Genomic DNA, 121896 nt, shown 5'->3' with positions numbered 1-121896 from the left:
ACAGGGTCGGTGGGAGGGGAAAGAGAGAGCCCGCGGTTGCGGGCAAAAACCCCAGAGAGCACCCCAGTACACCAACGATGTAGGGACAACGTACAGTAAAGTACCAAGACAATTAAGCACAGTAATAGGTAAAAATAAGCAAAATAACAAGAATTACAATAAAATATCACAAGTAAAATGCAATGAGTGAGAGAGCATAAACAGGATACTTAGCTGTCTGAGGAAGCAGCAACGAAAGAGGGGGATTGTGGGAGACACAGGCATTATATAGCCACTTCCTCTGTTATGTTATTGGTTGCCTGTGTACCTATACAGTTTTTTCTTTCAATTTGATAATATTTATATTCCTCTATCTTTGCTGCTGAGGAAATAAAGAAAGAGTTATGCATAATATGAGCCGCCGTGTCTTTAATAAAATCAAGACTGTTCCAAGTTCCCTGAGTGAGGTTAATAAAATATATAAAAGGGGAAACACACAGAATATGAAGTCATAGCTTACCGAGTGCACCATAATTACAAGACCTGGCCAAGCCTGTATTACCAATGCTCTGCCTGAATACTAAGCAGGTAAGGGCCATTGCCAGGAGAGAGACACAAGCTGAAATAAAAAGAAAGCCTGTAATAATTATAATAATAGAATGAGCAATAGGCTTCCTGTAATAAACACTTATACTGCCTGCATCTATCTTTAAGTGTTGAGTATTGCAACTGAACAGAAAAAATAAAATAAAGTGCAGCTAAACTGGTGAGAATGTAAAACATAAAGCAAACCACTGACATCATTTTCTACCATGCCCTCATCAAACATGGCGGCGGGGCCATCTCCGGGTCAGAGGGTGGAATTAGATAACCGGAAGTGGATGGTTTGATTGTATTCCCGGGTCCCGGTTGTTGAATGTCGCCTGTCGCTGGGCGGGAAGTGTGGGAATAGAGCAGGTTGGCTGTGACCATGGACAGGTAAGGGGGTGGTGGGGGTGGTCGCTGCCACTGTGAGCCATGTGACATGTGTGGGCCTGGTGCTCTAACATGCATGTAGTGTGCTCCATGCATTCTTCACGTGCTATGCAGGCAGAACCCTTCTCTGTATAACCCATTGGGAACCACACAATTCCATCAATGCCCAGCTATTAAAACATTGTAATTAGGGATTATCCTCCCCAATATCACTATGATCCCCATCTGACTGTGCCTATGTCCCACTATTAAAACAATGTAATTAAGGAGTATCCTCCCCAATATCAATATGAACCCCATCTGACTGTGCCCATGTCCCACTATTAAAACATTGTAATTAAGGAGTATCCTCCCCAATATCACTATGAACCCCATCTGACTGTGCCCATGCCCCACTATTAAAACATTGTAATTAAGGAGTATCCTCCCCAATATCACTATGAACCCCATCTGACTGTGCCTATGTCCCACTATTAAAACATTGTAATTAAGGAGTATCCTCCCCAATATAACTCTGATCCCCATCTGACTGTGCCTATGTCCCACTATAAAACATTGTAATTAGGGATTATCCTCCCCAATATCAATATGATTCCCATCTGACTGTGCCCATGTCTCACTATTAAAACATTGTAATTAAGGAGTATCCTCCCCAATATCACTATGATCCCCCATCTGACTGTGCCCATGCCCCACTATTAAAACATTGTAATTAAGGAGTATCCTCCCCAATATCACTATAATCCCATTCTGACTGTGCCCATGCCCCACTATTAAAACATTGTAATTAAGGAGTATCCTCCCCAATATCACTATGATCCCCATCTGACTGTGCCCATGCCACTTAGTTTCTGTGCCCCATTTAGCCCAAGATGCCGGACATGTTACCCTCTGTGTTTAATCTCATTGAAGCTATGTATCCCTGTTATGTGCAGGAGTATTATATTACGTGTGTTTAGACAGACTTACAAATAAAGGGGACTACAAAGCGAGTTATTCATTTTAGACCACAGTGGCTGGACAGGAAACCTTCTCCAAGACAGTTATGTTTTGTTTTTGACTATTCCAAATTCCAAACCAAAATGTCAGATTCACTTTACATTCCAAACATTGACTGTGTTTTACTGAAAATCAAAAGTCTCTCTCTTAACTAGCTCTGATATTTTTACAGCCCAGTGTTTTCCTGTGGAAACAGTAGTTAACCTAATTTGTGTTCCTTTGATGGACCAGACATGGTTACTCTTATTTTATTTAAAATAAAAAAATGTTGCACTTAAAAGGCCTGAATTGTTCTTCCATGACTTGTCAGTAGATTGTGATTATGTGAACATAAGCTACTGGCACATGTAAAATGTATCAGTTTTGTTTACATCCATCATCACTGGTCCTTATGTCATGTAGTGTGATGCAATTGGGTATAAATCCCTTTCTGAGGTGTCTAAGGTCTTGATTAAAGATACACTAGTCACCTGAACAACTACAACTTATTGTATTTGTTCTGGTGACTATAATCCTTACCTTCAGGCTTTTGCGGTAAACACTGTCTTTTCAGAGAGAGTGCATTACAGTAATGTTTACATTACAGCCTATGGATACCTCCACTGGCAAATCCTGGGGTAGTGCTGCACAGTGTCTCCTGCCCTCTGCCTGGAGACACTGGATGTTCCTTATAGAAATGCATTGATTCAATGCATCTCTATGAGGAGATACTGATTGGCCAGGGCTGTGTTTGGCTTGTGCTGGCTCTGCCCCTAATCTGCCTTCTTGACAGTCTCAGCCAATCCTATGGGAAAGCATTGTGATTGGCTCAGAACATCACTTCTGATAATGTCAGCAATGCAGGCAGATCAGGCACAGAGCCAGCAGCAGCAGTAAATGTAAGTTGTTTTTTTTTGTTTTGTTTTGTTTTTTACTATATTTAGAGGGCTGGGGGGGGGCTACATGGTGGTTTTAATACTAGAGTCAGGTATACATGTTTGTGTTCCTTTAAGTGAAATTGATGCGTGGCTAGTAAATATTAGTCTTAAACACATTACCTTTTAGGGTTTGGGTTTTTGTTTCTTATAACCTGCTGGGCATGGTATTCTATAGTGGTTTTAAGAGGAAATCTAAGCAATTCAAAATTGTAACAATCCTTACATTGTTTAATCCAGCAAAACCTGACAAAGTGGTAACAAGCCCAATAAAATGCAGACCTGATTTGTTATAAGTATATAACAGTGCAAATATGTAAATGTATTTGATCCATACTTTACTGTAACCATGGAAAACCCTTTACAGTACTCTCCTTTCCAGGAGGTCACATGTGGATTTTTCTTCTCCGGTGCTTCGGGATGCTGAGATTTCCAGAACTGCCCGTCGACATAGGTCTACCGGGATTACTTGTATCCTTTACATTGTTCTGATATTACTGCTTTCATACATTTGTACAGATTTTTGCCATAACTACAAGAATTATATTCTGACATATATTTTTCACTTTCAATTAAAGGAAGCACCATAGCCACTACAGCTCACTGTAGTATTTATGGTCGCAGTGGCTGCTTCTCCCCCTCTCCCCCCCCCAATTGGAAACAGAGCCAGGTTGTCCAGTGTTCCTTTAGACCCATTGCCAGTCTGAAAGGTATGCAGCCACTAGAAGCACTTCTTCATAGTCTTTCAAATATTAAAGTTTTCATGTTGTACATCAGTTTACGGTGTGAAGGCTTCTGGGTTCAGTGCTCTCCTATTAGCAGCATAGTCTTTGCAGAGTGTGGTGATTGCCACATTAAATTGGCCCAGGGTCATCCTTTAAGATGATTTCAGAAGAGGAGTAGCTGCTGGATCGATACCAGGATGACACTGGAGAAAAGGTGAGTTTCCTCCTGATGAAAATCTATGTAACAACTTAGCAAGTTGATAGAAGATGAAATAATGTGCCATTCATTAGACAGTGTTTTTACCTGTCTAATATTCGTGCATTTAAAGTTTTCTCATGCAATTTAAAAAAAAAAAATAAGACATTTGTGAAGGTAAACTTGCCTTTGCAAAATTGCTAGTTTTTTTTACCATCAAATTTTAAACATTGCAACTAGCTTATTGCTTTCTTTAACATCTGATCCCAGCGGATGACAACTGGACTGGTGCTAGTACATCAAGAACTCAAACAGTGACTTGGACACCTGGGTCTCTTCTACGGCAAAACTGTAAGTATCTTGCCCACCCCAAAAGAAGCAACTTATATGGCTGCAACACTATTAACAAGCCAAATAACTGGTCATTATGAATAGGATAGCTTCAGGTTGAATATGTAGATTTTCCTATGCAACCGTACTTCATGGTAAGTGGAAGTTTAGGTTATAGCTTGAAAACTGCAAACTGTTAATCCTGTTAAAAATTTTGTAATGCAGAAATGTTATCAAAACACTAAATTTCATTAGTAGAACAGTGCATATAATATGCAATCAATACAGGCCATAGTACAAGAAAAAGTTAAGTGTTCAGAAGTGTCCTCAGTCTCTGTGATGTAGAATCATTAGATGAGTTGGGGGCTGTAAGGTAGAATTAAAATGAAAGAATGTCTGGCCCACTAATATGGGCCCGTTTCTTTGAACTGATAAAAAGTATTACGTAATTACTAATAATTTTATAAGAATTGTATGGAGTCCATGTAGACCAGTGCTGCTAGGGAGAGAAAGTGTTGGCAGAATTCCTTTTTTTAGCCCTGACAGTTCTCACCCGATGACCTCACTGACTAGTCCAGGGGTAGGGAACCTTCGGCACTGCAGATGTTTTGGACTTCACCTCCCATGATGCTTTGCCAGCATTATGGCTGTAAGAGCATTGTGGGTGATGTAGTCCACAACATCTGGGGTGAGGAAGGTTAGATACCCCTGGACTAGGACATTATAGCATTAGGAATACATATATGTATTCCTAACACTATAGTGTTTGTTTAAATGAGCACACCAGTTACCCGCACCTGTTGGTTGCATTGTGTTTGTAGGGTAATAGTTGGTTGTTGTGGGTGGAATACGTTTTATAGTATTTTTTGTCTAGTTTTGGGAGGGGGGAGGGAGTGTGTGTTTTGCTCCATAAGCCCACCCATACTGTCTCTCCATTTCAGCCTTGAGTAGTTTTCATTTTTTACCCCAACAAAACATTGCTGTAATGTAATGTATTAGAACTATGGTACTTGTAGTACTGTGCGTGGGTTGGTGGGTGTTAATTTTGGACACTGGTGATCTGCAGTAATTGTAATAATTTAAAGTATTACCCCCATATATTTTTTCACTGCATGGCTGATCACCTCTAGATTGTAAGCATGTTTGAGCAGGGTCCTCAGTAACCTTTTATTTCATGTTAGCATTTGTAATAGTTTGTTTTTTCTTATTTCCCCTTATTAAAATAGGAGAGCGCAGTGGAATATGTTGGCATTGTATAAATGCCAGTAATATTTAATGTATTTAAATAAATAATAGGTTAGCTCCCACCTAGAGGGTCCCTTTCAGACATGGGCACAATGTGAATAGACTGACCACAACTTTAAAATACCAACACTCTATGCTTGGATATATCATTTACAGATATGATATAGCAAAGTATTTGTTAAACTCCGATATACACAATAGGCGAACAGTGAGTACAATAGATTAGGCCTTTAATCCTGCTTGTTAATTGGTATGCTCAAGAAGCAAAAATCGAATGCAATTAAATCTTGTATGGTATAGCGTAAAAGGCGATTGGAATATAAGTGCAAGTTATATTATAATTGATCTTTGTAAGGTGATGATATTACAAGTGATGCTTTTAAAAGATGTTCATAAATAAAGTATAATTAAGTGCAGTTAACCAGCATAAAATCAAAACATCAAGCTAGAGATCTAAAAAGACTTCTCAAAAAAGGAAGCATGATGCAATCAATAGTCTTTATTTTTTCTGGTTTATTAAAAATAATATAATATTGAATTATTTAATCAAAGTTCAAATGTTTTACTCGCTAGTAGCAATTGGTGAGTTAAAAATGTATCCCTGCGAGTAGAAATTCACCCCCCATGAATGTGCCATGGACCTTCAAAGCTTGAAGTAGTGAGTAACTTTTTAGGTCTGGCTTGTAGCATAGGACTTGAAATGTTAAATTCAATGCACATCTTTTTGTTACTGTTTTGAAAGGCAACTAGTGGTCACTATTTGCCATATTCATATGTCCATTAGTGTCACAGTACAAGGGTAATTCTCCCTAGTAGTCCGTACTGGGGCAATATGTTTTATCAAGTATATTCACATGTTTTGTAGGTTAATTTTGTACTTCAAGGTTTATGGCCTTTCAGGGAAGTTGGGAATTAGGATTTCTGCTTATTGTTTTGTTTTTATAAGTAGTTGGTATGTTTTTAATTTATTTAAACTCAAGATTTGCACAAGCTCTTCTTATCTTCAGTGATAAAATATTCTTAATGTTTCTCCCTTGTCTTGTCAGTGACACCTCAGTCATTTAGTGCTTCAAGGCTACAAGATGTATCAGCCATTCTTGGTACTGGAGGTATCTCTTCCCATCTTGTCCAGACTCCTGGGCGCTTGGGAAATGTATCTATGGTATGTTCCGCTCTCAGAAACAAGCTAACAACATTTGGTCCTAGTGCTGACTTCCTTGCCCTGCTTCAATTGACTGGAATTTTTTTTGTATTTTTTTTTTAGATGTCTAGCCTGGATGAAAGCGCATGGACAGGCACATATTCCCCTCAGAGAACATTAATGTTAAACTCCATTAATTCTCCCGGTTACGGTGAAGATGTTACAATCGGTGCAGTCATGGTACAGGAAGACGACCCAGGAGAAGCAGGTATTGTATCGATTTTATTATATCAAAGTAGTGCCATCCTAAAGAAATTGGATTTTCCACTAAATAACACCACACTAGAAAAACCATTTGTTGCTTTAAGAATATAATATATCCAATGATTAATAAAAATTGTTTGCCTAGAGAATTTTATAATTAAAAACAATTTCTGTCCATTTATTTGTGTCCCGAGGGTTTTGTGTGGCACTTCCTACTCGTGCATCCTTCAAACTACAAAGGAAGGGTACTCGGAAGTATTGTGCCTCACACCAGCACTAGGGATAAAGGACTTTGTGCAAATTGAACCTGCTGGTGGGTCGATAAATCCTCGGGATCCTCTGTAATGTCTGCTTTAGGTTGGAAATGTAGCCATGCACACTAGCAGTATACAACACACGGAGTGCCCAAAGTATGCTGTCTGTATGTGCTCAGAAACACTAGCATGGTAATTATTCTATTCCTGAGTATTTTATAGGCCTGCACCTACTTCCTCAGGGCAAGGAGTTACTGCTGGCGTGCATGGCTGCTTTTCCAATTTCCAACCAGATTGAGACATTACCAAGGGTTCGTGGGCTTTATTGAATTATCGGCAGATTCAATTTCAAGGAGAGCTTTGTATTGTGAAAGCACAATACATATGTGTACCCTTCCATTGGGGGTGGGTGTATTAAAAATTATAAATACTACACTATAAGGGCTACTTGATTGCTCTAAATTCCTGATTTTTTGTTTTTTCATTGTAATTCTATAAACCCTATTTTTAAGTGAAATGCAGAAGTAAATACCGTTCTTGGAACAATTCTAAGTAACTAGATATAACAAGAATGCATAACCAATGCCAGGGATGGACAGAAAGCAGATCCCTAACTGTTGAACTACATTAACCATGATGCTAGTCCAACCGTACAGCTGATCAAATATAAGGAGTTGTAATTCTGCAGCATTGTCTGTAGTACAAGGATAGTTAAAAGGTAGATTTCTGGGTGAGCAAGCATCATGGGATTTTTTTGTTCTGTAAGAACTGTTAATCTACTGTTTGGCCATCCCTGCTATGCTAGATTGTGGCTAATGAACATGTAAAGGATGCACTGATTGATTTTTTTTTAAGCTTCAATAGTAAGTAAATATTGACATGGAGCTTGCAGTTGAATTCTATATTAGCGCTTTCAACTTGCAGTTTACAGTGTTCCATTTCACATTGATGATTTCCTCTTATTAAAGGAAAGTGTATTCGGAAATGGAAATTTTATCCATTAACTATGTTGCACCCAAATTCTGAGTTAGTAGCTATAAATAAGTTTATAAAACATGGTAATCTTAGGTAATGGCCAAGTAGTAAAAAAAAATCATCCTGTTTATTAAAGTAGATCAACTGAAGGCTGAGCTACTAGATGAAATTAACTGTGGTTTTCACTAAAGTGTGAGTTACCTGGAATGCAAACAGCTTTCTCTATTAAAGAATTTCTTATTTTAGGCCACAGTAAAGTAATGAATTCTGCATGCTATGTCTCCCCGTTAAAGGTACATGCTAAACAGACCACTTTAGCTCATTGATGTTGTCTTAATGCAGTGCCCCTGTCCTCCTTAGTCCTGCAGTGTAAAACATCGCAGTTTTAGAGAAACTGCAATGTTTACATTGAAGTACCAAGACTGCCTTTAGTGGCTGTCTACCAGAAAGCCAATTGTGGCGCTTCCTGTTGCTGGATGTCCTCTTGATCTGCATTAAGGACACTCAGAGTCAGGGAAAACACCATAGGAAAGCATTGAGGCAATGTTGCACATACCCATTGGATTCCCCCACCAATGGAGGAGGCGTGCCGCGACCCAGCGCAGATAAACCAGCACTGGATTCGGGTAAGTGAATAAAGGGTTATTTAACCTTTTACTTCGCTGGCGAGGGTCGTGCGGTCTGAGGAAAGCGTTCGGAATAGATCTTTGTATTCCTAACACTAAAGTGTTCCTTTAAGGCAGCAGTTTTGGCACATAATCTCTTAGATCCTCAGTGTATTGGATTAAACCAGAGACATGATCTAATCAAAGTAAAAGCAGCTACTCTTGGAAGAAAATAATGGATTTGTAACTGTACATATTTCACCCCCCCCCCCACACACACACACACACACACTTTTCAATCCCATTGCATAGATAAAATTGTTTAATAATAATTTTTCCATTAATTAGTACACATTCAAATAAATTGAACTGTTAATTATTTTTTTTAATGTTTTCTGATTTTATTTCTTGCCTCTATTCCTGTATATTTTCAGCAACAATGAGTATGTTTCGTGAATTTCTGCACGCCTTCTTGAACCATCCTTCCAGTGAAGTGTTTGACCTTGTTAAAAAGTATGAAGATACATGCAGTGAACAGGTAGACTATCCTAGTCGCTCAGAGAATGTTATATAGATGAGTATAGCTTTTGGGTGCCTGGCCGCACATAATGGCAATTACTATAACCATCTAGTCAAAACAAACTGGAATACAACACTGAATCACATAGTCCATGAGTCAGTGCAGCGCTGTTGCACGCAGCCAGAAGTTGAAGTGTCACACTGAAAAGCAGAAGCTTTGATTAATGCTTCCGCTCTTTCTTTTAGTCATGTGTAGAGCTATGGTCTGTAGAGAAAACACACAATAGGGCACCCTTTGATGGAGGAGGATGTGGGAGATACTTATGAGGGCACTGTGTAGGTGCAGCAGGTGGGTGGAAAATAGAGAAAAAAATAAATACCACAGTGTTCAGCCTGACTGCTGTCAGATACCGAACTCTGTGTACACTGGTACAGATGACAATTTGTGGAATAATGTGACGCAGACTGCTGCAAAAATACAGCATATTATTCTGGCCAAAAGTTACCTATATCATATATCAAGTTGTGTTACTGCCCCGAGTGTCTCTTTTAAGGGATTGAATTCAGGTATACTGAGAGATGTTTAGAAGTTTTCATGTAAAACGTAACTTTTACATCAAATGCCTCCATTTCAATTAAATATGTATTTTAATAAAGATTTTCCATTAAGTAAATTATTTTTTTAAAAGGGACTAATTTTAATTCTTACCTTGGATAGGTACCTTGTGTTGCCTGTTTTAAGAGAGCGCTTTTTCTTTCCAGATGGGCTTGCTTAAAAGGATTGTCAAGCATGTCACTCCAGGACAGCAGAAGTTTTCCAAAACGGCCAGTATGCTGTGGCTTCTACGGCAAGAAATGGTTACGTGGAGGCTTATTGCATCTCTTTATAGGTTAGTGCCCTTAAAAGAACATGTTATCTGAATCTATACTTTTCAGGTAAGTTCTCAAAGCAAAAGGAACACCATCAGTTCAGGGTGCGTGTGCATTGGTATTACATTTTTATTTCTATTCTTGATTGAAATTAAATTAATAAAACTTGCAGGTGAATCAAATCCCCTACTAGCTTTCTTTTTAGTTGTGGAAATATTGAGTAATTTTGAAGAAGGCAAATGCCAGTTGTCCCGGGCCTGGTAGTACCCTTCTAACCTCCCCTCTCCCTTACTGTCAGTGTTTTAGTAGAATTACACTAGGGAGACCCAGACAATTTATTTTAAAACCACCGCAAAGTAAAAAATGTCTCTTCCAGTGTATGTCAAATTTAAGACCTTCAAAAACATTGTTAGTGGAAGACTTAGTCTCTGATTCTCCCCTGCAGATCTTTTCGGTTCTTTACAGAGTTTTGTGCTGAAGCTTCCGTGTCTGTAAATGATGTCTTCCTCTCTGTCAGCATCATTTGCTGCCAAGAAACTGATAAGGTCACCCTGCTGTTGCCTGCAGCAACTGGGAAATTAATCCCAAAATATATAGTATTTTATTTTTAGGTAGATGCCTAGAAGTTTTTAAGATAATTAAAGAATACAAATGTGCAGATTGATGCACAGAAAGCATAGCATGTTTTAACCCTAATAGAATTTTTTTTTAAATTCCTGATAATTCTACTATTATTGCTTACAAATTGAGCCACCTTACAAATTGATCTTTAAAAGATTGCTTTTGATGTTTTGAGCAGCAGTTTCTTGGCCCCTTAACCATTTAGTATAAGTGTAAAGGCTATGGTGCAGAGAGTACCCCCTTCCATAGTGCATTGGAGTCAATTCCTGCCTATTGTATCCTTGTATATAATACACATATTTTAAAATGGCAGTTCATAAGTCAGAAAGTTGGTTTTCTATACACTTTTGATTATTTAACCTAGTCAAATATATTAAAAGTGTTTACTGGGATTCATGTAAAAAAAAAAAAAAAAAAATACAAATGTCAGTGTCATCTTTGGTTCTTTAACCGTGGAGAAGATCTTAAAATCACACTTATGCTTTGGTGTCTCTTTGCAATACTGAGTGGATTTTCTTGAGCATCATAATAGCAAGCTCAAACTTTCGAAAATTTTAATTTTTAGACATTTTGTCAAAATGTCAACTTTTTACCCTCAAGAATCAAATATTGATGCATCTGTGTCAATTGTCGAATATTGCCACTACTTAAAATATCCACTATGGCGTAAGTGGTTATGGTTTCTACTCAGGTTTCATTGACACTACATAGAATCAACATTACTAAGCAAGCAAAAATATTTAGGTATATTTATGAAGGAAGTGACATTTTACATGTAAATTCTTGATAGACTATAATTTATTAAAGAAAAACTGTAGACACTTTAGCAACTTCATCTTACTTTGATGGACTTGCTTGCAGGCAGTGCTTGTGTGGAAAGAGCACCTGCATGTCTAAATAGCGTAATGGATAGTGCTGTGCGCAAGAGGCATTGGATGGCGCATTGCTGTGATTGTTGCACATCATGTGCCTTAAGTCCACAATGTTTCTCTGTGAGAAGCATTGGATTGCACCAGAGTCATCACACATGATGACTTTAAAAGAGGTAGGTGGGACAGCTGCCAGTGCTGGAGTGAAGGGAAGGGGAGCCTTGACAACAAAAAAACCACAAGGACACAGCAGAGTTAGGACAAAAAAAAAAGGTTATTAAAGTACCATGTTCCTTTAACTAAAATTTATGGCATTTGATGTTACATTGACATCATTACAACTGTAATCCAGTTGTAGCACTAGGTTACATAACACATGCACACATTTGATTGTAAACAGGGTGGTGTGGGGGTACAGGAAAAGATTAATTGCTGGAAAACCATGTCCAATGAATGCCATTGTGTTGGGGTTAAAAAAAGGAATGTGATTTGTTTTGGGTTGTTTTCATTTGTTTGATGGAGGAGGTTGTGTAATTTATTTACATTTTAATGAAATATTTTTGCAGATGGAATATCAACACTAAGGTTTGGGGGTTTTTTTTGTTCAGGTTTTGTTTTTAATGCATGAGACTATAATGGTAATTTTTCCCATTTAACGCTCTCTTTGTATTTGTTACCTAACCTTTTCAGAGATCGAATACAGTCTTCGCTAGAAGAGGAAAGCATGTTTGATATTGTTGTAAGTTGTAACTTAGGGGAAAAAGTTTATATGTTTGACAGTTTGGGCAATAGAATAAATCAGGGTAAAATGTTATGCTTGTCATTGAATGGGATTTTGCATTTCACTGTATGTCCCTGTTTTAACTGGTTCTTCAACTTGTCTAAACTCTACAGTGATGAAGTGGTCATGGTGGCAGGAGTACGTACGTGCATTGTTTCTGTTTGAAACACTGCACTGAGAGATTTCTTCCCATTGCGTGCTCCCTCTGTTACACATTTTTAAAAACAAACAAAATCTCCCTTCCCTTGCTGGGCCAATGCACAGGGCGCTCTGAGACGGCAAAATGGACACCTTCTCCATAGCGCCCTACTGGGCATACTACACAGAGAAAGTCCTGTCCGCCCCTTCAAAAGGGCTGGAGTAACCATTTAAGTGTGATGTGTAAACAAGTACGCTATTTGTATATTGGATCTGTGTAATTATGGCATGTAATTCTTATTTCCCACAGACACTTATATCACAAACGCAGTCTTATTTTTCCATGAAAGATACACTTGTAATAAGTACAGGAAAAACTATTTTCATGTTTTATGTGCTTATTTAGCTGAAATTCTTTTTTATTTAGGCACCAAATGCAAGTGAAAAGATGGTTGTAGAAAAACTTTTTCAGAGAGATACCCTTGTCCGTCAGACTCAGGTGAGTTCTAAAGAATCTTTTGTAATTTGTCAGGGAAAACAAAACATTGCTGTTAGTTTATATATTACCTTAATTCTGATTGTCTCTGAATAAAAATCAATGTACCCACTGTTTACCAGAAAGAAAAAATGTGAAACTTTCAAAAGCATTAAAATAAAAAGCTCAAAATATGGTTAACTATTCCTTACTCTCCCTAATAAACTTCGATGATGCCAGCGTGTTCTTGGATAGATATAATGAATACATTGTTAAAAACTATGAAGAGAGCAGGCAGCTCCGGTCTCTTGTTCCTAAAAACTGCTGAATATTGCTTACTGATCTCTGCTGGCCCGGATTATTATTATTATTATTATTATTATTATTATTGCCATTTATATAGCGCCAACAGATTCCGTAGCGCTTTACAATATTTTGAGAGGGGGGATGTAACAATAAATAAGACAATTACAAGAAAACTTACAGGAACAATAGGTTGAAGAGGACCCTGCTCAAATGAGCTTACAGTCTATAGGATTACTACATGTTTCTGAATATGGCAATACCCCAGCTAGCGATTGATGCCGGTGGGTAGCAGAAAGCTGCCTGTGTGTGGCACTACCAAAGACTATGGCCTACTGCATTACAGCACTGGCTTAATAGGGCTTGAAGGCCTGCTGCACGATTTGGGTGAGATGCCAAGACAACAAGTTCAGAGCAACAAATGTGATTTATACTTACCAGATGAGTTATGGGGGTAGATCCGTGGCCCTTCTTCTCCCCGGGGCCGTTGGGGGTTATCTCGGCCGCATGTTCTGGGGTTTTATTTCCAGTGGTGCACATGTTATGATGGCAGCCCCCTGCATGGGACTTACTTTTTATGTTTCCCTGATTCTTCACCACCATGTCGGATGATTAGCACAGAGAACATTAACATGTTCAGAAGCCAAATTTTACCTCATACCTATGCCTTGGGAGGCTGCTGGCCCACTGTGGCACATCCTGAGCGGTCTCCTGCTGTCATTAATGGAGTCTATGCATCTTAGCTATACAAGGGCCCAGAGAGAATTGTGCACTCCACTGAGAGCCCTTTTGGGCTTAGATGTGAAGGCCTCAGCCCAAAAGGGCCGTTCGTCCTCTGCTGTGAAGTATCCGGTGATGGGAGAGACATGCGGCGGCTTCCATATTGCCCAGACAGAGCTCTGAAGATGCAGAGGACTGCCGGTTTGTGGACACTATGAGGTGGGGGGTCCTACTGACTGGCACGGCTTTCGAGGGCGCACAGTGCTATGGGACACTTGATGATTATGACACTGGCCAGCTTGGGTGGGGAAAGAGTGGATCTTATGCCCTTAGGTTCATACATCTGAAATCTTACAGATCTTCCTGTATAGCTTATGTTACCCATTGCTCTGGTGGTGTTTATAGGCTTATTTTCTTCTCTTAAGGTCAAAACTGTGCTTTCTGTGTATAAGATCTGGTCACTGGTCCTTTGGATCTCAACCCATGCTTTGGTTTAAAAAAAAAAAAAAAAAAAAAAAGCCATGTTTAAAATTATTCTTTAAAAATGAGATGTATTTTTTTTAATTTATTTTTTTACATGTAGCTTGTGGTCGATTGGTTAGAAAGTATAGCCAAAGATGATGTTGGAGATTTCTCTGAGAAAATTGAGTTTTATGCCAAATCTGTCTACTGGTGAGTGTGATTGCAAAAACCTTGTCTTATCAATAATAAATTGTTTCAGGATACTTAATATTCAATGGCAGGCTATCTGGATTGTTTTGTGCCTGAACAATATGAAATAAAGACAGATTTCTATTGTGTTTGTGTGTCTGCTTATGGACACCCTTAAAGGGCCACTATAGTCACCAGAACCACTACAGCTTAAGCTTGTAGTGGTTCTGGTGTCTAAAGCCTGTCCTTGCAGGCTTTTCAATGCAAATGCTGTCTTTTCAAGGAAAGACGGTGTTTACATTGCTGCCTATTAACACCTCTAGATGCTGTTACTCAGACGGCCACTAGGGGGGGTTTCTATATCAGTGCTGCACTGTGCAATTCAATGCATCTCTATGATAAGATGCTGATTGGCGAAGCGAGGCATTTTGCCACAAATGCACAATAGTCTCCCAATGCTTTCTTATGGGATTGGCTGAGATCATCAAGACTGATGATCTCAGCCATAGTGGCGCGCCAGCCGTGGCGATGGATCAAAATTAAGCAAGCTTCCTTTTTTCCCCCATACTGACGGAGGGCCGGACACCTAAACAGCCAATCCAGCACTATAGTGTTAGGAATGCATGTTGTTTTTCTAGCACTGTAGTGTTCCTTTAGCCTGGCAAGATCACCAGGGCTACATTTTCATGGTAGTGCTGTGTGGAAATTTTGGGCCCTGATAGATTTTTATAGATCTATATATGTTGTTTTCGCAATAACTTACAACACATTTTTAACATTTACAGAAATTTTCTTAGAGTGAGAATTTTCATAAATCCAAAATTCATCTCAAATTTAAAGGAACACTCCATGCACACACAAAGCACTTATCTTTGTGACACATTATAAAAGTGTCTCTTGCCATATAAATCCGCATTGATGACTGAAAGTCTGGGCTAATAAGTGAGGGGCTGCAGGTCTGCAGCTTTTGCAATCTGTTGTTTATTTATTTTTTTCCCCATACACCCCCAAAGAAAACATGCAGAAAAAAACTGCATGCATTTTTTCCCTCTGGGGTTGTATCTAAAGCTAAATTTTTAAAAGGCCAATATTGGGAAACTGGACAATTTCACCAAGTCAACCAAACGTCCAGTTTTGACTTTAAATGTAAAATTGTCTTGGAATTCCTTAGAATTCTCACTTTCATAAGTAACCAGGTTTGTCTGAAATAAGTGTAGCTCCTGAGTTGTTGATTTGATATATTTATTACTTCAGAGAGATCTGGATTTTTTCGTTATGTCACAGGCCTTAAGTGTAATTAATTGCACATGGGTTAGGTTGGTTGATTGCAAGAGGCTGTTAATATTCATTGTTCTACTGTTGAAGAATTTCTGTCCTACTGCTAATTAGTAAAATTGTTTCAATGGTCTTCACACAAGATTACTCATTTACTTACCTGTTTATTAAAAGGGAAAATACGCTGAGCACATTAAAACAGAGGAGTTCTTCATCGATTGGAATTGGTCGTCCGCTGGTTTATGAGTTGGTATGTTGGATCAGAAATCTGTTATTTGATATTAAGATCTAATTAATCTGAATGCAAGGGTTGGTAAGCCTATATCTTCTACTGTGAAATTGATATGTATTATTTTGTTTGTAAAAACAAAACCAAGGAAACTACAATCAATCCCCTTTTGTATAAAGATATTTTTACCACCACTGCAATGACAATGGGCGTTCTTATGAATCCTTACTAACTAACCCCTACGTTTATCCCAAAACGTCTTTAATATCTGACGGAATGAGAGTCTGGTAGAGCCATAAGCCTAGAACACACAGATACTGGTTGCCATGTTTTTACATGCTTTTTAGTTTGCTTATTGTGACTGTAATTGAGGACGAGTGGAAATCCCTGGGGAGAAAGTGAAGGATACAATTCTTTTGTAAATCTAGTAGACTTCTTATGGAAAGTCCTCCCAAAAGTGTTCACAAACCTGCATTTCAGTTATGATAGCCATACTTGTCTTTCTTTCTTGTAGGATCCTGATGCCCCTATTAGGCAGAAACTGCCTTTAGATGATCTTGATCGAGAAGATGATGTCCGGCTTTTAAAGTATCTGTTTACTCTTATCAGAGCCGGAATGACTGAAGAGGTAAATTGGCTTGCTGTGTAAAAAGTGAATGTACAGCATTGTACATTTAGACACGTGTTTGGCTATTGTGTCCAGAACACTTCAACTGGTCCATAATCACCCTAAGCTGCCAGTCTCTGCCATAGGAATAGCTGTTGGATGAGTTTCTGCTCCCAAATAATGCCATCTATATACATTTACCAGGCACAGAGACTTTGTAAACGATGTGGTCAAGCCTGGAGAGCAGCAACACTGGAAGGATGGAAATTGTACAGTGATCCCAATATAAATAATGGAGGTAATTTTATACAAATCTGGTTTGAGCAACTTGATGAAGTGCTTTATGGTTGAAGAGTGTTTGTTTGTTTTTTCGTTTTTTTCAATATATACAAAAAGTGCAGGTTTCAGTAGAATTCGGCACTTTTAAAAATGATCCTAGTTTCAACACTCAGTTGTCAGCCAAGCAACCACTTCCTGGTTGTGGAGCTAAACTCAATAGGCAGCCGTTGCAAAGAATTCTTATTGAGCTGCATTGAGAATTCGGTGATTGGACAGCCGCAGCATGTCTCAGCAGGGGAAGAAGGTGATGGCTTTCAAAGGCAGCAGACAAGAGATCCGCAGCTTTTGCAAGCTATTTTTTAGATCTACCCTCAATGAGCAATGCATGCGTGTTTTCAATGTGGGTATATCTGTTAAACAGTTGAAAGTGTTTGAGAAATGAAGTGTCCTTTTAAATTAACACTTGACTGCCCAAATGGGCATATAAATAGAAATCCCTCTTTAGTAGAATATAACCTCAAATTTTCATGTGTGTATTCATTGGGGATATATCTTTAAAAAAAAAAAAACTTGCCAAAACTGCAGTTTTCTTGAACTTCAGCCTCTGCAAGCCCTTCCTTTTTTCCCTGCAAGAAACTATCAGGCTTCACATTGAGAAGGGAGGTATGTGGTGGGAAGACTGGCACTCTCAAGGTAGCTAATGGAAGCTGATTTATAAAATAGTGCCTTTGGCAAGGGATACCCCTCACCCATAAATCATTTGCGCAAGATAAAGTGGTTTATGAGTGCCAAGTGGTTCTTAAAGCAGCACATTTTAATAAATAGTTATACTTTAACCCACACAGTTTAGGCTGTTCAGGTCCAACATGAAGGACATCTTTCTAATGGCCACAATGATAAACATTCTAGGACTAAAGATGAGTGGCATTCCAAGCTATCTTTCCTATCCTCTCAGACCAAGCAAGCAGATCACATACACTGGCTATGCCTTCACATCTAGAGAGACCTGATGTTTCAGCCATTCCTGCTGGTCTCATTAGTTTCAGTGTGAATGGTGTAAGTATCCCATAATTCCTGTATGTTTTTGTTTTGGGATATGTATAGCAAGCCACACATATGACGTTACCAGTCATAGCTCTTCTCATTCACTGAAACAAAGGTATTTGACACATTCATGAAGAATTTGTTGTCTTCCATTCATATTCACGAGTGCTTTTCCCGTAAGGCCTGGCTTAGTAGAATATGACTTGAGATTTTATGTAAGAACACTGTGACTATATTGAGGCATTAAATGTGCGTATCTTTGCAGAGTCGCAGCTGCAGCCGGTAGAAGGAAACCCATACAGATGTGTCTGGAAAGCATGCTGCTGGCGAATGGCAGAAGATGTAAGTCACACTTTACACAATTACTTTGCCTGTCTTTTTAAGCGCTTGTTTGGTTTGTCCTGCTTACAGTTGCTTGTGTTGCTTTCTATATTGACATGTGCCTTTCCCCTCCAGGACCAGTTTAATAGATATGAACGAGCAATATATGCCACTCTCAGTGGAAATCTTAAACAGGTAAGGTTTTTAATGCTTGTCTCTTGTTTTTGTTTAAGCTTAATAAAACATTGATTAATGTAAAACCTGATCATATTTAGTCCAGAATGGATTTCATGTGCTATGAATTCCCGTAACTGTAAAGAACAGAGGAGTCTCATAAAGTAGATCTGTCAATGTGTGGCTTATCATTTAGATTTGTATACCTTTTCAAAAGGAAATTTGTCAAACTTTTTTTATGTTTTTGTGAAGCCAGAAAAGTAAAAAAAAAAGTGGAGATTCACACCACTGCACCTACCATCTCGACTCCCTACCAGTATTGTTGTAAGCTCTACAAATATCTACAGAAATTGGTGATTAGCGCCAGTTCAAAATGCTTAAAGGGAAACTATCACCACTCACCGGGCCCTTTGCTCCTCCTTACAGAGGTTGGTGTTACACGTCTGTAACAACCGCCTGGATCCATTGATTTGCACAAACAATGCAAAATAAAATTGAACAAAAACAGTACCTATTGTTGCATTGCTAAAATAGCGGCTGGGACCAGCAGTAGGGGGGGAAAGACACCACTACAGTATCGCTAACACTTTGATGAAGTGCTTTTGAGTCACAAAACATGTTATCGTGGGTGTGTCTTTCCTCTTACTGCTGTTCCTAGACGCTATTATTAATGGTTTTTGGCTAAATTACATTTCTTATCTACCGGCTCAGAGCCCCTTTATAGCTCTTGTGCAATCAATCCCATCTGTGAAATACTTTTCTATTTTTTCATTGATGATTATGCCTGCCTGGGGACACTCCCCATAGAAGTGCAAACCTCCTCCATGATGCCGACATGCTGGTTCTAGCGACTCCTGCTCCTTATAGTCTTTGGCTAAGTTCTTGGGGGCTTTCTCAAGTTCTTTAAATCAGAGGATTCTAATTCAAGGCAATATTGATGTAGACTATTCTCACAGTATTGTTATATAGTGGTACATAATCGGGGAGACACAAAATATTCTGTTCACCACCTGAAAAAGACAATTCTCATAATACTGATAATTCTCCCCATGAAGTTATTTTCCCCATTGTTATCAGATCACTTTGGCCAGGATTTTTATTTTGTCCTATATTTTCAGCTTCTTCCAGTTTGTGATACGTGGGAGGATACAATCTGGGCATATTTCAGGGCAATGGTGGACAGTTTAGTGGACCAGGAGATTCGAGCATCAGGCATGGCACCCTCGGAGACCGATGAACTTCCTCGAGAGTACAGGGAAGCAAGGTAAGAATACACTGATATCTAATATGCAAAAACACCACATCCGTTGTTTCATTTTTCTCTAATGTGCTTTGTCTTTGGTTTTTGTTCCCGACAGCTGGACTCTAGAAGGTGTATTTGAGGAGCTCCAGGCCACAGATAAAAAGGTGAATGAATTAATTTTTATTTTTTTTGTAATCTTTGTAGCATAGCTTGCAGCTGTTGAATGTTTTTAAAATGTGCTATTCATTTTTTAGAGAGTTTTGGAGGAGAATAAGGAACACTACCATAAAATTCAGAAGTACATTATCCTAGCAGATTTAGATGGTGAGTAGCCATTTGCATTTACTGTACTATGCCTCCTTTTCTTTCACACGATTACACTTTTTTTTTTTATTTTGAAGGCTTTAATGTATGGAAAATAATTTTAATAAAAATGTTACAAATCCCCCAGATGTATAAACGGAGATATTCCGCACTCTTATTAGGATCCTGGTGCTACCAGACCTGGGGTTGGCTCCCCCTACCATAATAGTTGCACAAAATTGTGGTCCTGGCACTCAAGGATCAATTAACCCCTTAAGGACACATGACATGTGTGACATGTCATTATTCCCTTTTATTTCAGAAGTTTGGTCCTTAAGGGGTTAACTTGTGGAATTAAGGGGTTAACTTGTGGAATAAAGGGGACTCATGACATGTCACACATGTCATGTGGAATTAAGGGGTTAAACAGCACATTTATTTGGAAAAAGTTTGAGAAAGATCTCTTTGAGATCAAAACGTTTCACTTTTTCCAAATAAAAAGTGTTTAATTGATCCTTGAGTGCCAGGACCACAATTTTGTTCAACAAATCCCACAGAATCACCAGTTTTATGTGGCAAAAAACACTTTTATACTATAATATAGAGGAGGAGTTGGGGAAGTCACAAAATGATACAATCGAACATGAGCCATTTATTAGAAAAAAAACTCTTTGTAGAGTTCATAGGAACTAGGGAGTAATATCTGCAGTGTTATAGGGAGAATGCACCTTATTAGTACACTTGTTTTGGTGATTCCATTGGTCAGTCTAGCAGAATTTCAGTTTTTTTCGTCCCACAAGCATCAAGATCTATGTTCTTCTGACTTACTTATATATTTAGACATACTGTTTAAAAATGCATAGGCATTATTAAACAGGTGATCGTTAATAAAAAAGAAAAACTATCTTTGCCCCAGACCTCTAATATACCTGTTTAAATGTATGTGAGCATAGTATAATGTGTGTTTGTTTTTCGGCAGGGGCGAGGGGGGCTGATCACCTCTTCAGGGCCTTTAGGTTTAGTCATACTTTTAATTATATAATTGAACCATTTGCAAAATATACATTTTTGTTTTAGTTTATCTTGCACCATAGTCATTAATTGGGGTGAGGTACTTATTGGTGGAAAATTGTTTTAGCAAATGACTCTGAGACCGTTGGGGAAAATGTTTTCCTAAAATACCTTTCCCTTTCAACTGACTGTAACTTTCATTACCCATTGTACAGCGCTGCAGAATCTGTTGGTGATTTATAAATAATTATCATATAAAAAAAAAAACACAATACAGAATGCAGGACATTAAACCATTTCAAGCACACAACAGAGTGTTGCCTGCAATGCACCTGTATAGCCCAGAATATATGAAATGCATATTACACACAGTTAATACACGTGCTACATTTTTCAGACTGATATCCCTAGCGAACCCTAGAGATTTGTTTCTGTTATGCCTATTACTAAATTTTTTTTTCATGGGCAGTGTTCCTGCGTATATGTTCATTGTGTTTTAGGTTGGTAACATTACATGTCTCCTGACATAGGCATAACAAATTACGTAAAGTAGTTGTGTTGTGTTGTTCTTATTGGGTAATGTGATCATTAAATCTAATTGCAGGTCTAATGGATGAGTTCAGTGAATGGCTTTCAAAAGAAAAGGCTTTGCTGGTGGGTCATCTTTTGCGATTCATGACGCATCTCATCTTATTTTTCCGCACTCTGGGACTGCAAACCAAGGTAACTTCTGCTCATATTTCCAACTATATCTTGATACTATTATCTAAAATATTCCGAATAGAATAAATAAAAGACATTGTAAGTCCCATTGACGCTAGTCTTGTCAAAGTATCTGTTTTACGTGTTTCTTTACAAATACCAGTTCACTAGCAAAGAGATGTCCAGCAGACAATATATACTGATAGTAGCTGTCATTGTTGGCTCACACGAGAGAAATGCAGAAATAAAGTACAGAAAGGTGGTTTTTGTTCTTCCTTAAAATGCTGTTTCATTGAAAATGGTAGCTTTTATCAAAAACGAAAAATATGTTTAAAAAAAAAATTCTTTTTTTTTTTTTTTGTATCTCTTTTCCAAAGAGAATAGTACCCACCTTTTTGCACTAAAATGCTGTACAATTCCTTTAAAGTATATTTTGTTTTTAGTGATCTGAACTGAATTTAAACTCGTCAAATTTAAAATTCTTAGTAAATGCTTGTAAGTGCACAGATTTAGATGGTCAAAACAAACATGACAAATGCTAAATTTTTATTTAAATATATTCTTGCAAAGGTTTTTGCAGGGGGAAAAAAGTGGTTTTATGTCTATTAGGAAATGTACAGACATAATTCATTGTGCTGCTTTTTGTGCTATATATGTAAATGTAACACTATTTAAGCATCTATTGTGTAGATTCTTTGGATGGCAGCTATCTTACAGGATCTTCTATAGAGGCCTATTATATTTTCTAATTCACAGGCAAAACTGTTCACCAGGTTAGTCACTATTGTGCATTTTGCACATTCTACAAACATACACAACTGTGACAAGTCCACTTAAGCCATCATAGCTCTCTTAGGAATCTCTAGGACAACCAAGATTGGCTGAAGTTTATCTGCCACTTCCTGGTTGGAGAAGATGTACGTACAGAAGCATCAAAGACTAGAGAAGTCCTTTTTGTACAAGTAATCATTTCCTGAGCCAGGTCTCACATCTCGCTACGTGTTATTACTGAAATGCCATGCCTGGTCTAATGTAATTCATATTGTGACTTTCTGGAACCACTTATAATGCGCTGTATAGTTTTTGTTTTTGTGATTTTGCATTGAATGGATATTTGTTGTATCATTTCCTTTATTTAGGAGGACGTTTGTGAGGAGGTTTTGGTTACCTACATACAGGTGAGATTATTTTACATTCTGCCTACAGCCTACATAGATTAGCATTAAGTACACTGGGAACTTAGTCTAGAAAACATTGTTCTGTACATTTATCGCGTTGGAGCTTTTATTTCTTTAAGTCTTACAAAGCCAAAACTCTATTAAAATCCTTTTACCTGAAATCAAATTGATAGGTAACATGTGATGCTGCTTTTTCGATCCAAAGTAGCATATTTACCTTGTAGTGGAGGTAATTTAAATACAATGTAATATCTTTGCGTTGAGTAGATTGCCGTTTAATCCCAATCCAATGGGATGGCGCTTGCTTTTACTGTGTTCATTTTGGGTAACCATTATTAAACTTTGGAATGCTGTTTTTGGTGATGATTATTATTACCATTTATATAGTGACATGTTCCACAACACACTACAGTTTTAAAGTGTAGTGTGTTGTGGAACATGTCACTATAAACTGTAGTGTGTTGTGGAACATGTCACTATATAAATGGTAATAATAATCATCACCAAAAACAGCATTCCAAAGTTTAATAATGGTTACCCAAAATGAACACAGTAAAAGCAAGCGCCATCCCATTGGATTGGGATTAAACGGCAATCTACTCAACGCAAAGATATTACATTGTATTTAAATTACCTCCACTACAAGGTAAATATGCTACTTTGGATCGAAAAAGCAGCATCACATGTTACCTATCAATTTGATTTCAGGTAAAAGGATTTTAATAGAGTTTTGGCTCTAAAGGATTACAACAGTTTTGGGGGACAAAATGTTAATGAGGGATCAATTCGACCGAGTTTGTAATCTACAGAATTGTGAGTTTAAGAAGTATGTCAATTAATTGTATTGTGCTCTAACTTTAGAGACTGGTAAACGAAAAGCATATTGAGCTAATAGCCTTTTACGTCAGCCACCTTCGCCATGACCTAGCTATATCACAGTATGCTGCATTCCTGGAGAATGTCACTGAACCGGATCAGCGACACCAGTGCCTTGAACTTGCCAAGGAAGCAGGTAATTAAAAAGCTGCCCCTATGTTAAAGGTGTGTTTTTAAGGACCATAACAACTACATGTGGATGGAGTGGTTATGGTGATACTAGGCTGCTGACTCCTCATTCTGTCCCTGTTACCAAATATAAATGAAATTGATATTTTCAATGCATGACTGTATCTTTTCCATTAGCAATAGTTGAGTAGGTACTCCTGTTTTGGAGGAGGTTTTTGTTGAAATTACTTGGTTTGACCCAAATTCACATCTCCCTTTTCTGTGAGAGGGTTGCTCCACCATGGCCACTTCTACTTTGATCACCATTGATTCCTATTCCCTTGTCCACCCCTGATACTCTGTGTAACCCTCCCTCTTTTCCTTCCTCTGCAATTGGGAGGTGGGCAAAATAAGCAGTCACTTGGCTAATCTCGCTGGCCATGCGTGGTATAGCGTGCAATGGTCCAGCAAAGCTTATCCATGAGAAGCATTGAATTGGACAACAGACCAGGAGAGGATAATATGGTGGAGAAGGTGGTGAAATAACTAATTTAAAAAAAAAAAAGTCTAAAAAAAAAAAAAAAAAAGCATTGGGGTGGGTGGAATAAGTGCCAAATGCCTAATAGGGCATTTGGAGGTTAAAAAAATTTGAAACCTGTTAACTTGATTGCTGCATGAGTTTGACCATCAGTCAGGATTCATGTAATGAGTATCAAATTAATATTCAGATAGGGACATTAAGAATGTAGCCTGGTATTCTAAAAAGTACATTTATTTACAGCTAACATTTTAAAACTGGATGAATTTTGACCACTATAGGCATCCAGACCACTTCAGCTTAATTAAGTGGTCTGGGTGCCAGGTCTACCTAGGATTAACCCTTTATGCTGTAAACATATCAGTTTCAGAGAAACTGCTATGTTTACATTAGGGTTAATCCAGCCTCTAGTGGCTGTGGTCCTTTAAATGTAAAGAATGTTGTTAAGCTAAAACCAAAAGCATAACAGGCCTGCTTTAATGAGAATCGGAAAGTGTGAACAAATTGGCTGGGACATCTTACACAAAGTCTCCTGCTAAACCAACCTTGGAGGCTTGGAGTTTGACTTTTGGCATTAAATTATGACTTACTGCTTTACTCTGTCGTACTTTATGAAGAATATACTTGGCATCTATTCTGCAGTTATGGCTAAAATATAACGCAACGTTTTTGTTTATGTAAAGGTTTAGACGTGGCTTCAATTACAAAGACTGTTGTTGAAAATGTCCGGAAGCGGGATACTGGTGAATTTTCTCACCATGATCGTGTAGCTGCTCTTGCTCCCAACACGACAGAGGTAAGGCATACTGAAAAGGGAAATGAAAACATGTGATTTATTTACTAAACGTGTTCACAAAGCAGTTAATTTTGTCAAACTGAACATTTTGCAAAGTCTATGCTAAAGTCATTTTGTTGGCTAATTTAACTGAATGTTTTTAGGTTTTCTTTTTCTGTTCACCACAAATCATTTAGTGGGGACATTATGATAATATGCACATGTATTTTGATTAAGTCAATAAAATGTATTAACACCCAATGTGAACAGTTTTTAATGAATATTGTATAAACCACCGCTCAGGGACTCTCGTGCAACATAAATAGAGTACAAAACAGAGGATTTTGGAAAGCCCTTTGGCAGGGCTAGATCCTCCTACGACCTTCATATTGCTCTTCCCATAAAACAGTTCCTAGTGATGTCTGCTGGGAACTGACAGAACTTGGCAGAGGAAATGCCCGCTCTTGTCAAACTCTGCGTTAATCATATACTTTGATACCTATTGAATGTATTTGAATTCTATGAGTATTTATAAAAGACTTGAGACGCTGAAACAGCTGGTTGGATCTATGTTTACCAACATGGTCACCGGGGCAAGGCTAGATTTGATACTCAGAACACAGCACTTCTTCATTTAAATGAATGCCAACCAGCCATTAATTCTGATCATTACCGTTTAGTTATGTATTTCATTAATCTGCTTCACAGGAGGATCTCAAGAAAATTGATGTGATCGACTGGTTGGTGTTTGATCCTGCACAGAGATCAGAGGCATTAAAACAGAGCAATGCCATAATGCGACTTTTCCTAGGTAGCAAGCAACCAAACATGTTTTAATGTTAATGACAGATTTTTATATATGTGTGTAATATACAGTAATTTATATAATTTCTCTTTTTTTGAATTCTTTAACTCTTTTCCTAGTTTCAGAATGGGCGTTTAAGTTGCACATATAACATCTTATTATTTTCTTACTGACTTCATGTGTGGAAGAGTGATAAACATTATTTTTATTGTATTTATTTTTTTGCAATAAATGTTTAACATCTTATTGCACACATTGTGTTAACATATTAAATGCAACACCATGCAATTCTATATAAAACAAAGGTGATCTGCAATGTATTTCACTGTATATATTTTAGTCCATTTCAGTGAATGAGCCAAGCCATTAATTTACATTCCCTTTGCCTGATCCTTTGAACGCCAAAGCATTGTGTGCATTGAGCACACATCTGGTGTTGAAATGGGGAAAGCTTGTAATGTGCAATGATTTTTCTGACTTAACCTGCCTAAAAGTCACTTAGGCTTCATTGTAGGATTATTTTTTTGCCTTTGTCCATCTGACTGTATGTTAATATCAGAGTTCTTTAAAGCTTCATTAGATACTGGACCACACTGAAGCTGATGATCTTGCTAGGACTGGATTTTCTATAATTCTATGATGGGCAATGGGCAATAGTAACTTCTTGTTTTTCTGTAGCATCACAAAAACGTGACGCCGCCAAAGATGTGTTCGCGAAGATTCCTCCAGATTCTATTGCTGAAATCTATAATCAGTGGGAGGAGCAAGCCATGGACAGCGCCCTTCCTGCTGAGGATGAAAATGCAATCCGGGAGCATCTGTGTATTAGGGCGTATTTGGTGAGTATGTACATACTACAAGTAAAGCTCCCCCCTGTAGATGGCTGTATTAGAATTAACAGCAGGTTTAGAAACACCATTTCGATGCATTCTGGGTCACTCCCAGCAGCGTAACCAGTACACCTAAAGCAGTGATTATGCTCTGCTGAGAAGCTGCATCTACAAACTGACCTTTTCATTCCTTGCCGTTTTATTGATTACTGTCCTCTGTCTCATAGTTTATTTTCTTTCTGTCCAGTGATCATCAGTCAGTGTTGTTTAATATAAGAACAGTGACTGAGTCACACCACACAAAAACAAAAGTTTTAGACTTTAGAAAAACAGACTTTTCTAAAATAAGAATGTGTAAAAGATTTATTATCAGACTGGAGCAATTTAAATGGAGTCCAAGAGAAATGGGATTATTTAAAAGTTGCACTGCTGAAGACAACAGAAAATTGCATTAGGCTTGTCAGTAAAAGCAAAAAAAAATAAGAAACCACTGAGGTACTCCGCAGATGTGGCCAAAATAGTAAAAAAACATTAGCATTTAGTAATTAAAAACCAGAGTGAGGAAGATACAGATCTTTAAGATTAGTCAGAAAGAGGCTAAGCAAGTTATAAGAGCTTCCAAATCACACACAGAAGAGAAAATAGCACAGTCAGTAAAAAAGAGGGGACAAAGCATTTTTAGATACATAAATGAGAAAAGGAAAGTAAAACAAGGATTAGTTAGATTAAAAACAAAAGAAGGAGGGTATATAGAAAAGGATAAAAGTCTAGCTGACTGCATCGATTCATATTTTTGTTCAGTATTTACAGATGAAAATGAAGGAAATTGACCTCAGTTAGGAAAAAGGACAAATGAGTCTTTTGTTACATGTGAGTTTACAGAGGAAGAGGTTCTATTTCAACTGTCAAAAGTAAAGACAAATACCGTATATACTCGAGTATAAGCCGAGTTTTTCAGCACATTTTTTGTGCTGAAAAACCGGAACTCGGCTTATACTCGAGTCAATAGTCTGTATTATGGCAATTTACATTGCCATAATACAGACTGAGGGAGAGGGGGCTGGCAGAGATCTTACTTACCCGTCCTGCAGCTCCTGTCAGCTCCCTCCTCCTCCGCCGGTCCGTTCAGCACCTCGGTCAGCTCCCAGTGTAAGTCTCGCGAGAGCCGCGGCTCTCGCGAGACTTACACTGTGAGCTGACAGAAGAGCTGAACGGACCGGCGGAGGAGGAGAGAGCTGACAGGAGCTGCAGGACGGGTAAGTAAGATCTCTGCCAGCCCCCTCTCCCCCCCCCCCCCCACTGAACTGCCAATGCTGGACCACTAGGGAAGGAGCCCCCCTCCCTGCCATGTATCAAGCAGGGAGGGGGGACGAAAAAAAATAATAATTTAAATAAAAAATAATAAGGAAAAAAATATATTAAAATAATACAAAATAATAATAAATAAAATAATAAAATTGCCCACCCCCCACCACTGCAACACACACACACACACTGCACACATACATACACACACTGCACACATACACACACACTGCACACATACACACACACTGCACTCATACACACACACTGCATTCATACACACACACACTGCATTCATACACACACACACTGCACTCATACACACACTGCACACATACACACACTGCACACATACACACACACTGCACACATACACACACACTGCACACATACACACACTGCACTCATACACTGCACACATACACTGCACTCATACACACACTGCATTCATACACACACACACTGCATTCATACACACACACTGCATTCATACACACACACTGCACTCATACACACACACTGCACACACACACTGCACACATACACTGCACACATACACTGCACTCATACACACACTGCATTCATACACACACACACTGCACACATACACACACACACACTGCACTTATACACACACTGCACACATACACACACACTCATACACACGCTGCACTCATACACACACGCTGCACTCATACACACACGCTGCACTCATACACACACGCTGCATTCATACACACACACTGCATTCATACATACACACTGCATTCATTATACACACACTGCATTCATTATACACACACTGCATTCATTATACACACACTGTAAATAAATATTCAATTCATATATTTTTTTTAGGATCTAATTTTATTTAGAAATTTACCAGTAGCTGCTGCATTTCCCACCCTAGTCTTATACTCGAGTCAATAAGTTTTCCCAGTTTTTTGGGGTAAAATTAGGGGCCTCGGCTTATATTCGGGTCGGCTTATACTCGAGTATATACGGTAAGTCAATGTGGCCTGATGGAATACACCCAAAGTTATTAAAATAACTTAGTGGTGTACTAGCAAAACCATTAACAGATTTATTTAACCAATCATTGTTAACAGGAGTATTCCCAGAAAATTGGAAGTTAGCGAATGTTGTGCCCATTCACAAGAAAGGTAATAGGGAGGAGTCGGGCAACTATAGGCCAGTAAGCCTTACTTCAGTAGTGGGGAAAGTAATGGAAACCATGTTAAAGGATAGGATTGTTGAACATCTAAAAACACATGGATTTCAAGATCAGAGACCGCATGGGTTTACTTCAGGGAGATCATGCCAAACTAATCTTATTGATTTTTTTTGATTTTTTTTTGATTGGGTAACAAAAATTATAGATCAGGGTGGTGCAGTAGACATTGCTTACCTAGATTTCAGTAAGGTGTTTGACACTGTTGCACATAGAAGGCTCATCAATAAACTGCAATCTTTAAGTTTGGATTCCAATATTGTTGAATGGGTAAGGCAGTGGCTGAGTGACGGGCAACACAGGGTTGTAGTCAATGGAGTATATTCGAAGCTTGGGCTTGTCACCAGTGGGGTACCTCAGGGATCTGTACTTGGACCCATTCTCTTTAATATTTTTTATTAGTGGCACCTTTTTCATTGTGTTCAATATACGCTTGTATTTGCTGTTGTGGCAATGCAGGTTGCACTGTATTTTCATGCACGACCAAAAATAAAGATTTACAAAAAGGTCTTGATGGTGATGTCTTTTTGCTGATGATACTAAGATATGTAACAGGGTTGATGTTCCAGGAGGGATAAGCCAAATGGCTAATGATTTAGGTAAACTAGAAACATGGTCAGAGTTATGGCAACTGACATTTAATGTGGATAAGTGCAAGATAATGCATCTTGGACGTAAAAACGCAAGGGCAGAGTACAGAATATTTGATAGAGTCCTAACCTCAACATCTGAGGAAAGGGAATTAGTGGTGATTATTTCTGATGACTTAAAGGTAGGCAGACAATGTAATAGAGCAGCAGGATATGCTAGCAGAATGGTTTGTTGTATAGGGAGAGGTATTAGCAGTAGAAAGAGGGAAGTGCTCATGCCATTGTACAGAACACTGGTGAGACCTCTCTTGGAGTATTGTACGCAGTACTGGAGACCATATTTTCAGAAGGATATTGATACCTTAGAGAGAGTTCAGAGAAGGGCTACTAAACTCATGGATTGTAGGATAAAACTTACCAGGAAAGATTAAAGGATCTTAACATGTATAGCTTGGAGGAAAGACGAGACAGGGGGATATGATAGAAACATTTAAATACATAAAAGGAATCAACACAGTAAAGGAGGAGACTATATTTAAAAGAAGAAAAACTACCACAACAAGAGGACATCGTCTTAAATTAGAGGGACAAAGGCTTAAAAATAATATCAGGAAGTATTACTTTACTGAGAGGGTAGTGGATGCATGGAATAGCCTTCCAGCTGAAGTGGTAGAGGTTTACACAGTAAAGGAGTTGAAGCATGTGTGGGATAGGCATAAGGCTATCCTAGCTATAAGATAAGGCCAGGGACTAATGAAAGTATTTAGAAAATGGGGCAGACTAGACGGGCCAAATGGTTCTTATCTGTCTTCACATTCCATGTTTCTATCACTTGGAAATAATGCTTCTCCATTCAGCCACTCAAATATTTGTATGGCTTGAGCCGTGCCATACAAGTACTTCAACAACTGATTGGGGAAGCTGGGAACTGGAGATTTTTCTAAAAGGATTTGAAAAGAATTGCTGCAATAAATGTAGCACTTATAAGGGTTTTCTACAAAGAGTGTTCAGTTTTGAAAAGTGGTCTAAAGTAGTGGAGCAGTCACCATGGAAACCAGTGGCACCAGGAGGCACATTCCATTCGTGACTCTGCCCCTTTTCCATGTTTGCACCGCCTTTCAGAACAGACGCTTTTTATACATAACCGATATTGTGTATGAGGCCTAGACAGGTTAGACAGATCATGGCCAGTTTTATCTATTTCTAAATTCTCTAGTGCTGCCCCATCCTGCAGGTTTCTAAGAAAGAGGTGGTAATATAAAAGCAGTCATCTGTTAATCCTCTCCAGATACCTGGACACATTATCCAGGCTGTGACCGAACCGCTGCTTGTGTATTTTTGATGAGTTTCTAAACTGTGTTTCATCTGTTTGTTTTTTAGGAAGCCTATGATGCTTTCAATCTGTGGTTCAACCATGTGAATGTACCACCTCAGAAACCAGCGCTGGCTGGTCAAGTATCGTTCACTGAGAAAGTAGCTCACGAGCATAAAGAAAAGAAATATGAGGTAAGTAATTACACTGGGAGTCGGGCCAGAATTAAAGGAACACAGCCAGTACATTTTCACTTGACGAGAAGAAAATTGATGACCAACGCACTTTAGGTCAATGGGATTTTTTTAATGGCCGTTTAAATCTTTATGCATATTTGCACATTTTCTGTTACCAGATGGACCATGGTATTTGGAAGAGTCATTTAGACACTCTAACAACAGATGTAAAAGAGAAGATCTACAATGTCTTGCTGTTTGTGGACGGGGGTTGGATGGTTGATGTTAGGGAGGTGAGTAATACGTGTTTTGAGATATGAAAGAGCTGTAATCAAAAGGACTGTCTTGTCAATTGTGAGATGTTTGAAGCCTTAACTGTCCACTTCATTGCTCATTTTCTTTCCAAATTGAGTATTGTTCTTTTACCTCTGATTTATTTGCTGCATAGGAAAACGTGTTATAGTCCACCCTGCCATGAGAGAAGGACACTGTGACACTGTAACCTGGTACCCTAACTTTGGCGATGATGTTAACCATTTATTGTGGGAGCTTGGCAGCTCATGAATAAGATGTGTCTCTTAAGCAGTTTTTGTGTCCTGCCCTGAAAGTCTGACACAGAGAATTCAGAAAGCAGAGCCACCTTGCTCCCAGAAAGATGCTATGACTATCCCATAGTGTGTAGTTCTTATCCAGGGCATTTAGGGGGAATGGTATGTGCAAGTTTGGAGGGGTGGGTCATCATGGAAGAAGCAGCTTTCAGGCTAAATATGCCTTTTAATCCAAAGATGTACAGGTTAAATGTACGCATTTCTAAGGACTAGGCCACTTTACCTGGCTTCTTAATAGTTGGTTTTAAAGGAACAGTTTGAGAATGATTTGATAACTTCCCTGGGTCTGCCAGGCGCTCACCATCACCCCACAAAGCTCCTACACTGAGTTAGGTTTGATAGTGAAGGGAGGCACTCATTGTCTGAGAGCGCTCAGCTGACCACAAGCTTGACCCTGCATGGCATGGCTTAGGTCAGTGGAGCTAGTGGATGCAGGTGGGCATCCAGCAGAACCCAGGAAAATTGTCCAACAGTTCTTTAACTATTTGGTTGCTTACCCTGGCATGGATCCATTGCACTCCTGGTACCATAAACACTAAATAGCAGGCTGTAGTGTCACGGTGCTTGGAGTGTTCCTCTAATTAGTCCTTTATTGGTATAGTAATTGAACAGTGCAATGGCACATGCATTGATCCTACACTTATTTCTTTGGAAGTAGGTGTTGCACTTTCAAAGCCAAACTGTATACCTGCTTCAGTAGCTGTGTTAATTTTGGTTTCAAATTAAAGTTTAGGGGGGAGGGGCCTGACCGCGGACAGGAGCAGACGCACGTTGCAGCAGCTCCTGCATATTCACGCTAAATGCACTAAAATTACAAGGCGCAGAACCAGCAAACCGGCACAATCGACCTAATCGACCTAATCAACAAAGGGGACTCTCTGCACTCCAAGCAGATACCACACATGTGGACTTCCGAGCCGGCTCCAAGCAAACAAATCTTGCGGCCTAGCAGCATGGTCTGCCTGGCGGAGACGGCCGCTCCCCCGCCACCACAACTCATGGCTGATCCCGGATTGCTTTAAGCACCATCAAGTGGGCCTAAACTTGCTATATCTCAACTTGACTAATGAGCCTACTCTTGACTAATTGCAAAATAGCTACACAGTCTCTATTTGCATGCTACCATACACACAGCTTACTCAAGTGTGATTTTTTGTATAGCATGTTTAATTTATCACGCCTATCTCAGAAAATCTAATCTGAACTACGACTTTAGTGGGGTAGCCCACACATAGTCGATTCACCTACTTACTCAGTCTGACTACATGACTACTGGTACAAGCTGGTTTAACACTTAGCATGTAACATTGCCCATATTGGTACTATGATAAGCAGAGTTCAAGTAATCTTTCTCTTCCAAAGCTACAATTTAATCTAGCTCTTTAGATTGTTTACTTATTTTAGACATGTAGCAGTTTTTCCTGGAAGCACACTATAACTCATGTTGATACCCTTGTCCTGTTTTTTATATATATATATATATATATATATATATATATATATATATATATATATATATATATATAAAATGTGCAATGTTTTTCGCTGCCATACAAATGTTATTGTACATATGCATATTGTTTGCACCAGCTGTTGTGGCAGTGCAAATTAGATTGTTCACTCTATGCACAAATAAAATAAAGAATTAAAACGAAAAAAAATGTAGGTTTAGTCAGTCTTTTTACTAAAAAGCAGTTTTAGTTGTATTTTAGTCCTCTAAATTGTTTGCTTTAGTCGACTAAATCTTCAGCCTCTTTTCCCCCTTCCACAGCCTCTCTGTGCAGTGTTAGGTTTGGCACCAAATTTCAATTTGGTTTTAGTCATAGTGTTTTGACTAAAATGCCATTCTAGTTTGTCGTATTTTAGTCATCTTAATTGTTTTAGTCGACAAAATGAACGCTGTTCAGCAGTTACCTATTTCACACGATAGTCATATTATATTTGCAGTTTCTTTGATAGTATATTAACTTACCACCTTTTTATTTATTAATAGGATGCAGAAAATGACCCAGAGCGGGCACATCAGATGGCATCACTCAGACGTCTGTGCCTTCCAGGGCTGTGCTTTATTCTCCACACAGTGATGCATAAAGCAGAGCAGTACAAGGAGTGCCTCCAACTGGCCGATTTGGTGGCTTCTCACCGTCACAAACTTTATGAGGTTTGGATGATTTTTCATTCCTTTGCTACAATCTAAATACTTTGTGTCGTCATAATGATGCTGTCTTTAAAAAAATAATATCAACCGATTCAGTGTGGACAACATTTCAGACTTCTTCTCCTGTCACTTCCATTATGCCAAATGAGTCTGGCACCACTACAGTTTTCGATGACTTAGAAAGTCTCTGATAGACCTCTTGGTTTCTCCTTTTTATTATGCATGGTCATGAAGCCTGCATTTACTGGGAATCCTCAGCTAAAACGTCCCTTCCATTCCATGTGCTCCTATAGCTTTCTTACGGACGGCAGTTTTATACTAGAATATTGCAGTCCAGCTGTCAGACATCTTTCTGATAGCAGTCAGCTGGTCTTAACTATGAAAAGCCAGGCACCAATAATTTCAGTGTTGATAATCTCGCTGGGCTTGAAGTTGGTTTTATGCTACTATACATACCAAACAAATTGATTTAATTTGTTTAATAATGTTGCTTATCCTATACAAATATAAGGCATTAAAATGTATATGCAAAAAATAATTTAAAGGATCACTATAGTGTCAGGAAAACACTCGTTTTCCTGACACTATATCATCCTTGGAGTTAAAACCCCTTCAGCCACTTACTTTTATCCAGCGCCGGCCTTCCTCGGCGCTAGTGAACTCTCCTCCCCCGCCGACGTCAGCTCCCGAGTGGAGCAGAATGCGCATGCGCGGCAATAGACATTCAAACAGTCTATAGGATGCTTTCCTATGGACGTTCTGCACACTGGATGCGATTTTTGCTTCCAGCGTCGCAGAAGCGCCTCTAGCGGCTGTCTGGAAGACAGCCACTAGAGGTTGGATTAACCCTGCAATGTAAACAAAGCAGTTTCTCTGAAACTGCTATGTTTACATCGGAAGGGTTAAAACATGGGGGACATGGCATCCAGACAACTTCATTGAGCTTTCCAAGCCTTCTCTGAACTCCTGGTGGATGCTCTGAGTTCACCATACACACATTATTTTATTCCAATTGTATGTAAAAATTGTAAAAAAATAGGTTAAATCTGCTGGACTTATTTAAGAGTCTCTGGCACTCAAACGTCTGGTATTACAGGTTAATTTTACATGTCAGAATTATCCATTAAATGTGAATTTCAAAAAAAAATTGCAGTCTATTCCATTATATTGTTGAATTCTGAATGCAGTGCTTTACCATCCTATTTTATTATTTTGCCTTTTTTATATATGCTGTTGGGTGAGCATTTACAATGTATTTCCTATGCATCATTTTTATAGGTGTTTACAAAGACAGAAGTGAGGAGTTTTCTGCAGAAACTGAGAGAGTCGTCTCTTAAACTACTGGATCTACAATTGGATCCTTTTGGATATGAAGTCCAGTCATGACCGAGTGCCTCGAGATAACAGCTGATTCAGATGTATCATGTCCAGATATGGAGAAGAGGGGGGGGGGGGGGGGACACAAGAAAATGCAGGAAAACAAATTTCTACTAAACTCGAAATATAACATTTACAGGATTTTGCCCTATTTTTTGTGGAGGGGGGTTATTCATAAAAAAATAATGATGATGTTTGATAATAAAATGTTCTGTAAAATATGGAAGGTTATTTTTTGAACATTGTGTATTGAGGCAAATTTCTGTTTCTATTACAGTGTGTGTACAGACACAACTATCCTGGAATTATTTTTCAGCAATTGTTCATAACATTTTCATTTCATATAATATTTGCAAATAAATATTAAAGAAGAAATACACAGGAATTCTCCCAAGTTGGAATGTCTATCTCTGTGTATCACTACCCAGATCTAAAAGTGGCAGATCGGTGCATACTATGCAAATTTGGTTAAACCCCCACAGTGCTTTTAGGGGCCCCCAAATGAGCAACCCCAGAGCATTGTGGGCAGGGAGGTATGATTTATGCTGGCCTCCATTGCACTCCTCACTCCACTCAAATCTATAAGTGTTTAATGGTATAAAGGGGCTAGTCGATCACTCGGGTGGAAATTCAGTCTATGAAACGGCAGACATTATTAGAGCTGGATAAAATAAACAAAGTTGTGATAAAATTAAAACCTTTTTAGAGGGCAATTCTTGCCTTACATAGGTCAGTATGCCATTGTGTATTACTGCACAAGTGAAAATAATTGGGAACAGTGTGTGTTATGTTCTCTTAATGACTGGTTGTCTACTTGTGACTGTTTTTATTTAATTTTTTTTGGCGCTACATATATCTTTAGGAAGAAAAAAGCTTGCTCCCCCGTTTACCCAAAAATATGTCTATTGGGGATTCTATTTAATTTTTTTAGAATATTTTGTCTTTAAGGCATGTTTCAAACATCATATTTTTGAACTTTTGATTCCTTACCTGGGTCTGCCAGGTGCAGCACCCCACCTCCTACTACCAACAACAGAGAGCTGGAAGCTCCTAAGCAAGAACTTCAACGTCAACTAACCTGAGCTATGCCAGGGCTAGCTTGTTGGCGGACTGTGTCATTTAATCACTCTCAGCCAATGCACTGCAGGGCTGAGATCAGGAGGTCTAAAATACATTCCAGCCCTCCAGCATTGGTAGTGGAGGCAGGTAGAGCACCTGGTGGACCACAGGTAAGAAGGCAAAGCTGTCAAAAGTGAACTGTAGTTGTTATGGTGCTTGTAGTGTTCTTATTTAGTCATAATTAACATTTTAGATTGGATTAAATTTTATTATCGTTGTCCAGTGTGCATACAAATACATTGAAGTAGACATTACACAATAGTTCCACTAATATTATACAATACAACTATATAGTCTTCAATCCATACCAAACTATCTACCCTAAATAAACCCACCATACATCATATGACAATAAAGTGCATCAAACACGCAGATACAGTTCGCACAATCTAGTGCAAATAAAGTACATCATTCTCAACAATAATCATGTGAGAGTAAAACGTAAACTATGATTCAACAAAACACATCCACCATAAGCACAGAACACAATCTGCAAACATATTTACCATTAACCTAAAGTTCTAATTGTGAGCACTAAGGTAATTTGCATAAATTGCTAATTTGTATATTGGTCATGAGCATAATGTGCAAACAGGGCTGTCTTACCGCATGGGCACAAGCATGGGGCTCCCAGCGCAATGCCCATGTGATATGGCTAACAGGGAAGATCATTTGATATCCCCTGCCTGCCCTGCTCAAATGCTTTGGGCCCTCCCGAGATAGTGGGGAGATCAAAGAGCCCTTCGTTAGAGGGAGGAAACAGGGAGGCAGTTTTTCCAGCCAGTATGCTGTGTTGTCGTGGCAACGCTCCGACACAGCATTCTGCTCGCGGGAATAGTGAAGCTGGCCTGCAGCTACTCTGGCTGCAGGCTGTATTCACTCCTCCTGCAAGCAGAATGCTGTCAGAGCGTTGCCATGGCAACACAGCATGCTAGCGGGAAAAACTGCCTCCCTAGTTCCTCCCTCTAAGGGCCTACTCATATCACTACTTACCATCGGACCACTAGGACTGGCGGTGTCCCCTCCTTCACCACTTAAGGTGAGGGGGTGGGGGTGGTATGAGGCTTTAAAAAAAAAAAAATAAATAATAATAATAATTTTCAATAAAAAAAAATACTAAACATCCCTTATCCCAATGCGCACCCCTCACACATATTGCGCTCGCGCACACACACACACACACACACACACACACACACACTGAAGCCCTCAATACACTCAACCCCTCACATACACACAGTACCCTTCACACACACAAACAGCACCCCTCATTGTTGTCTGTCTGCATTCTGCAGTCTGTGTTTGTTCAATAGTATGTGCGTGTATTCAGCAGTCTGCATGTGTGTGTGTTAAGCAGTCTGTATAAATTTAGCAGTCTATACATATATGTGTGTGTGTGTGTGTGTGTGTAGGCAGGGCCCAAGTGCACTCCTCTGCCCAGGGTCCTATAATGTTAAGATGGCACTGTGTGCAAATATCAACATATTGACATAAATTTAAAAATGATAAGCATTATATTTAGCATGGAATTCAAAAACATCACCGCAAAGGAAACAATACGATTCCCAAACCTATAGGTCTGGCAATACAAATTCTTATATTTCCCTGAAGGAAGTATATTAATCGATAATTAGGATGAAATGTAACCTTGATGATCCCTCTTACACTCAGAGCACAGCATTTTAGTTGTAAATTTCCTGGACTTATGGAAGCGGAACACCAAAAATGTGTGAATAGGTGGATTTTGGATGCTTGATATTGTATTCAAGGTTGTGTTGGAGGCCCCGCCGGAATTGATGGGGGTGGGGGAAGAAGTGTTTTAGAATTGACACAATTGTATGAAACAAGAGACCATTTTCAGATCATGTAAAATCAGCTTTTACTTTGCTTGGAAAATTCTGTGCTAGTTTTTCCTAGGCAAAAGATATTCCCTGTGTTCTAACCAGCCTATGTCTAGCAGGGCTTATATGCATATGGTGAGTCTCTCCTTTGACATTTTAAATATATATATATATATATTTTTTTTTTTAATGCTAAAAAAAAAATAAAAAATAGAAATGTTTGATTTACATCCCCCTCTTTCTCGCTACTCTACAAATGAAGTTACTTATCTGTATTCCCAGTGAGATAGCCCTTCTCCACCACCAGAACTCCCAGCCAATCCGATGGGTTGAGACTAAAGAGTCACGTGCTCTTTGTGCCTGGGTATAGAGACGTCTAGGAGAGCTCCCTCCCAGTTGTTTTGTGGTTTGAGGTGTTTCATGAAAACAGTGAAACAGAACACTGAGGTTTAATCGCTACAGTGAGAGTTGTCATGAATTCAAAGTAATTACAGACCAAATTACCCAAATTTAAAATGTGGATGATTGCAAATTAATTTGCTATTTTAACCTGAATTTTGAAATTCTCTTTGAATTCTTGTCAATTTATACCTCAGGGTTTAAAAGTTAAATTTGTACATTAGAAACCAGGTCTTCAAAGTCACCTGAATGGAAAAGAGTATTTTGTGCTAGGGGAGAGGATGGCTAGAAGGTTGGAGGATGCTTTATACTAGGGTGAGAGTCAAAGAAGGGTAAATGGTATAAACAAAAAGAGGAAATTCAGCTGAAGTCAAGGATGGTGGAGATGGGAGTAGTAAGATTAGAAGACAGAGCAGAAAGTCTAAATGATATAGTAACATTTACATAGAAGTAATAAAAATATATAAAGGTGGGTGGTCCTATGCGTTTCATCCTTCTATATATTTATTACTTCTATGTAAGTCTTACTTTACAATATTTATTTGGGAACAAACACCTCCAGAATCCAGCACTTTTTGATTGCGTTGAACACTACCCAAAGTTAAGGATACATGGAATAGCGCCCCAGAAATCTAAGGGGAGGCACCCTAAGGCAATACATTCATCTTCTATCCTGTGAGTGTATTTCTGGCACCACTATTTTATATGTACTGTATTACATTGTCAGTGCTTTTCTTGTAGACCCACAGCTGTATTCTCTATATTTTGAATTTTGGTTTGCTGTTGGGGGGATAACACCCACTTTTTTTTGCATATCACATTGTGAGGATTGGCCAACCTCAGGCCTGGGATCCAGGACAGTGCGGTATTCATATTGGTAAATATATTAGATTGATCTGCGGCAGACCCAACATCAAGGTTATCTTCAGAAACACTTCTGTTTAAGTTCCATTTCCCCGGATCGAGAGTGACTCAAATAACCTAAGCAATTCTCCTTCCCTGGTAAGTATACTGCTTTCAAACCATTGTAGATGACTGTGCACAGCCTATTATTGGTTGCAGTGCAAACAGTAGTCTCCTGCTCCTTTTTTCACTCAGATGGTTGAGGTATGCTGCCCCCAACTGGTTATTTGTCCAACCCACTTGTTTTGCAAATGTTCTGTAAACAATATCAGTGCCTTGTAGACCGCTTATAATGCCAGAATATTTGAGTGAAGGAACAGATTCAGTTTATTCCATACTCCTTGAGCAATCAAATTCGTAAAGTGGGCTCCCAAACCTTTTGGTACTGCCGTCTGTTATAATTTAAACTTTGGTTCTTCCAGAGGATAACCCCTGCTTAAATGCTTCATTTGAACCAATTAATTCAGCCAAATTTTTAGTTCCTGCACGATCACAATCTGTTGATTCCAGTCTTGAACTCTTTTTGAATTGCCTCAAGAAGTTTCCTTGAGCAGGTCTTACTAAACCAATCGATGACGTAAGGGATCCCAAAAAGCTCATTCTTTTGCACTCATGCTGTTGCTGACCATAACTTCCTGGATTTTCTATTAAATTCAAATTTAGTAGTCCACAGAAAAATATATTGTAGATTGCAGCGTGTTTATGGAAGCCCCCTAAGAAAACCAGGTTCTTTGAAGGTAGAAGGCTGCTCTTTTCCAGATTCACTAGCCCTCCGAATTTTGTCAGCAGAAGCCAGTAACGACACCTTTCTATTTCTTAAATTAGCTGGGCATGTTTTGGTCATTCACCTTGTTATAAATCACGCTTTAGTAGAAAACTTTCAAAAAGCATGTACGGAAAGGAGACAAAGTACCACAGAACTATAAAAAGCACTTTATTTGCTTCGATATAGGGTGTCCCTATTAAAGAAAACACACATTGCTGGCTTCAAACAAATATTAACAAAAACCAAATACATACAATATTTACAGGTTTGTAGTAAAACAATTCATAAAGGTGTCATGGCAGCTGGTTTACCACAAAGCATTCATCATATATCTTTAGTCTGATCATCATCTTCTAGTTTTTTTATTTCATTTTTCAAACTGTTTATGGTTTCTCGACTTGATTTTAGCCTTTCCTTCAGCTCAGAGATTTCAAAACTAGTCTTCTTCTTGGCATTTTCCACTTTCTCTTTCGTTTTGGATTCTAGCTCTGAAACTAGAAGGAATTGAAAAGTCAATCAGCAATAGAACAAGTAGAATGTAGTCACTAAACCAGGAACAGCGGAGAAAACAATAAATAATTATAAAGTGTTTAGAGGAAAAAACCAAAACAAACAAAATAAAGAAATTACAATTTGGCCACAATTACATTTTTTTAGCCCATTCAAAAACCTGTTTTGTCCTAAAATTTACAAGATCCCTCTTAATTCTGCACAGTTCCTACTTTACTGAATAACTCTAAACAATGTTCAACTTCTCTTTGATAAATTCTTTCTAACCTTAGACTGAAACTGATAATGAAATGAAGCCCACACAGCCATTTTACATGGATAGTATCCCGGACGAGGAGAATACTCTAGTTAAATGAGCTTTCGATCCCAGAGGAACAGGATCAGGATTAGCCTGGGTAGCACAAACCAGGCTATCCACCACATACTTAAGAAGTAGCAGCAAACTGATCATTAAGAAAACCTCCCGGAATAGTAAAAGGATAGATTTATTGCTATAGGAGTAATGCTGCCATGTATAGCTGGTTACTCAGTCACTTTACAGGTTTCATTGCATGGCAGGTTGAGATAAAAATGGAATTAAAGCCATGTGTACCTTGCTAAAGGATAATCAGGCTATAATACTGGAAGTTGAGATGCAGTTATAAAAGCTTTAATACAATTAAAATGCATCAATCTAAAACAATAATCTGATCTTCAAATTTGTAATATCCAGTATAGAAAATGCTTTGAGGTGCACTCACACTGCGCTGTGATACTTACATTCTGTTTCATGTTTATATGCTCCAAGTGTTAACTGGCGAGATGTTGTTAAAAGCTGCTGCATCATAGCTGTAGGGTCCTGGAATATCTATTTAAAATAAATAAAAATGATAATATGTGTGTATATGATAGAAGTTGTAAACATTTTATTTTTTATTTAGAAGAATCTTTTACAATCAGTGTGATGTGTACATGTGTGAAACATGCCACTTCTCTCTTCACATGGAATGTGACATGTTGCTCCATAAATCTGCCCCTGCCTCCAATCTCTACTCCCTCTTTTATTACTAGGATGCAACCCCCTACCAGAAAGTAGAGGAAGGCTCATTGTTGCTGCCTAGTGTGTGAACAGCTACACCAGTCTGTGTTTCATCCACTATAGAAAAGCAGCCATACCGTAGCCCTCTGTAGGGAGGTTTCACATAACATTAGTGACAGAATGTCTGGCCCTGTAACCTCCAGAGTCCCTGCAAGCTTCTACCTATTTTTTTTTTAAAACTTATTTTAGTGAAATTAGCAAAGGTGAGTATTTGTTTGTTAGTTGTCAAAACAACTGGGATCTTAAGAGTAAAGCTTAGCCAGATCCCAAAATATTTAATAGATAGAGATAGTTTCTCTCTTTGATCTGTTTTTTTTCTAGTAAAATGTTAAACATATTGTATATTGTATCCTACTGTAACAATGCAGTGTTTTGTGGACGCAGGACATACTTGAAAACGAGAGGAATCTCAATGTATCCATCCTGGTAAAATATTTTATAAATAAATAAGATGTAAAAAAATAAAAAAAATACAAAGCCAGCCAACTATGAGAGGGACTATGTACATTATTCCTGGCCATGACAGACGTACCCAGCAGCAGTGTAACGAAAACAAGTTCTTACCATTTCATCATAAAACTCTGAAACCACAGTCTTCTTTCCCAACATGGCATTTGTGTCTGATTGAAATAGCTTCAACAGATGGTACAGAGTGACCTAAGGGAGGATAAAACATAAATCTGTGTTATTAAAAATGGGAAACATTTTTTGAATCTACGATCACGGACGTAGATGCCAATATGTCAAAAACATCTGGCAGCATTCCATAGTGAAATTCCCTGTCTGTCGCAAAAGAAAATTACAGTTAGAATTTCAGTTTAGCAGAGAGATAAATCAGGAGTTACAAAATGATCAAATACATATTTGCAAAATCATAATCATGTGCACAGATCACAATGAAAATTGTGTCACTGCATACTTTGCAATATCATTCTTCATGAATATAAAAAAACACTTCAATGAAGAAAAGGGGACATTGACATTTTGCAGCACAACGTCACAAGGAAGTGGAACCAACAAATACAAGCCATATAAAAGGTTGAAAGAAAATGTAGGATCAGATACTTACCGGTCTTTCATTCGGATCTATAAAAAATATTTTTATGATTATTTCAAATTCACCCCATCCAGTTTCTGTAATTTCGTATGGTGGCTTGGTAACAACTAAGACATAAAAGAAAGGAAAATAAAAAATAAAAATCATGTTTGAACTCAAAGCCAGTTGGGAAATGGACAAAATCCCAATTTCACTACAAAACAACTAGAAAATCCATGACATGCATAACATAGTAACCAAAAAAGTAAACCATTACCTCTTAAAGGATTTCCATAGCTCTCATGCAACTTAAACTGGATTTTTTTCACATAAGCAGACATATCCTAAATTGTGATTGAAAACAGAAACCATTATTCTCCAGTAAACAAGCTTTAACCAAGTAAACCACAAAGACTGTGTACATTACATATATTTGCTAGATAATTACTTTTATTTCCCCCCCCCCCCCCCCCAAGACGTAAAGCAGTAAGATGATATATCTAAAGGTATACCATAACCCTATACGAATTCTAAAGCACCAACATATTCTGCATATTAAATTAATCCAACTATATGTGCCTTCTATGAGGAACAGGTTTAAACAAAGCAATGATCATAAATCATAATCTCAGTAAGGAGCAATTCAAATCTCCATGAAGTATTATATGGAAGCTAAAACATATACATTACTTTGTTATTAAAAAGTAACCAAGAATAACAACGTGGGTGTCCGCTATGGCTGGTAAACAAGTACCTCATTGCGATACGGTTTGACATAAACAGTCCACTGATGAGTATGTCCATCTTCTTCCCTTTTCTTCCCAAAATAACGTGCCACATTTCCATAAACTATGGGTTTCACAATCGTAACACCCTAAAAAAAAAAAAAAAAATCGATCAGGGAGTAACTTATCTTCCAAATGTTATTTAAAATGGGGAAAAAGGAAGTTGTGCGTATAGAATGATTTATTTTCCTGGGAGTATAATTAAATGACATGAGATGGTAATAGTCCGAAGCACTAATATATGATCTATATAGAAGGCCCCAGTGCATAACTGTAAATGTCACATACAACCCAACTATTTAAACTACAATTTATAGCACAATTGTCCATTTTTTACATGTAGTGACCCAGTGTTATTAGTTTGCTTTGTACAGAATTTATTTTATTTTTAGTTGCCTAATTATTTATTTACCTTACCAAACTACTATACTTATTAAAATAGTTAGTTTGCCTCTATTTATAACATGTAACTCTATTCTCCATTTCATTCTCAATTTTAAGGCATTGACACTTTAGTGGGAAGGGCATATTCAATTGGCCAACTAAATTTTATTTGGATTTACAAAAATATGCAACGGTATGCTGTCTCAGCATAGAATCCAGTGCAGATTGCAAATGCCTTATGCTTTCTTGAACTCGGATTACATGCACACAAACCCATGGAAAAATTATTTTTGGCACCGCATACCAAACTCCACTAAATATTTCAATCATGAAACTTTAACCCCTTAAACAGTGATACAATAGGCCATAAACTAGCCGTTAAAGATCCTACACCAAAATAGAATGTCACACTACTTTAACAAAAGCAGAAGGATTTAGAGGGGCAGATTTATAAAAAAAAATACATTACTTTCTACAGGGTTTGGGAACAGCTGTCTAGAGAGACATCCTATTGCTCATACAGGAGAATATTAAATACAGTGGACGCATGCCATTTCTACAAGCTGATGACAGGCAGTACATGAAATACGTACATTCCATATGATGCAGAAAGTGGTTCAATAGAATTGATAAAGAATAAATATCCCCAAATCTGCCATCTTTAAACACTCTCTACTGCATCACATGAATTTAAAATACTTTTCGACTGCACTCCTACGCGTTGCCCACCAACACAAACATATTATGTGTGCGAAGAAAAAAACTGAATTAAAAAAAAAAAAAAAAATAGGCAAAAATAGCCAAATTATAAATAATTTTGTTTTTCGGTTTGTCTTGTATTTTGGCTTTAAATCTGAAATTCCAGGCAAATGTTCCCTTTAGCGAATATCCTTTCTGGTTACCTGGTAACGTTAATCTATCAGCGTGGCGAACATTAAGAAAACACATCCGGGATTATTTACTAAAAAGAGAGAATTCAAAGTGAATTTTAAAAAAGTAGCCAAAATGGAAGCAGAGCGAATTCTTCCCAATGCGACTATTTTGATCATTTCTGTGAATTCTCACTTTAGTGAATAACCCTGAATACACCATTTTAATAAAATCCTGATACAACAAACCCCCCACATATCAACACACATGCATTATATATAATATATATATATATATATATATATTGCAAACTTCGGTCCAAAAAAATTCAAATTGGGGGAATTTCTAACTTTTTTTTTTTTTTTTTTTTAATCATTCGGTTTTCGAACGCTGCCTTTAGACATGGAATTCGCTCGGATCCCCCAATTCCCAGAATCATTCGATTTTCGAACTTTGCCTTTAGACATGGAATTCGCTCGGAACCCCCCAAATCCCAGAATCATTCGATTTTCGAACTTTGCCTTTAGACATGGAATTCGCTCGGAACCCCCCAAATCCCAGAATCATTCGATTTTCGAACTTTGCCTTTAGACATGGAATTCGCTCGGATCCCCCAATTCCGGGTGTAGTGAATGGGTTTCCTGTAATGGCCCCTGTATGGGCGGCTATAAAGTAAATAAATGGCGATTAATCGGTGTTAAAGTGACAGGACGGCCCCCCCACACACAGCCCAGAGAGCAGGGAGACCGAGCCCGGCCGGACACACCGCCCCCCCCGGCCCGCAGACCGGCTCCCAGCACCCCCTCTCCGTCACCTTCACTCTCCCTCCCGAATCCGGGCCGAATTCAGCCATCCTCTTGAACATATTGCAGCGGGAGGCGGCGGGGGAGGGGCAGGGGCAGCTCAAAGCCGGCCCGGCACCGCTCACTGCGGGGACCCCGGGAGCACCGAGGGCGGGAGCACGGCCACACGGAGGGCAGCCCGGTGATTTCTCCGCCACCAGCCGCGGCCAGGGATCCTCTGTAACCGTCCCGTCACACCGCGACGCCTCCTACGCGACGGGCAGAATGGTACGGTCCGAGCTCACACACACTCCCCCTTTGTGTGGCTGAACGCGCGTGCAGCAAGGCAAGCAGAGGGCGGGGCTCGCCCGATGACGTAAGTTCAACTGCTTACACTAGAATCAACACTAGAATGGCTTCACAGCAAGGACGCCATTTTGGCGTAGTTTTTTTTACAATATAGAACACTCATTGACTTTGGTCTCCGGGAAAATGGATACCTTAGTAGCTTTCAGGGCTCCATGTGGGAGCTCATAGACAATCATTGACTTAGTCTCCTGGAAACATTGATACATTAGTACTGTGGTTCCTAAACCAGTTTTCATGATCCACCAGCTGTTAAGGCTGTGTCAGTAGCTCCATTGTAATACAAAAATGGAAATACATAAATCCCGGACTGATGGTGGACCATGAGGACTGGTTTGGGAATCAACACCTTCATTGTACAACACTTTGTAAACTATTTTAAGGTGGTTGTTTATTTGTTTTTGTTTTTTAAATTTCAGAATTTAAAATATTGCAAGGATGAGCTTATTGCTATCACATGCAGTTATATTTTATGTAACCGACCTGTTCAAACAAGAAAGAATTATTATCAATAGGTCTGGATGACACGTTCTTCGTTTATTTTACCCACCATTTAATAACAGAGAGATGGTTTTCTTGGCTTCCATCTCCAGCTTGATTTAACACATTTTTGTTTTATTATCTATATAGCACCATCAGATTCCGTAGCGCTGTACAATGGGACAGTAAGATTTCTCCCACTGACCCCTTTACCAGTCTTATTTATTTTTCCTAGAGGCAGATTAATGTATTCAACTAATCTCACTCAGCTTTCTTACCACAAGCCATTTAATTATCCACCTTTATTTCTACCTTCCTGTCTTTTCACATACTGTCCACACCAATTTACATTTGTCCCTTCACTATTCAATTTCACCTTTTTTTTTTTTAACTCAGTTCTATCCTCTTTACTCAATCTATTTCATTCATAAACCAACCTACAGTGTGGGCCAAAATTCTGTGTAGAATTTGGCAGGTAATTAACTTATTTGTTAGCTGTTCAATTTTTTTGTTGCAGGTGTTATGGTACTTTTTAGCAGTAAACCAAAATGTTTAAATGTCTATCTGTTCCTGTCCAAATTAAGAAAATTGAATTGCGTATATACGCTGAAGTAATTAAGTCTGACACACGGTGTGGTGGAATCTCGGTAAAAATAAATTTAGTAGGCCGAGATTACCACGTGGCATGTGTACGTGCATATGCTGACGTATCGATCAGTTGGTTGCACGAGGCAAGATACGATCAGTAGTGTACGGAGCATGTGCGAGAATACAGGATGTAGTATTCCCCCTCCTCCATTGTGCTGGACAAGCCATGCGGTCAAACAGGAAGTTAATTCTTATTTGTGTTGATTGGTCAAGGGAATGTGCGGGTGGAGCTTAATATGGGAGGAGTTATATGCCTATATAAGGAGCCTGCACTATTGTCCGGGGCTCAGAATTTGCTGTATTTTGGTGACGCTAGTCCCTCTGAGTCCCGATCGGTGATCCAATAAAGAATCTCTTCCTTCCTGAAGAAACCTGTGTCCATCTCTCTGTGCTTGGCTTCCGTCAGTTTCTCCGGTATCATTTGGTGCATTGGCCGGGAAGCTCATCGTTCAACGGTAGCTGAGAGGCAGAGGCGTGAGACGGTCTATCTTTGCCCACGTTCTCTACGGCTGCACCCCTGAACTTCTGCGTGGACCTCCCTTCGTCTCGGCGCCACTGGTCTGTTGTCCAGGAGATCATCGGCCTCTACGTGAGAAGTGCTGGGGTGTCCCCGTCGATGAGTGTGAACTCAGGTTCAGGAACGAGGAGGTAAGACAACTGCTGTTTTAGACGGCAGGACCCGCTAGGGGTATACCGATTGTGTGGTAGGCCCAAAGGGGTTTTTGAATCTGTATCTGCCCCCTCTGTCGGAGGGAAGGAGCGAAGGCGCACCGCTCGATCGAACGCTCTTTAGTCAGACCGTTTGATTTGGTTAGTCAGGCGGGGTCCTGGTGTAAATAGCCCTAGCCGGACACCGGTGTCTTGTCTAGACTAGCGTTCTAGGGTGTATATTACGTTCGCTAGGTCGGAGGGACCGGGAGACTAAGCGGCGCCTGTGTAAATTCGGTTCGCTAGTTCTCATCCTATCTGGGCTAAGTGGGAAGGCGTGTAAATTTGGAACCCACTAGACTTTTGATAGTACGACTAAGAGGCGCCTGTGTAAATTCGGTTCTCTAGCTCGTTGTATAGTGCGACTAAGAGGCGCCTGTGTAAATTCGGTTCTCTAGCTCGCTATATATGTGGTGATTGGGCAGTGTGGCTAACCAAAACGGGTGTATATAGTTTTAGGTAGTCCATTCAAGGTACTGGCCAATAGTTTAGTTGGGAATTGTAAATGTGTTAACGATTGTTTTAGTAAAGTGTATATCTTGTTAGATAGCGCGAGCTCAGCCGTCTAGCGAGAGTGTTAATAGTGTGTTGCTGTATTATAGTGCACGGTACCATAACCCTGTATATTTACTGACATTGTATAATAAGTACTAATCATTGTCGTCAATTGCATGTTTTAACACCATAACCACTAATAATTGTATTGTGACCTTAACTTGTGCTTTGACCTATGCTAACCGTACTGTAACCGCTATTTGTAAAAGACGATGTTACTGGGGTGTGTTATAGACGGGTAATTCGTATATAGAGAATTATAGCGTGGGTGACTGTATAGTTACGCCAAAGGGCATAATATTGATTATATAGTGACTGGTGTAGCAGCTGTGTGTGTACGGGAATTCCCTGAGTGTTTATTGTTATTGTGTACGTTTCACTTGGTAACCGTACCACGTGGTGCTGTTGCCAGAGGAAACGGGTGTGACTGTTGAATAGTACGCGTGTATAGTAATCGTTGTCGACGACGTTCCATTGTTAAATATGGGTGCGTCGCAGTCAACGATTCCGGATCCCTTAGGATGTATGGTTAAGAATTTTAAAAAGGGATTCAAAACCTGTGATTTTGGGGTTAAGATGTCTTCTGTGCGTTTAGTTACTTTGTGCACTAGGGAGTGGCCTACTTTGGTTGCGGCATGGCCGCCACGTGGCAGTTTGGATCTAACTCTGGTACAGCGCTTACACGTGGCTGTATCAGGTAGGCCTGAACTTTACGGCCAGTTTCCTTATATTGACTGTTGGAGACAGGCCGTAAATGACTCGCCAAAATGGCTCCAGACATGCCACGAGGAGCAGTGTCGCCTCATGGTAGCTAGGACTTGTTCGTCCACTAGGACTGGTGTTAGGCCCATTTTGGACACGCCCCCTGAGTCCGAGATCCCTTTGCCGCCCCCTTACTTTCCGTTAAGAGGAAGTGACGTAAACGCAGGAAGTCCTGCACCCCTCCCCTCATTACCCCCATCCACTTCCGCTTCCTCCTCCAGTACAGGATCCACCCCCCCTCGTACTAAATCTCCCCTTCCGGAACCAGAACCCACCCCCATTAAAAACGAATATCCTGATTTGGCGCCACTTCAGACTTCCGGTCAAGCTTCATCTAGCTCGGCCCGAAGTGTTCTATTCACCACCTTTTCCCAAAACCAACCTCCCACATCCCCATACCCTATCTCTCCCCGACCGGAACCCATGACTGACGCCTCCCTACGTAGCCCCATCCAAACCCGACAGTTGACTGGTGCCCAACAATTAAAGCACTATCAGATGCCTCTTCGCCTAAATCCCGGGTCAGCTTATATCGATGCCGCAGGTCAAATGGCACACGCTGACCCAGTCTTCGTATATGTCCCATTTACCACTACCGACCTTTTAAACTGGAAGACCCATAATTCCTCGTATACTGAGAAACCACAAGCCATGACTGATCTGTTCACCTCAATAGTACAGACGCATAATCCGACATGGGCTGATTGCCAGCAGTTACTAATGACTTTATTTAACAATGAGGAAAGGACAAGAATAAATCAAGCAGCCATTAAAGCACTAGAGGATAGAGCCCGTGCTTTGAACCAAGCTAATCCAGCAGCATGGGCCGCAACACACTATCCCAATACCGATCCCGATTGGAACGTAAATGGTGCTGATATGGTTCAACTCAGAGCCTATAGAGACGCTATAATTGCTGGCATGAAAGCAGGAGGAAAGAAAGCCATTAACATGTCGAAGACAGTTGAGGTGATTCAGAAAAGCGATGAAGCGCCCAGTGTCTTTTATGACCGATTATTGGAGGCGTACCGCTTGTACACCCCCTTTAATCCGGAAGACGCAGACAATTCCCGAATGGTTAACTCCGCCTTTGTCAGCCAAGCTTACGGAGATATTAAGCGCAAGCTACAAAAGTTAGAAGGGTTTGCAGGTATGTCCATCACCCAACTAATGGAGGTAGCAAATAAGGTTTATATGAACAGGGATACAGAAAATAAGAAAGAGGAAGAGCGCAAGATGCGTAAAAAGGCTGATATGCTAGCGGTAGCAATCGCAGGCGTAGATAAACGGGGCCCAGATAGAGGCAATAATAGATGGAGTAGGGAGCCTTTGAGTAGGGATCAGTGCGCGTATTGCAAGGAAGAAGGGCATTGGAGGAACGAATGTCCGCAAAGAGAGCAGTACGAGAGAGACCAACCCAGGGCAGGCTACGGAAACTTTAGAGGCAGAGCGAGAGGTAGAGGAGGCCCCGGAGGGAGTAATGGTTATAGAGGGAGTAATGGGAACAGAGGAAGTGTTAGGGAAGACAGGTATATTCCAGCAGCGCAAAGGTCCCGCGATAGAGAAGGTAGGGACTTCGTAGGATTGGCTGACACGGTCATGGAGGACTATTGATACCGACCGGGCTCCATCCCCCTTGGTCGAGCGGAGCCTATGGTCGATGTATCAATAGGGGGGAAAAGGAGTGCGTTCATGATCGACACTGGTGCTGAACATTCAGTGGTGACTAATCTAGTTGCTCCTCCATCTGGAAGGACTATTACTGTGATAGGAGCAACTGGAAGAAGTGCTGAAAGACCGGTTCTTAAAAGTCGACTCTGTACATTGGGAGGCCACGTAGTAAAACACCAATTCCTTTATATGCCTGAATGTCCAGTCCAATTGCTGGGACGTGATATGCTATCAAAATTACAAGCGCAGATTACGTTCCTACCAAATGGAACAACATCTTTGAAGTTTAATGGACCTTCAGGTATTATGACTTTATCCGTACCAAAGGAAGAAGAGTGGCGACTTTATACAGTGTTGACTAGCCAAAACCCTAGGAGTGATGAGACATTATTTAACATACCAGGAGTTTGGGCAGAGAACAACCCACCAGGACTGGCCCGCAATATTCCACCAATAAAAATTGAACTGAAACATGGGGTTTATCCAGTGAGCCTAAGACAATATCACATTCCGCAGAAGGCTAAGAAGAACATCCAATCCTATCTGGATAAGTTCATACGGTATGGTATCCTAAAATTCTGTACTTCCCCCTGGAACACCCCATTGCTGCCTGTTCAAAAGCCCGGTACAGATGAGTATCGACCTGTACAGGACTTAAGAGCAGTCAATGATGCGGTTGTTAGTATACATCCAGTTGTACCCAATCCATATAACCTGCTTGCTTTAATTCCGGGCGGGGCTACTTACTTCACAGTCTTAGATCTCAAAGATGCCTTCTTTTGCCTCCGAATTGCCGCAGAAAGTCAATGTATTTTCGCTTTCCAATGGGAGAACGCTGTAACGGGCTCAAAACGCCAAATGACTTGGACAAGACTGCCCCAAGGGTTTAAAAATTCACCTACCCTATTTGGCTCAGCCTTAAGTCAAGATCTACTGGATTTCGAGTCCATCCCAGGAGAGTGTGTCTTGTTACAATATGTAGATGACTTGTTGATAGCAGCAGTTACAAAAGAAATCTGTCAGCAAGCAACGCACGATCTACTACACATTCTCTGGAAGGCAGGATACAAGGTGTCTAGAAAGAAGGCTCAGTTGTGTTTGCCAACTGTCAAGTATCTGGGATTCCATATCTCTGAAGGTCAAAGAATTATGGGGCCAGAGAGAAAAGAAGCTGTCTGCCAAATACCAATACCCAAGAATAGAAGACAAGTGCGAGAATTCTTGGGAGCAGCAGGCTTCTGTAGGATATGGATTCCCAGCTATGCGATACTAGCAAAACCTCTGTACGCAGCTATCAAAGGTACAGAGCACGACCCCTTCTTATGGACCCAAGAACAGCAAACGGCATTTGAAGATGTGAAGAAGGCTTTGATGAGTGCCCCAGCATTAGGTCTACCTGATCACACACGACCATTCTACTTATATGTACACGAGCAAAGAAGAATGGCTGTGGGAGTATTGACACAGTACTTGGGATCATGGCAAAGACCTGTTGCCTACATGTCTAAGCAACTGGATGCAGTGGCCAGCGGACTTCCACCTTGTCTAAGAGCCGTAGCTGCAGCCGCCCTGCTAGTAGCTGAAGCCGATAAACTCACTCTGGGTCAAGAACTTTATGTACGAGTCCCACATGCAGTACAGACGTTGTTGGATTACAAAGGAAATCATTGGTTTAGTAACAGCCGTATGACCAAGTATCAAGCAATGTTGTGTGAAAACCCAAGAGTGCATTTAGAGACTGTAAACACCTTAAATCCAGCTACCCTTTTGCCACAACCTACTGAAAGTCAACATGATTGTTTGGAAGTAATGGATGAAGTATTTTCAAGTAGACCAGATCTTCGTGATTTTCCCATCCAGAACCCCGATGTTCAATATTATACCGACGGCAGTAGTTATGTAAAAGAAGGGATCCGCTATGCAGGATATGCAGTGACAACAATAGACAAGGTGATAGAAGCTCGGCCACTGGCAAAAGGAACATCAGCACAAAAGGCAGAATTAATAGCACTAACACGAGCGTTACAATTGGCTGAAGGTTTAAAAGTAAACATCTATACGGACTCTAAGTATGCGTTTTTAACCACTCATGCCCACGGAGCTTTGTATAAAGAAAGAGGACTACTGAATTCAGAAGGCAAAGAAATCAAGTACGCAGCTGAAATCCTACAACTATTGGAAGCAGTGTGGGAGCCGAAAGAAGTCGGTATCATACATTGTCGAGCGCATCTGAGAGGAGATGGTGATGTAACTAAGGGAAATCGGATGGCAGATAGTGCAGCTAAGCGTGCTGCTGAATCAGGAAGACAGGAGTATGTGGGGCATATAGCTGCTCTAATACCAACCCCACTGTCTCAATGGACTCCAGTTTATACAACTCAAGAAGAGGAGTGGTTAAAGACTGAACCGGGAAAGTATCTGGAGAACAAGTGGTATCAGCTAGAAGATGGAAGAATAGTTATACCAGCATCGCTAGCGGTAGAAATTAGAAACATAGAATGTGACGGCAGATAAGAACCATTCGGCCCATCTAGTCTGCCCAAATTGTCCAAAATTATCACAACGGGACACATTCTGGGAGAGACAGTACTGAAGAATCTCTCCGGAAACATTTCTACATACCAAGATTGTCCAACTTGACTCAGGCCATTGTACGCAGATGTGTAACGTGTGCTAAGAATAATGCAAGACAAGGACCAGTAAAGCCACCAGGAGTCCAGTTTATGGGGGGACTCCCCATGTCCGATCTACAAATAGACTTTACAGTGATGCCTAAATCGGGTGGACATTGTTACCTTCTGGTAATTGTGTGCACCTATTCAGGCTGGGTAGAAGCATGTCCTACTCGTACAGAGAAAGCAGGAGAAGTTGTGAGATTCCTGCTACGAGAAATAATACCCCGATATGGACTACCCTGTTCTATAGGATCGGACAATGGTCCAGCTTTTGTTCACCAGTGCCTACAACAACTGACTCATATGCTTGGTATAAAGTGGAGGCTTCATACTGCATATAGACCCCAGAGTTCTGGTAAGGTAGAGAGAATGAATAGAACTATAAAGAACCAGTTGGCTAAAATGTGTCAGGAAACCCAACTTAAGTGGAACGTTCTCTTACCTATAGCTCTATTGCGAATCCGCAGTACCCCTACCAGAAGGATGGGCCTCTCTCCTTTTGAAATTATGTATGGGCGACCACCTCCCGTACTTGGTAACTTAAGGGGGCATTTGAGTCAGTTGGGAGAAGGAATTACCCGGCAGCAGGTTGTAGAGTTGGGTAAGACTATGGAGGAGGTGCAGAAATGGGTACAAGATAGATTACCTGTGAATATTTATCCCCCTGTTCATAATTATCATCCAGGAGACCAAGTGTGGATTAAAGAGTGGAATAATGTACCGTTAGGGCCCAAGTGGAGAGGTCCTTATGTTGTTCTTTTGTCTACCCCTACAGCGATAAAAGTAGCAGAAGTGACTCCGTGGATACATCACTCCAGGGTTAAACCAGCAGCAGTCGATTCTTGGCAAGTTACAGCAGATCCAGAGAATCCCTGCAAGATCCGGTTGAAACGCACTACTCAGTCGGAGTAACGAGGAATTATTGTGGATTACAAATTTTATTGTTACAGGTGTGAGTGAGAAGGCCATAATAAAGCCTGTCCGCTTACCATCACATAGTGTATAAGCCAGGAAAGTCCCGAAGGGACACCTGTGAAGACGAGCAGAACTCCATTCCCTGCAGCCCTCACATCCTGGAAGCTGAGGTTCCATCGCACGGACGAAGACTGAGGATGACGGCGAAAGATGTGCTTTTGATTGTGTTTATTTACATGTGTTTTTATATTCAGGAAGGTAGAGGTACCGACACTCCTAGCTGTGAGGTATGCATTAAGACTACGAGAACAGGTAACCATATTTCCCAAACCCTAATTTGGCATTCACAATACGAATGTAAAGGAGAGGTATCAAGATGTAGATACTTAAATATAGATTATAGTGTGTGCCATTTAGGAGTAGGAGAACCTAAGTGTTTCAGTCCAGAGTATCAACCTCGTACAATTTGGTTGACTCTCAGGAATGGAGATCCTCAGGGGACCCTAATTAATAAGACGGTGTTAGAATCCGTACATTCTTCGGGTGTTCTGCTATTTGATGCGTGCAAAGCGATATCGAGTGGTAGAAAGCCGTGGAATGTATGTGGGGATCTTAGATGGGAGAGGACGTATGGGTCTAACGATAAATACATTTGTCCCAGTAGCAAAAATAAATATGTGAGTCCTAGATGCCCAAATAAAGACTATAACTTCTGTCCATACTGGTCTTGTGTGGGGTGGGCGACTTGGGGACAGACAGTAGATAAAGACATGATAGTGACTAAGTTGCCGACTAGCCCATATTGTAAGTCTATGGAATGTAACCCAGTCCATATACTTATTAATAACCCTGACAAGTTCTTAGATAAGTATGGAAATTTATTTGGGTTTCAGATATACGGGACGGGTTTAGATCCTGGGACATTATTGTTTATAGGGATAGAGACTGATACGGTATCCTCCCAGACTCATCAAGTATATCATTCCTTTTATGAAGAGATGAGCATAGATAATAAGATCCCCCATAACGCTAAAAACCTGTTCATCGATTTAGCTGAAAGTATTGCCGGTAGTCTTAATGTTACCAACTGCTATGTGTGTGGAGGTACTAACATGGGAGACCAATGGCCTTGGGAAGCAAAGGAGGTAATGTCCGGTTCTGAGGCAGTTGACCAACTAATATCTACACAAGCCGATTATCATATGAGTGTTAGAGGTAAATCTGAGTGGAGATTAAAGACCTCCATCATAGGTTATGTTTGCATAGCAAGGAAAGGAATAATGTATAATACCTCTGTAGGAGAATTAACTTGTCTAGGGCAAAAAGCTTATGATGATGATACAAAGAATACAACTTGGTGGTCGGCTTCAAATGTCTCAGAACCATCTAACCCGTTTGCTAGATATGCCAATTTAAAGGATGTGTGGTTTGATCTATCCATCACATCTACCTGGAGAGCCCCAGCAAATTTGTACTGGATCTGTGGTAAGAAAGCCTATTCGGAGCTGCCACAGGACTGGGAAGGGGCATGTGTGTTGGGTATGCTCAAACCATCCTTCTTCTTGTTACCGATTGAAACAGGTGAGACTTTAGGTGTTAAAGTGTATGATGTGAATCATAGGAAGAAAAGGGGACCCATAGAGATAGGCACCTGGGAAGATAATGAATGGCCTCCCCAGCGTATCATAGACTATTATGGGCCAGCCACGTGGGCTGAGGATGGTACCTTTGGTTATAGAACCCCTATTTATATGCTCAACCGTATTATAAGATTACAGGCGGTGGTTGAGATTATCACTAATGAGACATCACAAGCGCTCAATCTTCTAGCGAAGCATAACACCAGGATGAGGACAGCAGTCTACCAAAATAGATTAGCCTTGGATTACCTTTTGGCAGTAGAGGGAGGTGTATGTGGGAAGTTTAACCTAAGCAATTGCTGTCTTCAAATAGACGACGAAGGGCAAGCAATAGCTGAGCTTACTAGCCATATGGTTAAACTAGCGCATGTGCCTACTCAGGTATGGAAAGGGTACAATCCAAGTAGTTGGTTTGGTAGCTGGTATGAATGGTTTGGAGGGCTTAAGGCAGTGGTAGGTGGAATCCTACTGATTTTACTGTTGTGTCTACTCCTACCGTGTCTTATACCCCTGGTAGTTAGGTCTGTGCAAAGCCTGATAGGAAGTATAGCAGAGAGGAAGGCTGCTGCACAGATAATGGCGATTTATAAATATAAGGCTCTAGATCAGGGAGAACCAATGCAAGAAGATGAATGTTGAAGATTCACATCGTAAGATAAGTCTGGTCTGGTTCAAGGTAACTTGCGGTGTATGCAAACTAAGGTTATGTGATGCCTCAAGTAATTGTAAAATATCAAGAGGCATCAAAGGGGGGAATGTGGTGGAATCTCGGTAAAAATAAATTTAGTAGGCCGAGATTACCACGTGGCATGTGTACGTGCATATGCTGACGTATCGATCAGTTGGTTGCACGAGGCAAGATACGATCAGTAGTGTACGGAGCATGTGCGAGAATACAGGATGTAGTATTCCCCCTCCTCCATTGTGCTGGACAAGCCATGCGGTCAAACAGGAAGTTAATTCTTATTTGTGTTGATTGGTCAAGGGAATGTGCGGGTGGAGCTTAATATGGGAGGAGTTATATGCCTATATAAGGAGCCTGCACTATTGTCCGGGGCTCAGAATTTGCTGTATTTTGGTGACGCTAGTCCCTCTGAGTCCCGATCGGTGATCCAATAAAGAATCTCTTCCTTCCTGAAGAAACCTGTGTCCATCTCTCTGTGCTTGGCTTCCGTCAGTTTCTCCGGTATCAACGGAGTTCAGGTTAAAATAACTTCGAGAAAATTTATTGGCAAGTGAAGCAAAGCATTTTACGTCATCATTGATTATCAATATATTAGTGAATAAACATCATTAATTGGGTTAATTGTTAAGTGTCTGAATTAGTGTCCACCTATCAGTATAATTAATTGGCTCAAAAACTAAGTGGTTAGTCCCGTGTCCACCCACCAAGAGGTGGTATTCTTTTGGACACGGGTGGGGACAAGGGGGTCTGGAGCGTCATTTTACACGGTCAGTGATCTCAGATCTCGTGGCCAGGTGCAAGGTCTCTTATGAATAGAACATTTCATTACTACTGTGTTCTCATGGCCTTCAAATTATACTATGTTGCGAGTTAGGGGAAAGTCAGCAGTTCCTGAGTTAGTCATGTCTTTATAGAAAATACAGTCTTTGTCCATTGTTAGATGTGCTGGGAAATTCTGTCATGTAATGTAGTTTTAAAATGAAGAAGTTAGGTTATGAGGACAAAATGGAGGAATGAAGAAGTCAGGTTAGGAGGACAAAATGGAGGATTTGTCACAGTATGAAGTTAAAATGGAGTTAGTACAATAATTCAATACAAGTACAATAAAGATTTTTAATAATTCTACATCACAGGTACATATTATAACTTATGAGTCTTGGGAGATTCATCATGGATAATTTCACAAAGGAACTAAAAGTAAAAATAATACAATTTTATTGGTGTGAAATATCGGGATATGATTGAAAAATGTTTTACGTCCTGTAGTGGAAAATCGTCCTTAAATGTGGTTACAGCAGGATGGGGCCACAAAGATCAGCTCAAGGAGACTATCCATGCAGAAATGTGAGCACTAGAGCCTTAAACATTAATGTAACGAGCAATGTGATCGAAGGAGCCCGACCTAGGCAAAAATATCTCTATACCTTAAGCATTCATTTATGTAATATCATTGGAATTGGTTTGTTAAAAACAAAGTTATTGACTCCTCAAAACCTACTCATTTTGGCCCACCCTATATTTTCCTCATACCCTCTATCCCCACATTATTATTATTATTACTAAGGTGAAAAGCAGTATAGAGTAAAAAAAAAGCAGTATATAAGAAAAGCAGTATATAAGAAGCGGCTAGGACACACTTAATGGGAATAATCACTAAATCCCACAATACAACAGTGAAAAAATAGATAAAATAGTATGCAGCGCTAATTGTAAATACCACAAAATGAAATACAATACATGCACTGTGGTGGTGTATATACCCAATCAAAAAACACACATATATATACCCCAAGTATATACAGGATCAGAGGGTAGCCAGAAGTCAAATATGGTAAAATTCTGTAGTATATCCCATCTCTGAAACTCTGTATTGGGTGATGGTGTTAATAGGTGGTAATCCCAAAGGTGTTCCTTTGTTTGAAGCTTGTTCCTCAAAATAAATAGTGTAGAACAGGCACACCAATTAGGTATTCAATATACACATTTATTGGTAGAAAAATATAAAAATCTTACATTCAAGTAATATTGATGCCGTTCACAGGTAGATACCAAAAGCACAACGCGTTTCGACGAACTAGGTCGTCTTCCTCAGGTGCAGCAATACATTACAAGCTTCAAAATACATTTAAATGAAAAATAGCGCGGGAAACGGGTACTTCCAACCCGCCCCCTTCGCCCAACAGCCAATCAGCGGTGGATATGCTCGTTTCCCTTTTAGATCTTCTATAATCGCGGCTGTTTTACTTCCGGTTTTCGGTGCTTTGCGTCGGCCGAGTTCACTTCCGGGTTTCTTTGCGTTCCACGGATGGCCAATCACACTCTCCATGCGTTCCACAGATCGTAGATACAGTCTCTGAATGCAAAAAACTGTGGTAATCACAGCTCAGTCCATAAAAGTTAATAACAAACAGTCCATAGGGAGAAAAAAATATAGATAAAATAGTGGTAAAAATAGCCACATATAAAAAGTAAAAGTGTCTGATATATATATAGTGCAAACCTTAAAGCTAAATATAATTATACATGTCAAAGTCAATATTTAACCCCTGAGGAGAGAGGGTTTCCAGATCGAAGATCCATCTCATTTCTGTTTTATTAAGGATCTTCAGATGGTAACCCCCTCTCCAAGGTTTTAAAACTTTCTGAATTCCCATAAAGTGCAGTGCTTTTACATCTCCATTATGTTTTTGGTGGGTATGAGCCGATACAGAATGGGTTAGAACCCCATTCTGTATATTTCTTAGATGTTCACCGATTCTAGTTTTTAATGGTCGGATAGTTCGCCCCACGTATTGCAAACCGCATATACATGTTAATAAATAGATGATGTTATTGGAACTACAGGTTATGAATTCTTTGACACTATATTCCTTTTTGGTTATGGTAGACTGGAATTTTTCTGTTTTTCTAGTTAAAATTCTACTGATTTTACAAGCCCTACAGTTTCCACAATTATAAAAACCTCTAAGGGTATTTCCATGCACATCTTTATTTGACCCTATTTCTTTGGGTATATAGCTATGGGTTAAATATTTTTAAAATTATTAGCGCCTCTGTATATTACCCGTGGTTTATCTCCTAAAAAAGAATGTAAGTCCTCCTTTTGTTTTAAAATGTGCCAGTGCTTTTTTAAAATTTTATGAAAAGAGTGGCTCTGGGAATTAAAATCACAAATAAAAGAAACTCTTTCTTCTCTGGTATCATTATTCCTCTTTTTATACGTTAGGAATTCTTCTCTAGGCTTAGTATGTACTACTTTAAATTGTTCTTCTATGGCATCTCTCTCATACCCTTTTTGAATGAACTGTTTCTTTAAAAATTCGGATTGATCTAAAAACATGTCTTCCTCAGTGCAATTGCGTTTAAGTCTGATGAATTGACCCTTAGGGACATTAGAGAGCAACGGCTTAAAGTGACAGCTATCACAGTTAATATAGCTGTTCACGTCAACAGTTTTGAAGTAGGTGCTTGTCATGATCTTATTATTTTTAATAAAAATCCTTAGATCCAAGAAATGCACTTCTTGGTTACTGATCTCAGAGGTAAGTTTTATGCCCCAAGAGTTGGCATTGAGATGGGCCAAAAAATCATTAAGAGAGGGTAAGTCACCCTTCCAAATGAGGAAGATATCATCTATGTACCGCCCATAGAGGACCAAGTTCGCGCTCCAGCCATGCCCCGCATACACGTAAGAGTCTTCCCAGTATGCCATAAACAAATTGGCATAGCTGGGCGCGAACTTGGTCCCCATGGTGGTACCCCTCCTTTGAATATAAAAATTATCCTCAAACCAAAAGAAATTGTTCTGTAAAATCATAGAAATGCCCCCAATGATAAATTTGATCTGTTGTTCCCTAAAGGATTCAGGTTTTTCTCAAGAAAAATTCCACTGCTTCACAACCTTTCTGGTGTTCTATAATAGTGTATAAACTACTCACATCACTGGTCACTAAAAAATATTCCTCTGACCAAGTGATCTCCTGTAGTGTTTGGAGAACGTGAATAGAATCTTTCAAGTACGCACGGGTACTGACCACTATAGGTTGCAAAAAAGTATCTATATAGTGGGACAGGGGTGAAAGAAGCGAATCCACCCCTGCCACTATAGGTCGACCTGGGGGATGTACCGGGTCTTTGTGCATCTTGGGCAGAATATAAATTACTGGGATAACAGACTTATCCATATTTAAGAATTTATATTCGTCCTGGTTCAAGACACCTTCCTCCACTCCCTGGTTCAAGAATGTATTAAGAGCTTTTTTAATATTGGGTTCTGGGTTGGTAGAAAGTTTGCCATATGTGGTCTCCTCTTTAAGTTGATTATAAATTTCCTCTATATAAAATTCCCTGTTCATAATGACCACCCCCCCCCCCCCCCCTTTATCGGCCGGTTTGATGATGATTTTTTCATCCTTCCTAAGATCCTCTAAGGCCTTTCTCTCGCCCCATGTAAGATTTTGTTGGAACTTAGAGAGAGGTTTAATTTTTTTTAGGTTAATAATACAGGCTTTTTCAAAAGCTTTCATGCTAGCTGTTTTTAAATAATGAGGGAAAAAAAGAAGATTTAGGTCTTAAATCAGTATGTTTAAACCCTTCTAACTCCAATGTGGCAGGTTCTTGATCTCTCTTAGTGGCAAAAAAAATTTTGAGGCATAATTTTCGCATTAATCTGTTAAGGTCCATAAACGTATCAAATTTATTAATATTGCAACTGGGGGCAAATTTGAATCCCTTAGTTAATATTTTTATATGATTTTCATTTAAGGTTTTATCTGAAAGATTAAAATTTTTTATTGGTTCCTCTCTTTGGCTGTCCCTATCTACACATTCCTTATTCTTCTTTTTCCCCTTTCCTCCTCTTGTTCCTCTGCCCCAGAGGAACGTCTTCTTTTCAGAGGGGAACGGGGAGGTCTTATAAGGGTTTTTGGAACCCCTAAAAAAAACGGTTCTTCTATATTACGCAAAGGCTCATATTTATTTTTGTGTGTGTATGATCTTTCTTGTGATCTGTCTCTAGTGTGATAGTATTTAGATCTTGGGTCATGTGCATTTTGTATTCTATCTTAGGACATATTTCTAGGATAATATTGTCTATTTTCTCTTACGTGTATGCGGGGCATGGCTGGAGCGCGAACTTGGTCCTCTATAGGCGGTACATAGATGATATCTTCCTCATTTGGAAGGGTGACTTACCCTCTCTTAAAGGGACACTATAGTCACCTGAACAACTTTAGCTTAATGAAGCAGTTTTGGTGTATAGAACATGCCCCCTGCAGCCTCACTGCTCAATCCTCTGCCATTTAGGAGTTAAATCCCTTTGTGTATGAACCCTAGTCACACCTCCCTGCATGTGACTTGCACAGCCTTCCATAAACACTTCCTGTAAAGAGAGCCCTATTTAGGCTTTCTTTATTGCAAGTTCTGTTTAATTAAGATTTTCTTATCCCCTGCTATGTTAGTAGCTTGCTAGACCCTGCAAGAACCTCCTGTATGTGATTAAAGTTCAATTTAGAGATTGAGATACAATTATTTAAGGTAAATTACATCTGTTTGAAAGTGAAACCAGTTTTTTTTTCATGCAGGCTCTGTCAATCATAGCCAGGGGAGGTGTGGCTAGGGCTGCATAAACAGAAACGAAGTGATTTAACTCCTAAATGACAGTGAATTGAGCAGTGAAATTGCAGGGGAATGATCTATACACTAAAACTGCTTTATTTAGCTAAAGTAATTTAGGTGACTATAGTGTTCCTTTAATGATTTTTTGGCCCATCTCAATGCCAACTCTTGGGGCATAAAACTTACCTCTGAGATCAGTAACCAAGAAGTGCATTTCTTGGATCTAATGATTTTTATTAAAAATAATAAGATCATGACAAGCACCTACTTCAAAACTGTTGACGTGAACAGCTATATTAACTGTGATAGCTGTCACTTTAAGCTGTGGCTCTCTAATGTCCCTAAGGGTCAATTCACCAGACTTAAACGCAATTGCACTGAGGAAGACATGTTTTTAGATCAATCTGAATTTTTAAAGAAACAGTTCATTCAAAAAGGGTATGAGAGAGATGCCATAGAAGAACAATTTAAAGTAGTACATACTAAGCCTAGAGAAGAATTCCTAACGTATAAAAAGAGGAATAATGATACCAGAGAAGAAAGAGTTTCTTTTATTTGTGATTTTAATTCCCAGAGCCACTCTTTTCATACAATTTTAAAAAAGCACTGGCACATTTTAAAACAAAACGAGAACTTACATTCTTTTTTAGGAGATAAACCACGGGTAATATACAGAGGCGCTAATAATTTTCAAAATATTTTAACCCAAAGCTATATACCCAAAGAAATAGGGTCAAATAAAGATGTGCATGGAAATACCCTTAGAGGTTTTTATAATTGTGGAAACTGTAGGGCTTTTTAACTAGAAAAACAGAAAAATTCCAGTCTACCATAACCAAAAAGGAATATAGTGTCAAAGAATTCATAACCTGTAGTTCCAATAACATCATCTATTTATTAACATGTATATGCGGTTTGCAATACGTGGGGCGAACTATCCGACCATTAAAAACTAGAATCGGTGAACATCTAAGAAATATACAGAATGGGGTTTTAACCCATTCTGTATCGGCTCATACCCACCAAAAACATAATGGAGATGTAAAAGCACTGCACTTTATGGGAATTCAGAAAGTTTTAAAACCTTGGAGAGGGGGTTACCATCTGAAGATCCTTAATAAAACAGAAATGAGATGGATCTTCGATCTGGAAACCCTCTCTCCTCAGGGGTTAAATATTGACTTTGCAGAGGGCGGAGCTTAACAGCCACAGCGAGCGGTTGCATGTTTCCAGAGCTCCTGGAAACTAAGGCCCAAACCAGCGTTAAACAACCTCATCTACGGGCGCATTTGGGCCGAAGACGTCCCCCAAGCTAATAGAACTACTATGGGGAAGAAAACAAAAAAAATGAAACCCGACAAACCCCGACTGGGGATGTCCATCGGCGACATGTGGCGGCAGGCAAACGGCGAGCAGGAGGCCAAGATGGCGGCCCTCATGGGAGAATGCTCAGACTTCTCCGACGATCAGTCCACGGATATGGGCGAGGAGTACCCAGCCACTCAGGCAGCCGCGCCAAAGACGCCTCAGCAGCACAACAACTCTGCCCCTGTAACGACGGCAGTGATGAAGGAGCTCTTAGCGGACCTGCAGCGGAACCTCATGGCCGATATGGCTACCATACGCAGAGACATACAGGGCCTGACAGGCCGCCTCGGGGACTTGGAAAGAACCTCCACCGAAGGTACAAAACAAATTGCATCGCTTCAAATGGCAGTCCGTGACCTACAAAAGCAAAATCTTATATACGAACGCCGCTTCGCGGCCCAGGAGGACACACGTAGAAAAAACAACCTTAAAATAAGGGGGGTCGCGGACACAGTCCCCGATGCAGAGCTGCCCCACATGGTCAGGCGCCTGCTGGCGGCCTTGATGACACCACAACAGGCTAAATCCGTGGAGATAGAAGGGGTGTTCCGGGTGCCCAAACCGCCGAAAGCGCCACCTAATGCCTCGAGAGACCTGGTGGTTCAATTCCGCAATGGGAGAGACAAAATGGCGATGCTGGCGGCAGCTAGGGACAAGCTGCCATACCACTTTGAAGCATTGGAGATCAATTTTTATGCCGATATATCGGGCAGCACTCTCGCTTGGCGCAGGGAATTTCGGCCACTCACATTGAAGCTACAGCAGCAGAAAATCCGCTACCGCTGGCACTTCTCACGTGCCCTAACCATCTACCACGGGGAGGTATCCCACACAGCCCAGGACGTCAAGGAAGCAGCGGCCATAATACAGAATATGGGCCTCACGAACACAGCCCATACCCTACCCGAGCCTCCCGCACACCGGCACCACTGGAACCCACAGTCGGCAGCAGTGTTCGAGCCAAGATCGACCACAGCGGAGCCTTATGCCCGGGCCACTACCTAAAGGCGACAGGGCCCATTCTCCACCTCCTTCATAATTGACTTGGAACACAACAGGCACGCTTACCCAGTCGGGACATACGTTATACCCCAATACCTTCTCGACAGTTCGGGTCAGTAACCAACTGCCCCAGACACATCCCACCCCCCACGTATGTTTGTGAGTGACCTGGGCACCAGAGGTGCTTTCCCCGAGAGAAGATACCTTCGCAGACCGGATGAGAAGGGGGAGCCAAAACCTCTGAAAAAGACTGAGATCACTACTCAAGATCATTTCTAGCCCGTTCCTTTTTCATTGTTGAATGTATTGTTAGACTTACTACTGTTTAGGGCACCAACGCATACCTAGTTTAGGGCACCAATCCTTGCTACCAGCGTAGCGACTTAACATACGATCACACCACCACTTCCTCATACAAAGCTGAACGCAGGCACATGCCACACCTACACAGCCCACAGGTAATATAGGTGACAGTATACTCTCACGACTCTCTGGACCTCATGCAAACCACTTGACACACCGTGGCTAACTTATCCTCCCCACTATGCCAATTTGTTATCGAAGTACAACCTTGCTATGTCTTACTTACACCCTCACAGAGAACCCTCACATATCCCACGCAAAGCCTGCATATTAACCTAGGCTGAGACAACGCACAGCTTCTCAAACGTCGGAATGTCGGCGAAACTGCACAGTATTCCTAAAGCCTAGTTGCATATAGGTACTCCTCGACTGTCCACCGTTAGTGCGGTGTAAAAATATATCATGCCAAACACATACCCTAAACGAGAACCACCATGTACACTACCCTAAGCCTGTTTACCACTCTAGGATACGAAGTCACACAGTAGGTACGCTGACTGACTAGCGAAATATCGTGCATACCACCGTAACACTCTGACTAACACGCACCCTAAGAGAAAACCCTCATCACTTAAGGCAAGTTTTTGACAGCACTAATTTTTCTTTTTTCGTTCAAATTTCAAAAATGTTTAAATACACTGTTTATTGTCATGGTACTTCCTAAAAATGCACACGGTTCTCCCAACGATAGGTTAGGTATCGATACCTTATAGGTACCTAACGCCGTTTTTGTTACATCCTTTATGCACTAACGAACAAAACTTTAGAAACTAAATGTCCTTTGCTACTTGTACCTCTCATACACTATTTTCTGGCTATTCAGCATGATGTTATCTTAAAAGCACTTTAGTGCGGTACCTCCCAACCTTGCCTGTATCTACACTATTACCGTGCACCTAGCCAGGGGCGGACTGACCACTCGGGCAATTCGGTCACTGACCGAGGGCCCGTGGCAGTCAGGGGCCCGGATGCATAGACAGGTCCTTGGATCTCCCATCTAGCCCAGCATTAGTTCTTGTGCTGTGTTGAGCGAGAGGAGGGGAAAGCATGTGACATCACATCCTCTGCTCTCATTCCACACATGCAGAGCAGCCTTAACACAGCTACAAGAGGAGCAGCACCTGGGAGACAGAGAGAGGGAGAGCTAAATGCATGCAGCCAGCCAAGAGGATACAGACACAAAAGGTGGGTTGGGGTGAAATAGGACATAGATATGTGGGTCTGTGGGTGTAAATAGGGTGAGGTGGGACATAGATATGTGGGTCTGTGGGTGTAAATAGGGTGGCATAGGACATAGATATGTGGTTCTGTGGGTGTAAATAGGGTGAGGTGGGACATAGATACGTGGGTCTGTGGGTGTAAATAGGGTGGCATAGGACATAGATATGTGGGTCTGTGGGTGTAAATAGGGTGAGGTGGGAGAGATAAATGTGGGTCTGTGGGTGTAAATAGGGTGAGGTGGGAGAGATAAATGTGGGTCTGTGGGTGTAAATAGGGTGAGGTGGGAGAGATAAATGTGGGTGTAAATAGGGTGAGGTAGGAGAGATAAATGTGGGTCTGTGGGTGTAGATAGGATGAGGTGGGAGAGATAAATGTGGATTTAAATAGGTTGAGGTAGGAGAGATAAATGTGGGTCTGTGGGTGTAAATAGGGTGAGGTGGGGCATAGATATGTGGGTCTGTGGGTGGAAATAGGGTGAGGTAGGAGAGAGAAACGTGGGTCTGTAAGTGTAAATAGGGTGAGGTGGGACATAAATAGGTTGAGGTGGGAGAGAGAAAGGTGGGTCTGTGGGTGTAAATAGGGTGAGGTAGGAGAGAGAAATGTGGGTCTGTGGGTGTACAATTGGGATGAGTGTAAGGTGTCAGAAAAAAAGAGAGGAGAGACAGATCACACATTAGGGAAGATAGAGAGTCAGAGACACATAATGAATATAAAATCGTATTTAAAAGAAAGAAATTGCATGCAAACACACCACTGAAGTCATGCACATGGTGACACACTGCTTATTTGTTTTTACAGACTGATAATCTACAGGCATATAGTTTTGCATTCACACACATACTGACACTCCTCACAAATAGAGTACTACAGTCACACACTGATACTGACTGCTCAAATAAATACATGAACGTTCTGAACATTAATACACACAAACATTCACACACCAACAATCCTCTTAATTTACACACACAGCTTCTTCCACACAAATACATTTGAGATCCCTACATATACATAGACACAAACACTACACACAAGTGCACCCACTCCACACTGAAACTTCATACAAATATACTCCTGCATTCACACAACTAATTTGAATACTAATATACCCCTGCATCCACGTACCATAATTCCCTATGAATCATGGCTGTCAAACTTGGGGAGCCGCATGCGGCCCACAACTAATATGTTTGCAGCCCGCGGCGAGGTTGTGCTGAGTGTAAGCTTTCCCTGCTCAGCTTCCCGCAGTGACGCCGGGAGCCGGAATGTGACGTCGAGGGAGCTGAGCAGGGAGAGCTCAATATCAATGCTCCCTTGCTGCCTGTTTGCCCCCCGCTTGCCTGAATGTACACCTGCCCAGAAGTCCCACTAGACCCCAGGTAGGAAATCCACCCAGCTCTCCCAAAGTTAGGGAGCTATAATAATAATATAATAATAATAAAATAATAAAAAGTGTTGGGGGGAAATGTGTGTATGTGTGTATGGCTGCCTATTTGTGTGTGGCTGTGTGTATTCCTGTCTGTGCGTGTGCATGGCTGTCTGTGTGTATGTGTATATGGCTGTCTGTCTGTGTGTATTGCTGTATGTGTGTGTATTGCTGTATATATGGCTGTCTGTGAGTGTATATATGGATGTGTGTGTGTCTCTGTCAGTGAGTCTGTCTGTGTGTGTGTATGTCAGTGTGTGTCTGTGAGGAAGCCTGTGTGTCTGAGTGATTGTGTGTGTCTGTCAGTGAATGTGTGTGTCTGTGAGTGCATTTGTGTGTTTGAGTGATTCTGTGTGTCTGTGTATGTCTGTTAGTGAGTGTGTCTCAGTGAGATTGAGTGGGGGCAGGGGTAGACAGAGGGACTAGTATTTAGTAGACAAAGGGGGACTGGGATTTAGTAGACGAGGGGGTACTGGGATTTAGTAGACAAGGGTGTACTGGGATTTAGTAGACGAGGGGTTACTAAGGTTTAGTAGACGAGGGGGGGACTGGGATTTAGTAGAGGGGGTCGCTGTTTGTTTTTTTAATAGTGTACTTTTCAAAATAAACCTACGTTTCTATGAAAATGTACATTTTTGTTTTTTAGCGGCCCACTTAAACTTAAACCTTGTTTATTTGGCCCTTGCTAGCCTTTTAGTTTGACATGCTTGCTATAAATAAACTCTTGAATTCACAGATATGTTTTACATTCTAATAAACTTCCTGTTTTCATACACAAACACTACATGCTCCTGCATTTTATACTCTCTGGGTTTCACATATATCAGCATTACACAAATACATACTTTGACTCATACAATTGTACTTTGATACTACATAAATATTCTTGCAGTAGACATAATTCATCCCTCCATTTACACACAGTTTTTCACTAAACTCAAATATATCCTTGAAATCACACCTATTGATATTCTACAAACACACATGCATTCATACTGGCACAATAAACAGAAACGACCATTCACAATGATTTTAAATGCTCAATGCAAACATGCATTGATAATCATATGCATCAAAAGTAATACACAACATTATATGAAAGTTATATTTAAAATTAATCAAATACATATGTACTTTCAGGACCTAATTTTGCCCGGGGGCCCAAATGGCTGTCAGTTCGTCCCTGCACCTAGCCGAATGTCAGTATACTATCATGTACTATTTTTCTGCCAATGCCTAAACTGTATTAGACTTGTTGCTATGCATGTTATCTAAAATGGTGCAGCATGTTCCCTACAAAAATTGTAAAATTTGTGCAGAATATTCCATACCATGTTAAGTTTATGATGATTGTTCTGAGCTTACGACTGCTATTGTGGCTGAGTGAGCCGACTGTTTTGCCATGCACAACAAAAATAAAGAATTAAAAAAAAAAAAAAAAAAAAATATTGACTTTGACATGTATAATTATATTTAGCTTTAAGGTTTGCACTATATATATATATATCAGACACTTTTACTTTTTATATGTGGCTATTTTTACCACTATTTTATCTTTATTTTTTTCTCCCTTTACCTATGGACTGTTTGTTATTAACTTTTATGGACTGAGCTGTGATTACCACAGCTTTTTGCATTCAGAGACTGTATCTACGATCTTTGGAACGCATGGAGAGTGTGATTGGCCATCCGTGGAACGCAAAGAAACCCTGAAGTGAACTCGGCCGACGCAAAGCACCGAAAACCGGAAGTAAAACAGCCGCGATTATAGAAGATCTAAAAGGGAAACGAGCATATCCACCGCTGATTGGCTGTTGGGCGAAGGGGGCGTTTTGGAAGTACCCGTTTCCCGCGCTATTTTTCATTTAAATGTATTTTGAAGCTTGTAATGTATTGCTGCACCTGAGGAAGACGACCTAGTTCGTCGAAACGCGTTGTGCTTTTGGTATCTACCTGTGAACGGCATCAATATTACTTGAATGTAAGATTTTTATATTTTTCTACCAATAAATGTGTATATTGAATACCTAATTGGTGTGCCTGTTCTACACTATTTATTTTGAAGAACTAGCTTCAAACAAAGGAACACCTTTGGGATTACCACCTATTAACACCATCACCCAATACAGAGTTTCAGAGATGGGATATACTACAGAATTTTACCATATTTGACTTCTGGCTACCCTCTGATCCTGTATATACTTGGGGTATATATATGTGTGTGTTTTTTGATTGGTTATTATTATTACTACTGGTATTTATATAGCGCCAGCATATTCTGTAGCGCTTTGTAATATTATCAAAGGGGCAGATTTAACAATAAATGCGACAATTACAAAAACTTACAGGAACAATTGGATGAAGAGGGCCATGATTTCCTCTTCCCCACTCCAGATCCCATCTACTCCCTCTTTATCAAAGCATGTAACTCACTAATTCCATGCTTTCTTCTTCTTATTCCATATACAGGCCTATTCACTATAGTGAGAATCATCAGGAATTGGAGTCTTGGTGATTCTCACTTTAATGAATAAGCCTCTTTATGTCAAATTCTCAGCCAATGATGCAAAACAGAACAAAAGCTGACCCCTGACCCAGGTATCCAAACATAATTAACGATACTGTTAGGAAGCAGTAGCTTTTATAACCCACCGTGATCCAGCTTTGAAATTTCATCCTCCAACTTGAATCCTACAAACCAGCAGTCAGCCCCTTCTCACATAGGGACACCAAAAACGAGTTTAAATGTGTTGTATTTAGAAATCAGTAGACTTTATTATTTTTTATATTGAAAGACAAAGGTATTTCTTCACAGGTATGAAGGGGAGTAGGAGACAGAGAAAGGGAGAGAGAGAGAAACATAGTCTTACACATTTCATGTCATATCAACACTTTAACAAAGTCAAGCAGAGGAATTTACCAACACAGCTATGCTATTTTGGGTGAGAATTGCTAAGTGTTAAGAAACATTCTATTGGTGGTTGCTCGTTATATAACACAAAATTCCCCATTATAACACCTGTTTTGTCTCAATGAATCTACCCCACAAATTGTTTTTTGGGGGGCATTTCTATGAGGGTTGCTTTTTCAGGATTCTCTATGTTGTGATGTCTGACAGCCTTGTTTTTTGTTGGATTCTCAACCAAAGAACAATGTCTATGAATGAACTTGGTTTGTGCTGGTATGCTAATTCAGCATGGATTTGTTTTAGCATGCATGTGAAGCTTTTAAGGACTGGGGACACCAGCCAGAGCCAGGAAATTGTCAGACTGCTCACAAATGGTTTGACAGGTTAACCTGTCTCTGTAATATTGTTTACACATGAAACCAATGAATTAGCTGGAACTCCAAATGGGATTGTTATAAAAGAGTGTAAGTGAAAGTAAGTGTATTTAAGTGAAATATATTTTTATTTTATTAACACTTTAATGACGTTAAGACATGTCAGTACATCCTAATTATAGTGGGCTTCAATGCGGCTTACTGACCCTTCCTGCAATTAGGAGCTGAGCAGGGCTAATTCCCTGCTCACACCAAGGAGTCCTGGGCATTGATCAAAACCTGGAACTTCCCTCTGTCAGCTGCAGACATTTTTAGTGTCTCTTTACTTTTTCATCAGTTGCATGCAGTGCTAAAAATAAGCACTGCAAGCAGTTCTTTAAATGGGCATTTAAATGCCTATAATAAGATGGCTGTGTGAGCAGGATTGAATACCTGCTCACATGAGGAAACCCAGGTATGAATAGTTAACTTGGCCTCCCCTCTGTCAGCCTCTGCAATTTTTAATGGCCCCAGATGGACCGATGAGCTGCATGCAGTGCTGGTAGTCAGCGCTGCATACAACTCAACGGTCAGTCTGTAGCCATTAATTCCATTCATAAAAGTACGGCAGAGCGATCGCGCTGCAGGCTTGTAAATAGAGACCAATAGAATGTAATAATGAAAACTGCCAGTAGATGTCGGTCACATACCACTCTCTACTGGTTTAACCGTGAAGCCCATCTTTTGATACCAGAATTGATATAATAGTGAGGATTTCCCTAGGGTCAGTTTAGATTTAGGGGTAAAGGAAGGGTTAGTGTTAGGTTAGAATTAGCTGTAGGTTAAGGTAAGGGTCAATGCTGGGTTTGGGTTCATGTTGTTTTAAGGTTCGGAATTATGTATGGTTAAGGGTAATGTTAGGGTAGCTATAAGGCCAGTGACCAATGAAAGTATTTAGAAAATTGGGCAGACTAGATTTTCAATAGAAAAGATTGAAATTAAATACCGAAAATTACCAAAAATAAAGATTCTAGACATATGAGGCATTTAACAGTCGGGATTGACAGGAGAATATATTTTTTGCGTTATTTTTCTTTAGTTGCACTGGCCATATTATTATATGTGAACAAAGTTTTTTTTGTTTTTTTTTTACATTTTATTCACACTTAATGTTGTGTTAGGAACTTATACACAGATCAACCACAACATTAAAACAACTGACAGGTGAAGTGAGCAACATTTATTATATCGTTATAATGGCACCTGTCAAGGAGAGGGATATATTAGCCATCAAGTGAACAGTCAGTTCTTGAATTTCATGTGTTGGAATCAGGGAAATTGGGCAATCGAAAAGATCTGAGTGACTTTTGCAAGGGCCAAATAGTGATGAGACTAGACAACTGGGTAAGAGCATCTCCAAAACAGCAAATCTCGTGGGGTTTTCCCGGTATGCAGTGGTTAGTACCTACCAAAAGTGGTGCAAGAAAGGACAACCGGTAAACCGGCATTAGGGTCATTGGTGCCCAAGGCTCATTGATGCACATGGAGAGCGAAGGCTAGCCCATCTGATCCGATCACACAGAAGAACTACTGTAGGTCAAATTGCTGAAAACCTAATGCTGGCCATGATAGAAAGGTGTCAGAACACACAGTGCATCGCAATTTGCTGCATATGTGGCTGCGTAGCCGCAGACCAGTCATAGTGCCAATGTAGACTCCTGTCTACTGACGAAAGCTTCTTTGATGGGGAGGTGAGCGTCAGAACTGGACCATGGAGCAAGAGAAGAAGGTTGCCTGGTCTGATGAATCACTTTTTCTTTTAGATCAGGTGGATGGCCGGGTGCATGTGCGTCATTTATTCTGGAGAAGAGATGGCAGCAGGATGCAGTATGGGAAGAAGGCAGGCAAGTACTATGCAGTGCTATGCTCCGGGCCATGTTCTGCTGAGAAACCTTGTGTCCTGACATTCATGTGGATGTTACTATGACACCTAAAACCGGGGCCGCCATTAGAAATTTAGGGGATCTTAACTCAGCTCGGGGTCTGGGCCACCGGGGGCCCGCCTCCATGCCCACCCACAAGGACCGCCTCCAAATCCCGCCTACAGGAATACACACAAAGACACAAACACACGCACTGATACAAATGGACACAGATATACAATTACACAAAGCAGTGGCGTACACATGGCCTATGGGGCCCCGGTGCGAAAATTGATCCGTGGGCCCCCCCGCACGCTTACTCTGCGCAGGCCGGGGCCGCAACACATGGCGGCGGGCCGGGGCCGCAACACATGGCGGCGGGCACCTAGTTGCAGGGTTGCGACCCCTGCGACCGCGGTATGTACACCAGTGCATGCAGATGCACACACACTTAAAGGACCACTACAGACACCCAGATCACATCAGCTCAATGAAGTGGTCTGGGTGTCAGGTCCCTCTAGTTTTAACCCTGCAGCTAAAAGCATAGCAGTTTCACTGAGGGTTAATCCAGCCTCTAGCGGCTGTCTCACTGACAGCCGCTAGAGGAGCTTCCGTGATTCTAAGACACTGAACGTCCATAGGAAAGCATTGAGTAATGCTTTCCTATGGGCGGTTTGAACGCGCACGACTCTTGCCGTGCATGCGCATTCGGAGTTGAGCGGCGGAGGGATCCCCAGCGCCAAGGGAGTCCGGCGCTGGAGAAAGGTAAGTGCTGAAGACACACACACTAGCTAACAGACACACACATTTACTGACAGAGACACACTCAGCGACAGACATACATACACTCTCACTGACAAACACTCACTAACAGACATCAAACAGACTCACTAACACAAACACACTCAGTAACAGACACACAGTAACACACTCACTGACACTCACTAGCAGACACACTCACTGACACTAACACACACTAACACTCACAGTAACACTCACAGTAACACTCACAGTCACACTAACACTCACACATTTTTTTTTTATGTAATCCCCCCAGCCTCCCTACCTTTTGGAGTGCTGAGGGGATTCCCTGGGGTCCAGTGGTGCTGCTGGGCTCCTGGGGGGCCGGTCACCCGGCGGGCAGTCAGGCTGGCCGGTGCGCGAGGGAGCACTCTCCCCTGAGTGCTTCCTCTTCAGCTCCCTCGCGCGCCGCGTACTGATACCGGCGCCGGAAGATGACGTCATCTTCCGGCTCCAGTATCATTGCGGTGCGCGAGGGAGCTGAAGAGGAAGCACTCAGGGGAGAGTGCTCCCTCGCGCACCGGCCAGCCTGACTGCCTGCCGGGTGTAAGCAGGGCCAGCCTCGGGGGGCCCGGAGGTGGCCGGCTCCTGGGCCCCCCAGGAGAAGAGGCTGGCCCAGTGCGTACATACCGGGTCGCAGGGGCGGCCGGGCCCCCTAGTGGGCTGGGCCCGGTCGCAGCCGCGACCCCTGCGACCCTGGTATGTACGTCACTGACACAAAGATACACACATACTGACACACACACATACTGAAACAGACATACACACATATAGGCATACATAGTGACACACAGACACATACTAACATACATACAGACGCACACACACACACACATAAGGACATACAGACACACATACATCTACATTCATACATACTGACATACATTCATACATACAGACATACATACATACATACAGACACATACATACAGACATACATGCATACTGACAGACATAAATGCATACTGACCTACATGCATACTGACATACAGACATACATACATGCATACTGACAGACATAAATGCATACTGACATACAGACATACACATCCCATTTTTCAGCCACCCTCCTGTTTCTTACCTTTTCCTTGCTGCAGGGTGGCTGTGGCTGATGGGAGTCGGCGTGGCTCTCCCTCTTCAAGGCCTCCACGCTGTCTCTCCTCCTGAACGGAGTGAGATGGGAGGAAGTGACCGGCCGTCACCTTCTCCCAGCAGCTGCAATTTTTTTTTTAAAGGGGCCAGTGGCACCGGCAGCAGTTCCGCCGCTACACGTGGGGCCTGCACGGACGGCTATACACCTGAGTGGTTCAAGTAGGGGACGAAGGACTCCGTGGTTCTCCCTAGTCAAACCCCTGCTAAAAAAAACAATCCAGGGTTCTATGACGGAGCCAGACCTGTCATTTTAATAGTTTGTAAAAACAGTTTAACCTTCTCAACTGAGGAACCTACAAGAAGGCTCTCTTTTAAAATGCATTGTCATTTTTTTACACCGTTTGAAAAATAAAGACAAATCCATGGTTTATGAATAATAATTTTATGAGTAAGTAAATTAAATCAGCAACTGATTAATACAGCTATGCCAAAAGCAAAACTTTAACTGACTTTGTTAGAAACATTTGCAGTTAAGTTAATCGTGCATTAAAGCTGTGTGAATCTGCGCAACCTTCTCCTGATAAACAAAAGAAAATACTCTGATATTATAATTGGCATCCTGCGATCCATTTTGACAGATCCCGTCCTTGACAATATTTTCTCCAAGCAACCCTAGGTAAGAAATAAGTATTCGGTTATTAATAATATGTCAACAATGAATTCAATAGTTTCCGCTCTCAAACTAACCATATAATCTACACAATGAGAGGGCTATTGTTCTTTGCACGTAAAACTGTTGCTACTATCATCAGGTATTGAGGTGTGAATACTTAGTGTCAGTACGTACCACGCTGCCATGCCATTAGGGTCGCTCACAACACGCTTGGCACATGTCAATGCTTGGGTGATGTCATCCTTCAACAGCACTGGGAAGAAAAACAAAGAAATGGTGATACACTCAAGAAAAAATAATGGGAGATGAAATACCAAGCCTGGGACACCATGGAAGAGATCGGCAGTCTGTTGTAGTACTAGTAAATCGTTGTAGCCAAAACTTATATTTTTTGTATCCCTGTTATAAATAAATCTGGGCTTTATGTGCCTTCATACTGAGCACTGATAAGAGAGATACGTATTTGCTTGCTACATATTCCATTCATTATTTGTTTTGCTTTTGTAAAAAACAACCCAAGTTACCTCACAGACGAGCATAGCCTAATAATCATTATGTTACACACTTTTAGACTACAGCGTGCAACTCACTCTACATTCGTAATGAGTACTATTATCCGGTTCAGCTTATTTTATTAACACTTAATAATCTGTGTACATTCTCATGCCCAAACCATGCTTTCCTCATGTCTCTTCTCTAACCAGGTCTCCATGACATGTGCAGTATGTTACCATATTCCAAACCAAACGTGAACCTTAACTATTGTATTAGAGATCATTTAAATATTATAAAAAATGTGCCTGAATATTAGATGCCATAACGTGTAATACCATTGTTTACCTAATCTACCGGATGTCGCTGTTGTGGCACATGCCGGCTGTTTGTTCATTCCGTGCACAACCAAAATAAAGAATTAAAAAAAAAAAAAAACAACCCAAGAAGATCACGTGCAGTTGTAAATACAGGTACATGCATGTGACATGTGCAATGGGATTTTTAATGTGAGTTATACATTCATGGCTAAGTATGTGTTTAAAGGAAATCTTCCAAAACAGAAATCAATGTTATTTCATTTAAAATGAAACATAGGTAGTAAGTGACTCCATTTAATGCATTGATTTTGTAATGACCAAGAATAGACTGCACCAATCAAGGGCCTCTCTAGTCTATAGTGTTGTATTTTTTATTACCCCATAAACCCTTAGTCAGTGGGAGGTAAAGACATAACTATAACTAATACAAGGTTTTATGCAAAAATTAACAAATATGATTTAAGTAAAAGAACAATAGGATTTTCTTTTAGTGCATTATATTTAACTCATTTTTACAATTTACATGGGGATATTCACTTAAGTGTGACATGTTACCTCTGCAGAAGAGAAGCACAGATAAAATAGAGGCTTTTGACATCTCACCTATGTAGGGGAGAAGGACGTAAACCCAAACAATGTCTCATGGCCTTCGTCTAGCCTGATCTGGTGAATTCAATGAAATTGTTGCACTAGTGAACATCTTTGCTCAGCCGACAAAACTAATGCACATCAATTAAAATCTTGTCCTTCTAAACTATGCTCCCATTTATGTGCTATGGAAGGCAGGAAAAAAAGACTGGCAGGGTTCTTCACCAAAGTGAATTTCAAATTTAAGGCCAATATAGCCGAAATGGAAAACTCTGTAAGTCAACTGTGCTTTCAGTTCAACTAATCTGATGTTAAGTTTGATATTCACTCACCCGCTTTCACATAAGGTGGGAGTGTAAACCAAGAGGATCGAGACATGATGATCTAGAGGTCCAAAACAATATCATTGTACTCAAAATATTCTATTTCTCTATGCCTGTTTTAATTATACTGATGATACATGTTGTATTAAAGGGACACTATAGTCACCTGAACAACTTTAGCTTAATGAAGCAGTTTTGGTGTATAGAACATGCCCCTGCAGCCTCACTGCTCAATCCTCTGCCATTTAGGAGTTAAATGCCTTTGTTTATGAACCCTAGTCACACCTCCCTGCATGTGACTTGCACAGCCTTCCATAAACACTTCCTGTAAAGAGAGCCCTATTTAGGCTTTCTTTATTGCAGGTTCTGTTTAATTAAGATTTTCTTATCCCCTGCTATGTTAATAGCTTGCTAGACCCTGCAAGAGCCTCCTGTATGTGATTAAAGTTCAATTTAGAGATTGAGATACAATTATTTAAGGTAAATTACATCTGTTTGAAAGTGAAACCAGTTTTTTTTTTCATGCAGGCTCTGTCAATCATAGCCAGGGGAGGTGTGGCTAGGGCTGCATAAACAGAAACAAAGTGATTTAACTCCTAAATGACAGTGATTTGAGCAGTGAAATTGCAGGGGATGATCTATACACTAAAACTGCATTATTTAGCTAAATTAACTTAGGTGACTATAGTGTTCCTTTAATCTGATGTAATATTAGTATATTTTCTTTACTATTTTGACTGCTCATACGCTAACTGTACTACAATGTTTTTGTTCTTTCACTTATCACTGGATTGTCTCTTTGACCTGCTTGTATAATTGATACTCAATAAACATTGAGTTATACATTTTTTTTTATATATATTTACTTTGAATTCTCATTTTAAAAAATATTAAAAACTCTGGACGGGTCACGCGACAAGGAAGCTTTCTTAAAAAGCATGTCACTGTTTTTCCTATTATTGCTGCTGTTAGTGGGCAATGCTAAGCCGATTGTATATGCTGCCATGGTTATCCAAGAAAATAAATCACTTAATTCTCTTCTGTGAAGGCACAAATTATTTTACAAACATTTAAACTAGTAAAATTATCCTAAAAAATTAATTATTAAAACACCCAACAATTTGCTTCCCCTGATACAGCCTAGTGCTAGAGTCCCATAATGGGAACAACTCCCATAAGGTACTAAGGAAAATAAATACCATTCACAGCTATAGATAACTTACCATCGCAGTTGATGTTGCAAGCGTTGCGAGTAGGAGGCTTGCCATTATTACACCACCAACGACTGTTAATCTGCAAGATTCCGTAATCAGTGCTGCCATCTGTGTTCAAATTTGTAGCGTTCGTGTTAAAGCGACTCTCGTAGTAAGCCGTGCATACCCCTACGGAAATAAATTGCAATTATATTGTGCCAGTCTCTGACAAGTAATAATTCAAATAGAACATGATATCTAAATACAGTCACTCACAGTTTGGCAGACTGTATCCTCTGAATCCATCAAGGCCCCTAAATTTCATTTCTTTTGCAAGTTCACATCTATCATATATTTTTCCATTTGTTGTTGCAAGAACAAGCAGCAGCCCTGCGAGGATATGTACTGCAAACTTCATTTCTCAAGACGAACGACACTGAACTGAAAGAAACTTCCCCTATTTATGTGTTACATGTTTTGTTTTTTTTTTAATTCCATATACATTGGGTACGACGGGTTTGACTTGACTTATAGGTTATAGGTTACAACAAGAATGCAACACGATATTGCCAAACCTATTTCCTTATTTGTATTCAGTGTTTCTGTGATGAGGGTGCAACGTTCTGTGATGAGAGGGTGCAACGTTAATTTAGGGTTGTTAATTGACAGGTGAAAAGCAGAAGAATAATCCTGCTCCAGGTGTAACAGGTAAAAATGTTAAACCCAGGCACGCCCTCTCTATCTTGCCGTTTTTCAATATCTTGCTTTAATATGTAATGTATTTGTGTATTTTCCTTTATCTTGCACAGGCTGTGTAATGACAGTGACAAGCCGAAAAGCTTATCATCGCCTGTGCAGCTTGACTCCATGCTGTGAGACTCATAGGCAGAGATTTATCAAAGTGTTGCCAACACGTTTCTGTCTAGTTTTCAGTCAATTTTCAGTGCAATATATTACATCTGTTATTGTCTATCTGTTGTATTTTTTTTATTACCCTAACCATAATTTTTGAATTTGTACCATTGTTTCCCCCAACACAATAGATTTATGAAATTTTTCTGACACTTTTTTACCACAAATGTATTAGGGTACCCGTTTCCCTGCCACACATCTTCTCTTGAGCAGAGGGGTCGTAAGTGCGAGTAATTTATAGGCAGTTTCTTGTTCCCAACTAGAGGGTGCACAGGGAGGTTACAGATTTTGGACCACTGTTTAGGGCAGAAAGTGGTACATGGTGTTTCTTTACATTTCCCCACGAAGCTCGGTGGCAGTGTTCTCTTCAGTCTCATATCATGCCGTAAAGAATAGACAGTCCTCTTTCCAATGGGTCTGGGTTAATGCATAGTGATTCGAATTCCATTAGGTCACTCGAGGTAGAGCATTTCAGGACGATAGAGAATATGAATTCTGAAAGTTTGTCTAAAGTGCGACTCTTCATCAGCAGTAGGGTGTCCAGTGATCTAATTTTCCTGTCATTTAGGGCATGGCAGATCCAGGGAAGCTCTTGCCCCAGTAGTCATTTGAAGATTCCGGCCTCCATTCCTGGAGGAAAGATCATAGTGCGCCAAACTTGCATGGTCACTTTGATAAGGGGATGGGGGGCTGACAACTTTCTGCCCTGCTGCTGGTCTAGCCAGGGGAGAACGGAATTTGGCCTACCGATCTGCGTCATACAGGAAGGGTTCGAGGGCAAGGGCAAAGAGCAAGGACCATAGGGGGCGTCCTTGTCGAGTACAATTGCAGATTAAGAAATGCACCGTAAATGCACCATTGACGCATACTCGCAAGTGTTGAGTATAAGGCTTTAATCCAGCCTATCATGAAGGGTCCTATGCCTATCGCCTCTAGGACCGAGAACATAAAGCTCCAATTTAGTCTTTCTAAGGCCTTCTCCGCGTACGTGGACGGCAGGAGAAGGCCCTTCGACTGGTGCGTTGCTTGTTGAAGAAGGGCAAGTGCTCGGATCGTATTATCCCGTGCCTATCTCTATGGGGTTAATCCCACCTGGTCTTTATGGATCAGGCTAGGAAGGAAGGCTTGTAGTCATCAGGAGAGAATTGTAGATCACAGTTAAATAATAACCCATATTAAATGCCATGGTCCCTGTGCCTCCCATGCCCAGTAGTAGGGTTCCTTGAACCCCCACCTCACATCAGAGTCCCTGCCTTCCCTTCTCATTAACAGGGTCCTTGTCCCAAACACCATTTTAAGAACCCCTGTGTCCCCCATGCCCAATATCACAATTATAGTAACCCCATCTCAGTCAGGGCTCCATTTGCCTCCAATTCTCATTATCAAAATCCTTGTACCTGTGGCCTCCATGACCAATATAGGAGTCCCTGTGCCCCCCGGTGCCCAGTGTCAGGGTCCCTAATCTCCGATGCCCAATATCATGATCCTTGTGCCCCTCCATGACCAGTATCAGGGTTGCTGTGCCCCCCCTATGCCCAGTATCGTGGTCCTGTGCCCTAGTGCTCACTACCAAGGTCCCTGTTGTGTCCCCCCTCCCCCAGTATCGGGTTCTCCGTGCCCCCATGCCCGTATCAGGCTCTCAGACAGAAAATTAAGCTGTAAAGGGAGAGGAAGCTGTCCAATCCTATCTCCCAGTCTCGCTCACCTCCAGTCCCCGTCGTGCCCCCTCCTCCTGGCCGCTGAGCTCAGCCTCAGTTCAGTCTTGCAGAACGTTCTGCAGATCTGAGGGAAGAGGGAAGAGATGTCACTGCGCAGCTGCCGGATATAACATCATATGCCCTACGCTGCTCAGATCCGGCGGGCCGCATCTGGTGTAGGAAAAATCTATGCACACCTCTGGTCAGTGGCCGCAGGAGTGTCGACTGCGGCCAGGGCCGGACTGGGGATACGAAGCAGCCCTGGAAAAAATTATATGCCAGCCCCACAAGTCATTGTGCTATGTAGGGTGTTTATATATATATATATTATTGATACATTTCTTCTTCTAATTCAAAATATTAGTCCTTTTAAATTATACAGTAAAGCATACTCACACACAGACACAGACAATCTTACTGATGCACACAAATAGGCTCATTGACAGACAATCTCAATGACACACACAGACAAGGTTACTGGCACACACACAAATTTAGTACAGACAAACTCTGATACACACACATGCTCCCTACAGAAGAGCTCACTAACACACAGATTCACTACAGACAAGCTCACTGACACACACATGCTTACTACAGACAAGCACACTGTACAAACATGCTCACCACAGACAGGCTCTGACACACCCATGCTCCTTACAGAAAAGCTCACTAACACGCACACACATATATGATCCCTACAGACAAGCTCACTGAAACACATACAAGCTCTCACTAGCAGGCACACACACACACACACAGGCAGACAGTCACACACAGACAGTCATGCACACACACACACACACAGTCACACACACACACAGGCAGACAGTCACAAAAACACACACATACACAGTCACACACAGGCAGACAGTCAGACACAGACAGTCACACACACAGGCAGACAGTCACACACAGACAGTCACACACACAGACACACAGTCACACACACACAGTCACACACACAGGCAGACAGTCACACACATACAGAAAAGCTCACTAACACGCACACACATATATGATCCCTACAGACAAGCTCACTGAAACACATACAAGCTCACTCACTAGCAGACAGTCACACACAGAGAGTCACACACACACAGGCAGACAGTCACACACAGACAGTCACACACACAGGCAGACAGTCACACACACAGGCAGACAGTCACACACACACAGGCAGACAGTCACACACACACACACAGGCAGACAGTCACATACACAAACACAGTCACACACACAGGCAGACAGTCACACACACACAGGCAGACAGTCACACACTCGCAGGCAGTCACACACAGACACACTGACCTGCTTCTTACCTCCACATCCCTTGGAGCTCCTGGAGGCTGGTTGTTGGGGAAGCAGGGACTACTTCCTGCTTCCCATGCTGCAGTTAGCCAGGCCCAGCCGCACGCTAAGCTCCGCCCCGCCGCAATTTTTTTTTATGCTCCCATGGGGCTCTGTGCGGCCGTACAGCTCACACATAGCCGGCCAGGATTACAGGAGCCTGAGCAATGATTAGGACTGTCAGCCCAGCCCCAGGTGCCGCGGCTAACCGGGAAATTTCCCGGTATCCCGGTGGGCCAGTCCGGGCCTGACTGCGGCCCACTCTGCAGCCGCAGCAGGACGAACAGGAAAAAAACATTTTCCTGTCTTATGGCTGGGTCCAGCTACAGCTCAATGCGACCCCAGGCCAGATGGCCTACCGAGAATCCTGGTAGGTCAGTCCGGCCCTGCCCACAGACATGTCACTATCTGCATGAGGCATTTAGCCTCACAGGCCCACTGACCCATCAGCCTGAAGTTCTATCCTAAAGTTAATCTATTCATGTTAAAAATAATCTGTAATAATGTATTACATGTAAACACACAGCACTTTCTTATGGTCCATGGGTGCAGCTTGCAGGATCTATGTGCCACAAGGAAATTCTCCAAAGTAGCATTTTCAATCAGTGTTTAGTGAAAACACGGTGCTTATAAAGTGCAATTTAAACATGTGGCTAACAGGAAATTGCATTATTTGTCACAGTGATATTTCATACAGGAAATTATATCAGTGTCGCAATGCACTGGGAATTATTTTGTATGTGCGCGCTGTTCCTTAGTATGAATTTTGTAGAAATATTGGTCTTTACGGCAGCATAACTGCTGATAAATGCATGTTCCCATGAATACATGCATGCAGTAGCGTTCTGTACATAGTCTGCCCTTAGTGGTGCTGGGCAGGAGGCTATCAGTCAGTCTGGCATTCATTCATGCCAGGCTGTAATGCCCCACTTTCTAGGAACATCAAAAAAATTACTGGGTTCATTCATTTGATGACAGAATAAATACTGATTGAAAGTTATTCTTTGGAGTTGTGGCCTCATTCCTTTTGGATACACATAATAATTTTTTGTTAATAATATTTTACTTCCCCTAACAGTCAAACCTATATTTTGTGAATTTTGTATAAATAGAAAATTTCAAAACTGGTTAGTGGAAGCCAATGGTGCTTGGAACATTCAGGAAACATTCTCCACTTCTGTGTAATTAGCCATTTCAAAGAAAACCAAAGGGAAATACAAACACGTGACACTTCTCCTTTGTTGCCAGTGTTGTTTGTCACTTGACATCCGATGTCATGTCTTTTATTGTCAAACAATTTTCTATACGTGTCAGACATAAGGGAAGTCCCTGAAACCTAAGACTCATTTCTGGTAGTTTATTTTGCCATCTAAAGGGAAACTGATCTTGTCAAACAGCTTTCCAGCCAAGGTATAGCTATGGAATACAAAATACAAGATACACCTAGAAAAAAACAAAAGCAAATAACATTCATCTGGAAACACCGTTAAGTAGAGTGGTCCCTGCTATAAATATTGCACTCACAAGATGAAGGAGTAATTCAAGCCCATCAAGGTTTCTTTTAGGTCTTGTAAAGAAGTTCCTTATTTCTCAAGCGTACATGTAAAAAGAAGAACTGAACATAGTATAGTTATGTTATAAAAAACACAATTTAGGGGGCGTGGCCTGGACACGGAGCGAGCTGGACGCGACTACCTAGAGCTCCGCTCCGACCTCACCGTAAAAAGCCAATATTAGCGTGCTAAAACCCCCTAAGCGTTCTCACGGGGATCTCACTACCATGGAGAAGAGGCCAACCAAGAAACACCCAAAGAAGGGCCCGGAAACGGGTGCCTCCGTAGCAGAGTTCTTCTCGGTCCCTCGTGCCGGACCAGCGGGCCCGCAAGATGGCGCCGACACTGATGCGGACACGGCTACCTCCCCAGCTACAGCCGCGCCGGGTGGATCCCCGCGAACGGCGGGAACAACGGACACAGCGCGAATATTAAACACCCTGGCCGAGGTTAAGACATACCTCGCGGGGGAAATTGAGCGCTCAACGCGAGTCTTGCGTGGGGAAATCCAGGCCCTTGGCGACCGCACCACGAGGCTGGAATCCCGCCTGGAGGCCACAACAACGGCCCACAACACAGCTATACTCCAGGTGAATCATTTAACCGCCAGGATGGCAGCAGCAGAACTGGCCATAGAGGATATGGCGAACAGGTCACGCCGCAACAATGTACGCCTCAGAGGCCTGCCCGAAAATACAGGAGAGGGCCCAGTAACTGATATCGTTACAACCATCCTCAAACCCTTGCTGTCTGGCCTGCCGGACCACCTCTGGCATATAGAGAGGGCCCATAGAGCACTCCGCACCAGAAGGCTGGACACAAATGTCCCAAGGGACATCATTATCAGATTCCTGCACTTCCAGACCAAAGAAGCGCTCCTCAGGCGGGGGAGAGATGGCCCGATCTCTTACCAAGGAGCCAACCTGACGCTATACCAGGACCTAGCCCCGGCTACACTTCAGAGAAGGCGTGAATGGAGGCCCATCACGGAGACCCTGAGGCTGGCTAATGTGCGGTATGCATGGGGCTACCCCTTTAAATTGCTGGCCTTTCTTAATGGCAAGACCCATATCTTACAGCCCGGAGACGACGCCAACGCCTTGTTCGCGGACCTGGGGATCCAGGCACCACCGCAAGTCCCTGCAACGCTGACTGGCACAAATGACCTTCAACCCCTCCCTGGAGAGTGGCAGACCATCGGGGAATGAGGTACTGGGGTTCCATTATAGGGGGGCCCACGGGTCCTCCCCCTAAACTGATCAACCGCTGACCTCGAGTCACGGGCGGGAAAATCCTGGAGTTGGGGTGGGGATGAGGGAGACATTTACCTGTAAGGGTCCTGGAATGGAAAAGCCCCACTTGTCGGCCCCCACAGCAACAGCACCGGCACTGAAACCATAGTAGACTATGCCCCCTCTTTTCCCTTTTTTTTTTTTTTTTTTTTTTTTTTTTTTCCTCCTGCCTTCGGGCCCCGGCTCACGTTGGGCGGAGGGACTGGGGGGAGGAATCGGGGAGAGGGGACACTGGTGTTTTCACCTGCATGGAAATATTGAAACTAATGTTTTGCTTTAAATGTTGACGATTATGTTGAAAGTTTGTTTATGTACCCACTTGGATAAATGCATAAGTTACCTAGGCAGGGGTTAGAAGACGCCCAGAAGAGCTATGCAGGGATGAGGGGGGGTAGGGCATCCCACAAGACACGGTCACGATTACCACAGTGCGCTCACGGCACCCGACATTTAACTTGTGCAAGTACATACCCACCAGACACTGCAGGCCCCCCCCCTTTTTTACCAGCACCCTATGATTTGCCCAGGGAAGGGACAGGTGGACGGCCCAGATCTGAGGAACACCCGACCCATGACCGGACGCCTTGGCCCCCCCCCCCCAACAAGTCCAACTTATGGGGACGAGAGAAAGGCCCAATGTCGGCTTGCAGACTCAACTACCTTAGCAGACCACAGTGAGAAGACAGCAACGGTGGGGAGGGGGCGCAGACATGTATCTATTCCCATGTTCGAGCCTTGTTATAGGTTGCTTACGTAAATAGAACGTAATGGTTATGCTATGTAATGTCTCCTACTGTGTGTGCGAAATTTCAGATATAGGTAACTACGCCCCCAGCAATGGCATCCAGCCAAACGGCGGGAGCACCTAGGTCACGGTTTGACAGGACATCCTCACCCATCCTACACACCATGCACGACACAGCACTCGCCCCGGAACACTGGGTCGGCCAGGGTAATGCCGCGGGCTCACCACTTGGCTCGCAGCCTGGGACACCCTTAACAGCTGCAGGGCGTGACTTCTCCCCTTTATATCTTGCCAGAATTAACCACTTAGCACGTTTTAGGCGACCTATACACGGTGTGGTCACCCCCACGATACAGGAACCCGATCTCTACACTCCCCACTTCGGGAACATGGATCCGGGATCCGCACCCCACACCGGACTGGCGACGGGTAAGACCAGTCAATTGACTCTATTCTTCTCTCTTTCTTCACTGTATCTCTTTCTTACCCTCCCCTTTCTTACCCTCCCCTCCCTGCTTCCCCTTATCTGTTCGTCAGGATCGGTTAGCGGCAGAAGTCTCAACAAGGTGTCATCCACCCGCACTGACGATAGCCCGACTAGATTGATTGGGAGTTCTCTAGACACTGGTAGGCACATTACTAGACTGAAAAGATGGCCTTGAAGTTGACCTCTATAAATGTTAAAGGGCTAAATGCCCCCAAAAAGAGACGACTGATGTTCAGGGAACTTAAGAGACTTGGCTCGGACATAGCCTTCCTACAAGAAACACACATCTCCAAAAACACCGCGTTCCGCATTCGAGATCACACGTTCCCCACATCACATGAAGCCAGATCACACCGCAAGGGTAACGGGGTGGCCATTCTCATACATAGCAGGTGCCCGATACACGTACTGTCCTCGGAGCTGGACTCGGAGGGGAGATACGTAATCCTCTCCGGTACACTGTACTCGCACCCAGTCCACTTGATCAATATCTATGCCCCTAACACTCCCGACACCTCCTTCTGGGAGAACCTAACCACTAAGATACAGGCCCTACCCTACGGCATGATCATAATGGGGGGAGACTTTAATGCCGTGCCGTGTCCAGCCGCAGACAGGAGCTCCAGAGCGGGCCAACAGAGATCACAGGGAAGGGGAAGCCAAGACAAGATGATCAACGACTTTATCCGAGGCACTGGACTGGTAGACGTGTGGCGGGCTCAACACCCCGGCGACCTTGACTTCACATTCTACTCTGCCCCTCACGGGACTTACTCCAGGATAGACTACTTCCTAGTGAACAACACCAGCATGGCCAGAGTGGTGGACTCGAGGATCGGTTCCATTACGTGGTCCGACCACGCTGATGTATCCTTGACCCTGGGCAACCTATGCACTGCAGCACCGTGGAACTGGAGGATGAACTCCTACCTGCTGCGAGACAAAGGCACGCAGGCAGAACTGCGCACCGACATACAAGCATACTTTCTCGCAAATGAATCAGAGGACATGTCTCCAAGCATCATATGGGCGGCTCATAAAGCGGTCATCAGGGGTACCTTCATTAAACTGGCAACTAGGAAAAAAGCACAAAAGATGAAAAAACTACAGCATCTCTTGGGGGCCCTGAGGAAAACCGAACAACAACATAAGACGGCGCCAACCACGCAACTCCTCGAACAACTGAGAGAGACCAGAAGCTCCATTTCGGAACTCCTACTGGATGACGCAGCTAAAGCCATGTCGTGGACCAAACGGACCTACTATGAAAAATCGAATAAGATGGACACACTGTTGGCCAGGACCCTTCGTCCACGACAGAACAGTACTCCTATCACCACAATTAAAAACTCGGATGGTTCCATCAAGAGTACCCCACCTGAGATAGCCCAGGTCTTCACAGATTACTACAACAAGCTATACAATCATACGACCAGGGATCCTTCTTCCCAGGAAGACGCGACGAATCGCATGCACACATTCCTGAAAGACCTTGACCTGCAAAAACTTCCGTCTGCTACGGCATCACTCTTAAATGACCCTATTACGGTCGACGAAATAGACAAGGCGATCACAGAACTCAAAAGCAACAAAGCCCCAGGACCGGACGGCTTCGAGGGATCCTATTATAAAACATTCAAAGAGGAACTCTCACCAAAACTGGAGAGACTTTTCAACAACCTCATGGATGGCGGGAACTCAGAAGGCGAGATGTCCCTGGCCAACATTGTCCTTCTTCAAAAACCAGGCAAGGACCCTCTACTACCCGAAAATTATAGGCCTATATCCCTAATTAACCACGACATCAAGATCCTGGCAAAAATCCTAGCAAATCGCCTCAACCCCGCGCTGACAACAATGATACACCCGGACCAAGTAGGATTCATACCCGACAGGCAACTATTTGAGAACACCAGAAGAAACATCGATCTCATCTGGAGACAAAAGACCATCGACGAACCGACACTATTGGTATCCATAGATGCTGAGAAGGCCTTTGACAGGGTGGAATGGCCTTACCTGTTCCATCTTTTGGAACACTTAGGATTCCCGGAACGCTACGTGACGGCAATCAGAGCAATGTACGAACACGCATCCGCACAGGTTAAGATAGCCGGAACTGGGCCAAAACCCTTCAGATTGGGAAACGGGACAAGGCAGGGATGCCCCCTATCCCCGCTACTGTTCGTGCTGACGCTGGAACCACTCCTACAGGCCATGCGAAAACACCCACGAATAACAGGGATCGCAGTCGGAGGCCAAGAGTTCCTCGTTTCCGCATACGCGGATGACGTTCTGCTGACCCTTACAAAGCCCAGGGACTCCTTGGAAGCTCTGCAAGAAGTCCTCACGCAATTCAGCGCTTTTTCCGGCTACAAGGCAAACCTAGAAAAATCTAGCGCCCTCCCGCTGGGCCTGTCTGCGGAGGACACGGCGGCACTGGGTAACTCATACAACATCCCCATAGTCAAAGACCAGCTAAAGTACTTGGGAGTACAACTGCCAGGTGACCCTAATAAAATCCATCAACTTAACTACGTCCCGCTCATACGAGCCCTAATACAGGACATGGAAAAGTGGCAAGACAGACCCATCTCCTGGATAGGGCGCATACACGCAGTTAAAATGAATATCCTGCCCCGCATTTTATTCCTCTTCCAGGCACTGCCCATAAAACTTTTAAAATCCGACTTAGCTCACTTACAAAAAGCAATAAGTGACTTCATATGGCATAACCGTCGGCATAGGATCTCCAGAAATGTCATGTACAGACAGAAACAGAGGGGAGGGCTGGGCCTTCCACACCTATACTATTATTACTTAGCCGCGCAACTCGCGCAAGTGACCATGTGGCACGCGCCCTTGGACACTAGGAGATGGGTGGACCTGGAATCCCTCCTGACAGGTGCGGACCTTCCTCAGTACCACATTTGGGTACCCAAGGTAGATAGGCCTATCCTACGGACTACATGCCCGGCCATACTTAATTCCCTGAGAATCTGGGACGCCTCAGCTCACAAATATAAATTAACATCCTCCCCATCACCACTGACCCCCATCCTGAGAAACAGAGCTTTCCCCCCTGGAATGGTAGCGAGAGATTTCACGAACCTAGAGAAAGTGGGAATTCAGAGGATATGCCAGATGTTTGAGCACGGCCAGTTGGTCACCTTCGACCACCTAAAACAGCTGTCACACCTCACCCCCGCAGATTTCTTTCGGTACTTGCAGATTAGGGACTATGTGCAACACCCACAGGTGCAGCAGGCCGCCAGGGGGCCACAAACTTTCTTAGAAAGGATGTGCCTTAACGAAACCACACAGCGGGGTTTAATAACCACGATATACTCACACATATGCTCAGAAACAAAGGAATGGGGAACCCTAGCCTATGCAGATGCCTGGGAAAAGGACTTGGGGGAGACCCTGGAGGGGATAGAGTGGAGGGAAATTTGGGAAGCAAACAATGCAGTATCCATCTGTGTCTCCCTCCAAGAACAGTCCCTAAAAACAATGTTCAGGTGGTACACCACCCCGGCCAAATTACACCGCATGAAACTGACACAGACAGACACTTGTTGGAGGGGATGCGGCCTAAAAGGCACTTATATCCACATGTGGTGGGAATGCCCGCACATGCAGACCTACTGGACGAAAATACGAGACCTAATCAACGGGATTTTCCACAGAGCGCCCAAACTAGACCCTTGGACGTATCTACTTAACAGATCTTTAGACGACTGGACGAAGTTAGAACAGAATCTGATCCATAAGATCACACTAGCCGCTAGGAGAGCAGTAGCGTTGACCTGGCTACAAACAGACACGCCACCCATACGAAGAGTACTCTCCAACATTAAAGAAGTGTACTTAATGGACAGTTTAACCGCACGGGTAAGGGGGTCAATGTCCAGATTTGAAAAATTGTGGGAACCATGGCAGAGCAGCACCCTCGCAGATGATGCGATTCATTGCCGACCCCCTTAGTTAGTGACGACCCCAGAAGAGGGTCTACAAAACATGGATGTCGCCCACAGAACTTCACACCGCTCCGACCTGACGTGCAACCCTCCCCTGCCCCCTCCCTCCTCCTCTCTACTTTTCTATCTCTTCATTTTTCTCCTTGGTTCACAATATCGTGGGGGAACCGAGTCCCGAACCTAGTTTAATAGCAATAGGGAGAACCCCTGGCCGGCCCAGGGACAAACCACAAGGGACGGAAGACAGAGTTCCCTCACGACACAAACACTACCTTACTACACTATGAGCGATTTCAGATAGAATGAAGTATGTTTAGTACCGTTAGATTCAGATAGAGTGTACGCTACCGACCATACGCGATTTGTTTTGTTGAAACAAGCACCGGTCCTATTAAACTGGGACATAGGGGAACGAGATTGATTTGCTATGCAAAGACCCCTACTGTTTTTTGCTCCCCTATAGTGCCTCGCACAATTGCAACTGTTAGGACAAACAGAACTGACAATACCATTGTAGTTATTCTTCACCAAAAAATAAAAAACCCTTGACAAATGGCGATACGGGCCAACCCAGAGGATAGGAGATGTAATGTCTAGACGTATTATATATGTAACAATGTATATTGTTTTTGCGATCTTATGGGCTTTTGCACAAGCCATATTACCACTGTCATAATGCCAAAAAAAAAACACAATTTATTGGAAACACTTACAAGAAGTGGAAAATAAAAATGCCCATCAAATATCTGTGTCCCTCTTTCCAAGATGCTAAATGGAAGCAGCAGGTGACAGGAATCACAGGCAATGATATAAACAGCTCTACGCGTTTCGTCTATACAATAGACTTCATCAGGAGAAATTAAGTAAAAACAAATATTTCCTATTATAGACCTATTTCAGGAGTGGGTGGATTGTATTGCATTCCAAATTAGGGCTACTTAGGGGTAACGGGTGCCCTCGAAGGCACAGTAGGGACAGTCACTTTGCTAATTCCTTTCCCTTTCTCCCCTCACCCCACCCTGTTATAAACTTGGTAAATTATAGGAATTTTTACCTTCAGCGTTAAACTCCTTACCAAATAGCTATCTATATTCTTCTAACTACAGAAGCTGATAGTTTCTTACGCTACATTTTGGTTATATTCCTATAACTGCTGTGATACACAGTTGCCAATAGTCAGAATTATCACTGCTGACCACCTAGTAAGCATTTACAATCAATCCTTTGTCAGTGGATATCCTGTTATCAAACAGTTTAATTGATATATGATTTAGTATTTTACTAAATCCTTTTTAGGGGCATTTACAACATTTTTTTCAGCAGTGTGGACCTGCCTCTGTCAATTTTTAATTTTATGTTGTGTGCATGTGTACAGAGTACTATTAGTTTTGTGTTGTAGTGGGTCTCTTTGTCTTATGAGACTTTTTAGGGATTTATACTTCTATTAAAAGTTATGTTTTAATTCACATATTTTTCTCTTAGTATTCCATTGCTCATATATATATTGTATCCTCCGCTTCTTTTCTTTTCCTAAATTAAGAAATAATGCATACATTTTCATATAATAAAAACAGAAAAAGGTACTCTGAAGTCTACTTTTGGTAAACCAACAGCAGAGCCACGGTTGTGGTGTCTGATCTGTCTACCATGTAATGGCGTGTAGGGTTAGGAGTAAGTCCTGCTGACAGGCTAACATTTTATTTAGAAAGTCCTAAGGGGGACTCTGCTGTTGCTGGGAATGTGCTTCTTCTGCCATTCGTTGTCCGCACTCTCGTTCAATTCTAGTGACTGTAGCCTTCAGAGCCACTTCCATCACTCCTCCAGAAGGGATGTGTGGTATTTGAAGGCCCCTCAGGAACTCCGCTGGGTTTTTTCTGAGGCCAAGAGCACACGGACCACGTCTCCACTTTGTACCACCAGGGTTCCCAACGCTCCCCATCGATACCTAATGCCTTGCTCCCTTAGGACCCTGGTCACTGGCATAAACTTGTGTCTGTCCATGAGGACGGAGAAGGGTATGTCATCGTATACCGAAATTCTGCAGTTATTCACTGTACCACTGGGGAGCCTCCTGGAACTGGCCATAACGGATGTCTTTATGGCGACGTCTCAGGTAATTGCTTTTATGTCTCCAGGTGCATCTGCAGGTGCCTTCCGGAAGTTTGACACAATAGGTTTTTCTTGCTTTTAGTTCACTGTTCCCTTTGACCTCCATACCCTGAATGACTTTGAGGACATCATCATGGCCTCTGGTACCATAGTCTCTGGTACTCCAAGTACCCTGATGTTTTTCTGGTGGTGCCGTGCTTCTAGTGAAGCCACTGTACGGGACTAGGAACCCTTATTTAATGTTAAACTGCTTGAAAATAGCTGATGGAGGGACAGTGCCAGAGGACTCCCCCACCCCAACCACTGGTCAGACAGGGAGGCAGTCATATATCACTCATATATAATTTGCTCTACAATCTTCTCTTCTGCTCCAGTAGTGTCTCTTTCCGACCCCATACTGTCCCTCCCCAAATAGAGTCTTTATTCTTTAAATAAGGGTTCCTAGTCCCGTACAGTGGCTTCACTGAATGTTGTAGTGTGGTCAAGCTGTCACTCATTAAGGCTCTTTGCTACTCTGTTCATCCTATGCACTGTGATATAGGTACTATTGGAGATGAAGCTCCAGGCCCACAAATGGTGATAGGCTCTAGCTGCCTAACTTTCTTTATAAATTTTATGGTCACAGGCTCAGTTGTCTTCCTTGACTTGGCTAAGCAACATGTATTTGGGACAATATATATATATATATATATATATATATATATTTGTGGTCGGTTAATATCGATATTGTGAAATACCTTGTGACTGGAATTAAGTCGGTGTGGTATGCTGGAACCGACGTAGGGGTAGGCCTGTAAAAGGAGGCAAAAGGAAATTCAAAAAACACACACTAATTGCAATATAATTATCACATAAGATTTGTTTGCCTTACCTCTTAACAGTTGTGTAATGTTCTGTATAACATAGCTGATTTCCAGTGAACCTAATTTATTATGTGTACAACGTACCGCTACTGCATGCAGTACTTAATTTGAATGGATGTTCTAAATAGGAGTTAGGGTCCCAACCTAATCTAACACAAGGAGTACGAATGTATAACCGCATTTAGAAGTAGTTAGGGGATTATTTAGTAGAGCAAGTGTCTTATTGTCTGGTTTAAATGTTGGCCTGCCATGAGGTAGTGTCTGTACCTTCTTAAAATTTCTTTGAGGAGACATGATTTGCCAATTAGCTGTGATCATGAAGTTGTAGGGCTCAGGAATTGTCAGGGTTTCTTTGCTGTTTTAACCCCTTAAGGACCAAACTTCTGGAATAAAAGGGAATCATGACATGTCACACATGTCATGTGTCCTTAAGGGGTTAAACAGCAACCGTTTCCGTTTCAGTGATTGAGTTTTCAGCTGCAATTACTATGAGCTGCTTCTGCTTGTTGCCACGGTTACTCACCTGTGTGTAGTAATCAACCCTGCTGCTAATCAGTTCTGCCTATTTAAGCAGCTAAGCCCAGAACCTCCTTGCCCTTGCGTGGTTTCCTGTTTCCCAGAAGTCTCCTTGTTCCTGTGTTTCCTGTTTGTTCCTGGTTCCTGACTCCGGCCTTGTTCCTGACTCCGCTGCTCTCCGTGCTCCTGATCCCTGGCTTGTCTGATTACCCGCTCTGGTGACTGACCCCTGCTTGATTCCTGGACTTTGCTTTTGTTATTTATTTGTTATTTATCAATAAAGGTGTGTTTGCATCTAGTTCCGTCTCTGTCTGGTTCCTGGTCCCTGACAGGAACCCTTGCAAGGTTAAAGGCCCAGAGGTTTTAAGACCGGGTTTGTGTGGTACGGATGCTGTCTAGGGAGTCTGAAACTGCCTGGAATTCCCATCCGTGTATGTTGTTGTGGAGTGATGAACCCATTATTTATACCTGGTGTTCCACTGAATCCTGGAAGAATGTCATGTCTCTGTCGTATGTATTCTTAGTGAAAGCGAATAATGCTATAGGTGATAACTTATTGTCGAGTCCTAATACCTGGGCAACCAGATGAGGACGTTAAAATGTGGATTACGCTCGGGTGTTTGTCAGTTGGGTGAGGTACGAGACCAAGTGTCTCTTTGTCAGTAATCCCTAATAGTAATGCAAATGTTGCAACCCAGGATAGTGGTTCATCTGTACAAAAGATTGGGGGTTGGTCAGAACCAACTTGTCCAATGTTGCCTTCTTGAAACATACTGAAAAAGAATGTTACAACAACAATTAACTGATTAATAACAATACGGTTAAACAATGTAGAACTGGCTGGCTAACTAGTGCCGAAGCGAAAAAGCTCTCTACCCCGTGACAAATGAGGCCCTGCTAGTTGCCAAGCGGCTGGTGAGAGGCTCTATCTATGATTTGGGCATGGGGCTCGAGCCACTAGCGTGGTGGCAGGGTGTTGACCTCTCGTGACAGTAAAAGATCCAAAAACGTGTGGTCGTGACAGGTGAGGCTCTGTCTATAAAACCCGATAGGTGGGTGATTGCGAGGCTCTAACTATGATTTGGGTTGAGGGGCGAAAATCTCCATGTTGAGATTGGGGAGTTGGCCTCGCGGGACCAGCTACGTTGGACGACTAAGGCCAGCTCCTAACCCTAGATAGCCAGTTCTCTGACCCTAGACGGGGGCTTTATGAGGGGGTAACGTAACGTATTTAGTGACACCCAAGTTGTGGTTTGTAAAAGTACCTTGAAATACCTGCGTCAGAGTAGGAAAGAAAACAAGAGAGGGAAAGGAGGAGGACAGAAGAGGAAAAGAACTGTGGTCGAGGGATAGGAGAGAGAGAAAATTAGGTTTAGCATATTGTAATTCTTGGAGACCTAGTGGATCATATAGTATACTTAGGCCTAGAGGGTGCTGAAGATTCCCGGGCAGGGGCGGGCTGGGCCGGGGGGCAGGGTGGCAATTGCCCCCCAGGCCGCCCTAAATCCAGGGCTGCCCACATCCAGTGGCTGAACTACCGGGTCGGAGCTGCGTCCAGGCCCATCACACCAGGGGGCCTGGCTGCTCTGTAGACCCCTGCTGGCAGGACTGGCTTCCCTTGCAAAACTGCTATTTAGTATATTGCTAATTCGGCAATATACTAAATAGAAATTATCCTACCTCACTGATTGGCCGATCGGCCAGTAACCTCAGTAAGGGGCAGAGTGAGGTGCAGATGGAGGTCCCGCTGCATTCATTGTTTGGGTGTGCCGCGGAGTCACACTGGAACTCAATGCCTAACCCTCACCTCTTCCTGGGCGGAGTTCTGGCAGAGCTGCCTCCATATCCTGCCTGCAGGGCCCCTCCCTCAGTTCCCAGGATGCCAGCACTTAGACAGCACAGGGGAGCACAGAGCAAGCCCAGCAGACCTCAGGCCCCCAGGATTTCCTGTCCCAGCTTGCAGCAGTGGCACACAGGATCAAGGTGAGTGAAATACTCTCCATCACCTCTTCCTGCACACATAGGAGGCTGTCTCTTCCTGGCTCTACTTCTTTCTGTGTGTCTCACTTCCTTTCTGTCTCTCAAGTTTTTTAACTGTCTTAGGCTCTCCTTTCCTTGTATCACTCTCTGTCTCTCTATAGCTTTCTAGCTGTCTCTAGATCTCCTTTCCTTGTGTCACTCTCTGTCTCTCTAGTTTTCTAGCTGTCTCAGTCTCTCCTTTCCTTGTGTTACTCTGTCTCTCTCTAGCTGTCTTAGTCTCTCCTTTCCTTGTATCACTCTCTGTCTCTCTATAGCTTTCTAGCTGTCTCTAGATCTCCTTTCCTTGTGTCACTCTCTGTCTCTCTAGTTTTCTAGCTGTCTCAGTCTCTCCTTTCCTTGTGTTACTCTGTCTCTCTCTAGCTGTCTCTGGCTCTCCTTTCCTTGTGTCACTCTCTGTCTCTCTATGGTTTTATAGTTGTCTCAGTCTCTCCTTTCCTTGTGTCACTCTCTGTCTCTCTATGGTTTTCTAGCTGTCTCAGTCTCTCCTTTCCTTGTGTCACTGTTTGTCTCTCTCTAGCTGTCTCTGGCTCTCCTTTCCTTGTGTCACTCTCTGTCTCTCCATCTCTTTACATGTGTAGCTCTGTCTCCCTTTGGCTATCTGTCTCGGTCTCTCCCTCCCTATCTCCCTCTCTGTTTCTTTGTCTCTCTCTCAAACAGCCACAAATACAATCACACTCAGCCAGCTCTCACACCCACACAATCACACTCATCCAACTACACACATACATGTAACACTCACCCAGCAACAGTACAATCACACAAAGAAACCATACACATGTCAACCATGTGTATTGCTTAGTGGGGAGTGACGAGGAGTGAAAATATGCACCAGGTAGAGTGACAAGGGGGCCCTACTTTAATTCTTGCACAGGGGCCCAGTGGTCCCCAGTTATGCCCCTCGTTGCCCCCCATGGGCCCGCGGTACTGGTACTGTGGTTGAACTGGGGCCCACACACTAAGGGGGACCACCGGGTGACCCATACACAGCAAGAAGAGCTAGACCCCAACTCCCAAGCACCCTAGCCAGCACACTGGACCTCAGGAAAGGTACCAGCAAAGGTAGGAAACTGTCTTTAAAAGTGTAAAGTGTGTGTGTGTGTGTGTGTCAGTAGGTCTGTGTGTGTGTGTGTCAGTAGGGCTGTGTGTGTGTGTGTGTCAGTAGGTCTGTGTGTGTGTGTGTGCAAGTATGTCTGTGTGTGTGTGCAAGTATGTATGTCTCTGTGTGTGTGCCAGTTTGTCTGTGTCTGTGTGAGTTAGTATGCCTGTAACTGTGTTTCTGTCAGTGAGTGTGCGTGTGTGTGTCAAATCAGCAAGTGTGTGTGCCTGTCAGTGAGTGTGTCTGTTTAGGTGACTGCCCCCCCTTTCAATCACATGGGAAACGTGTTTTTACTCTCCTCTTGTTGCGATGGGCCACTTGACTGGATTTGCCCCCCAGGCCTAACGCTGCCAGCCCTCCCCTGTTCCCGGGATAGCTAATAGTTCCCGGGATAGTTAATTATAACTGAACACTTTAATGCAAGAGAAATGCCTACTAGCTTCTCTAGGCAGACAAGGACTATGTCAATCACAGATAAAGATAATTTCCAGAAATGGTGGGGAAGTATGCCAAATAACGACTTTAATACTTTACACATTGGTTTATGAGGGGGAGCAAATAGAGCTAAAAAAGGAGGTCTTAACTGAGAAGAATGGACAGAACTTTTAGAATATACTATGGGGCCTTTGGCTAGTAGACTATTCGGATTTGAAAACAGTGTGTCTGATCAGGCAGGAAGAATTGCTGCAACTAGTTTCAATCTACTTAGCATAGAGAAAGAAATCACGAATATTACGATGAGGCCAGCAGATGGTCCTAGAGAGGTAGCTCAAAGGATATTGTTCTGGTAAACGCTACGCCAACCTCAACAGCCTCTGGTCTTGGGCTCACCAGAACACATTGCTAAAGTAATGGAAGCCCTTCCCTGGGAGTGTCAAGAATTTGTGAGGCTTTTTGATCCAACATTAGCAGACTTAGAAATTGTACTAACTAGAGCTGACAATTGTTGGATCAAGCATCCTTCTCTGTTACAGCCATAAGAACATTCAAGGTTGACTCTGGTAAATATATAGATGGTAAATGGAGAAGCCAGAGGTGGGATGTACCCCAGAACAAGAGGGATAATGAGAACTGGAGACCAAAACAGGACTTTGACAAAAGATGGAGAGATCCACAGAGGGACCGTAGAAATAGGGACAGTGCAAGCCTCAGGAGCCTCAGGCAATCAACAATAATTTTAATAATAATACCTGGGATAGGCTAAAAATAAGAGATAATAACTGGGAAAATCACAGTTGGGGAGAAAAACATAGAAATAACAGGAACAGTTATTGGGAGAATAATTGGAGAATGAACCATAGATGGAATGAGCATCAGACCAATAGACGGGACTGGGATAATTGGAGGAATAAAGAAGGGAATAGAGACTACTGGGACCTAAAGAAACAGACTGAAAGATTGGAGGCAGATGTGAAAGCACTGAGGGAACAGATGAGAGAGGAGGAAAAGATTGATCAATTGGGGGGTCCCAGCAATTAATAACTCTCATAATTTTGTATCTCTCTACATCTGTATGTATGTTTGTTTTTCTTTTGTTTTGATTCTTTCTCTGAGTTTTCCAGTCTCCCATATAGCTATACATTTCTAATGATGAGATCTAGTGTTCCCACAGAGCAAGGCAAAGCTGCATTAGGATGATGATGTGTGTCAACAGAAGATTGTGGTGGATCCTTGTTACAGGATGGATAAGTATAAGCTGTATCACAGTAGGGATGGGAGACAGGCAATGCGGGCAGAAGATACTCCAAATAAGGGAGTCAGTTTAAAAAGCTACATTTTAATAATCCTTCTATTCCTCCAAGGTGTCCGGAACAACGGCAGCAGTGGTTTAGACAAAGCAGGGAGTCAGGAAAAACTGCACATATTTGCAGCCCTTCTGGGAGGAGTCGGAACTGGATTAAGAATATGGAATTCCGCAAATATCACATCCAGTCCTACACACTCTACAAACTCTGCCACTAGTACTCATTCTCATAATTACACTATACTTTTGTGTGGCAATGATATAGATGAGGAAGAAACTTGAAAAGGGGGATATATTTTTTTTTGTTTTTGTTTCTCTCTCTCTCATACATTCTTCAATAAAAGTTTTACATTGCACATACATACATATTTAACACACACACACACACTCACCTAAATTTCTTTTTTTTTTTTTGTGTGTGTGACAAATTTGTATAAAATATGAATTGACAGCCATAGGAAAGTACAGGAGAACTTATGTCGCTGAGGGAACTATTCCGCAGGGACGGTGGGTTGAATTTCTCCTGTATATCAGGTTTTTGTTCCCACTAGGTTCTCTTGTACTAGAGGGATAACTAGATAACGGAGCAACATAGATGAAGAAAAAGTGGGGGAATGTGGGGTGATGCAACCCCTATTTGACTGTTTTCTTTTACATTACTCATCTCACTCACAATAATTCCTGTGCTCCCCTTTCCTACTTCAGATCTCATAGTTTAGATAGATAAGAGGGATATATTATTATTTTTAAATGTGCTCAACATAAGAGAAGAAAAAGTGAGGGAATGTGGTGACATTCTGTCATCAAACTAACATGGTGACCAGGGGTCATGTGATCAAGTTTATGTAGATCTTTCTTACAGGGGGATAAGCTTTACTTTGATATGGTAAGTAGGTAATTCAATACCTTTACAAGTCAGGAGAGAGAGAGCCACTCCCCCTATCCTCATTCCTCTCTGTTCCTTCTTGGCTGTGCTGCAGAGCAGATGTGCAGACGCCATGTGCTATCTTGGTGAACCATGTTATAGAACCATGTTATATGTTGCTTCCTTTTCTTCCTCTGTGGATGTGATGTCGAACTTGCAGCAGTGAGCCATTACTAGATGTGAAGGCCTAACCGTGGGTGAGATCAAACGTGTGGGGAAGGGGATTACTATATAGATAGATAGATAGATAGATTTAAAAAGGGTTGTTGCTCCGTGGGTCTGGGCTGTGTGTTTGTGATACATTTATAATATTGTGTTGTTGCCTTCTAAATAAATACCTTTTAATGTAGACGAACTTTGAATAATATATATATTAATTTGGTGATACACCACACCCTCCCTCTCCACGTCATGGATACATTTGTTGACAAATCCTCCTCTAAACGACAAAACAGCAAACCACAAAGACCTCCCAATAAACATCCAAGGGAAACCACATCCTCACCTACAGCGCACCTTTCCCCTGCTGGCTCTGACCCCGGTGCGGATCCCCCCATGCCCTCCACAGCATCTACTTTCATCTCACAGCAAGCTTCAGAAACGGCCCGTGAAGTGTCAAATCTCCTCAAACATATCTTTGATTCCCAATTCAGGGACATTAAAGAATCCATTGATAATGCAGTCCATTTACTTCAATCCCACTCCACTCTACTAGAAACCAGACAAAGCGCAACTGAAGACGAACTGCACCAATTACAATCGACCATACGAAGACAGCACAATACTTTAACAACCCTACAGGACAAATTAGACGATCTCGAAAACCGGATTAGGAGAAACAACCTAAGGTTTGTGGGCTTCCCTGAATCGATAACTTTGGCTGACATTATCCCCACTCTTCAAGGCTGGCTAAAGGATACCCTACAGCTCAATACCCCCACATCCACTCCCATCGTTATTGAACAAGCACACAGATTAGGGCCCGATAGGCCCACTGACGCCACTAAATCACGACCAATAATAGCAAAATTTCTCAACTTCAATGATACAGTTCATATCCTCACAGCTTATAAACAACTGTCCCGACTCACCTATCAAGACAAAAGAATTCTAATCTTCAAAGATTACTCTGTACAAGTCACACAGCTGAGACGAGTCTTTACTCCCATCTGCTCAGCATTACACAAGAAAGGCATAAGATTTGCCCTGCTATATCCTGCCACTCTACGCTTACGTATCGCTAATCATACTTTATCTACATCTTCAGTATCAGAGGCCACCACCTTTCTCCAGAATGTTCTCCCGAACTGGGGGGCGCCTTCACCAACCTCCTCGGCCGGATCCTCACCACATAGGGAGGAGTGATGAATCCTCAGCTTTCAATGTTATTTGGTTTACCTATCTGTATATAGTTTGGGCCACTTGGCCTTCCACACACCGGACCCACTGGACTCTTTGTTTACCCCTGACTCTGGGACTCTCCGTCCGCTTGGGCTTGGACGGACGGAATCCCCTTTTATACTACCAATCACAACTAAATCACCCTTCCCGCCGAGGTATCGGCTAGGAAAGCAATGTCTTCTCACCCAAGAACTTTCTCTTCTTCTACTATCAAATTCCTCTCCTGGAATGTAAAAGGGGCAAACACGCCCATAAAGAGAGAGAAGATTTTGACATATTTAACTAAACAGCAACCACATGTTACCCCTCTACATTGGTCATGATCGGCTGACACGCAGCTTAAAGCTCCTTGGATCCAGTCCTGTATTACAGCTAAATATAAATCCAAATCAGTCTTTTACTGCATTGTGAATGTTTATGCCCCTAACTCTTCATCGGGCCCTTTCCTTACAAAACTCCTGACCCTGCTTGCTCAAATGCTGTAGATCAAGTTATAGTCAGGTGGGATTTCAATGCGGTAATGGAACCGGGCAGGGACAGATCCTCAAGAGGTGTGACTCCTCCCACAGACAGTGACCGCAATCGCTCCCAACTCGTGTCCACCTATAATTTACATGACCCTTGGAGGATACTCCATGGCAGTGAAAGAGACTACACTTTCCACTCCCTGGTACACAACTCTTTCTCTAGAATAGATATGTTTTTAGTGACCCCAACACTCCTACCATATATATCAAAAACAACTATTGAATCGATTGTGATATCTGACCACGCACCTATTACAATGGCAATATCCACCCCTCCAACTACTCCACACACTAGACACTGACACTTCCCTGCATATCTAACGACTCAGCAACCGTTCAAGACTCACTTACAGACCCACTGGGCAAACTTTCTGGATGACAATCTGGAACACGTGGACAAACCAAAATTTACTCTGGGAGACTTCCAAGGCAGTTATGAGGGGACAGATCATTTCCTACACTTCCTCTGCTAAGAAAAAAATGGCAGAAGGACTACGCGGTCCTAGAAGCAGATCTCAAACAAGCTCACATGAGATATTTAGCTAATCCATCTGACATAAACAAACAATCTTACCTTGACGCTAAATCCACCTTAAACACTTACATAACTAACTACGCCCAATGAAAATTAGACTTCCAGGCACAACACTTCTTCAGATGGGGAGGAAGGTCCGGGGGGTTGTTGGCCCATATGGCCAACCCTAAAACCAGGTTCAAACCAATAACGGCAATCAATTCACCGGAGGGAGTCCGGTCCACTGCTCACGCAGCAATTAATAAAGCCTTTCATTACTACTTCAAAAAAATATCGACAGCCCTGACTGATCAACATGCTCAGGGTATGGCTTTCCAAAAAAATCTGAACCTACCCCACATAGACGAGGACTTCCGGGAACTACTTAGCGGCCCCATCACTGAAAAATAAATTCATACAGCTGTCGCTTCTCTTAAATCGGGTAAAGCCCCAGGCCCGGCGGCTATACAGCTGAACACCAGATCAGCCCCACCCTTAAAGCCCTTTTTGACCAAATCTATCTGAAAGGACTCTCAATAGACTCCCTTAACCAAGCACGTACTAATACCGAAACCGGAAAGGGATGCGGAGGATATGTCTTATCGCCCTATATCGTTACTCAATTTGGACCTTAAAATCCTCACTAAGATCATAGCCTCACGAGTTCAATCATTTCTACCCAGGGCCCTCACAGGTCACCAACTGGGGTTCGTGGTGGGAAGACAAATGGTCACGGGTGTCCGGAGGGCATTGGCGGCTGTGACGGGTGTTAAGGGGGGGTGGATGGGCTCCCCCTTGTCTTCCCTCATCAGCCTCGACATTGAGAAGGCATTTGATAGCATCACTTGGCAACACTTGATGCGCATTCTCAAACTGCGCTACTTCGGGCACGTCTTTGTGACCTTTGTTAAAAACCTACAACACAACCCAACAACATGCATCACAACAAATGGACTAGATTCCCCTTATTTCACTCTGGGACTAGGGGTACGACAGGGATGCCCGTTATCACCCCTATTATTTAACCTAGCCATAGATCCCCTGTTGCGAGCCATTGAATCACTGCCGGGCTTCAAGGGCATCCCATTGGGAGATGTCACTATGAAGGTCTCGGCCTTTGCTGACGACATACTCCTATATACCTCGGAGCCAGCCTCCTCCATACCACCTATCCTTGACCTACTTGACAAATTCCATGCCCGGGCAGGACTCAAAGTTAACTGGTCGAAATCCAGTGCACTACATCTGGGGAGGGGACCGCCTCCTAGGCTGCCAAGAGATGTCCCACTGAAATGGCAAACCTCGGCCTTACAATATCTAGGGATCAAGATCCCAAGAAACATTGGCCAACTGTACAAACTGAACATTCCCTCCTGTTCTCTCCTCCATCTTTAATGAATTGGAACACTGGCACAAATTGCCACTCTCATACATAGGACGGGCAAATCTTTATTAACTAGTTTCCCAAAGCTAATATACCCACTTCAAGTACTCCCAGTCTTACTCTCAAAAAAAGATGAATGCCTTCTAAATAAAAATTGAGGCACTTCCTCTGGCAGGGGTCGAGGGTCAGGCTGAGCCTAACTAAACTTCACCAAACCAAATGCAATAGAGGACTTAACCTCCCAAACGCCAGTGAATACAGTATGGCGACTCAACTCTGGCATGCGCTCGATTGGATCCAATTGCAGTCACGATACTCAGACCTAGCCCTGGAACTTTTTTCTGGTGCAGCCGTATTCCCTGCCAGTACTCCTACACAAACCACACAACCTACTTTTGGATGATATTCTCTCAAACCCTCTCTTGGCTGTCACGATTAAGGCCTGGAAGATGGCTCGGGCCAGCATGGGGGCAAGCCCGCTATGCTCCATACACCTACCCATGGAACCCCGAGTTCCAGGACGGATCCAACACATACCCATTCACAATGTGGTCAGGGCAGGGTCTCGGGTCTCTGAGTTCCTTTGTAAATTTTGACACAAACAAATTTCTCACCATGGGGTGCCTGATGGGGCGCTTCCCGGACCTTCCCATACCCTGGTTTGCATACTTTCAAGCACAACATTATTTTTACAAAGTCAGTAAATGCCTCACACCATCCGACTGGAGTAACTCTCTGGATTGTCTTTTATGTACCACAAACCCAGCATTTTACTCCATCTCTACCCTCTATGCCCTTCTACGATACACACCCGATTGGAACACACTAAAAATGGGTCTGGGGAAATGGAAGACGCACCTAAGAACATCCTCAACTCACACTACTGCTTCCCATGGTTCCCATGGTTTTGTATAGAGACATGTTCCTGAAAACCACACACTACGCATACTTCACACCACATCGACTGCATCTCATGGCAAGGAAGGACTCCTCTACCTGAGTACACGGCATGGTTCTCGACCGAGGTGGTGGCGGGAAGGGATCCGTTGGGCGTGCTGCCCAGTGCCACTAATCCATAAATCTATATACGGCTCCTGGGTGGCGGGGATGTCCAGTGGACCGGTAATTGTAAATAGTTATTGCTTTGAAAAAATCTGAGGGGAGGGAGGGGGGAAAGGCAAACCTATATAGATTCAGGGGTTGCAGAACAATCAAAGCAAGGTAGACATAAAGAGCATACGATTATTAGATAAACATACCTAGAGCAAACCTATTAAATGTAGTAAAGCAGCTAAATTTTTATAACACCCAATACAAAATGTCATTCTGACATGTAACGCTGCATATATAATCACTCTTTCATTGCTCTACATGGTCCTCTACCAACTCAACACACATGGATGCTGATCACACCCCACACACGTCACATCCTATGATAAAAACACGCTAACAAAGCCCCTGAATAACACTGCAACAAACACAACCCCACTCCTACACAACATGTTGAAAGCAACACTCCCTAAGGTTATTTGTTTTCTGTTATTGTTCTTCTTTAACTATAACATACTAAACTCTGTCAGAGAGCGACCATGTCAACCACCACAACAGGAAGAAAACACTCAACAAAATAACTCTCGACTTTCTTTTCCTTTCTGTAATATATAATTGACATATGTACTATCATATGGCTATTGCATAAGCCTAAAAATGTTACTTTACCATACGATCTGCCATTGCAAAAATAAAGATTTTTTAAAATAAATAGTCAAACTGTAAACATTCACCACTTAATCTATGCTTCCTGTTCAGATACTATTTGGCTTTACATTTTACGGTAATTTCACTTTTAATAACTACAGTGCTCACTTTAGTGTAGACTCCTGTTAATTTGGGTGAGACAGCCGATGTCTGTGCCCAGACCCCTAGATGGCCACGTAATGGGTTAGCTGGCTATGACTGTAATATTACACTGTCCCAAATAAAAAGTTTGGAGTAAGGGTTAGAAAGTCTTGGTATTTGCAATATCTAGTAATATTAACCAATACATTATATCAAAGTTTAGATGATCTTTGTGACGAAGTGCCCTTCGCCACTTTGTCCTGGAGAGGCCTGCTTGCCTGCCTCCTCCCCTGCGACTATGGTCCTGGACTATAGTGCACTGCAAACCCTGTATTCAGGCATATGGACTTGTATTAGACTGTCTTTTTCCCTTTATCTATGCTGTAGGTTTGGACTGCTAATATAACCTAACAGCCAGGGGATTTAGGCGAATATATTGCATGAGAATGCCATTACTGGAGAATACAGCCGTTCGTATGATTTCATGCGAATTCTTTGTGCTCTGAATAGGTGGCCGCCATTTCGGGACTTTTCCACGTGTTCGCGGCCATCTTGCGTGCGAACAGCGGTGTTTGCCTGTGAACGCATGGAACTGAAATCGGAAGCACAAACAGGCGAATACCGCTAAGACCTCCAGACATCCAGAAATACGCACGGAAACTACCGAACGACCGGCCGTTCGGTAGTTATACTTAACTTAGTATGGGGATTCTAGCGACCACAAAGATGCGAATGGATGGCAAGAATTTCGTCTATTTTACCGTGCGAACGGAGACCGACCGCAAGGCCAAAACTCATGGAACTATTTTCGGCTAGTTGGTCTGTGCGGTCGGTCAAAACTTTGGAGCCCTGTATCTCCCGAACCATCCATCCGAATGGGCTGATTTTTGGACAGACTGTTCCCCTGAACAAGGGCTATTTGGGGATACCAGATTTAAAGCCCCTGTTTTTGGGGTACATCCAGAACTTGGGTAAAATAATGTATGTTTTAATTGGGTTATGTGTTTATCTGAGGGGAGGAGACGTGGGGGTGTTACCATGCATGTGATTGGTCAATTTCATCCTCCCCCTGGGAGTGTCCTGTATGTACCTGATCCTAATAAAAAGCAGGCTGGGTGTTCCAGTCCTCAGACCTCTTCTGACCCTCAATACGTAGCCTTGTCTCGTTATTGGAGGGAACTGCTATATCACACTGGGGATTGCTATGCTCTGCATATTCCCCTGAGCTCTTAATCACTTAGCTCTTTTAAGAGCTTGTTCCAGATACGCTCTCCTGGAGGAGAGGTCTTCCCCACACGGTCCTGGAGGACAGAAGCCGATCCAGGGTGGAAGGAAGACGGCGCGGCTCCAGTTAAGCTACGGCGGTTGTGGAGTCTGCGGTGGTTGTGGTGTCGTCTGCAGTGCTTGGAGTCCTCTGAGAGCGCTAGGAGCATCCATCAACGGAGGGTACTCGGTCGGGGTACACGGAGCTCCGTTACAGTGGTGGCAGCGGTGGGATGGCATCCTAGTGCGAGGAGAAGCAGCTCAGAGACACGGGTAACGTTTGGAGTTACAATTGAGGGCAACGCTAGCCATTGGGCAGCGCCCCTGGCTACAACAGGATGGCTTCCCTAGGGCGAGGAACAGCATCCTGGGAACACCCAGCCAAACTGGACTATTGGTATAGTCACGTACAGTTTGACGCTATGCTGAAGCGGCGGTTGGATATCTACGGGTCCCTTCTAACCGAGGAAATGGTACCAAGAATAAGGAGAGAACTGGCGGAGTATCTGCAGATGGAAGCAGAATATCGGGCATTGAGGGCAAAGTATTCCGTCCCTGCGCCCCAACAACAGCGTGAGTTACAGGGGGCCGAAGGGGCCGTCCTTCCCCCCCAGCAGCCGTGTGTCCTACAGAGAGCAGAGACAGTTGGTCCCTCTCTACAGCAACAGGACCATGGTAAGGGAGTGGAGACAGGCGGTCTCCCTCTCCAGCGGCAGTGTGTACCCCAGGGGGCCGAAGGTGCCGTCCTTCCCCCCCAGCAGCAGTATGTCCTACAGAGAGCAGAGACAGTTGGTCCCTCTCTACAGCAACAGGACCATGGTAAGGGAGCGGAGACAGGCGGTCTCCCTCTCCAGCGGCAGTGTGTACCCCAGGGGGCCGAAGGTGCCGTCCTTTCCCCCCAGCAGCAGTGTGTCCTACAGAGAGCAGAGACAGTTGGTCCCTCTCTACAGCAACAGGACCATGGTAAGGGAGCGGAGACAGGCGGTCTCCCTCTCCAGCGGCAGTGTGTACCCCAGGGGGCCGAAGGTGCCGTCCTTTCCCCCCAGCAGCAGTGTGTCCTACAGAGAGCAGAGACAGTTGGTCCCTCTCTACAGCAACAGGACCATGGTAAGGGAGTGGAGACAGGCGGTCTCCCTCTCCAGCGGCAGCCTGTGTTTCCAGGAAAGGAGCACAGCACCCCCTCTCTCCAGCGGCAGCTTCCCCCAACAAGGGGAGACACCAATCCTCCAGACGGCGCAGATGGGACCGTGGTCTCTGTGCCTGACCTACAGGGATGCTGGACAGCCTTTCCAGATCCCCAACTACCCTCACCGGGACACCCAGAGGAGGGGGTAAGTACAAATTCCCCTCCCCAGCTAACTCCTAGCGTAGCACCAGGGTTAACGGAGGCGATGCTAACCCCTCCTGACGTCCATGTTCCCTTGACTACTGAGCCGGACTATGGTCTCAGTACCCCAGCGGAAGAGCTGGCAGCTGGACAGAGCGCAGTCGGCCTCTGCCCTACCTTTGTCCCTGATCCAGAGCCTGATGTCCTGCAGGCTACCCCAGCAGAAGAGCTGGCATCTGGGCAGAGTGCAGTTGGCCTCTGCCCTTCAAGTACCCTCGGCATGTGGCCTCATTACCACAGCCAAATACCCAGGTGCAGTAACTGTGTGTTGTGGGTAGGCTGTTCCTGTACTTTGATGTTGTGGGGGGGCCACTCGGACATCTGTTTATTGTGGGTTGGTGGATCGACTAACGGAGGCACTGACCGACAGAAGGTCAGGTGCCTGGTTAGTCTTCCCCCCAAAGGGGAGATGTGTGACGAAGTGCCCTTCGCCACTTTGTCCTGGAGAGGCCTGCTTGCCTGCCTCCTCCCCTGCGACTATGGTCCTGGACTATAGTGCACTGCAAACCCTGTATTCAGGCATATGGACTTGTATTAGACTGTCTTTTTCCCTTTATCTATGCTGTAGGTTTGGACTGCTAATATAACCTAACAGCCAGGGGATTTAGGCGAATATATTGCATGAGAATGCCATTACTGGAGAATACAGCCGTTCGTATGATTTCATGCGAATTCTTTGTGCTCTGAATAGGTGGCCGCCATTTCGGGACTTTTCCACGTGTTCGCGGCCATCTTGCGTGCGAACAGCGGTGTTTGCCTGTGAACGCATGGAACTGAAATCGGAAGCACAAACAGGCGAATACCGCTAAGACCTCCAGACATCCAGAAATACGCACGGAAACTACCGAACGACCGGCCGTTCGGTAGTTATACTTAACTTAGTATGGGGATTCTAGCGACCACAAAGATGCGAATGGATGGCAAGAATTTCGTCTATTTTACCGTGCGAACGGAGACCGACCGCAAGGCCAAAACTCATGGAACTATTTTCGGCTAGTTGGTCTGTGCGGTCGGTCAAAACTTTGGAGCCCTGTATCTCCCGAACCATCCATCCGAATGGGCTGATTTTTGGACAGACTGTTCCCCTGAACAAGGGCTATTTGGGGATACCAGATTTAAAGCTGTACCCCCTGTTTTTGGGGTACATCCAGAACTTGGGTAAAATAATGTATGTTTTAATTGGGTTATGTGTTTATCTGAGGGGAGGAGACGTGGGGGTGTTACCATGCATGTGATTGGTCAATTTCATCCTCCCCCTGGGAGTGTCCTGTATGTACCTGATCCTAATAAAAAGCAGGCTGGGTGTTCCAGTCCTCAGACCTCTTCTGACCCTCAATACGTAGCCTTGTCTCGTTATTGGAGGGAACTGCTATATCACACTGGGGATTGCTATGCTCTGCATATTCCCCTGAGCTCTTAATCACTTAGCTCTTTTAAGAGCTTGTTCCAGATACGCTCTCCTGGAGGAGAGGTCTTCCCCACACGGTCCTGGAGGACAGAAGCCGATCCAGGGTGGAAGGAAGACGGCGCGGCTCCAGTTAAGCTACGGCGGTTGTGGAGTCTGTGGTGGTTGTGGTGTCGTCTGCAGTGCTTGGAGTCCTCTGAGAGCGCTAGGAGCATCCATCAACGGAGGGTACTCGGTCGGGGTACACGGAGCTCCGTTACAATCTTCTAACTTTTTTAGGATGTTATAATCAGGACTATCATTTGTACTATATTAGAAATATGAATGAAATTAATATATATATGTTGCATAAGAGGAATCTCCACTTTATATATCAGAAAGGAGGTGTCAAACCATTTGAAAATGAATTGACTGTTTAATTAGCATAGGTCACCACCAGACCAGTCCTAGCACCATAATCACTACATCATGCTGTACTATGACCTGATCCTACAGCGTGAATTTTATTTATTTACTTTTCATACTTCACTTTTTGTAAGGTTTTTGTGTGTGTGTTTTTTCCCCAATAAAATTTTACACATACTATCTGCTTCCAGTGTGCTGTACGAATATGTATGGCTTCTCAAGTTTAGTTCTTGACTATTGGATTTTATTCAGGATTTTTGCTGCTGACACTTTTTACAGAAAGCATTACACGTTAAATCAAATTATCTAGTATTATCACTAATCTGGTGAGATGGTATGTAACCTATCTGATGGGTATGGACAGGTGAGAAATGGCTAAAATGTCTATTTGCCAACATTGTTGTCGACGTGGACATAGGATAGGATAAAATTGTCCAAGGTCAAGTAGATATTTGTTTGACTTTGGAATCAGACAAATGCAACATGCCTGGTGATGGAAAGGGGGAATTATTCTGAACGTTGGTTTGCAAGGTCTAAGGGAAATTCATGATGTGGAGTTAGTGGTCATACTGTGCAGTAAACAGTCCCTGAACTGAATAGCTATTTCCTCAGAAACTTGGTAATTGTGCCAGAGAGAAAACACATTTTAGATATTTTTTTTGATTCATACTTTTTTCCGTAGTCTGTGGGCAAGGATGGACCCTGCTTTATTGGAGTTTTACAGAAGAGTGGTTAGTCCATTGAAGGGCTTTTTCATGTATCTATTTGTGTATATGTTTTGAGTACTTGTTAAAGGGTTGAAATTAGATTTTTGGATGTCGGAGATGGTGTACACTTCAATTGAATACCCAGCCTTCATATTGTTTCACTTGTGTTCTCTGGTTTGGAGACTTTTTGTTTTTGGTGTGCTATGATTAAACTGATGCATTTTGTGTATATTCTCTCTGTAGGACAGATCGAGATTCAACAGGGTTATTGAAAAAAATGTAGTAGCTGAAAAACCGCCAACATCAATCTCTGCAAATGTTCTTTAGATTGTCTGTATGTTTCAGATAAAAATAAAATACCACTGTTTTGGTTTCTCAGAGGAATGAGTAATCCATAACCACTTCTGCAATCAATCACTGGAACCACTGTCTCTAGAATGTTGCCAATATATCTTGAAAGCAAACATAAATGCAGAAGAAGCCTCAATCAGTGAAAAATATCTAAATCTAAATTAATATTGATTGATCTGTTGCTACCACCACTGTGTGTGGTCTTATTTGCGGCACAAACTTAAAAAAAAAAAAACATAACTGTCTTTACTGTACATTTCTGATGCACATCCTTTGTGTACTAAACAGAGAGTTTTTAAATATGATCTCTATTACCTTGAAGAATCCATGAAAATAACATTATATACATAACAGGCAATAGGGTGTCGTTGAAGCACCCACATCACGCTTGAGTCTAAGCCCAAACAGAAATATTCAGGAGAGTGTGAATTCTTTTTTGAAGTAGGATCATTCTACTATGTGAGATGGCTGAAATGTAGGTGTCGTTGAAGCACCCACATCTCCTCTGCAGCTGAGGACGATATGGAAATCATTCTGCGTGGTAAGATGTCATCCAGATAGTTTATCACCTTTTCATTAGTGTTCTGCTTTCAATCAGTGTCCTTTCCCAACACGTTCCACACAGAACTCTGGGCTTTTCCAACACGCTTGAGTCTAAGCCCAAACAGAAATATTCAGGAGAGTGTGAATTCTTTTTAGAAGTAGGATCAATCTACTATGTGAGATGGCTGAAATGTAGGTCAGTGCAGAATACCTTGAACCAATTAGCATGTAACAATTTGATAGGGTGATTTGTTACATATTTAGACCAGGCTTACGTTCTCATTCAAGAGACTCTGCAGATCCGTAATGAACTTCAGTTTGCTGAAATGTCTTAAGTGTAAAGGGTTTGTTCTCTCTTATTCATTTTACAAAAAGTACAGCTTTCAATATAAATTTAAATTTTTGTAAATTAACCTGGCTACAACCGCTTGGCTTTAAAGCAGATAACCGTTCCTGTTACTTTTTTTTTTTTTTTTTTTTTTTTTGCATTGTACAAGCTTTATTGGTCAAACACCTGAATTCCAAGTTCTTGCAACACTGTCCTAGTGTCTGGTTATCTGTGCTCAGTTTTAAACAAAGGAAGGAATTCAGTTAATTTTTCAAGATGTAAGGACAGTCAATGCATGTGTATTGTGTAGCAACAGAAGTAAAGCTAGGGAAATGTAACATTAACTGACCTTACCTCAGTTTACCCCCTAGCTTTTTTTCTTTTTTGTAATCACAGAGTAAATTTGGAATGAATATTTTGCCTCCCCCTGATCTATAGCTTAGCTGCATCCTTTCCACATCTCAATGACTGTTGAAGTGGGCCATTATCTACCCAAACATAGCCATATGTAGTGATCACTGCATCACAAAGATAAAAATCGTATATGTCAGCTTGTTTTTTGTAACAGGATCAATTTTGCCCAGCTTCGTCACAAAATGTTAGAAACAACAGCCAGACTTGCCAGAAGGGGCAACGCGGAGCTACTGAATTTACAGGGAGTATAGTGGACCCAACAACGAAAATAATGCAGTCACCCAAAATGCTCCCCCTTTGAAAGGCTAACCACTAACCTGTTGTCTTTGGAGATTTAAGAGCTACTAAATATCAATGTTCTACCCATGATACTAGTCATTACATCACAAACTTGAAACATTACATGGTCTTTAGTTTTAAGTTTGACATGTCAATGTTGCAAGCTACAAAATTCCAGAAGCATTAACACTGAACAGCCACATTTAAAATGGCACTTTATTTAAAAAAAAAAAATTAGACTCCAGATCAGAAGGTTCAGCAATAGAAAAGGCCCATTTCAAGTGAACATCAGGTCTAATACTCTTCACCTTCATCCTCTGCATCAGCACTATCTGCACCAACTTCCTCATAATCCTTCTCCAGGGCAGCCATGTCTTCACGGGCCTCAGAGAACTCTCCCTCCTCCATACCCTCACCAACATACCAGTGCACAAAGGCACGTTTAGCATACATAAGATCGAATTTGTGGTCCAGGCGGGCCCAGGCCTCAGCAATTGCAGTGGTGTTGCTCAACATGCACACAGCACGCTGAACCTTGGCCAGGTCACCACCTGGAACCACAGTTGGTGGTTGGTAGTTAATGCCAACCTTGAAACCAGTGGGACACCAGTCTACAAACTGGATGCTACGCTTGGTCTTGATGGTGGCAATAGCTGCATTAACATCTTTGGGCACAACATCACCACGATACAACAGGCAGCAAGCCATGTATTTACCGTGACGTGGGTCACATTTTACCATCTGATTAGCTGGCTCAAAGCATGCATTTGTAATATCAGCCACAGTCAGCTGCTCATGGTAAGCTTTCTCTGCAGAAATAACAGGGGCATAAGTGGCCAGAGGGAAATGAATACGAGGATAGGGCACCAAGTTGGTCTGGAATTCAGTAAGATCAACATTCAGGGCACCATCAAATCTGAGAGAGGCTGTAATAGAGGACACTATCTGACTGATAAGGCGATTGAGATTGGTATATGTGGGACGCTCAATATCTAGGTTTCTGCGGCAAATGTCATAGATAGCCTCATTGTCCACCATGAAGGCGCAATCTGAATGCTCCAAGGTGGTGTGAGTGGTCAGGATGGAATTGTAGGGTTCAACCACAGCTGTAGATACTTGAGGTGCTGGATAAATGGCAAATTCAAGTTTGGACTTCTTCCCATAATCAACAGAGAGACGTTCCATCAACAGAGATGTGAAACCAGAACCTGTACCGCCACCAAAACTGTGAAACACCAGAAAACCCTGAAGACCTGTGCACTGGTCAGCCAATTTACGGATCCTATCCAATACCAAGTCGATGATCTCTTTGCCGATTGTGTAGTGCCCACGAGCATAGTTGTTCGCTGCATCTTCTTTGCCTGTGATTAATTGTTCTGGGTGGAAAAGCTGACGGTATGTGCCAGTACGTACCTCATCAATTACTGTTGGTTCCAGATCTACAAACACAGCCCTGGGGACATGTTTTCCAGCTCCAGTCTCACTGAAGAAGGTGTTGAAGGAATCGTCCCCTCCTCCAATGGTCTTGTCACTGGGCATCTGTCCATCAGGCTGAATGCCATGTTCCAGGCAGTACAGCTCCCAGCAGGCATTACCAATCTGAACACCAGCCTGACCAACGTGGATAGAGATGCACTCACGCATTATTGTCTGATCGTACGACTTCACACAGCAGAAACAGGAGGGAGAGGGAAAAAAAATGAAGAGTGACCGGAGTTCGTGAAACAGGCAAGCCCTGGCTTCTCACCGACCGACAGTAAGGAGTCTCGGTAAGATCTGCCGTTCCTGTTACTTTCTGGTTTGGTTCAGTAGAGCTAAACTCAAGATGCAGCAATTGCTCAGAGCACCTGCCTTGCAAAAACTTCTCATTGAGCTGCATTGGAAAGTCTGTGATTGGACAGTCACAGAATGTCTGGGCGGGGTCAGAAGAGGAGGGCTTGCAAAGGCTGCAGACGAGAACTGCAGTTTCTGCAAGCTATTTTGAAATATAACACTAATGAAAAAAATGCATAATTAATTGCATACATGGCTTAATTTGGGATTTATCTACTAAACAGTGTTTTTATAGATTGTTTTAATTTCGGCAGTAAAGATATTGTTTCAAAAACATCATGCTACAAGTAGTGACACTATAGGGGTTATGCATAAAAAATGTTGTGTTCTGAAAAGAGATGCAAAAGACATAAAAGAAGGCGAATCCCCAATGGAATGTGGCTGCTGGTGCTTATCAGAACACTTTCTAAACATAACCGCCAATGTATATCTTATATATGTATTATGTATACGAATATACACTGCTCAAAAAAATAAAGGGAACACAAAAATAACACATCCTAGATCTGAATGAATTAAATATTCTTCTGAAATACTTTGTTCTTTACACAGTTGAATGTGCTGACAACAAAATCACACAAAAATTAAAAAATGGAAATCAAACTTTTCAACCTATGGAGGTCTGGATTTGGAGTCACACTCAAAATTAAAGTGGAAAAACACACTACAGGCTGATCCAACTTTGATGTAATATCCTTAAAACAAGTCAAAATTAGGCTCAGTAGTGTGGTTGGCCTCCACGTGCCTGTATGACCTCCCTACAACGCCTGTGCATGCTCCTGATGAGGTGGCGGATGGTCTCCTGAGGGATCTCCTCCCAGACCTGGACTAAAGCATCTGCCAACTCATGGACAGTCTGTGGTGCAACGTGATGTTGGTGGATGGAGCGAGACATGATGTCCTAGATGTGCTCAATTGGATTCAGGTCTGGGGAACGGGCAGGCCAGTCCATAGCATCAATCCCTTCATCTTGCAGGAACTGCTGACACACTCCAGTCACATGAGGTCTTGCATTAGAAGGAACCCAGGGTCAACTGCACCAGCATATGATCTCACAAGGGGTCTGAGGAGCTCATTTTGGTACCTAATGGCAGTCTGGCGAGCACATGGAGGGCTGTGCGGCCCCCCAAAGAAATGCCAGCCAACACCATTATTGACCCACTGCCAAACCGGTCATGCTGGAGGATGTTGCAGGCAGCAGAACGTTCTCCACAGCGTCTCCAGACTCTGTCACATGTGCTCAGTGTGAACCTGCTTTCATCCGTGAAGAGCACAGGGCGCCAGTGGCGAATTTGCCAATCTTGGTGTTTTCTGGCAAATGCCAAACGTCCTGCACGGTGTTGGGCTGTAAGCACAACCCCCACCTGTGGACGTCGGGCCCTTATACCACCCTCATGGAGTCTGTTTCTGACCGTTTGAGCATACACATGCACATTTGTGGTCTGCTGGAGGTCATTTTGCAGGGCTCTGGCAGTGCTCCTCCTGTTCCTCCTTGCACAAAGGCGGAGGTAGCGGTCCTGCTGCTGGGTTGTTGCCCTCCTACGGCCTCCTCCACATCTCCTGATGTACTGGCCTGTCTCCTGCTAGCGCCTCCATGCTCTGGACACTACGCTGACAGACACAGCAAACCTTCTTGCCACAGTTCGCATTGATGTGCCATCCTGGATGAGCTGCACTACCTGAGCCACTTGTGTGGGTTGTAGACTCCGTCTCATGCTACCACTAGTGTGAAAGCACCGCCAGCATTCAAACGTGACCAAAACATCAGCCAGGAAGCATAGGAACTGAGAGGTGGTCTGTGGTCACCACCTGCAGAACCACTCCTTTATTGGGGGTGTCTTGCTAATTGCCTATAATTTCCACCTGTTGTCTATCCCATTTGCACAACAGCATGTGAAATTGATTGTCACTCAGTGTTGCTTCCTAAGTGGACAGTTTGATTTCACAGAAGTGTGATTGACTTGGAGTTACATTGTGTTGTTTAAGTGTTCCCTTTATTTTTTTGAGCAGTGTATATTAAATGGACACTCCGGTCTCCATAACAATTTCATCTAAATTAATTTGTTATGGTGCCAGGAGGCCCCTGGATGCACTTTTACCTTTAAGAGGTTAAACCGGTTTCGAGCTTCGGAAATAAAAGGCCAGCATGGCGGAAGATTTTCTTCATGTGTCCTTAGGGGTTAAACACATACTTACGATTTGCAGCAGAGCTCAGGCCTTTGTTGTACTTTTCGAAATGTCATATGATCTGTGTAGATAACTGATTGAACCTGTTTTCCCACGTTATTTTGCCACAGGGGTAGCTGCTCTCTGTAATTTACCTTTTGTGTATTATTACTCCATCTCGTTCATGTAATCTGTGTAAATGACTGATTCTGTCTATAAAAGTTTCTATATGCAGGTAATGGAACTGCACTCATCCCTTCGCCCTGGAATCCTGGGTGCTCAACTGGATCAGTCCCAGTACCAAAGGGACCAGATATAAAGTTTGAATGTAGAAACTAATCCTGGCACTCCAAACTGTTCCAAAAAGATAGGCAATTTTATTGGACCCAAGAACCAAAAAACAACGTTTCAACCTCGTAGGGCCTTTGTCAAGCTTGACAAACGTTTTTTTTTTGGTTCTTGGGTCCAATAAAATTGCCTATCTTTTGGAACATTTTGGAGTGCCTGGATTACTTTCTATATATATTGTAAAGCGCTACAGAATCTGTTGGCGCTATATAAATGGCAATAATAATACATATAAAACTGTTTCTATGAACTTTGTTTTGCCATCCATCCATGAACTTACCTGTTGTATATAACCCTGTGTATCAACCTAGTCTATTATTTCTATAAACTTCAGCTGAAATAGTATCAACCTAGACAACAAAGGTGTATCTTGCAATCTACCAAGTAATTCTTTTAGAGGTGGCAACCCAACATCAAAACACTACTATTGGGGAGAAAATCCTTTAAACTTACCAGCCCGTCCTCCTACCGTCTGACTCATGTGTGGGCTGTAAAGGCTGCAGGCCACTAGCATCCACGGATTGTGGGCTGCAGCCTCACGCCATTCTTCTGTTGATTAAAACAGCAGGAGACATTTTTGGATGCTGCTATCAGAGTACTACAGAACTGAGGCAGCAGTCCTGAACTGTGCATGCCGCTTCTAGTTCTGCATTGTGTGGGTTTGTGCACGGGCTGGTGGCCAAAAATCTAAATGGTCTCAAGGCCTGGACTGCAGTATCTAGGGCCAACCAAGTAGCCAGCTATGATTAGTATATGTATGATGTCCCTGGAGGTGTTGTATAATAATACATGCTCGTTGTCATTGGAGGAAAAGGAATCAGTGTAAACGTTATCTGCATCTTTATGGCATGCTCCGACATCTGTTAATTCTCTGTTATGCTCTGCAGGCAATATGGATGGAGATATATGATGTCAAACATTGTAACTCCATCAGATCCCCCTTATTTATTACCAGCACCATGTGAGTAGGAACATAAAAAACACGGAGGTCTGTAAGTTTTGTGTACAAAAACAAATTCATTTGTACTTCCCCTCCATGCCATACGTTGCCAGCTCTCCCCTAAACTGATGCATGTGACTAATCCCATATCTGCCTGATTGCTGTCCAAAAGAGTAGTGTTTATAATTCATTAAAGGGACACTATAACTGCTTCATCTCATTGAAAGCCTGGAGTCGTCCCTCCCCCCCCCCTTCCCCCGTCACTGTCTTTCCATTCGGCGTTAAATCGTGTTTTTTCCCTCTATTCGTTTATAAACTTCTATAGTAAAATGTTGTTTAATTCCAGTTAACAGAATATTTTTATACATTTTTCTAACATACCCCATCATAAGAAACAAGTGTTATTTTGTATGGAAAATGCTATTTCTATGCTACTCTCTTGTATGATATCAACATGTGATTTTTTTTTGTTAATATTACCATCACGTTTGTCTTCGTATGAAGTATACCAACATTGTCTTGGGAAAACTACAATTAGAAAAATCACTCGGAGTACCCTGACAGATGAGTGATGGCACCATCTTGTGGAAGAATGCTATAACAGCATCACATTCTAAAAAGTAAATTTTCCTGGCAATGGCCATGGCAGCACCTCTCCGATTAGCCCCTCACATCACTCCCATTGGACAGAAATAAAATCAATAATTATTAATCCAGTTCTTCTTTCAACACTTTTAGCAAGCATTACCATTTAGATATTGATGAAGAAACAAAATGCATTTGTAATAAGAACAGGATTAACTTTGTTATTATGCTGTGCTTTGCATGAATTCTGTATGTATTCTGCATACTGTGTTTAACTTCAAGCAGTGAGCCAGTAGAGGTTTCCACATAAGGAACTTCCAGTTCTCCACCGTTGGTATTTTTTTAAATCACTCGCAGTCGTCTCCCCTGTGTAAACCGCAGTATAATGCAATCCTACCTGTCAGCATTTTATTTTCTCCCTGGCTGAAAACAAGCAAGGAATGTAAAAAGTCTTCAGATTTGTGGCTTTTATTACACGGTCTATACATATTTAAAGTTGCACTAAAAATGTATTTCCATAATTTAAGATAAAACAATATCAGAAAGAGATTATTTTCATCTCTGCAAGTTATATAACAGTAAACTAGAATTGTCACTTGAAGATCAACTTTTAAAATGCATTACAACTTTCAAACCTCTAATGAGATACTAAAAAAGTCTGCAGACAACATGTGATCTAGAAACATATTATTTGATGCTGTAGGTCAGGGTCTCCGTAGCAGCTTGTATTAGTTACATAAGTGTCTGAGGTCTTGAGAAAGACTTGGAACATCGATCAGACACTTATGTAACTTTTTTGATTATTTATTAACCTCCCTGGCGGTATGATTATGTCAGGAATTTTGTACCAAAAGCGGTACCATTTTTTTGCATTTGAATTACCCGCCCAGTTCCGCCCCCATGTCAGGCATGTCAATCAAATTTTAATTAATCAAATCACATAATTACGTTAAAAGATTATTTAAATATACATGTAGAATTTTAATATATATGCATTTATAGGTATTTAAATTCTACGTGTATAGTAATGTAATCTTTTATGTAATTATATGTATTTATCTATATATATATTTGCGCTTATTTGTATTTTATATATATATATAGATATATATAGAATGTCATTCTAAGTGTATTTTGTTACCGATATATATATATATATTAATAACAAAATACAGTTAGAATGAAATTACATATGCATATATAATTTATATTAAATTTTGTTTCAATATTTTATTTATTTATTTTATTATTTTATTTATTTATTATTTTAATTATACGTATTTATATATAATATATATATATGTACATCTATTATATATATATATATAATATATATATACATATTATATATATATATATATATAAAAATATATTTAATTTATTTTTACACTTGTCTTTTTTTATTTTTTTTATACTTCCCACCAGCAGGGGGACTGTCTGATATTTCAAACAGTCCCCCTGCTGGCAGATCCACAGCCAGCTATAGAGGGCCATGTGATCGCTCTTTGAGAGCGATCACATGGCCCCCGGGGGCCTGATTTGCCGTGGGAGGGCTGCCTGGGCTGTCCTCCCGAAGCGGATCGCGGCGGAGGTAAGTAAATCTTATCTACCCCGAGCGTGACTCGGGGTTACCGCTTCTGGCAGCGAAAATTAACCCCGAGTCACGCTCGGGAATACCGCTAGGGAGGTTAAAGAATCACCCTGTAGTGAAAACCCACCATTTAGGAGGCTTGCTCCCCCGCCCCCCTTTATGGGTTAAAACTCACTCCATGGGTCCATCGGCGCTGGCCCCGCCCCCTTGGTGACATCAGCAAAATTGCCACTTTTTAGCCAATCCCATAGCAAAAGCATTGGATTGGCTAAAATCGGCAAGGGGTAGGGCCAAACGCTGTTTTAACCAATCAGCACCTCCTCATAGAGATGCATTGAATCAATGCATCTCCATGAGGAAAATTCAGCGTACGGCAGGGCTGCCTACTGTGCAGCATTGAGCCAGGAAGCACCTCCAGTGGCCCTCTAAGCAGTGGTCACTTAGAGGTGTCCCTAGGGGCAATGTAAACACTGCCTTTTTTTCTCTGAAAAGGCAGGGTTTACATGAAAATGCCTGAAGGGAACTATTATACTCACCAGAACAACTACATTAAGCTGTAGTTGTTCTGGTGACTATAGTGTCCCTTTAAACACTATCTTGCTTTTTGTAAGACCTCTGAGTGCAACCTTTCATTAGCCTTTATATAATAGCAGGTTTTTGGCACTTTTGGTAGTATCCATTTATATTTTTCATAAAGTGAGTTGGGATTTATATATCACCCATGCCACATGCATCAACCTATTAACACATTGACCCTAGTAGACATTCATAAACAACACCAGGACACAGACACTACGATAGCCACACATCTATAGAATCTCACTAACAGAATGTTATTTTAACCCAACTAGTGTTTAGGATAAGATACCTCAGTTTATACACTAGCACTTACATGATAAATTATAAGCATTTCACTTATTTTTTTACTGTACTGTATTTTGGGATGAGGGAAGTAAGGTACCCTTCACAAGTGTTTCGAGCTGCTGTCATTTTTCTTGTAACACACTTAACTTTTTACACTTGCACGAACTATTGTTTGCTTTCTTTTTAGCTGTGTTGTTGAACAGTTTATGCACCAATTCTTCCTATATGAGGACTATCCTTCACTGCCATCATTCTGCTATACCTCTTACCATGTAGACCTCCTTCGAAGTAGCTATTTTTGAGGCAGTTTTACATTGGGTCAAATGTTATCATGACTAAGAGACCAATTGCTTCAATAATTACAATGGAGGCTTGGGAGAAACCTTTCCCTAGTATGTTACTAAACCATCCTGCTTAATGACCATTGACTGTTCAGGCAGTAAGGCCAGGGAGCAGCATTGGAGAGAAAACTGCTTCCACCTTCTCAGAACCACAGTCATCAGAGTGCCTGCTGACAGCATTATTTATATGATGTGCTAGGAGGTGCTTCAGACTCCCCTTCTCTCTGCCTTCTAAGGCAAGTGGTAGGAAAGAGGATGTCATAGATCTCGAGGACAGCTGCATTGGAGAAATAACACAGAATGCAGCCAGGAGTACTGGCCCAAGTTGT

General features: G+C 42.0%; 4 protein-coding genes across 5 annotated transcripts; 1 reads left to right on the top strand and 3 right to left on the bottom strand.

The window, feature by feature from the left end:
* Window positions 1-869: 869 nt before the first annotated feature.
* Window positions 870-35825, top strand: NUP107 (nucleoporin 107). 2 transcript variants are annotated; one of them, XM_063445133.1, is made up of 28 exons: window positions 870-957; window positions 3250-3338; window positions 4059-4139; window positions 6410-6525; window positions 6628-6772; window positions 9037-9140; window positions 9884-10011; window positions 12172-12220; window positions 12828-12899; window positions 14482-14570; window positions 15999-16074; window positions 16568-16681; window positions 16865-16958; window positions 18249-18325; window positions 18440-18499; window positions 19597-19742; window positions 19837-19885; window positions 19976-20045; window positions 21640-21758; window positions 22877-22915; window positions 23777-23927; window positions 25121-25233; window positions 25921-26023; window positions 26696-26856; window positions 31354-31479; window positions 31641-31754; window positions 34063-34230; window positions 35506-35825. In XM_063445133.1, exons 1-28 carry the CDS (start codon window positions 950-952, stop codon window positions 35611-35613), a joined length of 2769 nt encoding a protein of 922 aa, XP_063301203.1. In that variant the 5' UTR covers window positions 870-949; the 3' UTR covers window positions 35614-35825. The 2 variants fall into 2 exon arrangements, with proteins under 2 accessions (XP_063301203.1, XP_063301202.1); XM_063445132.1 differs by having other exon boundaries at window positions 3235-3338.
* A 4962-nt stretch (window positions 35826-40787) lies between these two features.
* On the bottom strand, window positions 40788-46399 carry YEATS4 (YEATS domain containing 4). Its single transcript, XM_063445131.1, has 7 exons — window positions 46110-46399; window positions 44011-44130; window positions 43534-43600; window positions 43290-43384; window positions 42785-42877; window positions 41902-41989; window positions 40788-41126 (listed from the first exon to the last, which is right to left on the bottom strand). The coding sequence occupies exons 1-7, from the start codon at window positions 46158-46160 to the stop codon at window positions 40957-40959; spliced, it is 684 nt and encodes a 227-aa protein (XP_063301201.1). The 5' UTR covers window positions 46161-46399; the 3' UTR covers window positions 40788-40956.
* Window positions 46400-75680: 29281 nt separating this feature from the next.
* LYZ (lysozyme) lies at window positions 75681-79293 on the bottom strand. The gene is made up of 4 exons (XM_063445130.1): window positions 79120-79293; window positions 78874-79032; window positions 76102-76180; window positions 75681-75926 (listed from the first exon to the last, which is right to left on the bottom strand). The coding sequence occupies exons 1-4, from the start codon at window positions 79259-79261 to the stop codon at window positions 75860-75862; spliced, it is 447 nt and encodes a 148-aa protein (XP_063301200.1). The 5' UTR covers window positions 79262-79293; the 3' UTR covers window positions 75681-75859.
* A 33831-nt stretch (window positions 79294-113124) lies between these two features.
* LOC134602289 (tubulin alpha chain) lies at window positions 113125-114673 on the bottom strand. Its single transcript, XM_063447036.1, has one exon. The coding sequence runs from the start codon at window positions 114541-114543 to the stop codon at window positions 113194-113196; it is 1350 nt and encodes a 449-aa protein (XP_063303106.1). The 5' UTR covers window positions 114544-114673; the 3' UTR covers window positions 113125-113193.
* Between the last annotated feature and the right edge of the window lie 7223 nt (window positions 114674-121896).

The sequence above is a fragment of the Pelobates fuscus genome, chromosome 3 (genome assembly GCF_036172605.1).
Source record: "Pelobates fuscus isolate aPelFus1 chromosome 3, aPelFus1.pri, whole genome shotgun sequence".
NCBI lineage: Eukaryota > Metazoa > Chordata > Amphibia > Anura > Pelobatidae > Pelobates > Pelobates fuscus.
Note: the sequence above shows the minus strand (reverse complement) of the source record. Positions and strands in the feature narration are given on the sequence as shown.

What these genes read in the sequence shown, in the direction of transcription:
- NUP107 (XM_063445132.1), top strand. An exon ending in GTCCGCTGGTTTATGAGTTG is followed by an intron (nt 16,075 to 16,567) that starts GTATGTTGGATC and finishes TCTTTCTTGTAG; the next exon opens with GATCCTGATGCCCCTATTAG. An exon ending in GAGCCGGAATGACTGAAGAG is followed by an intron (nt 16,682 to 16,864) that starts GTAAATTGGCTT and finishes TACATTTACCAG; the next exon opens with GCACAGAGACTTTGTAAACG.
- YEATS4 (XM_063445131.1), bottom strand. Translation starts at nt 46,160, where the DNA reads ATGTTCAAGAGGATGGCTGAATTCGGCCCGGATTCGGGAGGGAGAGTG. An exon ending in CAGAGTTTTATGATGAAATG is followed by an intron (nt 41,990 to 42,784) that starts GTAAGAACTTGT and finishes TATTTTAAATAG; the next exon opens with ATATTCCAGGACCCTACAGC. An exon ending in ATATAAACATGAAACAGAAT is followed by an intron (nt 41,127 to 41,901) that starts GTAAGTATCACA and finishes AATTCCTTCTAG; the next exon opens with TTTCAGAGCTAGAATCCAAA.
- LYZ (XM_063445130.1), bottom strand. Translation starts at nt 79,261, where the DNA reads ATGAAGTTTGCAGTACATATCCTCGCAGGGCTGCTGCTTGTTCTTGCA. An exon ending in AGGATACAGTCTGCCAAACT is followed by an intron (nt 79,033 to 79,119) that starts GTGAGTGACTGT and finishes TTATTTCCGTAG; the next exon opens with GGGTATGCACGGCTTACTAC. An exon ending in CCTAATGGCATGGCAGCGTG is followed by an intron (nt 75,927 to 76,101) that starts GTACGTACTGAC and finishes TTTCTTACCTAG; the next exon opens with GGTTGCTTGGAGAAAATATT.
- LOC134602289 (XM_063447036.1), bottom strand. Translation starts at nt 114,543, where the DNA reads ATGCGTGAGTGCATCTCTATCCACGTTGGTCAGGCTGGTGTTCAGATT.